The sequence below is a fragment of the Aegilops tauschii genome, chromosome 6 (genome assembly GCF_002575655.3).
Source record: "Aegilops tauschii subsp. strangulata cultivar AL8/78 chromosome 6, Aet v6.0, whole genome shotgun sequence".
Lineage (NCBI taxonomy): Eukaryota > Viridiplantae > Streptophyta > Magnoliopsida > Poales > Poaceae > Aegilops > Aegilops tauschii.
The window spans coordinates 128,874,412-129,000,138 of NC_053040.3; the positions used below are offsets into that span (position 1 = coordinate 128,874,412).

Below are 125,727 nucleotides of genomic sequence, written 5' to 3' on the forward strand. Positions count from 1 at the left end.
CCAAATTCAGCCCGTGGTTACAGTCGGCCTGTTTGTGGCCCGTTAATACGTTGGGCCGTTTTCATGTCGAAAAAAACCCGTTGGGCTGTTTTCATAGAGTTATCAAATACGGCCAATAAACGGCCCGTTATTGTCCACGAATAGTACGGCCCATGATTGGCGAAATGATGATACGCCTCGTAGAAGGCCCATGGATCCTACGGCCCGTAAACGGCCCATGGATCATACGACCCGTAGAAGGCCCATGGATCCTACGACCCGTATAGAAGGCCAATGGATCCTACGGCCTGTAGAAGGCCCATGGATCATACGGCCCGTAGGAGGCCCATGGTTACAACAGTCCGTGTGTTGCCATGGTTATTTTGGCCTAGTTTCCAAAAATAGGTTATTGTGGCCACTAGAAAAACATAGAAAAAGAACTGCAGTGACTACAAGCAAACAACTAAACAAGACAATAAGGAAATAAATAAGCAAGCAATTAACGCTAGCCTATTACCGCTATTACACATATTACATCCACTGGGCATCAAAGTTCGCCACCAGTGCAAATATAGGGAACAAAGCAGCATATTACATACACTGGCCGTCAAAATTGGCCACCAGTGCAAATAAACGCGGCAGCAAAACAAGAGCATAACTGAAACAACTTCATAAGAGCTCAAGAAATGTGGTATCCACCATGCTGGCAATAAGCTTAGCAAGCTTATTAGCTTTGTCCTGTTTGGCGCTAAAATCCTCCAACGCTTGCTGTTGCACCAGAAAGTATGCATATGAATGCTCCAGGGACTTCTGCAGTCCTTCCGCTTCTTGTCGCAGCACAGCTGATCGATGTCTTTCAGCTTGTAGTTGAGACTCAAGAAACCGAACTGATTCAGACAGTGAGTTTGAATAGCTTGTGCAAGCGGTAGTGGCCAGTAACTCCAACACTAAACCAAGACAGGACTTTGGGGTTGTCTCACTGTCTTCGAGATAGTCTTCCTTAGCTGTTTTATCAGCTTTGTTGGAGACCAACAAGGATGTGCCACTATCCTGAACCTTATCTGCATTACTTCCTTTACCATTGCTTAATAAGGCACTCGTCCCCAATATTCTGTCAGCATTCTAAAAGAAGAAACAAGCAGACACATAACAGTTTAGCATGTACTAGTATATGAAACTCATTTCGGTGAACCAGTTCATTAGTAAGGTGGACAGGATTAAACTACCAAGTCTTCTATTGCCAAGTACCAGTACATAATAAAAGCATCAAACAAACATATATCTATGTCCTATGGTCACTACATTGTCTTGCCAAATCAAAATAGAGACACGGTTCAAATCATATCAGTTCAAGACAAAGCAGCAGTGAAAGAATACAAAGCATGGGAAACTACACGTCACAACAAGATTTCAGATGGGTACCACGGGTCTACATGTACAACAACACTATTGGCCCTGTTGTGATGCTAGTAATGTGCATGATATGAGAAGTCAACTGTATACACAATTGAAATTGAAATCAACAGAGCTATTGATAAGAGCAAGCCTGTTAAAGAAACATGCGTGAACATACCTGCTGTGCCATTGAAGTTTCGATTGGATCCTTCAATTTAAAAATAAGTTTGTATGAGTAAATACAGTGATACAAGAGCAAAGCAGTATGCACGATAGCAATCATAGTTAAAAAAGGCGCGCCTAAGTGAGCGCTTAAGCGCGCCTAGGCTCTAGGCGTTGGTGAAACTCATTGCGCATAACTACGCTTAATCTATGCATAACTGCGCATAAGCATGCGCTTTGTTCAGTAAAGCGCAAGGCGGTGGCAAAACGCACAATTAACGCCTAGCGCTTTTTTGAACTATGATAGCAATGGAATCTTAAATTAGAACAATTGTTCTTCAAGTTTAGGCACTTGTTCTGCATGAACAGAGTACAGTAAGGCGCAAGAATATAGTACTTAAAATAGAAAATGAGCTCATAGACCTTACCACATTCTTGGTTCGGGACCAGTACAGAACAAGGCGTTCCCAGTCATCGTCCAGTAAATGTGTCTCAGGAGAACGTAAGGGAATTTGATGAGTTTCTTTGCCGGTGAAGTATGTTTTCTTCAGGTAATTCCGATACTGCCACCAAGCATTCTTGAAGATAGCAGAGGTATTAGCACAGGTTACCTCATCATGAGTTTCCAAATCGGTCCTTCTCTATAGAGAAAAATGGGAAAATTTGCTGTATTATAACCATCATGGAGGTAGGATGTATGGGACAAAGCACAGTAATTGCCATGAATAACATTACTTACACATAACTCCTGGACAAACACCTGCAACTGGCATTTTCCTTCATCTTCAGTATAATATTTCCAAGATGGGAAGATACGCACATACGATTTAACAACATCAAATGCGATAGATGCTACCACAGGAATAGGCATACTAACTGGTGGAGTTGGGGTTCGCCGTGGTAGTACTGGCCCTTTGGGCACTGGAGTGCCTTACTAACTGCTCTTGTTTGGGAGCTCTGTGGTGGAGACTGTGTTGTGTCAACAGGAACTGGGTTACTATCTGCTGGGGTTGGGTTAGATTGGGTGAAGCTGGTTCTCTGTCCATCGCAGTAGGGGTACAATCTGCGAGAGTTTTGGTTATGTGTGGTAGGGATGGTTCTCGTGCATGTACAACCGGGGTGCTATCTCCACCAAGAGGTAGCACTGTTTTATTTCAAGACCGTGTTTTTAGTCCGCTAGATGCTGGCATCACCCGCTCCAATTCAAATGGCCGATAAACAGGAAAGATAGTTGAATGTACAGACATTGTATGGGAGACAGATGCAATAGATAGTGTGGAAAAAAGAGGGCATGAAATAGTTGACATGTATATTGTTTAACTAAAACGGATAGCATGACATAATTTCACATATATGATGTCTATCTAAACTGGATAGCATAGCATAACATAATTCAAAGACATGATGAATAACTAAATAAGATCGCATGACATAATTCACCTACATGTTATCTAAGTAATCAGGATCGCATCATTTAATTCACAAATGTGATTTATATGTTAAACAGAGGGCATTAGATATGATGTCTGAACTAAGAACATGGTGTTGAATATTGTGTATATGATGTCTAATCTATGCAATGCAAGACACCATATGCATGATATGAGCAGTATAACCGTGCCAAGTTAGAGCATACACCGCGGTGGGGGAATAGAATTGGTCATCTGTCTCTGAATCCATCTCTGAGGAGCTATCGGGACCCAACAAGAGATCTGCTTCGACAGGTAGCGCTGTCTGCGCTGAAGGCCTTGTTTTGACTCCAGATTTTTCAATCTCCCACCCAAATGGCTGATTCACAGGAAGAGTAGTTTAATGTACAAACATTGTTGACAAATGGAAATGTAATGAAGAAAAGGATGGGCAAGATATCATTCAAATATATGATGCCTGGTTAAACAGGATGGCATTGCACATTTCACGTATATTATGGCTGGCTAAAAGACATGAGACTGCACAATTCCCATATATGATATAGAAACTAAACACGTGGCATTATAGAACATGTCTAAACTAAGCAGATGACATATATGATGTCAAAAGTAGGCACTGCAAGGCAACATATGCATGATATGACTAACATCATCATGCCAAGGTAGAGCAAACACCTTGGGGGTAAATAGGAGTGGTCAGCGGCGTCTGAATCCGCCTCAGAACAGATATCTTCCTCTGGATTACAATCTGGAGAGGGGTGGGGAGGGTTTGCCATTGAACCCACCATGGAGCGATGTCTGCATGACATTGTATTGCCGCGCAAAACTCTTCTCTTTTTCTCTACATGTTCAGCATGACTGTGTACAATATCTGACATGCATACGAAAAAAATATGGTGAGATTATGTAAGGAGAGCATGCATAAATTTAGAGTGATGGTAACAACCAGTGGATGGATCCAAAAATAATGATAGCAGGCTGATGATTGCTTTAATTTAATAAAAAGATAGATGATGATTGCTTTACTATTTGGTTTACAGGAATTGGAAGAGCAGAGGAATGCAAAGAAACATGGCCAAAATAAAGTGAAACCATATGAAAGCATGTACAGTTAGAATGTTATTCTGCCACTAATGCACTTGGTCTTGTTTTCATGCATAGGATTTTGAAAAGTAGGTCCAGGTGGATGTTTTGCTTCATTCCTTTCAACAAAATGCATGAATAATTGAATAGTAGAGTGCCATTGGAAAATTCCCTATTGCTATGTTTTTCCGTCGAACCAAAATAGCCCTAATGGATCGACATGAATGTATAGTAATAAGTGATGCAACAAGTGTACAACCTCTTTGCCGTAGCCGTGTCGACCTCAGCATCATTGGGTTGGTCGCTGAAGTAGTTGAGGCAGAGGTGGCTGTCGGAGGTGTGGAGGAAGATCTGAGGAATCTGTAGATGGCGTCCAGGGCACTGCTCTATTGTGATGGATCGTTCTGTCGTTGGAGCAGGCCCGGTGAGCCGTAAGACGTCAAGGCTGAAGCAGCACAAGACATACATCATCAATCTCAAGTGGGATTCTAATAGCATCTCCAATAGATGATGTAAAATAGATGTAAAATTTACATCACCAAAAACCACATGACTACAACAGATGAGGTAAATACTGTTGACTCTAAACTTAACTGTCAAAAGTGAAATTTACTGTGGAATCTGAATGTTACTGTCAAAACTGAACGCAATGGTAGCAGAGAGGCACTTGACATGTAGTTTAGGGAGGGCCTGCAGTTCATCTTCAACCTGCACCCCCCGAGCCGCCAACCACCACCGGCCGAACCGCCGGCCCCAGCGCCGCCCCAAAACAACTCCCCACCGCCGGTCCGTCGTCGCCCCGGCCAGCCCTATAGGCCCCCCGCCCCCACCCTGAACCCTAAGATAGATAGTGGGGTACCTCTCCGGCGAGCCCCCGTCTCCGCTGCGGGTGGTTCTTCCTTGACTCCGGCGAGCCCCCCCACCCCCTGAAAAATGACTGACCCAAAAGTCGATTTAGTCGACTGAAGTGTAGCTAAATCGGAGCAGAGCAGCAGCACGAGCGAGGGGGGAGCAGCAACAGCAGCAGCACGAGCGAGCGAGCGAGAGCCGGAGCAGCAGCAGCTGGGAAAGCGAGCGAGCGAGAGCCAGAGTAGCAGCAGCTGGGCGAGTGAGCGATCGAGCGAGAGCCGGAGCAGCAGCAGCAACGCGAGCGAGCGAGCGAGAGCCGGAGCAGCAGCAGCAGATCCGGCTGGTATGGACGCCGTCGCCGAAGGGGCCTCGCACTGGGGGAGAGCCGCCGTGGAGATGTCGCTCGCGGCGTCGGCTTCAAGGTAGCCGCTCCATGGGGGTGCGGGATGGAGCACCGTCGGCGCCGGGAGGTCGAGCTAAGGAGAAGGTGCGATGCGATGAGTGTACAACCTCTTTGGTGGCGCCGAGTAGGCCTCGGCTTTGTCCGAGGAGTCGGTGAGGATGCTGCGGTTCCGGTGGAGCAGGTTAAGGCGGCGCTGTGGGGATGGGGCAGCCGCGATAGACGAGGCGATCGTCGGAGCAGCTCCTTGGAGGTGGAGGACGGGGCGACTGAACCGGCGGGACGACGAGATGGACGACGGATCCTCATCCGGGGAGGTGGACGAGGGACGTCGAGCTGTTGTGGTAGACGAGGTCGTCGGGGAAGAGGCTCCGGCTGGGCAGCGGTGAGGTGGCGGACGGAGGAGGGTGGGGTTTCGCGGCTTGAGCGGAGAGGTTATGGTGGCATGGGATTTCGAATGGCAAAAAGGAGGCGATGGGAGGGGGTGAACCATGACTTAGGGACGCGCTTGTCCAAAATGTAGGGTGTGTTACAAAAGTACCCCGCACCGATTTGAACTAGCGGCCCTTTCGGCTCAGGGTTAGAAGGGGGATTTCGCGTGTTGGGATTTGGCAGCTGCAGGGAGTTTTCGCGCGCGTTGTAATTTTGTGATAGCAAGGCGCGGGTTGTGAAGGCGCCAGTTTTGAGAGCACGATATCTGAATTTTCGGGATATAACAAGGCGCGGGTTGAATTTTAGGGACAAGCCTAACGTGTAATATTGTACTTGTACGTACCAAATAATTCGCACTTCCCTCAACCAAAAAGAAAACAAAAAAAATAAAACTATTCACACCACACAAAGAGAGAGTCTTGCCCCGTTTTACTATAAAAATTCTATTTAAAGCTACTCATACCAACAATTTAGTGCAATTAAATGCTATTCGGTAGTATGAATCCATGTTATGTCCAATTAAATTTATCGCTTGCTGTATAATGCATGTAACCTACTCATACCAACATTTTAGTGCATTCCAAATGTCTATACTACCGCTGCAATTCAAACTGAATTTGAATTCGTTTGTATATTTCAATAACAAATCTACAATCATGATTGTTGCCAACTTCAACCATCATTCGTGTATTACCTTAATAACACACCACATGATTACTATAGAGATAGATATGAACTATGTGTACTACATGAACTCGAATTCTATTTTTTGAATACACTTGATGTTGATTCCAAATAATACTACATTTGATGTACTAACTATATATTCATAATCTAAACCATGTTCCATACGTGTACACTGTGTTTATCACACATAGTATAGTGCCCCGCCCCCTACATTATGACAAGTATTTAGACCTGAGCTGCAAAAGCCACACATTAGCCCAAATTATGATCAATGTTCTATATGTTATATGTAGTATTAGCAAGATGCCCATGCGTTCCACAGAACATCAACATGATCAAGGGGAGGCCTAATTTGCAAATATAGAGAGGGGTGTGGGTATCTTGTTTCAAAATTGCCATAGTTTCCTTCCTATCCGTCAGATATAAATCAGACGACCTATATTGCAGGATGGCACCATCATCAACAACTCCGTTTTTTTATAAGAGTAGAGATAAAATATATTATATATAGTATAACATGTTCATAACCACACCATGTGTATCACCGTTATATATATTCACACATGCGTCGGTTTAAAACACTATGATAAATTCTTCAAATATCCGAATTCGCTTTTTATAATGAAGTATGATCTCTATTCGTCTTTTACACCCACACAATCCTCTTATCTTTGCAGCTAGCTAGCGCTAACTTTCTCTCGTGCATGCAGACACCCGCATCCCTCTAACCCTCCCTCAGCATTCTCTAGCTCCATCGCGCAAATTCATCTTTTCACTTTAGGTCGTTCACCCATGGTGTGTGTAGGCCCCCCCAGCTCCTTCTTTACGGCACACATCGATCGATATGCCTCTCTAGCCAGGTGTGCCTGTTGGGGAACGTAGTAATTTCAAAAAAAAATCCTACGCGCATGCAAGATCATGGTGATGCATAGCAACGAGAAGGGAGAGTGTTGTCCATGTACCCTCGTAGACCGACAGCGGAAGCGTTACCACAACGCGGTTGATGTAGTCGTACGTCTTCACGATCCGATCGATCAAGTACCGAACGCACGGCACCTCCGAGTTCTACACACGTTCAGCTCGATGACGTCCCTTGAACTCCGATCCAGCCGAGTGTTGAGGGAGAGTTTCGTCAGCACGACGGCGTGGTGACGATGATGATGTTCCACCGACGCAGGGCTTCGCCTAAGCTCCGCAACGGTATTATCGAGGTGTAATATGGTGGAGGGGGGCACCGCACACGGCTAAGAGATCTCAAGGATCAATTGTTATGTCTCTGGGGTGCCCCCCTGCCCCCGTATATAAAGGAGCAAGGGGGAGGCAGCCGGCCAAGGGGAGAGGCGCGCCAAAAGGGGAAGTCCTACTCCCACCGGGAGTAGGACTCCTCCTTTCCTTGTGGGAGTAGGAGAAGGGAAGGGAGAAGGAGAAAGAAGGAAGGGGGCGCCCCCCTTCCCTAGTCCAATTCGGACCAGATCATGGGGAGGGGCGCGGCCACCTTTTGAGGCCTTTCTCTCCTTTCCCGTATGGCCCATTAAGGCCCAATACGAATTCCCGTAACTCTCCGGTACTCCGAAAAATATCCGAATCACTCGGAACCTTTCCGAAGTCCGAATATAGTCGTCCAATATATCGATCTTTACGTCTTGGCCATTTCGAGACTCCTTGTCATGTCCCCGATCTCATCCGGGACTCCGAACTCCTTCGGTACATAAATATTCAATAAAACTGTCATCGTAACGTTAAGCGTGCGGACCCTTCGGGTTCGAGAACTATGTAGACATGACCGAGACACTTCTCCGGTCAATAACCAATAGCGGGACCTGGATGCCCATATTGGCTCCCACATATTCTATGAAGATCTTTATCGGTCAGACCGCATAACAACATACGTTGTTCCCTTTGTCATCGGTATGTTACTTACCCGAGATTCGATCGTCGGTATCTTGATACCTAGTTCAATCTCGTTACCGGCAAGTCTCTTTACTCGTTCCATAATACATCATCCCGCAACTAACTCATTAGTCACAATGCTTGCAAGGCTTATAGTGATGTGCATTACCGAGTGGGCCCAGAGATACCTCTCCGACAATCGGAGTGACAAATCCTAATCTCGAAATACGCCAACCCAACAAGTACCTTTGGAGACACCTGTAGAGCACCTTTATAATCACCCAGTTACGTTGTGACGTTTGGTAGCACACAAAGTGTTCCTCCGGTAAACGGGAGTTGCATAATCTCATAGTCATAGGAACATGTATAAGTCATGAAGAAAGCAATAGCAACATACTAAACGATCGGGTGCTAAGCTAACGTAATGGGTCATGTCAATCACGTCATTCTCCTAATGAGGTGATCCCGTTAATCAAATGACAACTCATGTCTATGGCTAGGAAACATAACCATCTTTGATTAACGAGCTAGTCAAGTAGAGGCATACTAGTGACACTCTGTTTGTCTATGTATTCACACATGTATTATGTTTCCGGTTAATACAATTCTAGCATGAATAATAACCATTTATCATGATATAAGGAAATATATAATACTTTATTATTGCCTCTAGGGCATATTTCCTTCAGTCTCCCACTTGCACTAGAGTCAATAATCTAGTTCACATCGCCATGTGATTTAACATCAATAATTCACATCACCATGTGATTAACACCCATAGTTCACATCTCTATGTGACCAACACTCAAAAGGGTTTACTAGAGTCAATAATCTAGTTCACATCGCTATGTGATTAACACCCAAAGAGTACTAAGGTGTGATCATGTTTAGATTGTGAGATAATTTTAGTCAACGGGTCTGTCACATTCAGATCCGTAAGGATTTTGCAAATTTCTATGTCTACAATGCTCTGCACGGAGCTACTCTAGCTAATTGCTCCCACTTTCAATATGTATCTAGACCGAGACTTAGAGTCATCTAGATTTAGTGTCAAAACTTGCATCGACGTAACCTTTTACGACGAACCTTTTGTCACTTCCATAATCAAGAAACATATCCTTATTCCACTAAGGATAATTTTGACCGCTGTCCAGTGATCTACTCCTAGATCACTATTGTACTCCCTTGCCAAAATCAGTGTAGGGTATACAATAGATCTGGTACACAGCATGGCATACTTTATAGAACCTATGGCCGAGGCATAGGGAATGACTTTCATTCTCTTTCTATCTTCTGCCGTGGTCGGGCTTTGAGTCTTACTCAATTTCACACCTTGTAACACAGGCAAGAACTCTTTCTTTGACTGTTCCATTTTGAACTACTTCAAAATCTTGTTAAGGTATGTACTCATTGAAAAACTTATCAAGCGTCTTCATCTATCTCTATAGATCTTGATGCTCAATATGTAAGCAGCTTCACCGAGGTCTTTCTTTTGAAAAACTCCTTTCAAACACTCCTTTATGCTTTGCAGAATAATTCTACATTATTTCCGATCAACAATATGTCATTCACATATACTTATCAGAAATGTTGTAGTGCTCCCACTCACTTTCTTGTAAATACAGGCTTCATCGCAAGTCTGTATAAAACTATATCTTTTGATCAACTTATCAAAGCGTATATTCCAACTCCGAGATGCTTGCACCAGTCCATAGATGGATCGCTGGAGCTTGCATATTTTGTTAGCACCTTTAGGATTGACAAAACCTTCTGGTTGCATCATATACAACTCTTCTTTAATAAATCCATTAAGGAATGCAGTTTTGTTTATCCCTTTGCCAGATTTCATAAAATGCGGCAATTGCTAACATGATTCGGACAGACTTAAGCATAAATACGAGTGAGAAACTCTCATCGTAGTCAACATCTTGAACTTGTCGAAAACCTTTTTGCGACAATTCTAGCTTTGTAGATAGTGACACTACTATCAGCGTCCGTCTTCCTCTTGAAGATCCATTTAATCTCAATGGCTCGCCGATCATTGGGCAAGTCAATCAAAGTCCATACTTTGTTCTCATATATGGATCTTATCTCAGATTTCATGGCCTCAAGCCATTTTGCGGAATCTGGGCTCACCATCGCTTCTTCATAGTTCGTAGGTTCGTCATGGTCTAGTAACATAACCTCCAGAACAGGATTACCGTACCACTCTAGTGCGGATCTTACTCTGGTTTACCTACGAGGTTTGGTAGTAACTTGATCTGAAGTTACATGATCATCATCATTAACTTCCTCACTAATTGGTGTAGAAGTCACAGGAACAGATTTCTGTGATGAACTACTTTCCAATAAGGGAGCAGGTACAGTTACCTCATCAAGTTCTACTTTCCTCCCACTCACTTCTTTCGAGAGAAACTCCTTCTCTAGAAAGGATCCATACTAAGCAACGAATGTCTTGCCTTCGGATCTGTGATAGAAGGTGTACCCAACTGTCTCCTTTGGGTATCCTATGAAGACACATTTCTCCGATTTGGGTTTGAGCTTATCAGGATGAAACTTTTTCACATAAGCATCGCAACCCCAAATTTTAACAAACGACAACTTTGGTTTCTTGCCAAACCACAGTTCATAAGGCGTCGTCTCAACGGATTTTGATGGTGCCCTATTTAACGTGAATGTAGCTGTCTCTAATGCATAACCCAAAAAACGATAGTGGTAGATCGGTAAGAGACATCATATATCGCACCATATCTAATAAAGTACGGTTACGATGTTCGGACACACCATTACACTGTGGTGTTCCAGGTGGCGTGAGTAGTGAAACTATTTCACATTGTTTTAACTGAAGGCCAAACTCGTAACTAAAATACTCTTCTCCACGATCAAATCGTAGAAACTTTATTTTCTTGTTACGATGATTTTCGCTTCACTCTGAAATTATATGAACTTTTCAAATGTTTCAGACTTCTGTTTCATTAAGTAGATATACCCATATCTGCTCAAATCATCTGTGAAGATCAGAAAATAATGATACCTGCTACGAGCCTCAATATTCATCGGACCACATACATCTGTATGTATGATTTCCAACAAATATGTTGCTCTCTCCATAGTTCCGGAGAACGGCGTTTTAGTCATCTTGCCCATGAGGCACGATTCGCAAGCATCAAGTGATTCATAATCAAGTGATTCCAAAATCCCATCAGTATGGAGTTTCTTCATGCGCTTTACACCAATATGACCTAAACGGCAGTGCCACAAATAAGTTGCACTATCATTATTAACTTTGCATCTTTTGGCTTCAATATTATGAATATGTGTATCACTATGATCGAGATCCAACAAACCATTTTCGTTGGTGTGTATGACCATAGAAGGTTTTTATTCATGTAAACAGAACAACAATTGTTCTCTAACTTAAATGAATAACCATATTGCAATAAACATGATCAAATCATATTCATGCTCAACGCAAACACCAAATAACACTTATTTAGTTTCAACACTAATCCCGAAAGTATAGGGAGTGTGCGATGATGATCATATCAATCTTGGAACTACTTCCAACACACATCGTCACCTCGCCTTTTACTAGTCTCTGTTTATTCTGCAACTCCGTTTTTGAGTTACTACTCTTTAGACAATGAACCAGTATCAAATACTGAGGGGTTGCTATAAACACTAGTAAGTACACATCAATAACATGTATATCCAATATACCTTCGTTCACTTTGCCATCCTTCTTATCCACCAAATACTTGGGGCAGTTCCGCCTCCAGTGACCAGTTCCTTTGCAGTAGAAGCACTTAGTCTCAGGCTTAGGACCAGACTTAGGCTTCTTCACTTGAGCAGCAACTTGCTTGCCGTTCTTCTTGAAGTTCCCCTTCTATCCCTTTGCCCTTTTCTTGAAACTAGTGGTCTTGTTAACCATCAACACTTGATGTTTTTCTTGATTTCTACCTTCGTCGATTTCTGCATCACGAAGAGCTCGGGAATTACTTTCGTCATCCCTTGCATATTATAGTTCATCACGAAGTTCTACTAACTTGGTGATGGTGACTAGAGAATTCTGTCAATCACTATTTTATCTGGAAGATTAACTCCCACTTGATTCAAGCGATTGTAGTACCCAGACAATCTGAGCACATGCTCACTAGTTGAGCGATTCTCCTCCATCTTTTAGCTATAGAACTTGTTGGAGACTTCATATCTCTCAACTCAGGTATTTGCTTGAAATATTAACTTCAACTCCTGGAACATCTCATATGGTCCATGACGTTCAAAACGTCTTTGAAGTCCCGATTCTAAGCCATTAAGCATGGTGCACTAAACTATCAAGTAGTCATCATATTGAGCTAGCCAAACGTTCATAACGTCTGCATCTGCTCCTGCAATAGGTCTGTCACCTAGCGGTGCATCAAGGACATAATTTTTCTATGCAACAATGAGGATAATCCTCAGATCACGGATCCAATCCGCATCTTTGCTACTAACATCTTTCAACATAATTTTTCTCTAGGAACATATCAAAAATAAACACAGGGAAGCAACAACGCGAGCTATTGATCTACAACATAATTTGCAAAATACTATCAGGACTAAGTTCATGATAAATTTAAGTTCAATTAATCATATTACTTAAGAACTCCCACTTAGATAGACATCCCTCTAATCATCTAAGTGATTACGTGATCCAAAGCAACTAAACCATGTCCGATTAACACGTGAGACGGAGTAGTTTCAATGGTGAACATCACTATGTTGATCATATCTACTATATGATTCACGCTCGTCCTTTCGGTCTCTGTGTTCCGAGGCCATATCTGTATATATGCTAGGCTCGTCAAGTTTAACCTGAGTATTCCGCGTGTGCAACTGTTTTGCACCCGTTGTATTTGAACGTAGAGCCTATCACACCCGATTAACACGTGGTGTCTCAGCACGAAGAACTTTCGCAACGGTGCATACTCAGGGAGAACACTTTTATCTTGAAATTTTAGTGAGAGATCATCTTATAATGCTACCGTCAATCAAAGCAAGATAAGATGCATAAAGGATTAACATCACATGCAATCAATATAAGTGATATGATATGGCCATCATCATCTTGTGCTTGTGATCTCCATCTCCGAAGCACCGTGCTCGTGATCTCCATCTCCGAAGCACCGTCATGATCACCATCGTCACCGGCTCGACACCTTGATCTCCATTGTAGTATCGTTGTCGTCTCGCCACTTATTGCTTTTACGACTATCGCTACCGCTTAGTGATAAAGTAAAACTATTACATGGCGATTGCATCTCATACAATAAAGCGACAACCATATGGCTCCTGCCAGTTGCCGATAACTCGGTTACAAAACATGATCATCTCATACAACACATTATATCACATCATGTCTTGACCATATCACATCACAACATGCCCTGCAAAAACAAGTTAGACATCCTCTACTTTGTTGTTGCATGTTTTACGTGGCTGCTACGGGCTTAGCAAGAACCGTTCTTACCTACGCATCAAAACCACAACGATAGTTTGTCAAGTTGGTGCTGTTTTAACCTTCGCAAGGACCGGGCGTAGCCACACTCGGTTCAACTAAAGTGAGAGAGACAGACACCTGCCGGTCACCTTTAAGCAACGAGTGCTCGCAACGGTGAAACCAGTCTCGCGTAAGCGTACGCGTAATGTCGGTCCGGGCCGCTTCATCTCACAATACCGCTGAACCAAAGTATGACATGCTGGTAAGCAGAATGACTTATATCGCCCACAACTCACTTGTGTTCTACTCGTGCATAGCATCAACGCATAAAACCAGGCTCGGATGCCACTGTTGGGGAACGTAGTAATTTCAAAAAAAAATCCTACGCGCACGCAAGATCATGGTGATGCATAGCAACGAGAAGGGAGAGTGTTGTCCACGTACCCTCGTAGACCGACAGCGGAAGCGTTACCACAACGCGGTTGATGTAGTCGTACGTCTTCACGATCCGACCGATCAAGTACCGAACGCACGGCACCTCCGAGTTCTACACACGTTCAGCTCGATGACGTCCCTTGAACTCCGATCCAGCCGAGTGTTGAGGGAGAGTTTCGTCAGCACGACGGCGTGGTGACGATGATGATGTTCCACCGACGCAGGGCTTCGCCTAAGCTCCGCAACGGTATTATCGAGGTGTAATATGGTGGAGGGGGGCACCGCACACGGCTAAGAGATCTCAAGGATCAATTGTTATGTCTCTGGGGTGCCCCCCTGCCCCCTTATATAAAGGAGCAAGGGGGAGGCAGCCGACCAAGGGGAGAGGCGCGCCAAAGGGGGAAGTCCTACTCCCACCGGGAGTAGGACTCCTCCTTTCCTTGTGGGAGTAGGAGAAGGGAAGGGAGAAGGAGAAAGAAGGAAGGGGGCGCCCCCCTTCCCTAGTCCAATTCGGACCAGATCATGGGGAGGGGCGCGGCCACCTTTTGAGGCCTTTCTCTCCTTTCCCGTATGGCCCATTAAGGCCCAATACGAATTCCCGTAACTCTCCGGTACTCCGAAAAATATCCGAATCACTCGGAACCTTTCCGAAGTCCGAATATAGTCGTCCAATATATCGATCTTTACGTCTCGGCCATTTCGAGACTCCTCGTCATGTCCCCGATCTCATCCGGGACTCCGAACTCCTTCGGTACATAAATACTCAATAAAACTGTCATCGTAACGTTAAGCGTGCGGACCCTTCGGGTTCGAGAACTATGTAGACATGACCGAGACACTTCTCCGGTCAATAACCAATAGCGGGACCTGGATGCCCATATTGGCTCCCACATATTCTACGAAGATCTTTATCGGTCAGACCGCATAACAACATACGTTGTTCCCTTTGTCATCGGTATGTTACTTGCCCGAGATTCGATCGTCGGTATCTCGATACCTAGTTCAATCTCGTTACCGGCAAGTCTCTTTACTCGTTCCATAATACATCATCCCGCAACTAACTCATTAGTCACAATGCTTGCAAGGCTTATAGTGATGTGCATTACCGAGTGGGCCCAGAGATACCTCTCCGACAATCGGAGTGACAAATCCTAATCTCGAAATATGCCAACCCAACAAGTACCTTTGGAGACACCTGTAGAGCACCTTTATAATCACCCAGTTACGTTTTGACGTTTGGTAGCACACAAAGTGTTCCTCCGGTAAACGGGAGTTGCATAATCTCATAGTCATAGGAACATGTATAAGTCATGAAGAAAGCAATAGCAACATACTAAACGATCGGGTGCTAAGCTAACGTAATGGGTCATGTCAATCACGTCATTCTCCTAATGAGGTGATCCCGTTAATCAAATGACAACTCATGTCTATGGCTAGGAAACATAACCATCTTTGATTAACGAGCTAGTCAAGTAGAGGCATACTAGTGACACTCTGTTTGTCTATGTATTCACACATCTATTATGTTTCCGGTTAATACAATTCTAGCATGAATAATAAACATTTATCATGATATAAGGAAATATATAATACTTTATTATTGCCTCTAGGGCATATTTCCTTCAGTGCCTAGCACAAAACACAAGCTTCCCCTCTTCTCTTATCACCGTCCATGCCTCACTCCCACCACTCTTTTCATCGATCTCGTACTCACACACTTCTCCCCCCTCAATGTAGTATGACTCTCGCACCACCTCCTAGATGCATCCCTCTTTCTCTATCCTTCTCCCCGTGCCCCATTTGCTTCTAACACACACATGCATGTATACCGATCGATCTCCCAACATATACCTAGGTCGACTTTAACTATTCCCCCCCCCATCGATCGACATACCTCACAAGTTATGTCTCTCCTTTCTCTGAAAAAGGACGATTGATCTTCCTATGTACTTATGTCTGCTTACCACATCCATATCGCCCCCCATCATTTGTGCATGCCTCCTGACCCGTCTCTCACACGCACGTGCACAGACAGGCAGCCATCCCCTCTCTTATTGATATTGCAGGCGTGCCCACCGGTTGTCTAGCAAGCCTAGCCCACCATTTGTTAGAAGCAACTCCACTACCACCCCCTCCAACACTCTAGCTCTGTCTCTCTCCCAACCTTATTCCTCTCCTACACATATGCATGGATGACGATCGATCTCCCTTAATACATGAGGTAGATCGATCTCCCTTAATACATGAGGTAGGCCTCTCTCCTCCTCCACACATATACCAGCCATTGTACCTCTATAGTCAATTAGGCCTCCCTCCCCCCCCCCCCCCCCCCCGCCACACACCGATAGTCGAGCGCTGTAGGTAGGTATCCATGCCACAGAGACAAACTGCACCTGTCCCCTCTCACGTTCCAGTAGGCCAGCCACTCTACATCTTTGACGTGGGCACACACAAATTCGATGGCACTCTTTATCGATCGCGCGCGCGCGCACACACACATCATCCCTCTCTTCGATTCTATGGACACCTCAAGCCGATGATACCTCCACTCTCTTCTCGTGGATCGCCCCCTCTATATATATGATATATCCAGGACTCTATTTCACACACATTGCATATGTTACATTTTTTGATTGACCCCACCCTCCCCTCCCCCCCCCCAAAAAACTCTCACGAACCCACACACTATATCTCTCTACGTTTGTACTATCTCTCTCACACAACCCCACGTAGGTGGTGTACGTATACAAGAAGAGAATAGGTGCACCGTGCACGTACTCACGCTTCGTGCCCAGCCACACCCGCACGGGTACAGGGTGGAGCTCATTTCTGTACGAAATGGCAGCCCATGTGCTAATTTGAACGCGTGTAGCGGTTGTTTACCTACGGAGGTCGTGTACCACGCGTGCACGAAACAAAGTTCGACTTCATGCTTTGGCGCGTTATTTTTAAATAAAGTTATATCCCTCAATGGCATGTACACAGAATATAAAACGATTTTTATGGAGAAAAAGGTAGTCCGCTCCACTATATACAATGGAGCCTGCCTGCCTGGTTTGTCTCTCTTCAGAGTATCTCACACAAGGCTGCGGTGGCCTCTCTCTCTCTCTCTCACCATTGGTCACTGATCCGGCCGCATCCCGTCCGCCGGCGGAAAGGGAGGACGTGCATCGTTTCTCCGTTCGACGGCGCCGAGGCAGCACGTCCCGATCTGCGGCACACGCCGTTCTATCTGACCAAGCTCCGGTGCGGTAGGGCCTACGCCACCTGCTCGCTGCCGTAGTATGGGCAGATTCCGCCCGCCGCCGCTCACCTAGTTACATCCCGACGACCTCCAGGTATCCCCTCCGGCCTTGCTCCACTGCCCGTCTTCCCACATCGCTGCATGTGGATCTTCCATATTTCTTTGCCCAAAACATAGCTCGTCCGGCGTACTTTCCATATTGCAATCTCGTCCTCACACCGTTTTAGACAAACACAACCGTGTTGTTATCTTCCCTTAGGACAAGGAATATGCTTCTTTTTTGTTGTCGCATTTGTCATCAACTGTTATTGGCCAGTAATTGTTTCCTTTCTACCTCTTTTTTGCAAACAGGGCTATCCATTTCACCTCGTTGCTATTGTGACCTTTTGGTGAACTGCACAAATCACTTTTTTCTTAAGAGTGTTTTGTGCAGTTCTGCCAAAATGTCACACGGGCAACGTCTCTACATTTCATTGCGACTGCACAAAGGGAGATTGGTTTTGCTCTATCCTCCTCATCCAACTCCGAGCCTAATCTTCTCCAACTAGTTAGTCTTAAGAGAGACTGCAAAGGTGTCCGGCTTCTATTTGTGTGTTTATTGTTTCATCACCAGTCCTCTATTATCGTAATCACACTTAATATCTTTGGAACAGGGACGCTCAACTCTATTTTAGTGGAACTGCACAAAATGATCGGAATGTTGCATGCTCCAGACAGCTACTTTTTTCCCCAACATGCCTTGTTGATTTAGACAGAGCTGGGGGGACGTTGCCCCAATGAAAGCATGGATCAATTTTAATTTAACACCTTCTCACAACTTTGTCTTCAGTTGTGATGTAAATATTAGCTCTGATTAGCAAGGAAGTTAGTTTTTTATTGTTTCCGAAAGAGCATCAATGGCAAGACACACGAAACAAAAGCTGAAAGCTCACACCATTGTACAATTTCATGTCGCTGGAAAATTATTTGCATAGTACGTCAATTATGTAAACAAATGCTGGAAGCTTGATAGCATTGCCAGAAGCCTCATCGGCATCCGGGTCCATGTGCCATGCACAAAATTATACTCCTTCGTTCCTAAATATTTGTCTTTTTGCAAATTTCAAATGGGCATATTTTAGAGTGTAGATTCACTCATTTTGCTTCGTATGTGTACTCCCTCCGTTCCTAAATATTTGTCTTTTTAGAGATTTCAACAAATGACTACATACGGAGCAAAATGAGTGAATCTACACTCTAAAATATGTCTATATACATCTGTATGCGGTAGTCCATTTGAATCTCCAAAAAGACAAATATTTGAGTAGTCACTCGTTGAAATCTCTAAAAAGACAAATACTCCGGAGTATATTTAAGAACCGAGGGGGTAGTGCACAGCCGCATGGGAGACTCAGACCGGTCGTTGCGCCGCATTAATAGTGAGTAATGAGCAGTCAAATCATAAGCCCCACCTTTCCCACTGTAAGTTGCTCGAAAGAAGCAACCATCAATACGCTCTTCTTTGAATCCGCTCATACTACTCCATCTGTCACTATTTATAGAGCGCGCTTCAGAAAAAGAGAAAATCTCTGGGACCAAGGCGACTAGCGATCGTCCTGAAAAATAGCATTGGTAGTTATAGCACGGCGTCTATTACTAGAGGAAATAATGCGTACACACATGGATGCAGTGCTTCCACCCCGGGTAGACACATGCATGCACTTACTCCACTCTGTAGTACTACATTGAGAGAAAATTGCGGTTACCACGCCCTAATTAATTGAGCATAAAACCAAACGCGTCTAAAGTCTCTCTGGTGGTGGAAATGCATTGAGAGAAATGCATCATAATGAAGCGCGCCCTGTAAACTATGACGGAGGGAGGAGTAGTATGAAGGTGCAAAACCAAGTACGCGTATGGCCAGTCGGTCAACGCACCTCGTCTTGGCATATCACTGACATGTGGGACCGGAGTGTGAGCAAACCGATCTCAATTGACGGCAAAATGGCCAACCTGCCGTTCCTTGAGAGAGACGAGGAGCGAGAACACACAGACGGGCTCGCACGAAGGCCAAGATATATTCGAGCATGGTTGATCGATATCATCATTACATGTTGGGCTGCCGTTTTCCGCCCTTCTCCGGAATAAATGTGTACTTTATCAAAGATTAAGAAAAATAAGAGTACAGAGGCTCCACCATGCGGTTCTAGTAGTAGTACTACTCGTACTACTAAACCTTGCGCTTGGCTCTTCGCCTCTTCGTGAAGTCGAACAATGATGGTACTCCGCATGTTCGGTACTACAGTGTATGCCTCTGGCAATCTGACACCGAATGAACTGATCCATGTCCACCGCCTGGGCGAGGTACGTTGCATTAGTCAAAAGGCGTAAACGAGCTTCACCTTGTCCTGCAAGCTTCTCCTTGTTCTGCGAGTTGACGGGACACACCAACAAGTAGTGCTAGTCCATACTCCCTCCTTTCCGGTTAATATGGCTTAATCTTTTTTGCGGGTAAATGAGAGAGCTTTATTCATATATAAGCATTCTTAGGACGATCAGCCAAGACACTGGTCACTAGGAAGCGAGGTACCCCGCAAAAAAAGAAGTAGGATGCGAGGTGTTTCATCAAGACAGCTCTCGGCCACATTCAAAGTGCAGCAAGCACGGTTCGCACAAAGATGCGCCGCAAGGTTTGCTGGCCTGTTTACATGCTGAATAACAAAAAAGAGAGGAAATATTACCGAGCGCTCCTATTTGTAACAGGATATGAGCCAGAATTAAGCGAGAATTGTGGCGAGTGTTCCATGCAATCAACTTCCATTATCACATGCGAGAACCCTCGAAGAGAACCAAATGTGTTGAAGATTGCTTTATCACATTTTAAAAATATAATAAGAGTGCAGACGCTCCTCCATTCGGTTCCTAGTACTAGTATAGTACCTCTATAGACTATAGTAGTAGTACTAGTAAACTTTGCGCTTGGCTGTTCGCCTCTTCGGAAGTGCAACAATAATAGTACTAGTATAGTGTATGCTTCTGGCAATCTGACACCAAATTAACTGTTGCACGTCCACCGCCTGAGCGAAGGACAGCTTCCATTAGTCAAAAGTTTCTCCTTGTCCTGCGAGCCACCACGCGCAAGCTTCTCCCGTCCTGCAAGCTTCTCCTCGTTCGGCAAGTTGACGGGACACAACAAAGTAATGCTAGTCCATACTGCCTCCTCTCCGGTTAATATGGCTTAATTTCAAACGAGATAAATACACTGTCTGTCACTGTATATTTGTAAAAATACGGTCAGTGGACTTCATAATACGCTCATTGCGCTCAATATATACATTTTCCGGTGTTTATACGGTCACTAGCTCACCCTGGCTGAGTATGTGTGTGCATGCATGTGTAGGTTGAGCACTTGAGCGTGACCGTGTGTGTTCCATCGTGTGCTCGGACATGCATGCATTAGGGCGTCACGCGCGTTTTTGCGTCCATGTGTATGTGTGACTGTTGCATACACGTAGGGGGAGTACGTGTAGGGGCCACTAAAGGAGCAGTCAAATCACACAGTAAGTTAGTCAGAAGAAGCAACCATCATTTCACTCTTCAATGACACGTACGCAATATAAAATGGTTGATATGGAGAGAAAAAGAAAACCACTATATATACACTAGCAGGAGCCTAAGCTACAAGCCTGCTTGCTTGGGTTGCTCTCTTCACAAGCATCGAACGACGGTGGCCACACCGCTGGTCACATATCCGGCCTGATCCCGCAGCTGGGGGAAGGGAACAATGTTCTGCGTAGACGCGGTCGACATCGGCGAGGGAGAAAATCCACAGTCGGTGCGTCCCAATCGGGGGTCACTGCGGAATGGGCTGATGCCGCGTCCCAACCGCCCTTCTAGCTATAGCCCGACGTCCCAGGTAGTCCATCTTCCTTTTGGAGCCGGCTTGCTCCACTGCCGCAGCTCCCCACGTAGCTCCATCTCCATGTCGATCTTTCTCTACTTCAATCGGCTTCTACTTGTGATGAGTTTATGTCTCATGAACTAGTTCCAGTACTATTATTCTAATCACACTTGTTCAATATCTTTGCCATCAGGGATGCTCAGCTCGATTTTAGTGGAACTGCACAAAAGCATCGTATGATCCGAGGGTGCCAGCCGTCTTTCCTTCGACAGGTTCTACCTGGCCAGGAAATTAAATCCTGTTTAGTGTTTAGGGTTTGAGTCGTAGTGACCCCATCAGTAGTTTTTCTTTCGTACATGCTCTCACAACTTTTGTCTTTAGTTGTGAAGTAAATATTGGCTATGATCTGTGAATCATTGAGATGCATCAGCATGCGTGTTAGTTTTCCTTTGTATTTGATGGAATGTTGTAACGGGGCAACCTTGGAGTAGGAATGAAAATGGAGTGGAAAGTTTCCGTTTTTCCGGAGAAAAAATGGAAATGGAGAGAAACCAACGTTTCGTTTCGTTGGATTGCGCCATCGAGCAAAACCAACATTTAAATCACGTCTGTCGCATTCGTGTCTCACCCTCCTCCACGGCTCGACCCCACACGGTCGCTCGGCATGCCACTCACCGCAAACCGAGTATACGATAACTTCCCCGCCTGCTTGTCGATGGATCGCGCCATGGAGTACTAGTACTACTGGAAGAGATTGACGAGTTGGGGAGGACAGCTAGCTGTAGCACGAACTCCCAAGAACTTTTTACATGCATGTTGTGGCCGGCTATTGCAACCTTTGAACGCGGAGCAGTCGCGTGCACCAGGAAGCGGCGCGGGCGACGCTCTCTCGGCCGGCGCGCCGCTTCAATGCCGGCGCCAGTGAGAGGTCGCGTCCGCTCTGGCCGGGCATGAATGCGGCACTGACCGTTTCGGGCGGGAAGCACGAGCGGGTGATGAAGAGGGTTCGGGTTGGTCAGGAGCGGCCGTGGCAGCGGTCCGGACGCCCGCAAACAAGAGATGATGTACGTTAATATTGCCGCGTATATAATTAACAACGTAAATAATGTGCCAGTTGGACAAGTATGATTGGAGATGGAGATGGAAATGGAATTTTACGTAAACACGGATATGCATGTCTATGTCTATGTGTGTGTGCGCGACGACTCTCGCGACCTGGAAGCGGGGGCGTGTTTTTGATCGAGTTTTCTTTCTTGGTACGTTAAAAAATTGTCCGCCAGTTTCCGTTTCTTTTTTCCGGGAACGCGCGTATTCTATTTAAAGCCACTGCTATGGAGAGATTGTTTTACTCCATTATAGCCTCTTGTTTGATAGAGTTTCTCGTGTCTCGCTCTCTCACCCTCTCCATATCAAAACAAGATGACAGTGTCCACACTATCTCTCTCCTCATTGGTGGTCACAGATCCGGCCGAATCGCGTCCGCTGCGGGAGGTGAGGAGGTGCAGCGTTGACGTTGTCGCCGTCGGCGATGGAGGAAACCGATGCACACCGTCCTCTCGGAGCAGGCGCTGGCGCGGACGAAGGTCCTCCGCGCCCTTGTTCGCTGCCGTCGTGTGGGCAGATCCCGCCCGCCTGCCTAAGCGACATCTCGCCCACCTGAGGTATAACTTCTTGTACTGGTCCAGCTCCCCAGGTCGTTGCATGTGGGTTTTCTTCTATGCGACTACTCCCCAGCTCCCCATGTATAGTAGCTAGGGTTCGTCGGCTGGTCCAACATCACCTACTATTATAGAGGAAATGCCACTCGAAAAGTTGTCCTGATTTATGCCTCGGTGGAGGTATACATTTTGTTTCGACAAAAAGTACATGGTGGTTGTGCGGTCATTGTCCATATGCTCCTATTGCTGCTGCTAATCTAATACTATCACTGGTTAAATGAAGAAATGCTTTTTTCTCGGGTATCCTGGTTTAGTTCCCATTAAGATAATCATGATGCTTCTGTTTGTTGGTGTACTTTTCATAATTCTTATTGACAATTGAGATGTCGTTGTTAATATTGTAAAACAAAGTAACAACACTATATCCCTTTTTTATATTTTTGGAAACAGCGATGCGTATCTCCATACCTGGGCATGTCTTCCTCAATTTTAGTGGAACTGCACAAAATTGGACGGCCATTGTTGTTCCGCCTCACTGTCCTCTGCCACGTGGTTCTTCCTTCCTCGAGCTTGACTACTGAGAAGAAACAGACAACAGTGAGGATTTGTCGAACTTCATAGGTGCCTCACCCAAACTTGATGCCAAATGGATGATGCATCACCACGATGACCTATCGATGCTCATGGTTGCGCCTCATGGTTGCGTCGGCTGGTGAAGCTGATTGATTTTCAATGAAAAAAAAGCTGTCTTCCATCAGTGCTCTTTGCTTGTTACCCACAAAGATGATATCCTTCGTGAGTTCACCTTGGTTGTGTTGGAGACGCAGTCGTCTTTCACGTTGGTGCAATTTTATCACACAATTGGCTATGAACCAAATGTTTCCTCGAAGAAGGATTGACGTTGGTACTAAGAGCATAAGTTTTGTATTGATTTCTAAGCCTTCTCACAACTTTGTCTCCAGCTCCCCTGTAATTTTCTTTGTCCAGCTATTAACTTTGATTAAAAAAATGGTGTGGACTAAAAACCCGGATGGACGTAGTAGCCCTCCATTTTTATTTACTCCGCATATTAGATTTGACTGAAGTCAAACTTTGTAAAGTTTGACCAAGTTTAGGCCAAACACAACAAACCATAATTATTAGAGAGGGTAAACTGTACATACTCTCAAACCTTTCCGATAATTGAAATTAAAATTCTTTATTTGTACACACTCTCACACGTTTCCAATAATTTGGTGCATGTGTGGTTGTTCACTTAAGGGAGGGTAGTGTACCGCACGTGAAGGACAGGAAGTGCGACCAGGACGCGTGGATCGTTAGTTCATCGGAAGTAGTAGTAAGTTTCTTCACTGGTACATTTAATAAAGAGTTTCGTTTCGTACTTACACAATTTAAAACGATTGTTATGGAGAGAATAAGAAAACCACTCCACTATATATTAGTTGTATACACGAGTACTTATGGACGCAGCTTCATTGACTTTAGTGCACCTGCCTTTGGGTTTATGACAGGTGGGCCCAAAATGTGGCTGGCCCACCTGTCATACAGCCAAAAGCAGGTGCAGTTAAGGCACCGGAGCTCAGTCTGTACTACAGTATATATATAAGCTGGAGCCTTAGCGCTTGTTCGCTAGGGTTTGCACTCTCCACACTCTCGCTGCACTACATATATATATATATACACGCTGGAGGCTCAGCGTTCCTTTGCTAGGGTTTGCTATATTCACTGTCTCTCACCCTCTTCACCAGATCTAAACAAGACTGCGTTGTGGCCTCTGTCTCTTTCACCCCCCTCATAGACAGCTGGCGAAGGAGGCGTCCGGATCCCGTCGCACTGGGAAGGGGAGGAGGTGCAGCGTTCACTCTATCGCCTTCGGCGAGGGAGGCAATCCACTGCCGGCTGCGCTTTTCTCTTTCACCCAGCGCCTGTGCGGGAGGGCCACCGACCCCTTCTTCCTTGCTGCCGTACGTACTGTGAGCAGATCCGGCCTCCCGCCGCACGCCTTGCCACATCCTGACGACCCTAAGGTATACCCGTATAAGTTTCTTTGAAACCGTCATTGGTCTAGCTGCATGCTGATCTTTTTCGATTCTGTAGTCGAATCTAGGTCTTGGTTCAAAGAGGAAAGAAGGGTGCGGTGGGGTGGAGCATGAATCTAGGACGTGGTTCAATGAGGAAAGGAGGGAGGGAAAGTAGTATAGACTAGCTATCCAGCCGCTTTGTTGGTCGAAAAGGAAAAAGGGGGTAACCCAGTACACACATCTGTAAGGAACCCAATCTTTGTTGAAAAGGGAAAGAAACTGGGGGTCGGGTAGTTTGTGCAGGACTAGATTTGCTGCCCTCACACCGGAAAAAGTTTCAAAGAGAACAAATATGGCACCAACGCAGATATGCTGCTTGGCTACATACTCTGCATCACCCATTTATACGTGTGGACGCACATGGTGCTGGCATATCCCATGTCCCATCCACATGATCGTGCAGTGTGTTTTGAGATGTTGTGCTACTTGTATTGGTACTGTTTTAAATAAATGTTGAATTGAAGCTATTGTATTTTAAGCAATGTCACTCTCAGAATTAACTACTGAACTATTTTAAGAGAATTTCTCTGTTAATATGAATCAATGCAACCATTTTAGAAATGCTACTGTCCTATACTTTGTTTTCCATCAAGATAAGGTAGATGCTTCTTTTTGTGGCCGCATGTTTCATCCTCCTTTATTGGCAGTAATTGTTTCCTTTTTTGCCTCTGTTAAATCAGGGATATCTATTCAAATTGTTGCTATAGCAAACTTAAATGTCTCACCGGCGACTTTACTTGATTTCAGAGTAACTGCACAAAACGAGATTGGATTTCCTATTCGTGTTGGCAGATTCGTACGTGATCTTGTGTGCACCATGACAAGTTGGTACTTGCCTTCATCCACATGATCGTGCAGTGTGTTTTGAGATGTTGTGCTACTTGTATTGGTACTGTTTTAAATAAATGTTGAATTGAAGCTATTGTATTGCTGTCTTTTCCCATTAAGTAGTGAACAAAAATGGGACCAACCCAGACATTATGCTTGTTGCTTTGTTACAACAAACTCTGCATCACCCCCTTTATAAGTAGATGGAAGCCCATGTTGTTGTTGCGCCCACTCTCCCTGGAACTGTTTATGCTTTTTGTTAATCTAATGCCACTGGTAAAATTAAGCAATGCCACTCTCAGAATTAACTACTGAATCTTATTTCAAAACTGCAGCACTTGTTAGGGATTGGCGGGATTACCATTTTTGTGGCCGCATGTTTCATCCTCCTTTATTGGCCAGTAATTGATTCCTTTTTTGCCTCTGTTAAAATAGGGATATCTATTCAACTTGTTGCTATTGTGACATTTTGCTTCGCTTAATTTGGGTGGAACTGCACAAAAGGGGACCGGATTTCCATATATGTGTTGAGATCTCTTTCAGGTCTTCCTCACGAGTTGTTTCAAATCTTGGTCCTGAAAGGTCGGTACCGACTTTCAGTACCGACTTTCCTCAGAATTAACTACTGAATCTTAGTTCAAAACTGCAACACTTGTTAGGGATCGGCGGGGGTACCATTTCTGTTAGGGATTGGCCGGAGTACATGTTTAAGAAATGTATTGTTCAGATAATGTCTCTGTTATTATATATCAGTTACAGTGTTTTACAAATGGTACTATCCTGCTTTGTAGTTCTTTCTACATGTTTAACCAAGGTATTGTTAAGATAATGTCTCTGTTAAAATAAATCAGTCGCATTGTTTTAGGAATGATACTTTTCTGCTTTGTCGTTCTTTATACATGTTGAAACAAGGCATTGTTAAGATAATGTCTCAGTTACTATGAATGAATCACACTGATTGAAAATTGCTACTCTCCTGCTTTGTTTCCCATTAAGTAAGGTAGATCAGTAGATGTTTTTCTTCTGGGAGTACAAGTCATCAACCATTATTTCTCAGTAATTGTTTCCCTTATACCTTTTGTTGCTTACAGGGATATCAAAATTAAAGCTCGGTTTTATTCCGACTTTGATTTTAGTTGAACTTCACAAAAGGAGCCAATGTGTCTAAGGCAAACTGCTGCGTTAGTGGGTCCAGTTGGTCTTACCACTTTGCGGAAAGAAGCAGTCACTGTTTGCACTACATTACACAAGGAATGATCGAGAAGCTTTACAGAGTATTAGTAGACGCTGGTGACATGACTAGTCTGCACAGAGCATAGGAAACTCTACAACGCGTGGAGTGCACTAGGCAAAAAGTGCCCAAACAAGTACAGGAAGCCAAGACAGGACTCCAAATCTGTCAATGTCATTCTAAGCAACAATGATGGGGCATCTGGGTATGGTAATCTGTTTACCGTACTTTCAATTAGTCCACTGATTGGTGGGTTGACACTGGGGCCAATATTCATGTGTGTGCTGTTGTGTCTTTGTTTTCTTGCAGCATATAAATACGATATCCACAGGGATGCTCAGCTTGATTTTAGTGGAACTGCACAAAATGTCCAGATGGTTTGTGTCCTCCATAATACTTCATCATGCACAATACATCGAATGGTTCTCTAATCATTCGTCGTCACCTTGAACCACCGGACTATATGTTTGAATGGTGCTGCCAGCGTCGGCCATTAAGAAGGGTAAGAAGAAAGACAAAAAGAGAGATGGCTGCTTTACTTGTGGTTCGGAGGAACACTGGGCAAACAAGTGCCCAAACAAGTACTGAGAAGCCAGGACAGGACTCCAAGTCTGTCAATGTCACTCTAAGCAACAATGATGGGGCATCTGGGTATGGTAATCTGTTTACCGTACTTTCAGTTTGCTAGTCCACCGATTGGTGGGTTGACACTGGGGCCAATATTCATGTGTGTGCTGATGTGTCTTTGTTTTCTGGCAGCATATAAATACGAAATCCATAGGGATGCTCAGCTTGATTTTAGTGGAACTGCACAAAATGTTCAAATGGTTCATGTCCTCCATAATACTTCACATCATGCACAATGCATCGAATGGTTCTCTAATCATTCGTCGTCACCTTGAGCCACCGGACTATCAGATGACAAACTAATGACAAACCCTACCCGTTCCACAATCATAGGCATTACATATTTTGAATGGGAAAAGCATGTCAAAGTTGACATTAGTTTAATATATTGGAATTGGAAAACCTATTCAATTTTTGCTCATTGATGTTAGCCAGAAGACATGCATTTGATATTTTTGAGTGGGACGCCCTTTGCTGTGAGCAACGTCGATCATTTTCCTATTCCTGTCTTCAGTTCAGAAGTAAATATTTACTCTGCTGAGATGCATAGTCACATGAATGTTGACTTATGTCAGATATTTTAAGAGTTTGTTCTGAATATTGTCTATGTAATGCCAGGCCTTGTGTTTGATTGCAAAGTTGAGCTTGGAATGTTGTGGCATGCGGCATCACGAGCTGTTCACCGTGCCTCCTGAGAATAATGCTTCGTATTGTTTTGCATTTCGATATAATGCCAGTGATTTGCTTGTTAGGAAGATCATCCTCTTCTGTTGTTTCCGTGCTTAAGAAGTTCATCGTCTTATGTTTCATTCATAGCCTATACGACAAGTCGGGTAGGTTAGACGTGAAACCATATGATCTTCCGACCAACTCATCATCTTAGGCCGTGATTGGATCGTTGTTTCCCAACCAAAACCGCTTGTAAAACTGACGCTTGTAAATAAAAGCAGATGGTCTCGGGCGAAGCGCTTGGTTGGTCGATTTCGACTAGTAAAATATACACCGGTCTCTCAAATTACACGCGTAACCCGCCGGTTTTACTTACAGACCTCGGGCCCTCAGTTTCATTACGCCTGTATTTTACGCGTTGTTTCCGATGACGAGTAAATTACACTTGTATCTTAATACAGGTGTGAAATAAACCAAAGCTCCCAAGCGTGGCCTTACCGTTTCATGCCGTCTCAGTCTCTCGAAGGTGCTCATAGGTGTCCGATGATCCTGGCTTCCTGAATGAGCAGTGGGCGTTGTATCAGACCATCCGTAGGGCCCGCGAGGCCCTCTCCGTCGTCCTTCGAGTTGTTGCGCTTGCCGTGGCGCCGAGCATTGTTAACATGGTCAATGAACATGAGGATTCAGGAGATGACTTTATTTTTACTGGATGACAGTAGGGACCCACTAGGGCCATAGCAGTACGTACGCAAGTGCCTCCTTATTATGTACAACTATATTTTTTGCTTCCTCCTGGTTTCCTGACATCACGGTCCCACACCATTGTCAACCTATGTAGTCAATATAAACGAGAGAATTGCACAAGGTGCGGCCGACAGCTGGGACCAAGCAGCTCGAGCAGTATTTGTGTTTTTGAGGCGTGAGCACTGCAGAGTTTTTCTTGGCGATGTTTTCATTGTTGTTCAGAGGAGAGCAGGGTATTAACTGGGCGGGCTGTGGCCCGTCTAGCCCAGGACAGATATCCAGCCCAGATATTAATTTTTTTCAAGATGAAAATGGCTAGCCCAGCTATACGTTTTTTTGAGGAATACCCAGGCAAGGTCAACTTGTTATTCTCCGCCCCGCTGGGCTGCAAATCTTTCCTAGGAGGGATGCATTAGGCTTAACAGGAAAATGGGCTTAAAAAAATAATAAATGGGATGTAATTATAAAAACTGGGCAGTAACTATAAAAAATGCACCAAGCACAGAATTAGTTTATAAAATATTATTGATGGATTTTGAAAATCTTAATTTTTAATTGTTGTGCGTGCAATGTTTCTTTAGATTTTTACGTAATACAAACTTATATTTAATCCGACTAGAAATTTCGGGATAAAAATATTTCGGATCCCATCAAAATGTGGGAAATTTTTATTGAATTCTGTCTTGAACGGTTGGTTGAAATTATTAATCGTTGAAAATGGGCTGTACTTTTAACAAACTGTAAATGGGCTGTAGTAAATTCCATTGAATTCAAAAATGGGTTGTACATTCTTACAAATCGCAAATGGGCTATAAGTTCTCTCCCACACACTTGTGGGCCTACTAAGTTGACGCGTCCCCTAAAAAAAGAAGTTGACGTGTATGCAAGGCTTTGTCAACTTATTATAGTCAACAAACGGTTCTAGCAGCAGTGGCCGTTGGATGTCCATCCAACGGATGCCATGCTTCTTCTTCAATCTCAGATATTCTAACTTCACCCGCCCAAAAAATGATTCCTCCCCCTGACATCTGGGGCACACCGTTTCGGAAGCTGACCTATGGGCCTACTAAGTTGACGCATACCAAGGGCTTTGTCAACTTAGTCAATATGAACGATTCTAGTTGCAGTGACCGTACGATGTCCATCCAACGACCGTAGTGCTTCTTCAACCTCTGGTCTCCTTGCTCCAGCCGCCCAAAGGAGCGCCGGTCGTGCCGCGTGCTCCTGCCTCCCGTGGCCGGCTGTGATGCCGCGGAGGCCTCACCGCCCCCTACTACTCCCACCGCTGGCCAGGCCATCCCTCTACTCTCCCACACCCCCTGTTATTCCGCAGCGACGGCAGCTTCACACCGCAGCCGAACCAGTGAACCCTCGTACTCCTCTCCGCGCGGGCTTCCACTGCCGCGTCTTCCCCGGCTCCACGTCGTCCCCTTGCTAGGCCTCGCCGTCGTCCACCGCCCTGGTGCTCTCGGCGCGGCGTGGTCAACGTGGTCAAGGAACGGCTTCCATCGGACGTGGACTGTACGTGGAGAGGCTGACAGCTGGGTCCACGATGGCAGCAAGGAAGTGCCTCCTTATTACGCGGAAAATAATGATTCCTCCACCTGACAGCAGGGACCCATCGGACGGGCCACCGTATTTCACGAAAAAAAGTTTGCCCCCTGACTGCTGGGACCCACCAGATGGGCCACCGTATTGCGCGAAAAAAAGTTCCCCCCGCTGTCAGCTCGGACCCACCGGAAGTGCCACCTTATTACGCAAAAAAATGAATACTCCCCCTGCTGGTTGGGACCCACCTTGGTGGGAGGCTGACTTGTGGGCCTACTAAGTTGACGGGGGACAGAGTGCTTTGTCAACTTAGTCAATATGAACAATTCTAGCTCCAGTGACCGTACGATGTCCATCCAACGGCCGTAGTGCTTCTTCAACCTCTAGTCTTGTTGCTCCAACCGCCCAAAGCAGCGCCGGTCGTGCCGCATGCTCCTGCCTCCTGTGCTGCCGCGGGGGCCTCAACGCCCCCTACTATTCTCACCGCTGGCCAGGCCCTACGGCGACGGTAGCCTCACACAGCAGCCGAACCAGTGAACCCTCGTACTCCTCTCCGCGCAGGCTTCCACTGCCGCGTCTTCCCCGGCTCTGCGTCGTCCCCTTCCTAGGCCTCGCCGTCGTCCACCGCCCTGGTGCTCTCGGCGCGGCGTGGTCAACGTGGTCAAGGAACGACTTCCATCGGAAGAGTACTGTCGTGGAGAGGCTGACAGCTGGGTCCACGACCGCAGCAAGGAAGTGCCTCCTTATTACGCGCAAAATAATTATTCCTCCACCTGACAACGGGGACCCACCGGACGGGCCACCGTATTTCACGAAAAAATATTTTCCCTGACTGCTGGGACCCACCAGGTACATCTTCGCACGCAAGGAAGTGTGTCCGGGCAAAAAGAAAAGAAAAACAATTCGCCCCCCTGACTGCTGGGACCCACCAGCTACATCTTCGTAGGCAAGGAAGTGCCTGACAGTCGGGACCCACCTGGTCGAAGCGTACGTACTGTTGTCATTCTGGTCGCGAAGGTGTACGTACATACTGGTCGATGTAGAGGCACGCACGTGTCGTAGTAGAGGCGCGCACGTAGCATGTACACGTACGTACAGCGGCCAGGGTGCAAGAAAGTAAATACGGCTACGTACGTACATACGGGCGGGGTCTCGAATGCCTACTTGCGCGTACGTACGGCCAGGGCTCGTGTACATGGCTGGGTTGGAACAGAGAAACAGCGTCGTCGTCGTGTTCATGGGGAGCCAACCGGCTGGGTCGGAATGGAATGCGTCGTCGTGTTCATCGGGAGGGCTTGGACGGAATAGCCGATGGAAACAAGGCCTGGCGTACCGCAGAACGAAGGAAACGGCCTTGTGTTCGACCGGCCACGTTCGAAACGGGATCATGTTCATCAGGAGGGGTCTGGCGTACCGCAAAACGGAGGAAACGAACCTCCTACGGTCGAAACGGGGGTCCTGTTGATCGGGAGGGGTGTGGCGTACCGCAAAACGGAGGAAACGGACTTGTGTTGGAGCGCTACGGTCGAAATGGGGGTCCTGTTCATTGGGAGGGGTGTGGCGTACCGCAAAACGGGACTCCACGGGATACTGTTCATCTCCACCGTCGACCCCCTCCAGCCTCCACTGGCTACTGTTCATCCACCGTTGACCTCCTCCAGCCTCCACCTGCGTCTGTTCATCCACGGGCTCCTGTTCATCCAGCCTCCACTGCGCGCTACTCCACCGGCTACTGTTCAACCAGCCCTCTCCACGGGCTCCTATTCAACCACCCCTTCACGGGCTACTATTCATCCTGCCCTCCACCGTCTACTATTCATCCGGCCCTCCACGGGGTGGTCCTATTCATCCTGCCCTCCACGGGGTCCTGTTCATCCAGCCCCAACCGGCTCGAATGATCGGGGTCCTGTTCATCCACCCCCACCGGGAACTGTTCATCCAAACCCCCCAGTAACGCTCACTGTTCATCCAGAGGCAACGCCACGGGGTCATGTTCATCCACCCCCACCGGGAACTGTTCATCCAACCCCCCCTTCCGCAACGCTCACTGTTCATCCAGAGGCAGCATCGATCGGCTTCAGTTAGCAGCAGTAGCGAAGGAATCGCTCGATCGGGTTCAGTTAACAGCCATCGATCGATCACTCGGGTTCAGTAACGCGTATCCTGCAGTGCAATCGCTCGGGTTCAGTTAGAGCCCAACGCCTCGCTCGGGTTCAGTTAGAGCCCAACGCCTCGCACACACGCGCGTACGTACGAGAGAAACGCGCATCGCTCGGCCCCCGACCACCCACCGTAACCGGGGACTCCCCGATATTTTCCGCGCCCTCGCTTCTACCATGGTTTTTTCCGTCATGGACGGCCCAAAGAATGTCATGTAGCCGCGTCTCCGGCCTGCCCAGGACGAAAAGCCCATTTTCTGTCATGATTTTTTGTCATAGAAGTAGGACCCCACCACATCTATGATGATACCGGGTTTTGTCACAATTATCGTCATAGAAGTGTCATAAGTATGACAGAAAAGATTTTCGTTCGGCCCAAAATGTCACGGATGTGTCTTTTTTTGTAGTGATGTGCAATGTTTTTACATTCCGCTGCTATACTCTTAGACTTGCATGTGTAGGTTGATTACTTGACTTGTGCTAAGTTGCTAAAATCTGCCAAGACTTAAAATTGGGAAAAGGCTAGATTTTTATTTGGTCAAGTAGTCTAATCACCCCCCTCTAGACATACTTTTGATCCTACAAGTGGTATCAGAGCTTTGGTCTCCTTTTGCCGTGGTTTCCATAGCTTTTGGTGATCATAGCCTTGGTTTCACAACCTAGGAGAGTATGGCATCTAGCAAGGGAAATTACCACCATAGAGGTCCTTACTTTGATGGTACTAATTTTGCTAGTTGGAAGCATAAGATGAAAATGCATATTCTTGGACATAACCCCGCCGTTTGGGCTATTGTGTGTATTGGCTTGCAAGGTGAATTCTTTGATGGGAGAGAACCGAGCCGTGAAGCTAGCGCGGAAGAGTTGAAGATGCTGCAATACAATGCTCAAGTTTGCGATATCCTCTTCAACGGATTGTGCCCCGAAGAATCCAAGAATTTCAGCCGTCTTGAGAATGCAAAGGAAATTTGGGATACTTTGATTGATATGCACGAAGGTACCAACTCCGTCAAGGAATCCAAATTGGATGTGCTTCAAAGTCAACTTGACAAGTTCAAAATGAAGGATGGTGAAGGTGTCGCTGAAATGTACTCTAGGCTTGCTCTCATCACAAACGAGATTGTCGGCTTAGGAAGTGAAGAGATGACCGATAGATTTATCATCAAGAAGATCCTAAGTGCCTTGGATGGAAAATATGATACCATGTGCAAATTGATCCAAATGATGCCCAATTACAAAGATCTCAAGCCAACAGAAGTCATTGGAAGAATTGTTTCTCATGAGATGTCACTCAAGGATAAAGAAGACCTTCACAACAAGTCTAGTGGTGCTTACAAAGCCTCATGTGATGCTCCTACATCATCTAGTGAGAAACAACCCTTCAATGAGGAATTGAGCTTAATGGTGAAGAATTTCAACAAGTTCTACAAGAGTAGAAGCAAAGGAAGAAGTTCCAAGTCAAGGTCCTACAATGACAAAAGATCTTCGAGTCGTGAGCGTAATTGCTACAATTGTGGAAGACCCGGACACTACTCAAATGAGTGTACGGCCCCCTATAGAAGAAGAGAAGATTCACCAAAAAGGAGAAGTAGAAGAGAAGAATCACCTCCAAGAGAGAGAAGGAGTAGAGATGATCGTTATGAATGAAGAACATCACGGAGAAGCGAGGATTCAGAAAGGAAGGACAAGTCATCAAGGAGCTACACAAAACGAAGACATCAAGCTCATGTTGGTGAATGTGTATCCGGCTCCGACTCCGACAATCACTTCGAGAGAATTTATCACTCCGACTCTGAATATACTCAAGATGAAGGTGTTGCCGGTCTAGCACTTGTGTCAACCAACTCCTATGACATATTTGACTCACCAAATGAAGGAATTGGAAGATGCTTCATGGCTAAAGTCCCAAAGGTATCACACCCCGAGTATGTTGATTTCAATAGTGACGAAGATGATTTGCTAGGTGATGATGATTTACTTGTTGACAACTCTAGTGATGAAAACTACAATGAAATTGCTATTAATCATGCTAATCAAGATAAAACGAATGATGATGATAAGAAGGAGATTGAGCGTCTAACTAAAGAACTAAACACTCTTAAGTTAGCTCATGAAACTACCTTGGAAAATCATCGAGAGCTTTTAAAGACTCATGAGAAGCTACGCTTTGAAAAGCTCAACCTTGAGCAAGAGCATGGGTTCTTAAAAGCAATCAATGATGATCTTCGCAAGAAGAGTTCTTCTTACATTGCCAAGCATTTACTCTTGTCTACTTACATGCCACAAGTAAATTCTAGCAACAAGAGTAAGAAAGATTCTTCTTCTAGTAGTAACAATAATCATGTTAAATCCAATGTTGTTGCTTCTAGTAGTTCTCTTGATTCCACTAATGATTCCCTTAGCCAAGTTACACTTGAGCAAGAAAATAGCTTATTGAAGGGAATTGTAGAGAAAGGTGTTTACAAGAGCCTTGCCGGAAGTAAGCAATTTGAGGAAATTGTACGCAAGCAAGGAAGGCACCGGAAGAATCAAGGTGTTGGTTTTGAATGAAAGTTCAATGCCAATGGAGTTGAGTGGGAAGAAGATAAATACCCCAAGACGAAGTTTGTTCCTCAACAAGAGAAGTATGATCCTACTTCTTTCAAGGGGATGCAAGCTCAAGATGATGTTCCACCACAAGACCACAAGCAAAAAGGCAAGGACAAGCTTCAAGAGGAGATTGATGCATTTGAAGAAGCTCCCAAGGCCTTGGTCAAGTGGGTTCCCAAGACTACATCAAGTTCTACTTCATTAAGTACGACTACCACTCCAAGGATTCCCATCAAGATGATGTGGATCCCGAAGAAGAAGAACTAGAGAGTTCTTAAGGGTGACTCCGCCAACATACTTCACTTATATCATCTTGGCAAGGACAAGTGCAATCAACTTCCACATCTTGCACTAGTTCAAGGAGTCACAAACCCTCTTGTTGGTAAGACAAGGGACAAGGTAACCTAATGCTTTCATGGACATCATCTTGTGTGAACTTCACTCTATGTCTATGGATATCCTTTTGTTCCTTGTGGGACTAACCCGTGTAGGTATTGAAAGTGCAACACACTCCAATGGATTGCTCCAAATGATCTACATCAACTTTGAGCATCCACATCTTCAACATCTACATGAAGTCATCATCGACAAAACCCTAGGTTAGTTCATCCCTCTTGGGGGGAATTCACATCTAGGGGGAGCTTTACTCTAAAAATTGAGCTAAAGCAACTCTAATGGTGTGAACACAACAATGCTTTATGTAAAAGTGGTAACCCCACTTGTGCTTAAAAGATGAGTATGACGTACGATCAAATGTTCTCATTTGACTCCTCAGTCAATATACTCATATATAGATGACCTAGTCAGCGCCAATTGCTTGATAGATGCTAGAGTGTTTGTGCATGCTTTGCCACATATTTCATTTGCCATTTTATTGTGTGAGCATGTTGATTGCATATTTTACTCATCGAGGACATCCATTTGTTGCTTTGTCTGTTGGGCTCTTTCTCTTTTGCCAAATGGATGGACAAGAATGCCTAAGAACCTCCTCTAGCTATCTATGCTTTTCTCGTCTCAAACTCTATTCAGGCTACATCACAAAGTTTGATCAAGTAAGATTCGAACACTCTGTGTGAGGAGCACTCGGAGTCCCCGATTCGTCATAGACTTAAACTTCCAAAACCTCTCTGTGCATTTCGGTCAGACCGATTCATCCTTTTTGGTCTGACCGAGTTCACTGAGTTGATCTAGGTTTTCAATCTCGGTGCAACCGATTAGAACATTTCGGTCACACCGAGTTGCAGTAACCGCTTGCGATTCTGCATCTCGGTGCCACCGAGTTGTTCCACTCGGTCACACCGACAAGGTCGGGATATATATACCGACAGGTTGAATTTTGAAAATTTCTCCAAAACCCTTCATCCCGCGCGTGTCCTGCTATGCCGCCTCGGGTCTCCTGATCGTCCTCTCATCGCCAGCGACCTCCCACCACTGGTCTCCATCACCGTCAACGGAATTCAACCCCGCCGTTGCCGCCGTAGCGAACTCACCGCCGAACTAGGGTATGAGTTCGAAACTTTGTGTTGTCCCTTACTCCGATTCTTAGCACAAAGCAAATGCCATGTTCTTTACCACGTATGAGATCTTCATGTCCAGCAAAAACTTCCTTTAGTTTAGACTTGATTCGAAAATTTAGGGTTAGATTTCTGCTGAACTCATCTCGGACCGACCAAGTTGTCGAAATCGGTCTCACCGATTTGGCTTAGGCCATTGCACTTGCACTTTTCAGTCTGACCGAAAGTTGCAAATCGGTGTGACTGAGTTCAACTCTCTATGAAACCCTAGCAATCTCGGAGTCACCGAACTGTGACTCGGTCTGACCGATTTCACTAGTTTAGACTCCAAAAGTTGCTTCGGTGTCATCGAGTTTAACAAATCGGCAGCTCCGAAATGCTTTCTGTGGAAAACTAAAACTAAGTTTTTGACTCATTTGTTTGGCAAAAATTCTGTACTTTGTGATGCTCATCCACTCTATCTCATCTATGTCTATTCACAGGGTCTGCTGTCGGTTTGCTTTGCCAGTATGTCTGATCAGAGTGATAGCCAAAACAAGTCAGAAGAGCAGGTGAACATGAGTGAGGGCACTAGTCCCTCTAGCAGCTATGATGTGGGTAGCAGGAGCACTCCAAGAAATTTGCCCAAAGCAGCTACAAGGACAAGAAAGAAGAGAAATTCTGACTCAGAGGATGAGGATTATGTGGCTGCTGAGGAAGAACTCAGCTCCAAGAAAAGAGTTGTTAAAAAGGAGTTTGGCTCAGCTGCATCCACCAAGCCAGGACTGAACAAGAAGGCACCTGCTAAGAGGATTCCCATGTAAAAGGCCAGAGCAGCCACTCTTGAGACTTCCAAGTCAACTGAAGAGGTTGCTGGTGAAGGCAAGAAGAGGAAAGAGAGGGACAAGAAGACTATGGCCAAAGTCATTGGAAAAGCTTCTATGATGGAAGATCCAGAGGAAGAAGAGGAAGATGCTGCACCAGCATCAAAGTCTCAAAAGCTGATGGGGGATGCCATCAAGTCTGGGGCTGCCCCTTCTAAGCCCAAGCCTGCCCCCAAAGCTTCTGCTCCAGCTCCAAAGCCCAAGAGGAGTACAAGGAATATTTCTACTGCTGAGAAGAACAAGGCCCCAGTGCCTGAGATTGATGAAGAAGATGTTGAAGCCCAAGTGCTTAGGAAGCTCAAACCAAAGATTCTAGATCATGATGATAGCCATCCAGTGGCAGAAGACATGAACATCAGGAAGCATGCAGGCCTCAGACTTTGGAGACAATCTGACCCATATGCTTCAAGGAGAAGAACTGTTGTGGACTACAGGTTCCATACCAAAGAGCAGCAGGATTTCTATGAAACCATCTTGCTTGACAAGAAGCCCATCGTTGTGATATGAAGTGGGCAGATTGGGAGTACATCGATGAGAATGAAGATCATTTTCCAGGAGTGCATGAAAGTTTCAAATCTTGTGGAGTAGATGACTTTGTGGATCAGAAACTCACTAAGTGGAATGACGAGCTTATTATGCAATTCTACTCCATGATACGTCTCCAACGTATCTATAATTTTTTATTGCTCCATGCTATATTATCTACTGTTTTGGACATTATTGGGCTTTATTATTCACTTTTATATTATTTTTGGGACTAACCTATTAACCGGAGGCCCAGCCCAGAATTGCTGTTTTTTGCCTATTTCAGAGTTTCGCAGAAAAGGAATAGCAAACGGAGTCCAAACGGAATGAAACCTTCGGGAACGTGATTTTTAGGAAGATTATGATCCAGGAGACTTGGACCCTACGTCAAGAAACAAAAGAGGACGCAACGAGGTAGGGGGCGCGCCTACCCCCCAGGGCGCGCCCTCCACCCTCGTGGGCCCCCTGTTGCTCCACCGACGTACTCCTTCCTCCTATATATACCTACGTACCCCCAAACGATCAGATACGGAGCCAAAAAACTAATTCCACCGCCGCAACCTTCTGTACCCACGAGATCCCATCTTGGGGCCTGTTCTGGAGCTTCGCCGGAGAGGGCATCCATCACGGAGGGCTTCTACATCAACACCATAGCCTCTCCGATGAAGTGTGAGTAGTTTACTTCAGACCTTCGGGTCCATAGTTAGTAGCTAGATGGCTTCTTCTCTCTTTTTGGATCTCAATACAATGTTCTCCCCCTCTCTCGTGGAGATCTATTCGATGTAATCTTGTTTTTGCGGTGTGTTTGTTGAGACCGATGAATTGTGGGTTTATGATCAAGATTATCTATGAACAATATTTGGATCTTCTCTGAATTCTTTTATGTATGATTGGTTATCTTTGCGTGCCTCTTCGAATTATCAGTTTGGTTTGGCCTACTAGATTGATCTTTCTTGCAATGGGAGAAGTGCTTAGCTTTGGGTTCAATCTTGCGGTGTCCTTTCCCAGTGACAGTAGGGGCAGCAAGGCACGTATTGTATTGTTGCCATCGAGGATAACAAGATGGTTTTTTTATCATATTGCATGAATTTATCTCTCTACATCATGTCATCTTGCTTAAGGCGTTACTCTGTTTTTATGAACTTAATACTCTAGATGCATGCTGGATAGCGGTCGATGAATGGAGTAATAGTAGTAGATGCAGGCAGGAGTCGGTCTACTTGTTTCGGACGTGATGCCTATATACATGATCATACCTAGATATTCTCATAACTATGCTCAATTCTGTCAATTGCTCAACAGTAATTTGTTCACCACCGTAAAATATTTATGCTCTTGAGAGAAGCCACTAGTGAAACCTATGGCCCCCGGGTTTATCTTCATCATATTAATCTTCCAATACTTACTTATTTCCTTTGCTTTTTACTTTTCTTTTATTTTACTTTGCATCTTATCACAAAAATACCAAAAATATTATCCTATCATATCTATCAGATCTCACTCTCGTAAGTGACCGTGAAGGGATTGACAACCCCTTATCGCGTTGGTTGCGAGGATTTATTTGTTTTGCGTAGGTGCGAGGGACTCGCGCGTAGCCTCCTACTGGATTGATACCTTGGTTCTCAAAAACTGAGGGAAATACTTACGCTACTTTGCTGCATCACCCTTTCCTCTTGAAGGGAAAACCAACGCAGTGCTCAAGAGGTAGCAAGAAGGATTTCTGGCGCCGTTGCCAGGGAGGTCTACGCAAAAGTCAACATACCAAGTACCCATCACAAACCCTTATCTCCCGCATTACATTATTTGCCATTTGCCTCTCGTTTTCCTCTCCCCCACTTCACCCTTGCTGTTTTATTCGCCCCTTCTTTCCCGGTTGCCTCTTTTCGTTCACCTTTCCCTTTGCCATGTCGGAACCAAAAATAGTTGGGGTTCCTCTCCCGAGTTTTAGCACTTTAGAAAATCCTGCTATCTTATCTAAACTCATAAATAAAAATACTATGTAAAAACCTGGCGGAGTTATCAATGAAAACCTTAGCAATCTTGATGAAGAACATTTTGGAATATTTCATTAGTTACTCGATGAATCTTTGAAAGATGCTTGGGATAGGCTATTAAGGATCCGGGCTAGCTATGTACCTCAATACCAAATTGAGGTTTACTTAAAAAGCTTTTATGTTGGGTTGCCCGCTTCACTCAAACAAGTTTTAGATTCTATTTTTGAAGAGGGTTTTCTTGAAGGGGACCCCATAGATACCTATGAAAAGATGAAAACTATATTTGGGCAACCCATTAACGAGAAAGTTGAAATCACATCTCTTTTGCTTTCTTACCAAAATGAATCTATCAAAGAGATAAAAGCTAGCCTAGATGCCAATTTCCGCAACATACTTAATCTTTCTTCTACCATTAATGGCCATGTACTTTGTCAAAATAGAAAGATTAATTCCATAGATAACAAGTTTGCTCTCTTTTTCCCTAAAACCAAAGATGGCAATACCTAGATCTATCCTTGCTTTTATGCCTAGCTAGGGGCGTTAAACGATAGCGCTTGTTGGGAGGCAACCCAATTTTATTTTTAGTTTTTTGCTTTTTGCTTCTGTTTAGGAATAAATATTTGATCTAGCCTCTGGTTAGATGTGTTTTTATGTTTTAATTAGTGTTTGTGCCAAGTTAAACCTATAGGATCTTCTTGGATGATAGTTATTTGATCTTGCTGTAATTTCCAGAAACTTTCTGTTCACGAAAATAATTGTTAAAAATCACCAGGACGTGATAAAATAGTGATTCCAATTGCTGCTGATCAATAAACAAATTGTCTAGGTCGTCCTATTTTGGCTGATTTGTTGGAGTTCCAGAAGTTTGCGTTAGTTACAGCTTACTACAGACTGTTCTGTTTTTGACAGATTCTGTTTTTCGTGTGTTGTTTGCTTATTTTGATGAATCTATGGCTAGTGAAATAGTTTATAAACCATAGAGAAGTTGGAATACAGTAGGTTTAACACCAATATAAATAAAGAATGAGTTCATTACAGTACCTTGAAGTGGTCTTTTGTTTTCTTTCGCTAACGGAGCTCACGAGATTTTCTGCTGAGTTTTGTGTTGTGAAGTTTTCAAGTTTTGGGTGAAAGATTTTGATGGATTATGGAACGAGGAGTGGCAAGAGCCTAAGCTTGGGGATGCCCATGGCACCCCCAAGATAATCTAAGGACACCATAAAGCCAAAGCTTGGGGATGCCCCGGAAGGCATCCCCTCTTTCGTCTACTTCCATCGGTAACTTTACTTGGAGCTATATTTTTATTCACCACATGATATGTGTTTTGCTTGGAGCGTCTTGTATGATTTGAGTCTTTGCTTTTTAGTTTACCACAATCATACTTGCTGTACACACCTTTTGAGAGAGCCATACATGATTTGGAATTTGTTAGAATACTCTATGTGATTCGCTTATATCTTTTGAGCTATATAGTTTTGCTCTAGTGCTTCACTTATATCTTTTAGAGCACGGTGGTGGATTTGTTTTATAGAAACTATTGATCTCTCATGCTTCACTTAGATTATTTTGAGAGTCTTAAATAGCATGGTAATTTGCTTAAACAATCTTAATATGCTAAGCATACAAGATTTGTAAGAATTCTTATGAGTATGTTGATTACTAAGAAAAGTTTGATGCTTGATAATTGTTTTGAGATATAAAGATGGTGATATTAGAGTCATGCTAGTTGAGTAGTTGTGAATTTGAGAAATACTTGTGTTAAAGTTTGTGATTCCCATAGCATGCACGTATGGTGAACCGTTATGTGATGAAGTCGGAGCATAATTTATTTATTGATTGTCTTCCTTATGAGTGGCGGTCGGGGACTATCGATGGTCTTTTCCTACCAATCAATCCCCCTAGGAGCATGCGCGTAATACTTTACTTTGATAACTTGTAGATTTTTGCAATAAGTATATGAGTTCTTTATGACTAATGTTGAGTCCATGGATTATACGCACTTTCTACCTTCCACCATTGCTAGCCTCTCTAATACCGCGCACTTTTCGCCGGTATCTTACACCCACCATATACCTTCCTCAAAACAGCCACCATACCTACCTATTATGGCATATCCATAACCATTCCAAGATATATTGCCATGCAACTTTCCACAGTTCCGTTTATTATGACACGCTCCATCATTGTCATATTGCTTTGCATGATCATGTAGTTGACATCGTATTTGTGGCAAAGCCACCGTTCATAATTCTTCCATACATGTCACTCTTGATTCATTGCATATCCCGGTACACCGCCGGAGGCATTCATATAGAGTCATATTTTGTTCTAAGTATCGAGTTGTAATTGTTGAGTTGTAAGAAAATAAAAGTGTGATGATCTTCATTTTTAGAGCATTGTCCCAAGTGAGGAAAGGATGATGGAGACTATGATTCCCCCACAAGTCGGGATGAGACTCCAGACGAAAAAAAAGAGGCCATAAAAAAGGAAGAACAGGCCCAAATAAAAAAATGAGAGAAAAAGAGAGAAGGGACAATGTTACTATCCTTTTACCACACTTGTGCTTCAAAGTAGCACCATGATCTTCATGATAGAGAGTCTCTCATTTTGTCACTTTCATATACTAGTGGGAATTTTTCATTATAGAACTTGGCTTGTATATTCCAATGATGGGCTTCCTAAAAATGCCCTAGGTCTTCGTGAGCAAGCGAGTTGGATGCACACCCACTTAGTTTCTTTTGTTGAGCTTTCATATACTTATAGCTCTATGCATCCATTGCATGGCAATCCCTACTCACTCACATTGATATCTATTGATGGGCATCTCCATAGCCCGTTGATACGCCTAGTTGATGTGAGACTATCTTCTCCCTTTTTGTCTTCTCCACAACCACCATTCTATTCCACATATAGTGCTATGTCCATGGCTCACGCTCATGTATTGCGTGAAGATTGAAAAAGTTTGCGAATGTCAAAAGTATGAAACAATTGCTTGGCTTGTCATCGGGGTTGTGCATGATTTAAATACTTTGTGTGGTGAAGATAGAGCATAGCCAGACTATATGATTTTGTAGGGATAACTTTCTTTGGCCATGTTATTTTGAGAAGACATGATTGCTTTGTTAGTATGCTTGAAGTATTATTATTTTTATGTCAATATTAAACTTTTGTCTTGAATCTTTCGGATCTGAATATTCATACCACAATTAAGAAGGATTACATTGAAATTATGCCAAGTAGCACTCCGCATCAAAAATTCAGTTTTTATCATTTACCTACTCGACGACGAGCATGAATTAAGCTTGGGGATGCCTGATACGTCTCCAACGTATCTATAATTTTTGATTGCTCCATGCTATATTATCTACTCTTTTGGACATTATTGGGCTTTATTATTCACTTTTATATTATTTTTGGGACTAACCTATTAACCGGAGGCCCAGCCCAGAATTGCTGTCTTTTGCCTATTTCAGAGTTTCGCAGAAAAGGAATATCAAACGGAGTCCAAACGGAATGAAATCTTCGGGAACGTGATTTTTAGGAAGATTATGATCCAGGAGACTTGGACCCTACGTCAAGAAACAAAAGAGGAGGCCACGAGGTAGGGGGCGCGCCTACCCCCCAGGGCGCGCCCTCCACCCTCGTGGGCCCCCTGTTGCTCCACCGACGTACTCCTTCCTCTTATATATACCTACGTACCCCCAGACGATCAGATACGGAGCCAAAAACCTAATTCCACCGCCGCAACCTTCTGTACCCACGAGATCCCATCTTGGGGCCTGTTCCGGAGCTCCGCCGGAGAGGGCATCCATCACGGAGGGCTTCTACATCAACACCATAGCCTCTCCGATGAAGTGTGAGTAGTTTACTTCAGACCTTCGGGTCCATAGTTAGTAGCTAGATGGCTTCTTCTCTCTTTTTGGATCTCAATACGATGTTCTCCCCCTCTCTCGTGGAGATCTATTCGATGTAATCTTCTTTTTGCGGTGTGTTTGTTGAGACCGATGAATTGTGGGTTTATGATCGAGATTATCTATGAACAATATTTGAATCTTCTCTGAATTCTTTTATGTATGATTGGTTATCTTTGCAAGTCTCTTCGAATTATCAGTTTGGTTTGGCCTACTAGATTGATCTTTCTTGCAATGGGAGAAGTGCTTAGCTTTGGGTTCAATCTTGCGGTGTCCTTTCCCAGTGACAGTAGGAGCAGCAAGGCACGTATTGTATTGTTGCCATCAAGGATAACAAGATGGGGTTTTTATCATATTGCATGAATTTATCCCTCTACATCATGTCATCTTGCTTAAGGTGTTACTCTGTTTTTATGAACTTAATACTCTAGATGCATGCTGGATAGCGGTCGATGAGTGGAGTAATAGTAGCAGATACAGGCAGGAGTCGGTCTACTTGTCTCGGACGTGATGCCTATATACATGATCATACCTAGATATTCTCATAACTATGCTCAATTCTGTTAATTGCTCAATAGTAATTCGTTCACCCACCGTAAAATACTTATGCTCTTGAGAGAAGCCACTAGTGAAACCTATGGCCCTCGGGTCTATCTGTTGGAAATATGCCCTAGAGGCAATAATAAATAGGTTATTATTATATTTCCTTGTTCATGATAATCGTTTATTATCCATGCTAGAATTGTATTGATAGGAAACTCAGATACATGTGTGGATACATAGACAACACCATGTCCCTAGTAAGCCTCTAGTTGACTAGCTCGTTGATCAATAGATGGTTACGGTTTCCTGACCATGGACATTGGATGTCGTTGATAACGGGATCACATCATTAGGAGAATGATGTGATGGACAAGACCCAATCCTAAGCCTAGCACAAGATCGTGTAGTTTGTTTGCTCAGAGCTTTTCTAATGTCAAGTATCAGTTCCTTAGACCATGAGATTGTGCAACTCCCGGATACCGTAGGAATGCTTTGGGTGCACCAAATGTCACAACGTAACTGGGTGACTATAAAGGTGCACTACAGGTATCTCCGAAAGTGTCTGTTGGGTTGGCACGAATCGAGACTGGGATTTGTCACTCCGTGTAAATGGAGAGGTATCTCTGGGCCCACTCGATAGGACATCATCATAATGTGCACAATGTGACCAAGGAGTTGATCACGGGATGATGTGTTACGGAACGAGTAAAGAGACTTGCCGGTAACGAGATTGAACAAGGTATCGGGATACCGACGATCGAATCTCGGGCAAGTAACATACCGATAGACAAAGGGAATTGTATACGGGATTGATTGAATCCTCGACATCGTGGTTCATCCGATGAGAACATCGTGGAACATGTGGGAGCCAACATGGGTATCCAGATCCTGCTGTTGGTTATTGACCGGAGAGTCGTCTCGGTCATGTCTGCATGTCTCCCGAACCCGTAGGGTCTACACACTTAAGGTTCGGTGACGCTAGGGTTATAGAGATATTAGTATGCGGTAACCCGAAAGTTGTTCGGAGTCCCGGATGAGATCCCGGACGTCACGAGGAGTTCCGGAATGGTCCGGAGGTAAAGATTTATATATGGGAAGTCTTATTTTGGTCGCCGGAAAAGTTTCGCACTTTATTGGTATTGTACCGGGAGTGCCGAAAGGGGTCCGGGGGTCCACCAGCCCCGGGGGGGCATATGGGCTGTAGGGGGTGCGCCTTGGCCTATATGGGCCAAGGGCACCAGCCCCAAGAGGCCCATGCGCCAAGAGATAAGGAAAAAGGGAGAGTCCTAAAGGGGGAAGGCACCTCCGAGGTGCCTTGGGGAGGAAGGACTCCTCCCTGGCCGCACCCTTCCTTGGAGGAAGGGCCAAGGCTGCGCCCCCCCCCCTCTCCCTTGGCCCTATATATAGTGGGGGGAGGGAGGGCAGCAATACCTAAGCCCTGGCGCCTCCCTCTCCCTCCCGTGACACACCTCCCTCCTCCCGCAGCGCTTGGCGAAGCCCTGTTGGAATCCCGCTACTTCCACCACCACGCCGTCGTGCTGCTGGATCTCCATCAACCTCTCCTCCACCCTTGCTGGATCAAGAAGGAGGAGACGTCGCTGCTCCATACGTGTGTTGAACGCGGAGGTGCCGTCCGTTCGGCGCTAGGATCATCGGTGATTTGGATCACGACGAGTACGACTCCATCAACCCCGTTCTCTTGAACGCTTCCGCTCGCGATCTACAAGGGTATGTAGATGCACTCCCCTTCCCCTCGTTGCTAGATTACTCCATAGATTGATCTTGGTGATGCGTAGAAAATTTTGAATTTCTGCTACGTTCCCCAACAGTGGCATCATGAGCTAGGTCTATGCGTAGTTTCTATGCACGAGTAGAACACAAAGTAGTTGTGGGCGTCGATGTTGCCAATTCTTCTTGCCGCTACTAGTCTTATCTTGTTTCGGCGGCATTGTGGGATGAAGCGGCCCGGACCGACCTTACACGTACGCTTACGTGAGACAGGTTCCACCGACTGACATGCACTAGTTGCATAAGGTGGCTAGCGGGTGTCTGTCTCTCCCACTTTAGTCGGAACGGATTCGATGAAAAGGGTCCTTATGAAGGGTAAATAGAAATTGACATATCACGTTGTGGTTTTACGTAGGTAAGAAACGTTCTTGCTAGAAACCCATACAAGCCACGTAAATACTTGCAACAACAATTAGAGGACGTCTAACTTGTTTTTGCAGCATGTGCTATGTGATGTGATATGGCCAGAAGATGTGATGAATGATATATGTGATGTATGAGATTGATCATATTCTTGTAATAGGAATCACGACTTGCATGTCGATGAATATGACAACCGGCAGGAGCCATAGGAGTTGTCTTTATTTTTTGTATGACCTGCGTGTCATTGAATAACGCCATGTAAATTACTTTACTTTATTGCTAAGCGCGTTAGCCATAGAAGTAGAAGTAATCGTTGGCGTGACAACTTCATGAAGACACAATGATGGAGATCATGATGATGGAGATCATGGTGTCATGCCGGTGACAAAGATGATCATGGTGCCCCGAAGATGGAGATCAAAGGAGCAAAATGATATTGGCCATATCATGTCACTATTTGATTGCATGTGATGTTTATCATGTTATGCATCTTATTTGCTTAGAACGACGGTAGCATAAATAAGATGATCCCTCACTAAAATTTCAAGAGAAGTGTTCCCCCTAACTGTGCACCGTTGCGAAGGTTCATTGTTTCGAAGCACCACGTGATGATCGGGTGTGATAGATTCTAACGTTCGAATACAACGGGTGTTGACGAGCCTAGCATGTACAGACATGGCCTCGGAACACATGCAAAACACTTAGGTTGACTTGACGAGCCTAGCATGTACAGACATGGCCTCGGAACACAAGAGACCGAAAGGTCGAACATGAGTCGTATAGCAGATACGATCAACATGGAGATGTTCACCGATGATGACTAGTCCGTCTCACGTGATGATCGGACACGGCCTAGTTTGACTCGGATCATGTATCACTTAGATGACTAGAGGGATGTCTATCTGAGTGGGAGTTCATTCAATTATCAGATGAACTTCATTATCATGAACATAGTCAAAAGGTCTTTACAAATTATGTCATACGCTTTAGTTCTACTGTTTAAGATATGTTCCTAGAGAAAATTTAGTTGAAAGTTGGTAGTAGCAATTATGCGGACTGGGTCCGTAAACTGAGGATTGTCCTCATTACTGCACAGAAGGCTTATGTCCTTAATGCACCGCTCGGTGTGCTGAACCTCAGCGTCGTCTGTAGATGTTGCGAAACATCTGACATACACGTTTTGATGACTACGTGATAGTTCAGTGCGTAATGCTAACGGTTTAGAATTGTGGCACCAAAGACGTTTGTGAAACGTCGCAGAACATATGAGATGTTCCGAAGACTAAAATTGGGATTTCAGACTAGTGCCCACGTCAAGAGGTATGAGACCTTTGACAAGTTTCTTAAGCCTGCAAACTAAGGGAGAAAGGCTCAATCGTTGAGCATGTGCTCAGATTGTCTGAGTACTACAATCGCTTGAATCGAGTGGGAGTTAATCTCCCAGATGAGATAGTGATAGTTCTCCATAGTCACTACCACCAAGCTAGTAGAGCTTCGTGATGAACTATAACATATCAGGGATAGACATGATGATCCTTGAGCAACTCGCGATGTTTGACACCGCGAAAGTAGAAATCAAGAAGGAGCATCAATTGTTGAGGGTTAGTAAAACCACTAGTTTCTAGAAGGGCAAGGGCAAGAAGGGATACTTCATGAAACGGCAAATCAGTTGCTGCTCTAGTGAAGAATCCCAAGGTTGAACCCAAACCCGAGACTAAGTGCTTCTGTAATGAGGGGAACGGTCACTGAAGCAGAACTACCCTAGATACTTGGTAGATGAGAAGGCAGGCAAGGTCTACAGAAGTATATTGGATATACGTTATATGAATGTGTACTTTACTAGTACTCCTAGCAGCACCAGGGTATTAGATACCGGTTCGGTTGCTAAGTGTTAGTAACTCGAAATAAAAGCTGGGGAATAAACGGAGACTAGCTAAAGGTGAGATGACGATATGGAAGTGTTTCCAAGGTTGATGTGATCAAGCATCGCATGCTCCCTCTACCATCGAGATTTGGTGTTTGCGTTGAGCATGATTGGATTATGTTTATCGCAATACGGTTATTCATTTAAGGAGAATAATGGTTACTCTGTTTATTTGAATAATACCTTCAATGGTCTTGCACCTAAAATGAATCTCGATCGTAGTGATACACATGTTCATGCCAAAAGTAATGATAGTACCACATACTTGTGGCACTGCTATTTGAGTCATATTGGGATAAAACGCATGAAGAAGCTCCATGTAGATGGATCTTTGGACTCACTCGTTTTTGAAAAGATTGAGACGTGCGAACCATGTCTATTGGTATATATGCATGAAGAAACTCCATGCAGATGGATCGTTTGGACTCACTTGATTTCGAATCACTTGAGACATGCAAATCATACCACATGGGCAAGATGACTGAAAGTCCTCGTTTTCAGTAAGATGGAACAAGAGAGCAACTTATTGGAAGTAATACATTTTGATGTATGCAGTCCAATGAGTGCTGAGGCATGCAGTGGATATCGTTATGTTCTTACTTCACAGATGATTTGAGTAGATGCTGAGTGTATTTACTTGATGAAACACAAGTCTGAATTATTGAAAGGTTCAAGTAATTTCAGAGTGAAGTTGAAGATCGTCGTGACAAGAGGATAAAATGTCTATGATATGGTCATAGAGATATCTGAGTTACGAGTTTGGCACACAATTAAGACATTGTGGAAAGTGTTCCACAATTAATACCGCCTGGAACACCATAGTGTGATGGTGTGTCCGGACATCATAGCTGCACCCTATTGGATATGGTGCATACCATGATGTCTCTTATCGAATTACCACTATCGTTTATGGGTTAGGCATTAGAGACAACCGCATTCACTTTAAATAGGGCACCACGCAATTCCGTTGAGACGACACTGTTTAGAGAAACCTAAGTTGTCGTTTCTTAAAAGTTTGGGGCTGCTTATGTGAAAAAGTTTCAGGCTGATAAGCTCGAACCCAAAGCGGATAAATACATCTTCATAGAAAACCCAAAACAGATGGGTATACCTCCTATTTCAGATCTGGAAGCAAAAGTAATTGCTTCTAGAAAGAGGTCCTTTCTCGAGGAAAAGTTTCTCTCGAAAGAATTGAGTGGGAGGATGGTGGAGACTTGATAAGGTTATTGAACCGTCACTTCAACTAGTGTGTAGCAGGGCACAGGAAGTTGTTCCTGTGGCACCTACACCAATTGAAGTGGAAGCTTATAATAGTGATCATGAAACTTCGGATCAAGTCACCACCAAACCTCGTAGGATGACGAGGATGCGTAATACTTCAGAGTAGTACGTGATCCTGTCTTGGAAGTCATGTTGTTGGACAACGATGAACCTACGAGCTATGGAGAAGCGATGGTGGGCCCATATTCCGACAAATGGTTAGAAGCCATGAAATCCGAGATAGGATCCATCTATCAGAACAAAGCATGGACTTTGGTGAACTTGCCCGATGATCGGCAAGCCATTGAGATAAATGGATCTTTAAGAAGAAGGCGGACATGGACGGTAATGTTACCGTCTATGAAGCCCGACTTGTGGCAAAGAGTATTTTCACAAGTTCAAGGAGTTGACTACGATGAGATTTTCTCATCCGTAGCGATGCTTAAGTCCGTCGGAATCATGTTAGCATTAGCTGCATTTCTGAAATCTGGCAGATGGATGTCAAAACAAGTTTCCTTACCAGTTTTCGTAAGGAAAGGTTATATGTGATACAATCAGAAAGTTTTTGTCCATCCTAAGGATGCTAAAAGGTATGCTAGCTCCAGCGATCCTTCCATGGATTAGAGCAAGCATCTCGGAGTCAGAATATACGCTTTGATGGAGTGATCAAAGTTTTTGGGTTTATACAAAGTTTGTTAGAAACTTGTATTTACAATAAAGTGAGTGGGAGCGCTACAACATTTCTGATAAGTATATGCGAATGACATATTGTTGATCCGAAATGATGTAAAATTTCTGGAAAGCATAAAGGGTTGTTTGAAAGGAGTTTTTCAAAGGAAGACCTGGATAAAGCTGCTTACATATTGGGCATCAAGATCTATAGAGATATATCAAGACGCCTGATGATACTTTCAAAGAACGCACACCTTGACATGATTTTGAAAGAGTTCAAAATAGATCAGCAAAGAAGGAGTTCTTGGCTGTGTTACAAGGTGTGAGTATTGAGTAAGACTCAAGACCTGACCACAGCAGAAGAGAGAGAAAGGGCGAAGGTCGTCCCCTATGCTTTAGACGTAGGCTCTACAATATGCTATGCTGTGTACCGCACATGAAGTGTGCCTTGCCATGAGTTGGTCAAGGGGTACAATAGTGATCCGGGAATGGATCACATGACAGCGCTCGAACTTATCCTTAGTATCTAGTGGACTAAGGAACTTTCTCGATTATGGAGGTGAAAAGGAGTTCGTCGTAAAGGGTTACGTCGATGCAAACTTTGACACTAATCCGGATGACTCTGAGTAGTAAACCGGATTCGTATAGTAGAGCAGTTATTTGAAATGGCTCCAAGTAGCGCGTGGTAGCATCCACAAGATGACATAGATATTCGTAAAGCACACACGGATCTGAAAGGTTCAGACCCGTTGACTACAACCTCTCTCACAAGCATAACATGATCAAACCAGAACTCATTGAGTGTTAATCACATAGTGATGTGAACTAGATTGTTGACTCTAGTAAACTCTTTGGATGTTAGTCACATGGTGATGTGACCTGTCAGTGTTAATCACATGGTGATGTGAACTAGATTATTGACTCTAGTGCAAGTGGGAGACTGTTGGAAATATGCCCTAGAGGCAATAATAAATAGGTTATTATTATATTTCCTTGTTCATGATAATCGTTTATTATCCATGCTAGAATTGTATTGATAGGAAACTCAGATACATGTGTGGATACATAGACAACACCATGTCCCTAGTAAGCCTCTAGTTGACTAGCTCGTTGATCAATAGATGGTTACGGTTTCCTGACCATGGACATTGGATGTCGTTGATAACGGGATCACATCATTAGGAGAATGATGTGATGGACAAGACCCAATCCTAAGCCTAGCACAAGATCGTGTAGTTCGTTTGCTCAGAGCTTTTCTAATGTCAAGTATCAGTTCCTTAGACCATGAGATTGTGCAACTCCCGGATACCGTAGGAATGCTTTGGGTGCACCAAACGTCACAACGTAACTGGGTGACTATAAAGGTGCACTACAGGTATCTCCGAAAGTGTCTGTTGGGTTGGCACGAATCGAGACTGGGATTTGTCACTCCGTGTAAATGGAGAGGTATCTCTGGGCCCACTCGGTAGGACATCATCATAATGTGCACAATGTGACCAAGGAGTTGATCACGGGATGATGTGTTACGGAACGAGTAAAGAGACTTTCCGGTAACGAGATTGAATAAGGTATCGGGATACCGACGATCGAATCTCGGGCAAGTAACATACCGATAGACAAAGGGAATTGTATATGGGATTGATTGAATCCTCGACATCGTGGTTCATCCGATGAGAACATCGTGGAACATGTGGGAGCCAACATGGGTATCCAGATCCCGCTGTTGGTTATTGACCGGAGAGTCGTCTCGGTCATGTCTGCATGTCTCCCGAACCCGTAGGGTCTACACACTTAAGGTTCGGTGACGCTAGGGTTATAGAGATATTAGTATGCGGTAACCCGAAAGTTGTTCGGAGTCCCGGATGAGATCCCGGACGTCACGAGGAGTTCCGGATTGGTCCGGAGGTAAAGATTTATATATGGGAAGTCTTATTTTGGTCGCCGGAAAAGTTTCGCACTTTATCGGTATTGTACCGGGAGTGCCGAAAGGGGTCCGGGGGTCCACCAGCCCCGGGGGGCCACATGGGCTGTAGGGGGTGCGCCTTGGCCTATATGGGCCAAGGGCACCAGCCCCAAGAGGCCCATGCGCCAAGAGATAAGGAAAAAGGGAGAGTCCTAAAGGGGGAAGGCACCTCCGAGGCGCCTTGGGGAGGAAGGACTCCTCCCTGGCCGCACCCTTCCTTGGAGGAAGGGCCAAGGCTGCGCCCCCCCCCTCTCCCTTGGCCCTATATATAGTGGGGGGGAGGGAGGGCAGCAATACCTAAGCCCTGGCACCTCCCTCTCCCTCCCGTGACACACCTCCCTCCTCCCGCAGCGCTTGGCGAAGCCCTGTTGGAATCCCGCTACTTCCACCACCACGCCGTCGTGCTGCTGGATCTCCATCAACCTCTCCTCCCCCCTTGCTGGATCAAGAAGGAGGAGACGTCGCTGCTCCATACGTGTGTTGAACGCGGAGGTGCCGTCCGTTCGGCGCTAGGATCATCGGTGATTTGGATCACGACGAGTACGACTCCATCAACCCCGTTCTCTTGAACGCTTCCGCTCGCGATCTACAAGGGTATGTAGATGCACTCCCCTTCCCCTCGTTGCTAGATTACTCCATAGATTGATCTTGGTGATGCATAGAAAATTTTGAATTTCTGCTACGTTCCCCAACACTATCTTCATCATATTAATCTTCCAATACTTACTTATTTCCTTTGCTTTTTTACTTTGCTTTTATTTTACTTTGCATCTTATCACAAAAATACCGAAAATATTATCCTATCATATCTACCAGATCTCACTCTCGTAAGTGACCGTGAAGGGATTGACAACCTCTTATCGCGTTGGTTGCGAGGATTTATTTGTTTTGTGTAGGTGCGAGGGACTCGCGCGTAGCCTCCTACTGGATTGATACCTTGGTTCTCAAAAACTGAGGGAAATACTTACGCTACTTTGCTGCATCACCCTTTCCTCTTCAAGGGAAAACCAACGCAGTGCTCAAGAGGTAGCACTCCACAGCACACTTCTATCCTGATGGTAGAATTGTTTGGATGTCTTAGGGTACTAGGTACCTATCCACAGTTGATGAGTGGGCCAAATTGATCAATGCCCCTGAAGAGCATGAGGATGATTTGGATGTCTATGCTAAGAAGAAGAAAGACCACAACTCAATGCCCAACATGTACAAAGAAATTCCAGAAAAAACCTTGGAAACTCATAAGCTTGGGTCTGTTCATTATCTGTTGTCTGGCTTGGACACAATCAACACAATCCTGAGGCATACATTGTTGCCCAAATCTGGAGATCACAAGATGACCAGAGGCCATTCAATCAACTTGCTGCAACTGTTTGATGTGCCCCAAAAGTTTAAAGTCATGAGCCTGATTGTGGAAACAATCAAGAGGACAGCTGCAGATCACAAGAGATCATGTGGGTATGCTCCACATATTCAGGTGCTCATCAACTCAAAGATGGGAACAAGCACTTTCTTGTTAGATAAGGAGCATCTACCCTTGAGACCAGATTTTGAGGACAACACTGTTGTCATGAACGAAGAAGATCCCACATCTGTGCAGGCACAAGAAAAGAGAGAGAAAGCTAAGGCTGAGAAAGCTGCAAAGATGCTAAGTGCTGAGGAGGCATCTCAAGTGTTTCTCAAAACCAAACAAGATCAACTTGCATATCTGATTCAAGCAACCTTGAGGATAGAGAAGGGCCTGGCCACCCTGACTCAAAACCAAGAAAGCTTGGAAAGGATCATTGAAACCAAATTCTATGATCTTGACTTAAAAGTGACAGAGATGCAGACAGCAGTTGAGCAAATCCAGGAAGAAGCTGAGGAGAGGAAAGGGTAGGCTACCACAGATGCCTTTCAGAGAGTGCCACGAGGTCAGAGATCTGCTGCAGTGCCCATGGCTGACATAAGAGCTACAACATCAGCACCTGCCGCCACAGCATCAGTGCCACCTCCAGTGGCTACTCCACCAGCTCCAACAACTTCAACAAATGCATTCATCCTTGGAGTCCTCTCAACACCTCCTCCCAAAGATCAAGCCTAGAGAGACGCATAGCACTATGCATTTTCAAACTTTTTGGTAAAGTTGTTGCCAAAGGGGGGAAATGTATAGATCATAGGCTTCGAGAGAGAGAGAGCTTTGCTTCTTTTGCTTTCTTTTGCTTTTTGGTTGATACTTTTGTGTGCTTGCTTAATACTCTATGTCTATGTGTGTGAGATACTTGTATGATCATGTGTTTGATCATATCCTACATTAATACTTGCGCTTGAATGATGTTATCTTTTATATCTCTTGTATGATCATTCACTTTGCCTTGGAGATGAGTGCATGTTCTTACTTTCTATCATTTTGAGCGCTCCACCAAGATGTATGTGACATGGAAGAGTAACCCATGATCCTAATCGATTGTGCATTTGCATTCAAAAGAAAATTTTAAATAATGCACAAATTTAGGGGGATCTCTTGCTTATCACATACTTCTCAAAGCGACAATGTATTTAAATCTTATTATCATTTGTCAAAACTTTGATCTATATGTTGTCATCAATTACCAAAAAGGGGGAGATTGAAAGTGCAACTATCCCTGGGTGGTTTTGGTAATTCCTAACAACATATAGCTCATTGAACTAATGCTCTTTCAAGATGATCATTTTAGAAAGTTCAATGATTGGCATGGCATGGACTAGGAACGTGGACCCCTCAAAATGCTAAGGACACATATTGGCTCAAGCTCAAGACTCTACTTTTTCATTTTAGTGATCCAAGAACACATTTAGTCCATAGGAAAAGCCAATACTATTAAAAGGGGATGAGGTGTTGCTTAATGGCTTGCTTGCTCAAAATGCTTAGTGATATGCTCCAAAAGCCCTCAACCACTTCCTCATATACACATATGTCCCAAACCAAAAGTCAAACTCGGCCCCACCGATTTGATCTATCCGGCGCCACCGAGTTCATTTGACATAGCCACTGCCATAAACCCTAGTCAGTTTGGTGTCAGCGATAGGGATCTCGGTCTCACCAAGATGGGATTGCAAACTCTTTGTTTCCCTTCGTAACATTTCGGTCTAACCGAGATGAGTGATCGGTCCCACCGAGTTCGCAACGCAAACTCTCTGTTTCCCTTTCGTAACATTTTGGTCTCACCGAAATGAGCGATTCGGTCCCACCGAGTTTGCCTGACCAACTCTCTGTTTGCCTATTACAGAAATCGGTCCCACCGAGTTTATGTGATCGGTCTCACCGAGATTACGTTATGCCCTAACCCTAATGAATTGGTCCCACCTAGTTGACATGTCGGTCCCACCGAAAAGCCTAACGTTCACATTTTGAACCAAATTGGTCTGATCGAGTTTTGTGATTCGGTCCCACCGAGTTTGGTAAATTGTGTGCAGCGGTTAGATTTTGTGTGGAGGCTATATATACCCCTTCACCCACTCTTCATTCGTGGAGAGAGCCATCAGACCGTGCCTACACTTCCAGTATACATTTTCTGAGAAAGAACCACCTACTCATGTGTTGAGACCAAGATATTCCATTCCACCAAATCCAAATCAGTGAGAGAGAGTTGAGTGTTGGGGAGACTATCATTTGAAGCACAAGAGCAAGGAGTTCATCATCAACACGCCATTTATTACCTTTTGGAGAGTGGTGTCTCCTAGATTGGTTAGGTGTCACTTGGGAGCCTCCGACAAGATTGTGGAGTTGAACCAAGGAGTTTGTAAGGGCAAGGAGATCGCCTACTTCATGAAGATCTACCCAAGTGAGGCAAGTCCTTCGTGGGCAATGCAACCGTTACCCTTTGTGGGTTGAAGTCTCCATCAACGTGGATGTACGATAGCACCACCTATCGGAACCATGCCAAAAATCTCCGTGTCTACATTGCGTTTGCTCCCTCCAAACTCCTCCCTTTACCTTCATGTGCAATGTTTTTACATTCCGCTGCTATACTCTTAGACTTGCATGTGTAGGTTGATTACTTGACTTGTGCTAAGTTGCTAAAATTTGCCAAGACTTAAGGGAAAAGGCTAGATTTTTATTTGATCAAGTATTCTAATCACCCCCCCCCTCTAGACATACTTTGGATCCTACATGTTTTCTAGCCACAAAGTCATTTTTATCATACCTTTTATTCTTAGGTTGTGGGTTATCAAGATCAACAGGTGGTTCTAACTCAACATCATTGTCTGGTTCTTTACTATTTGGTTGACTATTTTCTTCAACATCAGCATTATCTTTTTCATTATCACTAGGTGAATGTTCATTACCAGACTGAGCTTCAGCATCAGAGATAGAAGTTTCATTATCATTATCAGGAGGTTTCTCTATTTTAGGTTCACTGGGAGCATGCATAGTCCTATCATTTTTCTTCTTCTTTTTCTTTCTAGAAGAACTAGGTGCAGTGGTGTTGTTCCTTTGTGAATCCTGTTCAATTCTTTTTGGGTGTCCCTCAGGATAAAGTGGTTCCTGAGTCATTTTGCCTCCTCTAGTTGCAACTCTAATAGCAAAGTCATGTATATTATTATTCATTTCATCTAGCAACTCTCTTTGAGATTTAGCAACTTGTTCTAACTGGGTTTGTACCATAGAAGCATGCTTTCCAACACCTCTAGCATCATTTGAGCTTCTAAATAACAAGTCACTCAAGCGAGCAATCATATCAGAATTGTATTGTAATTGTTTCATAACATTTGCATTGAAGTGATCTTGTTTTCTAATATTGCTTTCAAACTCATAAAGGCATTGGCTAGGATGCATATTGTGAGGATTGGCATTATCATTGAACTTCATAAGAGAATTTACCTCTACCACCTTAGGAGGTGGTGATGTATTGAGCCCATGTATTTCTTCAATAGGAGGTAAATTTTTAACATCCTCAGCTTTAATACATTTTTCCTTCATAGATTTCTTTGCCTCTTGCATATCTTCAGGACTGAGATATAATATACCCATCTTCTCTGGAGTGGGTTTAGCCGGTGGTTCAGGAAGAGTCCAATCATCACAATTTTTCAATATGTTATTCAATAATTCTTCAGCTTGACCAACAGTTCGTTGCCCGAAAGCACAACCAGCATAACTATCTAGGAAATCCCTAGAAGCATCGGTTAGTCCATTATAGAAGATACCAAGTATTTCATTTTTCTTAAGAGGATGATCATGCAAAGCATTAAGTAATTGGCAAAAAAGCCTTCCCCAAGCTTGTGGGAGACTCTCTTCTTTAATTTATACAAAGTTAAATATTTCCTGCAAGGCAGCTTGTTTCTTATGAGCAGGGAAATATTTTTCGGAGAAATAATAAATCATATCCTGGGGACTACGCACACAACCAGGAGCAAGAGTATTATACCAAGCTTTAGCATCACCCTTTAATGAGAAAGGAAATAATTTGAGAATAAAGTAATAGGGAGTTTTCTCATCATGAGTAAAAAGGGTGGCTATGTCATTCAACTTAGTAAGATGTGCCAAAATAGTTTCAGTTTCATAACCATGGAAAGGATCAGATTTAACCAAAGTAATTAACTTTGGGTCGACAGAGAATTCATAATCCTTATCATCAATAAAGATAGGTGAAGTAGCAAACTTAGGATCATATTTCATTCTAGCATTCAGAGATTTTTCTTTATACTTGCATAATAATTTCTCTAGATCATCTCTATCCCTACAAGCAAGAATATCTCTAGTTGTCTCCTCATTCATAACATAACCTTCCGGTACCTTAGGCAATTCATATCTAGGAAGGCTAGTTCTAGCAGGTGTTTCAGGAGTTTCAGTTTCAAGCTCATCATCAGATTCAACAACATCATGTTGTATTACTCTAGCAATTTGTTTATCAAGAAATTCACCTAGTGGCACATCATCATTATCAAGCAAGGTACTAGCATCATCATAAACATTATCCATAGCAGAAGTAGCATCATCAATAACTTGCGACATATCAGAATTAATAGCATGTGGTGGTGTTGCAAGTTTACTTATAACAGAAGGTGAATCTAAAGCAGAGCTGGATGGCAGTTCCTTACCTCCCCTCGTCTTTGAGGGAAAAATCTTAGTATTTGCATCCTTCAGATTCTTCATAGTGATAAATTGATAATAATCCCAAGTGACTCAACAAATATAGCTATGCTCCCCGGCAACGGCGCCAGAAAAAGGTCGATAACCCACAAGTATAGGGGATCGCAACAGTTTTCGAGGGTAGAGTATTCAACCCAAATTTATAGATTCGACACAAGGGGAGCCAAAGAATATTTGAAGGTATTAGCAGTTGAGTTGTCAATTCAACCACACCCGGAGATTAATTATCTGCAGTAGAGTGATCAGTAGCAAACTAGTATGATAGTTTTGATAATAGTAGCAGCAACAACGGTAACGGTAACAGTGATAGCAATAATTTTGTAGCAAGTGTAACAGTAACAATAGCAGTAGTAACTTAGCAAGAACAATATAGGATAAATTCGTAGGCATTGGATCAGTGACTTGTTGGATGATATTCATCATGAGACAGTTTATAACCTAGGGTGATACGGCACTAGCTCCAGCTCATCAATATAATGTAGGAATGTATTCCGTAAATAGTCATACGTGCTTATGGAAAGAACTTGCATGACATCTTTTGTCTTACCCTCCCGTGGCAGCGGGGTCCTATTGGAAACTAAGGGATATTAAGGCCTCCTTTTAATAGAGAACCGGAACAAAGCATTAACACACGGTGAATACATGAACTCCTCAAACTACGGTCATCACCAGGAGTGGTCCCGACTATTGTCACACCAGGGTTACCGGATCATAACACATGGTAGGTGACTATAACTTGCAAGATCGTATCTAGAACATGGATATAATAGTGATAGCATAAACGGTTCATATCTGAAATCATGGCACCCGGGCCCAAAGTGACAAGCATTAAGCATGGCAAAGTCATAGCAACATCAATCTTAGACCATAGTGGATACTAGGGATCAAGCCCTAACAAAACTAACTCGATTACATGATGAATATCATCCAACTTCTCACCGACCATGAGCCTACGAAGGAATTACTCACTCCCGGTGGGGAGCATCATGGAATTGGCGATGGAGAAGGGTTGGTGATGACGAAGAACGAAGATCCCCCTCTCCGGAGCCCCAAACGGACTCCAAATCTGGCCTTCCGATGAAGAACAGGATGTGATGGCGGCTCCGTCTCGTGGATCGTGATAATTCTTTCTACCTGGTTTTTTTGGAAAAATAGGATTTTATAGCGTCGGTTTCAGGGTATGTGGGTCCACTAGGTGGGGACAACCCACCTGGGTGCGCCAGGAGAGGAGGGCGCGCCCTGGTGGGTTGTGCCCACCAGGTGCCCCTCTCCGGTAGGTCTTGGCTCCAGAAATTCTTGTTTCTTGTATAAAAATTCCTCACAAAGTTTTGTTCCATTCCGAGAACTTTTATTTCTGCACAAAAACAACACCATGGTAGTTCTGCTAAAAACAACGTTAGTCCGGGGTTAGTTTCATTCAAATCATGCAAATTAGAGTCCAAAACAAGAGGAAAAGCGTTAGGAAAAGTAGATACATTGGAGACGTATCAGACTTGCAGAGCCGTTGGTGCATGCGCCATCCGGGGGCTAATTTCTTCTTGCGGTTCAGAAATAAGAACCTGATGAATCTGTTCAAACAACTCTGCAAGCAGAACCAGCTATGGAAGTACAATTTGATACGTGATAGACTTAATGTGTGCACGTAGAGACATGTTAGGGACAGGAAAGCTGCAAGAGATGCAGCGGTGAGGGCATGTTGAAGTAGTAGCTGCACAGTTAGCAACAGGAACAGCAGCCGTGGAGGAGGAACATGTTGGGCTCTGTGACTTCCTTGGATTTGACCCACCTGGTACTAGGAGAAGGCTCGGGAGGTCGATTAAAACCTTCCAGCAGTGGACAAAGCATGAGCCTCTGGAGAGGTGGTCTTTGCTGCATGACACACATGGAGCAAGGTACGGTGTCATGACTACCAACCTCGCACAAACATACAACTTTGTCCTTAGAGGAAACCGGGCATTGCCACTTACATCCATCGTTGAGGATATTTTCTATGGCACTGTGAAGTATTTCAGAGATAGACGTTAAAAAGCAGAGTAGCATATCTTGAACAACCCAAGCACATGTTACTGTGAAAGATTTATGAAGTACATGGATGAAAAGATGGAAAAAGCTAGGTCACACACTGTAGTCGCCATTGGTAATCAAGAAAGAAGGTTTGAGGTTCGCTTAGCTAACAACAAATTCGGATGTGCAAATCAGCTGTGGACGCATGAGGTGAAAATTGGAAATGAAGTCTGGCCAACATGTGAGTGCACATGCAACAAACTAAAGTTGCTTCACCTACCATGCTCCCATGTACTTGCTGCTTGCGGGCAGCTTGGAATGGACGCAATCTCGTTCGTGTCTCCATATTTTTTGAAAGAGTCCGTCCTCAATACCTAGACAGGTGAGTTGCTGGGATTTCGCTCAATGGGTAACTTCAACACCGTCAATCCTGTTGAAAGGCGGTATATTCTAGACCGAGGGAATATGTGTACAAGTACAGGTAGACGACAGTGTCGACGCATCCGGGATGATATGGATGAATATGAAGTGGGATGCCCCACTATGCAATGCATTCTATGCAATGAATTTTGCCATAGGGGCACTAATTGTCCCACTTTCTTCACTACTAGTGGTACTGGGCGTGGACGAGGCAACCGGGGACGAAGAGGAGGAAGAGGAGGAAGAGGAAGAGGAAGAAACTAGGTTGCGTTGAAATTTGTAAGTGTGGCATTATGTTTGCAATTTGTATTAAGTGTGACACTATGTTCTAAATTTGTATTAAGTGTGGCACTATGTTCTAAATTTGTATTAAGTGTGGCACTATGTTTGAAATTTGTATTAAGTGTGGCACTATGTTCTAAATTCGTATTAAGTGTGGCACTATGTTTGAAATTTGTATTGAGTGTGGCACTATGTTTGAAATTTGTATGCGTAGGAATGGCGGGAATGTGGTTGCTTAATCCGGACATTGATAGAAACCATCGTGCTACGATAGGTTATGAGCGCAAGCTTGAGCCCCATGTCACTCGCACTCAAAGGGAAGACTGGAGGATACACCAGGGATGGTTTGACTGGTACGTGCTTTATTTATTTCCTTCAAGCATAATGGGACACACATATTCTACCTATGTATGTGTGAGATTTATATCTACCTATGTATGTGATAGACATATTTCTACCTATGTATGCGAGAGACATATTTCTATTAATTTGCATTGTTATTCGAGTTACATTTCCAGAGAGACTGCTACGGATAATTAAGACATCTGAATTAAACAGTATGAATGAGCTTAAATAATACAACATACAAATTACATGAAGACATCATCGTCATCCTCCGTCGATGCAACACTCTTGCCCTTCAACGATGCGGCACTCTTGGCGTTGGACGATGTAGGTGTCCTGGCCTTGGTGCTCGGCATGAAGATATTGTCTTCATCTTTGCTGTCGACAGTCCATAAATAAGTATGTTCTGCTGCATTCTTTAGGAAAGTTTCACCCTTATTGTTGGGGAACGTAGCAATAATTCAAAAAAATTCCTACGTGTCACCAAGATCAATCTAGGAGATGCTAGCAATGAGAGAGAGGGAGTGCATCTTCATACCCTTGAACACCGCTAAGCGGAAGCGTTACAAGAGCGCGGTTGGTGGAGTCGTACTCGCGGCGATTCAAATCGCGGAAGATCCGATCTAGCGCCGAACGGACGGCGCCTCCGCGTTCAACACACGTACAGCTCGGGGACGTCTCCTCCTTCTTGATCCAGCAAGGGGAGAGGAGAAGTTGAGGGAGAACTCCAGCAGCACGACGGCATGGTGGCGATGGAGCTCGTGGTTCTTCGGCAGAGCTTCGCTAAGCACTACGAAGGAGGAGGAGCTGTTGGAGGAGGAGAGGGCTGCGCCAGGCAAGGGGTGCGGCTGCCCTCTCTCTCCCTCACTATATATAGGGGGAAGGGGGTGGAGGAGGCGCCCTAGGGTTCCCTAGGGGAGGGGCGGCGGCCACAGGGGAAACCCTAGATGGGTTTGGGCGCCCCCACCCCTAGGAAACTTGCCCCCCAAGCCGCGAGGGGTGGCTGCCCTAGGGGAGGCGCCCCCACCTCTCCACATTAAGTGAGATGGGGTGGGAGGGGCGCACAGCCCCTTAGTGGGCTGACGTGCCCCCTCCCCTTGGCCCATAAGGCCCCCCAACGCTTGCCGGGGCCTCCGAAACCCCTTTCGGACACGCTGGTCATCACCCGGTACCCCCGGAACAATTCCGGACTCCAATACCCTTCGTCCAATATATCGATCTTCACCTCCGGACCATTCCGGAGTTCCTCGTCACGTCTGGGATCTCATCCGGGACTCTTAACAACCTTCGGTAAACCACATACTATTTCCCATAACAACTCTAGCGTCACCGAACCTTAAGTGTGTAGACCCTACGGGTTCGGGAACCATGCAGACATGACCGAGACACCTCTCCGGCTAATAACCAATAGCGGGATCTGGATACCCATATTGGCTCCCACATGTTCCACGATGATCTCATTGGATGAACCACGATGTCGGGGATTCAATCAATCCCGTATACAATTCCCTTTGTCCATCGGTATGTTACTTGCCCGAGATTCGATCGTCGGTATCCCCATACCTCATTCAATCTTGTTACCGGCAAGTCTCTTTACTCGTTCCGTAACGCATGATCCCGTGACTAACTTCTTAGTCATATTGAGCTCATTATGATGATGCATTACCGAGTGGGCCCAGAGATACCTCTCCGTCATACAGAGTGACAAATCCCAGTCTTGATTCGTGCCAACCCAACAGACACTTTCGGAGATACCTGTAGTGCACCTTTATAGCCACCCAGTTATGTTGTGACGTTTGGTACACCCAAAGCATTCCTACGGTATCCGGGAGTTGCACAATCTCAGGGTCTAAGGAAACGATACTTGACATTAGAAAAGCTCTAGCAAAACGAACTACACGATCTTGTGCTATGCTTAGGATTGGGTCTTGTCCATCACATCATTCTCCTAATGATGTGATCCCGTTATCAATGACATCCAATGTCCATGGTCAGGAAACCATAACCATCTATTGATCAACGAGCTAGTCAACTAGAGGCTTACTAGGGACATATTACGATCTATGTATTCACACATGTATTACGGTTTCCGGTTAATACAATTATAGCATGAACAATAGACAATTATCATGAACAAGGAAATATAATAATAACCATTTTATTATTGCCTCTAGGGCATATTTCCAATAGTCTCCCACTTGCACTAGAGTCAATAATCTAGTTCACATCACTATGTGATTGTAACAAATCCAACACCCATGGGGTTTGTTCATATCTCGCTTGTGAGAGAGGTTATTAGTCAACGGGTCTGAACCTTTCAGATCCGTGTGTGCTTTACAAATATCTATGTCATCTTGTAGATGCAGCTACCACACGCTACTTGGAGATTTTCCAAATAACTGCTCTACTATACGAATCCAGTTTACTACTCAGAGCCATCCGGATTAGTGTCAAAGTTTGCATCGACGTAACCCTTTATGAAGAACTCTTTTACCACCTCCATAATCGAGAAAATTCCTTAGTCCACTAGTTACTAAGGATAAGTATGACCGCTGTCATGTGATCCATTCCTGGATCACTCTTGTACCCCTTGACTGACTCATGGCAAGGCACACTTCAGGTGCGGCACACAGCATAGCATACTGTAGAGCCTACGTCTAAAGCATAGGGGACGACCTTCGTCCTTTCTCTCTCTTCTGCCGTGGTCAGGTCTTGAGTCTTACTCAACACTCACACCTTGTAACACAGCCAAGAACTCCTTCTTTGCTGATCTATTTTGAACTCCTTCAAAATCTTGTCACGGTATGTATTCATTTGAAAGTACTATTAAGCGTTTTTGATCTATCCTTATAGATCTTGATGCTCAATGTTCAAGTAGCTTAATGCAGGTTTTCCATTGAAAAACACTTTTCAAATAACCCTATATGCTTTCTAGAAATTCTACATCATTTCTGATCAACAATATGTTAACAACATATACTCATCAAAAGTTCTATAGTGCTCCCACTCACTTCTTTGGAAATACAAGTTTCTCATAAACTTTGTATAAACCCAAAATCTTTGATCATCTCATCAAAGCGTACATTCCAACTCCGAGATGCTTATTCCAGTCCTTAGAAGGATTGCTGGAGCTTTGCATACTTGTTAGCATCTTTCAGGATTGACAAAACCTTCTGGTTGTATCACATACAACCTTTCCTCAAGAAAATCATCGAGGAAACAATGTTTTGACATCCTATCTGCAAGATTTCATAAATAATGCAGTAACTGCTAATATAATTCCAACAGACTTTTAGCATCGCTACGAGTGAGAAAGTCTCATCGTAGTCGACTCCTTGAACTTGTCGGAAAACATCTTAACGACAAGTCGAGCTTTCTTAATGGTGACACTTACCATCATTGTCCGTCTTCCTTTTAAAATCCATCTGCACCCAACAGCCTTACGACCATCAAGTAGTTCTTCCAAAGTCTATACTTTGTTTTTATACATGGATCCTCTCTCGGATTTTATGGCCTTGAGCCATTCATCGTAATTCGGGCCCACCATCGCTTCTCCATAGCTCGTAGGTTCATTGTTGTCTAGCAACATGACTTCCAAGACAAGATTACGTACCACTCTGAAGTAGTACGCATCCTTGTCGACCTACGAGGTTTGGTAGTGACTTGATCTGAAGTTTCATGATCACTATCATAAGCTTCCACTTCAATTGGTGTAGGTGCCACAGGAACAACTTCCTGTGCCCTGCTACACACTAGTTGAAGTGACGGTTCAATAACCTCATCAAGTCTCCACCATTCTCCCACTCAATTCTTTCGAGAGAAACTTTTCCTCGAGAAAGGACCCGTTTCTAAAAACAATCACTTTTGCTTCCGGATCTGAAATAGGAGGTATACCCAACTGTTTTGGGTATTTTATGAAGATGCATTTATCCGCTTTGGGTTCGAGCTTATCAGCCTGAAACTTTTTCACATAAGCGTCGAAGCCCCAAACTTTTAAGAAACGACAGCTTAGGTTTCTCTAAACCATAGTTCATACGGTGTCGTCTCAACGGAATTGCGTGGTGCCCTATTAAAGTGAATGCGGTTGTCTCTAATGCCTAGCCCATAAACGATAGTGGTAATTCGATAAGAGACATCATGGTATGCACCATATCCAATAGGGTGCAGTTATGATGTTCGGACACACCATCACACTATGGTGTTCCAGGCGGTATTAGTCTTGAAACAATTTGCACAATGTCTTAATTGTGTGCCAAACTCGTAACTCAGATATTCATCTCTATGATCATATCAAAGACATTTTATCCTCTTGTCATGACGATCTTCAACTTCACTCCGAAATTACTTGAACCTTTCAATAATTTAGACTTGTGTTTCATCAAGTAAATATATTCAGCATCTACTCAAATCATCTGTGAAGTAAGAACATAACGATATCCACTGCGTGCCTCAGCACTCATTGGACTGCACACATCAAAATGTATTACTTCCAACAAGTTGCTTTCTTGTTCCATCTTACTGAAAACGAGGCCTTTCAGTCATCTTGCCCATGTGGTATGATTTGCATGTCTCAAGTGATTCAAAATCAAGTGAGTCCAAACGATCCATCTGTATGGAGTTTCTTCATGCATATATAGCAATAGACATGGTTCGCATGTCTCAACCTTTTCAAAAACGAGTGAGTCCAAAGATCCATCAACATGGAGCTTCTTCATGCGTTTTATACCAATATGACTCAAATGGCAGTGCCACAAGTATGTGGTACTATCATTACTATCTTATATCTTTTGGCATGAACATGTGTATCACTACGATCGAGATTCAATAAACCATTCATTTTAGGTGCAAGACCATTGAAGGTATTATTCAAATAAACAGAGTAACCATTATTCTCCTTAAATGAATAACTGTATTGCGATAAACATAATCCAATCATGTCTATGCTCAACGCAAACACCAAATAACAATTATTTAGGTTTAACACCAATCCCGATGGTAGAGGGAGCGTGAGACATTTGATCACATCAACTTTGGAAACACTTCCAACACATATCGTCATCTCACCTTTAGCTAGTTTCCGTAGCCTCTTATTTCGAGTTACTAACACTTAGCAACCGAACCCGTATTTATTACCCTGGTGCTACTAGGAGTACTAGTAAAGTACACATTAATATAACATATATCCAAAATACTTCTGTCGACCTTGCCAGCCTTCTTATCTACCAAGTATCTAGGGTAGTTCTGCTTCAGTGACCGTTCCCCTCATTACAGAAGCACTTAGTCTCGGGTTTGGGTTCAACCTTGGGTTTCTTCTAGAGCAGCAACTGATTTGCCATTTCATGAAGTATCCCTTCTTTCCCTTGCCCTTCTTGAAACTAGTGGTTTTACTAACCATCAACAATTGATGCTCCTACTTGATTTCTACTTTCGCGGCGTCGAACATCGCGAATTGCTCAAGGATCATCATGTCTATCCCTGATATGTTATAGTTCATCACGAAGCTCTAATAGCTTGGTGGCAGTGACTATGGAGAACCATCACTATATCATCTGGAAGATTAACTCCCACTCGATTCAAGCGATTGTAGTACTCAGACAATCTGAGCACATGCTCAACGATTGAGCTTTTCTCCCTTAGTTTGCAGGCTTAAGAAACTTTGTCAGAGGTCTCATACCTGTTGACGTGGGCACTAGTCTGGAATCCCAATTTCAGTCTTTGGAACATCTCATATGTTCTGCGACGTTTCAAAAACGTCTTTGGCGCCTCAATTCTAAACCGTTAGCATTACGCACTGAACTATCACGTAGTCATCAAAATGTGTATGTCAGATGTTCGCAACATCCACACACGACGCTCGAGGTTCAACACACCGAGCGGTGCATTAAGGACATAAGCCTTCTGCGCAGCAATGAGGATAATCCTCATTTACGGACCCAGTCCGCATAATTTCTACTATCAACTTTCAACTAAATTTTCTCTAGGAACATATCTTAAACAGTAGAACCAAAGCGTAAGCTACGACATAATTTGCAAAGTCCTTTTGACTAAGTTCATGATAATTAAGTTCATCTGATTATTTAATGAACTCCCACTTAGATAGACATCCCTCTAGTCATCTAAGTGATACATGATCCGAATCGACTAGACTGTGTCCGATCATCACGTGTGATGGACTAGTCATCATCGGTGAACATCTTCATGTTGATCGTATCTACTATACGACTCATGTTCGACCTTTCGGTCTCTTGTGTTCCGAGGCCATGTCTGTACATGCTAGGCTCGTCAAGTCGACCTAAGTGTTTTGCATGTGTAAATCTGGCTTACACCCGTTGTATGCGAATGTTAGAACTATCACACCCGATCATCACGTGGTGCTTCGAAACAACGAACCTTCGCAACGGTGCACAGTTAGGGGGAACACATCTCTTGAAATTTTAGTGAGGGATCATCTTATTTATGCTACCATCGTTCTAAGCAAATAAGATGTAAACATGAAAAACATCACATGCAAATCATAAAGTGACATGATATGGCCAATATCATCTTGCGCCTTTGATCTCCATCTTCGAGGCGCGACATGATACCTTCATCACCGGCATGACACCATGATCTCCATCATCATGATCTCCATCATCGTGTCTTCATGAAGTTGTCTCGCCAACTATTACTTCTACTACTATGGCTAACGGTTAGCAATAAAGTAAAGTAATTACATGGCGTATTTCATTGACACGCAGGTCATACAATAAATTAAGACAACTCCTATGGCTCCTGCCGGTTGTCATACTCATCGACATGCAAGTCGTGATTCCTATTACAAGAACATGATCAATCTCATACATCACATATATATATATATAATTCATCACATCCTTTTGGCCATATCACATCACATAGCATACCCTGCAAAAACAAGTTAGACGTCCTCTAATTGTTGTTGCATGTTTTACGTGGCTGCTATGGGTTTCTAGCAAGAACGTTTCTTACCTACGCAAAAGCCACAACGGGGATATGCCAATTGCTATTTACCCTTCATAAGGACCCTCTTCATCGAATCCGATCCGACTAAAGTGGGAGAGACAGACACCCGCTAGCCACCTTATGCATCAAGTGCATGTCAGTCGGTGGAACCTGTCTCACGTAAGAGTACGTGTAAGGTCGGTCCGGGCCACTTCATCCCACAATGCCACCGAATCAAGATAAGACTAGTAACGGTAAGAAAATTGAACAAATCATCGCCCAAAACTACTTTGTGTTCTACTCGTGCATAGAATCTACGCATAGACCTAGCTCATGATGCCATTGTTGGGGAACGTAGCAATAATTCAAAAAATTTCCTACGTGTCACCAAGATCAATCTAGGAGATGCTAGCAATGAGAGAGAGGGAGTGCATCTTCATACCCTTGAAGATTGCTAAGCGGAAGCGTTACAAGAACGCGGTTGATGGAGTCGTACTCGCGGCGATTCAAATCGCGGAAGATCCGATCTAGCGCCGAACGGACGGCGCCTCCGTGTTCAACACACGTACAGCCCGGGGACATCTCCTCCTTCTTGATCCAGCAAGGGGAGAGGAGAAGTTGAGGGAGAACTCCAGCAGCACAACGGCATGGTGGCGATGGAGCTCGTGGTTCTCCGGCAGAGCTTCGCTAAGCACTACAGAGGAGGAGGAGCAGTTGGAGGAGGAGAGGGCTGCGCCAGGCAAGGGGTGCGGCTGCCCTCTCTCTCCCTCACTATATATAGGGGGAAGGGGGTGGAGGAGGCGCCCTAGGGTTCCCTAGGGGAGGGGCGGCGGCCACAGGGGAAACCCTAGATGGGTTTGGGCGCCCCCACCCCTAGGAAACTTGCCCCCCAAGCCGCGAGGGGTGGCTGCCCTAGGGGAGGCGCCCCCACCTCTCCACATTACGTGAGATGGGGTGGGAGGGGCGCACAGCCCCTTAGTGGGCTGACGTGCCCCCTCCCCTTGGCCCATAAGTCCCCCCAACGCTTGCCGGGGCCTCCGAAACCCCTTTCGGACACGCTGGTCGTCACCCGGTACCCCCGGAACAATTCCGGACTCCAATACCCTTCGTCCAATATATCGATCTTCACCTCCGGACCATTCCGGAGTTCCTCGTCACGTCAGGGGAGGTTGTTCCGGTAAACCACATACTATTTCCCATAACAACTCTAGCGTCACCGAACCTTAAGTGTGTAGACCCTACGGGTTCGGGAACCATGCAGACATGACCGAGACACCTCTCCGGCTAATAACCAATAGTGGGATCTGGATACCCATATTGGCTCCCACATGTTCCACGATGATCTCATTGGATGAACCATGATGTCGGGGATTCAATCAATCCCGTATACAATTCCCTTTGTCCATCAGTATGTTACTTGCCCGAGATTCGATCGTCGGTATCCCCATACCTCATTCAATCTTGTTACCGGCAAGTCTCTTTACTCGTTCCGTAACGCATGATCCCGTGACTAACTTCTTAGTCATATTGAGCTCATTATGATGATGCATTACCGAGTGGCCCCAGAGATACCTCTCCGTCATACAGAGTGACAAATCCCAGTCTTGATTCGTGCCAACCCAACAGACACTTTCGGAGATACCTGTAGTGCACCTTTATAGCCACCCAGTTATGTTGTGACGTTTGGTACACCCAAAGCATTCCTACGGTATCCGGGAGTTGCACAATCTCAGGGTCTAAGGAAACGATACTTGACATTAGAAAAGCTCTAGCAAAACGAACTACACGATCTTGTGCTATGCTTAGGATTGGGTCTTGTCCATCACATCATTCTCCTAATGATGTGATCCCATTATCAATGACATCCAATGTCCATGGTCAGGAAACCATAACCATCTATTGATCAACGAGCTAGTCAACTAGAGGCTTACTAGGGACATATTACGATCTATGTATTCACACATGTATTACGGTTTCTGGTTAATACAATTATAGCATGAACAAGGAAATATAATAATAACCATTTTATTATTGCCTCTAGGGCATATTTCCAATACTTATGTTGTTGCTTTTTCTACCTTGGATGCAACTTGAGATGTTCTTTCCGTATCTCCTCAAAAGTCCTTGCAGGCCACCCGCACCTACTTAATGCATGACCTAACTCATTCAGTACGGTGTCAGTACTTATGAGTTCATCCCATGGAACTATCCAATTGTCTATCTTGGAATAGTTGGCTATCCTCAAAAGACATTTGGACATACTCGGGGTGGAAACTACGATCAAATGAATAATCGGACATCTTGATGAGACTATACTGCACTTCTTACCAACCTTTGTGTGGAGGGGTTTTATAGGTTGAGAAGAGAAAGATGACGTGAAAGAAGATGGCTGGAAAGGGTTGGCGAGAAAGAAGATGGCGGAAAAGGAAGGGTTGGCGGGAAATAATGTTGGGAAAGGGTTGGCGAGAAACAAGATGGCGGGAAAGGGTTGGCGGGAAAGAGGATGGCGGGAAAGAGTTGGCGGGAAGGATAATGCTGGGAACATATTGTGGAAAAGTGTTGCGGGAAATTGTGGCTAACTCGAGCGAGGGTGGTGGGATAAAATTATGGTCCAAATTGGTTCCATGCAACCATTGGGTCCCAAAATTTGGTCCCATGTAGCTGTCATCTTAGCCTAAACTGATTGGAACTAATTGGCTACGGCTAAGATGATTAGTTTCAATCCGCTTAGGCTAGGACAACTAGAGCTAATGCCTTCAGCCATCTGGTCAATCGGCCTAGGTTAAGCCGACTGGATCCAGTCGGCTTAACCTAAGCCGACACTGTATTATTTTCGTAATATCTCAAAACCGTGTATTATTTATCAAATTTATTAAAAATGCATTATTTGAAAATTCTAGCTTGTAAGTGTACATTGGTGAAAGTTCGTGAAGATTTGGTTTAATTGTCGTAATCAACCCTTAAAATGTGAAGGAAACATAAAAAAAGAAAATAGTACATGTTCTATGAAGAATTAGCCGAAGAACTATATCGTGAATACTTAGTTTTCTATGCGCACTCTCCTGCATGTTTAGGCCCAATAGATTTACTGTATGGCTCTCACCACGTCCCGACAATTAATGGTTCATAACTTAGTTCTCCCGGTGAGGGAGTCCTGGATTAAGGGGTCCTCGAGCGTCCGGACTATGTAACATGGGCCAGACCAATGGGCTATGAAGATACAAGACAGAAGACTTCCTCCCGTGTCCAGACGGGACTCTCCTTTGCATGGATCGCAAGCTTGGCATTTCGATATGTAGATTCCTTCCTTTTTAAACCGACTCCATACAACCCTAGGCCCCTCCGGTGCCTATATAAACCGGAGGGTTTAGTCCGTAGAGGCAATCACAATCAGACAGGCTAGACATCTAGGGTTTAGCCATTACGATCTCCTGGTAGATCAACTCTTGTAATCCTCATATTCATCAAGATCAATCAAGCAGGACATAGGGTATTACCTTCATCAAGAGGGCCTGAACTTGGGTAAAACATCGTGTCCCCTGCCTCCTATTACCATCGACCATAGACGCACAGTTCAGGACCCCCTACCCGAGATCCGCCGGTTTTGACACCGACATTGGTGCTTTCATTGAGAGTTCTGCTGCGTCGTCACCATAAGGTTCGATGGCTCTGTCAATCATCTACAACAATGCTGCCCTGGGGGAGGTTTTCCTCCCCGGTCAGATCTTTGTGTTCGGCAGCTTCGCACTGCGGGCCAACTCGCTTGGCCATCTAGAGCAGATCGACAACTATGCCCCAGGTCACCAGATTAGTTTTGGAAACTTGGATTATGTCGCTGACATCCGAGGAGACTTGATCTTCCAAGGATTCACGACCCCAACCTCCGCTCTGTCCTTAGAGCCGGAGCGCATCGCCAGGTCCAAAGACGGGATTTCTAAACCCGCCGGACTATCTGCGGCCACTAAGCCCAGTATGGGAGAGCCGGAGGAAGCAGTGTCGCTGGAAACCATCACAAAGCCGGACTCTTCCCTGGACACTGGCTCCGAACTCTTGGAGTCAGCATCGTGTGAGCTCGGCCAAGGAATCCCCTTCCTGTCGTACTCCACGAATTCTCTTCTCCCTGGCCAAACCTCGCCTTTAAGCGAGGCTCTGGACTTGATGCGATCCCTCATCATTACGAAGGAGCAACGTCTGAACTACGTCTAGCCCGGACTAGGGGCTGTGAACGGGGAATTTTACGTCCCACCCACCACCCACTTCATCGCCACTGTCGAGGACTTAACTGACATGCTCGATTACGGCTCCGAAGACATCGACAGTATGGATGACGATGCCGGAGAAGAGCAGGCACAAAACCCGCCGTTTACCGGACGCTGGATGGCCACCTCTTCGTATGATGTGTACATGGTGGATACACCCAAGGAGGGTGACGGCGATAATGAGAAAAATCCAGTACAGGATAAACCTCCCGAGATACAACCAAAACGCCGACGGCGCCGCTCTAAATCACGCCGCAGCGAAGACAGCAATACCGCCACAAGAGACAACAATACTCCGGACGATGCCGGAGACCAAGAAAACCCCGTCGAGCAAAACTATGAATAAGACGATCGGGAGGATGGGCAAGTTAGCCCTGATGAATAGGCCGCAAACAAAGACTCAGATGATAGTAATTACCTTCCACTCTCCGAGGATGAGGTGAGCCTCGGCGACGAAGACTTTATCGTGCCTGAGGAACCTCTCGAGCAGGAGTGCTTTAAGCAACGGCTAATAGCCACTGCAAGGAGTCTGGAAAAGAAATAGCAACAACTTCAAGATCAAGATCTACCCAACGACAGATGGACTAACGTCCTGGCAGCCGAGGAATACGGCCTCGTGCGCCCAACCAAAAGTTACCCGAAGCGTAAACTGCTGCCTCAATTCGATGACGAGGCACTTGAGCCCGTACCAGCAACACGTAATGCAGTTGGCCGACCGCCATGTGGCCGGGACAAAATGGCAACATAAGCCGATCACCGGCCCATACTATCTCGCCATAAAGGTAGAGACACAACGGCTCGAGGATACACATATGACCTGCGGCTGCACCTGAAGAATAGAGCAGGTCCGGCCAGGTCGATCTACGGATCGCGGGGGCGTGCCCCGACGCGTGACAATGGCTATCAAGCCAAACATGACGAGCATAATCACGCCCGGGCCGAAAGCTGCAAACGGACTCCATCCGAACTACGTCACGACCTGGCCCGATATAGAGGCACCGCACACCCCCTCTGCTTCACTGATGAAGTAATGGTGCATGAATTCCGAGAAGGGTTTAAACACGTAAATATCGAATCATATGATGGAACAACAGATCCCGTAGTATGGATTGAGGACTTTCTTCTCCATATTCATATGGCCCGCGGTGATGATCTTCATGCCATCAAATACCTCCCGCTAAAACTCAAGGGACCAGCTCGGCACTGGTTGAACAGCCTGCCCGAAAACTCCATTGGCAGCTGGGAGGACTTGGAAGACGCCTTCCGCGACAACTTCCAAGGCACATACGTCCGACCCCCAGATGCCGACGACTTAAGTCACATAGTTCAACAACCCGGAGAGTCAGCCAGGAAATTCTGGACAAGGTTCTTAACTAAAATGAATCAGATCGTCGAATGCCAGGATGCCGAAGCCCTAGCCGCCTTTAAGCACAGAATCCGCGACGAATGGCTCGCCCGACACCTCGGCCAAGAAAAGCCGAAGTCCATGACGGCCCTCACGGCACTTATGACCCGCTTTTGTGCGGGCGAAGATAGTTGGCTAGCCCGTAGCAATCATAATGCAAGCAAACCTGGCACCTCCAAAGCCAAGAATAGCAACGGCAAGCCCCGACGCAACAGGCATAAGCGTCGAAACAATGGTGAAAATACTGATGACATGGCGGTCAACGCCGGATTCAGTGGCTCCAAGTCTGGTCAGCGGAAGAAGCCATATAAAAGGAACAATCCGGGCTCTTCCAGCTTGGACCGCATACTCGGTCGTCCATGTCAGATCCACGGCACCCCTGATAAACCAGCCAATCATACCCACCGGAGTTGTTGGGTCTTTAAACAGGCCGGCAAGTTAAATGCCGAAGACAAGGAGAAGGGGTCGCAAAGCGAGAATGACGACGAGGAGCCCCGTCCGCCGAACACAGGGGGACAGAAGAAGTTTCCCCCCAGGTTAAAACGGTGAACATGATATATGTTACCCATATCCCCAAGAGGGAGCGCAAACGTGTGCTCAGGGACGTCTATGCGATAGAGCCAGTCGCCCCAAAATTCAACCCATGGTCGTCCTGCCCGATCACCTTCGATCGCAGGGACCATCGGACCAGTATCCGTCACGGTGATTCAGCCGCACTGGTCCTTGACCCAATTATTGATGGATTCCACCTCATGCGAGTCCTCATGGACAATGGCAGCAGCCTCAACCTGCTCTATCAGGATACAGTCCGCAAAATGGGCATCAATCCATCAAGGATCAAGCCCACAAAAACTACATTTAAAGGAGTAATACCAGGTGTAGAGGCCCACTGCACGGGTTCAATCACATTGGAAGTTGTCTTCGGATCCCCGGACAACTTACGAAGCGAAGAATTGATCTTCGACACCGTCCCCTTCCGCAGTGGCTATCATGCACTGCTTGGACAAACTGCATTTGCCCGATTCAATGCGGTGCCACATTATGCTTATCTCAAACTTAAGATGCCCGGACCACGCGGTGTCATAACAGTCAATGGAAACACGGAGCGCTCCCTCCGTACTGAGGAGCACACCGTGGCCCTGGCAGCAGAAGTACAGAGCGGCCTTACCAAGCAGAACCTTAATTCGGCGGCCAAGCTCCCGGACACTGTCAAATGAGTCCGGACTACTCTGCAGCAGGACAGTCCAGCTCGTCAGGAGCTCGACTAGCAATTCGGCCTCCGTCTTAGTCCCGACCAAATGGCGGCGTACGTACCGCGCGTACATAACTACGCACTCAAAATACCATGGGCATAGACAGAGGCGTAACTTGATTGTGGTCCATCATACGGCTCCCACACATACTTTTCCTTTTCCTTTTTACCATTTTTTGGTCTCTTCTCTACAGGCCCCTCTTGACGGCCTGATCATCGGTCCTTTCGAAGGACGGATATACCAAGGCGGTAAGCAGCACAGACGTGTGGGGGAATCTCTAGATGTTCCTCTTCACGATCATTCTACTTGTTTTCAGGACCCGCACGCAGCTCCCCCTTGGTCTTGGCATGTTAAATAGCCCTGTTGCTTATCGCACTATTTGTACAAATACGCTTTGACGTATTAATCAAATTATAATGGAAACAGTTTGCAACCCAACCTACGTGGCACTAGCTTACTACTTCATTTTATTTCGCTATTCTTATCGATTGCACCCGTACACTTTGGTACGCTTTAATCCGCCAAGGGCTTCATTATGCTCCATACTACGGCAACAAAGTCCGAACACTTTTTACAGTACAGTTCAGCACCCCAAATTTTAGCATCCTATGCATCGGCTCCGAATCATGTCTATGGTCAATAGTTGGGTTGCCCGGCTCCTGTGCTTGCTACCTTATGTTCCGTCCTATCGGCTAGGGTAGTAAAGGGAGAACTACTGCGATTGTGTTTCTGGTTTATCCGAGCAAACACCTCAGTAGAGAAAGCCAAAAACTGACTGTCATGATACGGCGAGAGCTGGTCAGCTATTCGGAGGTTAAAAATCTTTTGCGATTTTTTCCGCATTATGCGACGAATCAGCCTCTACCCGATCAGGTGTCTACAGCACCCTAGTCCAGATTATATACTCACTAGGGGCTGCGCCTACTTTTCTATTGTCAAACTCCTATGGCTAAGTGAGGGTGATAAAGCCACATAGTCCGATTGCCTGGTTCGTTGCGCTAAACACCTCCTTCAAGGACCAAACTCTTGGATCAAGAGTGTTTAGATTCCATCCCGAACACCCCCGTACTACCTACGTGGGGGCTGAAGCCGACGACTGGCCAACTCTCAGATTTAACAAAATGGCCGCACAGGAGGTAAAATTTTCAAACAGCAAACATTATACTCCCTCCGTTCCTAAATATAAGTCTTTTTAGACATTTCAAATGGACTACAACATACAGATGTATGTAGACATATTTTAGAGTGTAGATTCACTCATTTCGCTCCGTATGTAGTCACTTGTTGAAATCTCTAGAAAGACTTATATTTGGGAACGGAGGGAGTATTACATAACGGCTCTGTTTCATAATATAAGAAGGGATAACATGAATGACTTCACTCAAAGATAATGTCTTTTGAACACTGGCCCTCTACAATGCGGGATCCCTTCAGGACATCATCAAAATACCGCTCGGGCGTGCGGTGCTCCTTGCCCGCGGGCGGTCCCTCGGTCGCGAGCTTGACGGCGTCCATCTTCGCCCACTGCACCTTGACACGGGCGAAGGCCATCTGCGCACATTCAATGCAGACCGACCGCTTGATGGCATCAAGCGAGGGCAGGCATTGACCAGCCGCTTCACGAGCCCGAAGTAGCTGCTGGGTATGGATTCAGCAGGCCATAGACGGATTATCAAATCCTTCATGGCCAGTTCGACCACCCTATGCAGTTTGGTCAGCTGTTTCAGCTGATCGCTAAAGGGCACCGGATGCTCTGGCGCAAGGTATTGCGACCAGAATAGCTTCTCTGTTGAGCTCCCCTCTTCGGCTCGGAAGAATTCTGCAGCGTCGGCAACACTGCGCGGTGATACGTCTCCAACATATCTATAATTTTTTATTGTTCCATGCTATATTATATTCTGTTTTGGATGATAAACGGGCTTTATTATACACTTTTATATTATTTTTGGGACTAACCTATTAACCGGAGGCCCAGCCCGAATTGCTGTTTTCCCCCTATTTCAGTGTTTCGCAGAAAAAGAATATCAAACGGAGTCCAAACGGAATGAAACCTTCGGGAACGTGATTTTCGGAACGAACGTGATCCAGAGGACTTGGAGTCTACGTCAAGAAATCAACCAGGAGAGCACGGGGCAGGGGGCGCGCCTACCCCCTGGGCGCGCCCTCCACCCTCGTGTGGCCCACGTTGCTCCACCGACGTACTTCTTCCTCCTATATATACCTATGTACCCCCAAACTATCAGAGACGGAGCAAGAAACCTAATTCCACTGCCGCAACCTTCTGTACCCGTGAGATCCCATCTTGGGGCCTTTTCCGGCGCTCCGCCGGAGGGGGCAATGATCATAGAGGCCTTCTACATCAACACCATAGCCTCTCCGATGATGTGTGAGTAGTTTACCTCAGACCTTCGGGTCCATAGTTATTAGCTAGATGGCTTCTTCTTTCTCTTTGCATCTCAATACAAAGTTCTCCACGATTCTTGTGGAGATCTATTCGATGTAATCTTCTTTTGCGGTGTGTTTGTTGAGACCGATGAATTGTGGGTTTATGATCAAGTTTATCTATGAACAATATTTGAATCTCCTTTGAATTCTTTTATGTATGATTGGTTATCTTTGCAAGTCTCTTCGAATTATCAGTTTGGTTTGGCCTACTAGATTGATCTTTCTTGCAATGGGAGAAGTGCTTAGCTTTGGGTTCAATCTTGCGGTGTCCTTTCCCAGTGACAGCAGGGGCAGCAAGGCACGTATTGTATTGTTGTCATCGAGGATAAAAAGATGGGGTTTATATCATATTGCATGAGTTTATCCCTCTACATCATGTCATCTTACTTAAAGCATTACTCTGTTCTTATGAACTTAATACTCTAGATGCATGCTGGATAGCGGTCGATGTGTGGAGTAATAGTAGTAGATGCAGGCAGGAGTCGGTCTACTTTTCGCGGACGTGATGCCTATATACATGATCATACCTAGATATTCTCATAAATATGCTCAATTCTATCAATTGCTCAACAGTAATTTGTTCACCCACCGTAATACTTATGCTCTTGAGAGAAGCCACTAGTGAAACCTATGGCCCCCGGGTCTATTTTCCATCATATTAATCTTCCAACACTTAGTTATTTTTATTGCCTTTTATTTTACTTTGCATCTTTATCATAAAAATACCAAAAATATTATCTTATCATATCTATCAGATCTCACTCTCGTAAGTGACCGTTGAGGGATTGACAACCCCTTTACCGCGTTGGTTGCGAGGTTCTTATTTGTTTGTGTAGGTGTGAGAGACTCGTGCGTGATCTCCTACTGGATTGATACCTTGGTTCTCAAAAACTGAGGGAAATACTTACGCTACTTTACTGCATCACCCTTTCCTCTTCAAGGGAAAACCAACGCAGTGCTCAAGAGGTAGCATGCGGCAGATCCGCAAACGCCCCTGGAGAACTCCAAATCCGGGTCAGTAAGAGGTACCTTTTCTTCACAGACTTGCTCTGCATAATAAAGGCCTTACCCGCCACGATGGCCTCCTGGATTTCCTGGAGGGCGCCCTGGGCTTCAACCCGGGCATCGTGTGCGCTTTGGCGGGCCTTGGCAAGTTCGGACTCTTGATCCGCAATATTGCGCTCCAAGGACTCGCAGTTCCTCACGACGTCCTGGAGCTCCTGTTGGACCTCACCAACCCTGGCCTCGTGTTTTTCCGAGCGGCTTGTTCCTTTGCCGCTCTCTCCTGGGCTTTGGCCAGCGCCTTCTTGAGGGTCTCCACCTCGGTCGCCGCTCCTACAAAATATGATGGCACTATGGTCAGCACAAATCATTCATCCTTTCTGAATCTACACAAGGTCATTGCATACCTTGATGGTCCTCCAGCTGTTTTTTCACGCGGCCGAGCTCTTCCTCGGTCCGTTCCAAACTCTGCTTCAGTCTGGAGACCTCAGCAGCATGAGAGGTCGCAGCCAGCAAAGACGCCTGCTTATTCACATAGACACGTATGGTTAGTCTCCTGTGAAAATTAGTTGATCCTCTGTCCGGCTTTTCTTTTCGAACACCGGACAGTGTCTCAGGGGATACTGTCTATACTATGACATTCCTTTTGCATAAGTTGCGTTTTCATACCTCAAAGCCTGTTAGAAGGCTTGTGCAGGCTTCGGTCAGTCCGCTCTTTGCGGACTGAATCCTCTCAACCACCGTACCCATGAGGGTACGGTGTTCCTCAACAATGGAAGCGCTTCGCAGCGCTTCCGGTAGAGTATCCGGTGCCTCTGGATGGACAGAGGTCATCGGTGGAATCGGCGCACCTGCTTCTTTCGAAGGAGGCTGCTTGCCGGATTCCGGAGCCGTATAGGTCTCCGGAATTGTATTCGGCTGGGGGCCAGATTGGATATGGCCCCCATCGCCAGTCTCCATGGGGATTTGCTCCCCCATGTGTCCGGCGGCCGAGGGTTCACCCTCTGGCGCCACCCTGACGGCCTCCTGCGTCTCTCCCTGGCCTGGGGAGGTCCTTCGGGATAGCACCTTGGTGTCATCCATGGCCTTGGGAGAAGAGGCCACCGGAAGGGACCCGCTGTGCATCACCTTCGGATCCAGCGAATTCCCCGAAGATGAGGACCGCTGGAGGTCGGAACGAGCCAGACTGCAGTGCATAATTCAACATGTTAAAACCATGAAGTAAAGGAGCTGGATATATGTGTGCGTCTTTGAGTACTTACGATTCGGCCAGGGGCTTATCCCTGGGGCGCCACTCGGAGCTGCTATCAATGTCCCACGCGGAGTTGTCCGCGGGGGAGACCTTCCCCTTCTTGGACGCCTCTGCCTCCATATGCATGGAGGCCGCCCTTTTCTTCCTCCCCCCTCTGGGGGAGAGTTGCTTTCCTCCTCCTCCTCCTCGTCCTCGGTGTGGGAGGAGTGGGTCTCGGCGTCTTCGGACGTGACACCGAAGTGTCCTTACGGCAGAGACCACTCCTGGTCTCCTTGGCCTTCTTCTTGGCCTTCTTCTTCGGCGCTTGGTAGGGCACCGGAACCAGCATCTTCGTCAGAAGAGGGATTGCTGGGTTTTCGGGAAGCGGAGCCGGACACTAGATCCGCTCCGCCTTCCTTGTCCAGCCCTAAAAAATAAATGGGGAAGCTTAGGCGTCTTCCATGAGTATGCAAGTAAATGATACACCTTGAAATACGAAAAACTTACCGGACTGGCGGGATGGGCCAGGTCGTGCCCGCGGTCCTCGGTCGTCGTCGGCCATGTCTCGTTGGCCTTAAAGAGCACCTTCCAGATGTCTTCGTGCGTAGTGCTGAAGAACTGTTGCAAGGTCTGGTGCTCGGCCAGATCGAACTCCCACAAATGGCAAGCTCGGCTTTGGCACGGAAGGATCCGGCGAACAAGCATCACCTGGATCACATTGACAAGCTTGATGTTCTTCTCTACCATGCTCCTGATGTGCGTCTGAAGCGCTGTCAGCTCGTCCGACGAAGACCAGTCCAGGCCCTTCTCTAGCCAGGTGGTGAGCCGCATCGGGGCTCTGGACTGGAATTCGGGAGTCGCGGCCCAGGTGGCGTCGCGAGGCTCTGTGACGTAGAACCACTGCTGTTGCCACCCTTTAACGATCTCCACGAAGGTACCTTTGGTCCATGAGACGTTGGGCATCTTGCTCACCATGGCGCCTCCGCACTCTACGTGTTGGTCGCCCACCACCTTCGGCTTCACATTGAAGATCTTTAACCACAATCCGAAGTGGGGTGGGATGCGGAGGAAGGCCTCGCACACGACAATAAATGCCGAGATGTTGAGGAAGGAGTTGGGGGCCAAATCATGGAAATCCAGCCCGTAGTAGAACATGAGTCCGCAGACGAATGGGTGGAGAGGAATTCCAATCCACGAACGAAGTGGGGGATGAATACCACCCTCTCATGGGGCTCCGGGGTGGGGACGATCTACCCCGTTGCTGGAAGCCGGTGAGCGATTTCCTTGGCTAAGTACCCGGCCTCCCGGAGCTTGGTGATGTCCTTCTCCTTGATGGAGGAAAGCATCCACTTGCCCTGCGTTCCAGATCCGGACATGGCTGGAGTGCTTTTTTGAGGTGGAAGCTTGGGCACTGGAGCTTGAGAATGGATGGGCAGAGAGGAAGAGGGCGTGGGTGAAAAGGTGAAATCCTTATCCCTTTATAAAGGCTGCGAATATCAAGCGCCTCCCCACTCGCCTTAAAACTCGCCTATTCCCCAAGGGCCGTGCAGACGATGCGGTTGGATTACCCACGCCCGTATTGATGAGAATCCCGCAATAAGGGGACACGATCTCTGCTTCGACAAGACGTGCCAGTAAAACCGCATCTTGAAACATGAAGCGGGAGGCTAAAAAACGGTTCGAAATAATGGCCGGACAGTGACGTGGTGTCACGCTACAAAAGTTGTCAGTGGATTGGACTCATAAAATATTATACTCTCCGTGTGTGTGTGTGTGTACTCATTTTGCAAAGCCGGACACGTTTTCTGTGTCCGAACACTGTTTTGGAGTATTCGGAGGAGGAACTCGCCTTGCAATGCCGAAGACAATCTGCGCGCCGGACACATCGTCATTGAAGCCTGGTTCAGGGGCTACTGAGGGAGTCCTGGATTAAGGGGTCCTCGTGAAGGAACTATGCCCTAGAGGCAATAATAAAGTTATTATTTATTTCCTTATTTCATGATAAATGTTTATTATTCATGCTAGAATTGTATTAACCGGACACATAATACTTGTGTGAATACATAGACAAACAGAGTGTCACTAGTATGCCTCTACTTGACTAGCTCATTGATCAAAGATGGTTATGTTTCCTAGCCATAGACATGAGTTGTCATTTTATTAACGGGATCACATCATTAGGAGAATGATGTGATTGACTTGACCCATTCCGTTAGCTTAGCACACGATCGTTTAGTATTCTGCTATTGCTTTCTTCATGACTTATACATGTTCCTATGACTATGAGATTATGCAACTCCCGTTTACCGGAGGAACACTTTGTGTGCTACCAAACGTCACAACGTAACTGGATGATTATAAAGGTGCTCTACAGGTGTCTCCGAAGGTACTTGTTGGGTTGGCGTATTTCGAGATTAGGATTTGTCACTCCGATTGTCGGAGAGGTATCTCTGGGCCCACCCAGTAATGCACATCACTATAAGCCTTGCAAGCATTGTAACTAATGAGTTAGTTGCAGGATGATGTATTACGGAATGAGTAAAGAGACTTGCCAGTGACGAGATTGAACTAGGTATTGAGATACCGACGATCGAATCTCGGGCAAGTAACATACCGATGACAAAGGGAACAACGTATGTTGTTATGCGGTTTGACCGATAAAGATCTTCATAGAATATGTGGGAGCCAATATGAGCATCCAGGTTCCGCTATTGGTTATTGACCGGAGACGTGTCTCGGTCATGTCTACATTGTTCTCGAACCCGTAGGGTCCGCACGCTTAAAGTTTCGATGACGGTTATATTATGAGTTTATGAGTTTTGATGTACCGAAGGTTGTTCGGAGTCCCGGATGTGATCACGGACATAACGAGGAGTCTCGAAATGGTCGAGACATGAAGATTGATATATTGGATGACTATATTCGGACACCGGAATGGTTCCGGGGGTTATCGGATATATACCGAAGTACCGGGGGGTTACCGGAACCCCCCCGGAGGCTATTGGGCCTCATGGGCCCAATTGGTGGAAGAGGAGAGGCGGCCAAGGGGCAGCCGCGCGCCCCTCCCCCCAAGTCCGAATTGGACAAGGATGGGGGGGCGCCCCCTTTCCTTTCCCCCTCTCTCCTTCCCTCTCCTCTCCTAATCCAACAAGGAAAAGGGAGGGAGTCCTACTCCCGGTGGGAGTAGGACTCCTCCTGGCGCGCCTCCTCCTGGCCGGCCGCACCTCCCCCTTGCTCCTTTATATACGGGGGTAGGGGGCACCCCAAAGACATAACAACTGATTTGATCTTTTAGCCGTGTGCGGTGCCCCCCTCCACCATAGTCCACCTCGATAATACTGTAGTGGTGCTTAGGCGAAGCCCTGCGTCGGTAGAACATCATCATCATCACCACGCCGTCGTGCTGACGAAACTCTCCCTCAACACTCGGCTGGATCAGAGTTCGAGGGACGTCATCGGGCTGAACGTGTGCTGAACTCGGAGGTGCCGTGCGTTCGGTACTTGATCGGTCGGATCGTGAAGACGTACGACTACATCAACCGCATTGTGCTAACGCTTCCGCTTTCGGTCTACGAGGGTACGTGGACAACACTCTCCCCTCTCGTTGCTATGCATCACCATGATCTTGCGTGTGCGTAGGAATTTTTTTGAAATTACTACGTTCCCCAACAGTGGCATCCGAGCCTGGTTTTATGCGTAGATGTCATATGCACGAGTAGAACACAAGTGAGTTGTGGGCGATATAAGTCATACTGCTTACCAGCATGTCATACTTTGGTTCGGCGGTATTGTTGGATGAAGCGGCCCGGACCGACATTACGCGTACGCTTACGCGAGACTGGTTCTACCGACGTGCTTTGCACACAGGTGGCTGGCGGGTGTCGGTTTCTCCAACTTTAGTTGAACCGAGTGTGGCTACGCCTGGTCCTTGCGAAGGTTAAAACAGCACCAACTTGACAAACTATCGTTGTGGTTTTGATGCGTAGGTAAGAACGGTTCTTGCTCAGCCCGTAGCAGCCACGTAAAACTTGCAATAACAAAGTAGAGGACGTCTAACTTGTTTTTGCAGGGCATGTTGTGATGTGATATGGTCAAAGCATGATGCTAAATTTTATTGTATGAGATGATCATGTTTTGTAACCGAGTTATCGGCAACTAGCAGGAGCCATATGGTTGTCGCTTTATTGTATGCAATGCAATCGCCCTGTAATGCTTTACTTTATCACTAAGCGGTAGCGATAGTCGTAGAAGCATAAGATTGGCGAGACGACAACGATGCTACGATGGGGATCAAGGTGTCGCGCCGGTGACGATGGTGATCATGACGGTGCTTCGGAGATGGAGATCACAAGCACAAGATGATGATGGCCATATCATATCACTTATATTGATTGCATGTGATGTTTATCTTTTATGCATCTTATCTTGCTTTGATTGACGGTAGCATTATAAGATGATCTCTCACTAAATTTCAAGATAAAAGTGTTCTCCCTGAGTATGCACCGTTGCCAAAGTTCGTCGTGCCCAGACACCACGTGATGATCGGGTGTGATAAGCTCTACGTCCATATACAATGGGTGCAAGCCAGTTTTGCGCACGCAGAATACTCAGGTTAAACTTGATGAGCCTAGCATATGCAGACATGGCCTCGGAACACTGAGACCGAAAGGTCGAGCGTGAATCATATAGTAGATATGATCAACATAATGATGTTCACCATTGAAAGCTACTCCATTTCACGTGATGATCGGTTATGGTTTAGTTGATATGGATCACGTGATCACTCGGAGGATTAGAGGGATGTCTATCTAAGTGGGAGTTCTTAATTAATATGATTAATTGAACTTTAATTTATCATGAACTTAGTCTTGGTAGTATTAGCATATCTATGTTGTAGATCAATAGCTCGCGTTGTTGCTTCCCTATGTTTTATATATGTTCCTAGAGAAAACTAAGTTGAAAGATGTTAGTAGCAATGATGCGGATTGGATCCGTGATCTGAGGTTTATCCTCATTGCTGCACAGAAGAATTATGTCCTTGATGCACTGCTAGGTGACAGACCTATTGCAGGAGCGGATGCAGACGTTATGAACGTTTGGCTAGCTCAATATGATGACTACTTGATAGTTTAGTGCACCATGCTTAACGGCTTAGAATCGGGACTTCAAAGACGTTTTGAACGTCATGGACCATATGAGATGTTCCAGGAGTTGAAGTTAATATTTCAAGCAAATACCCGAGTTGAGAGATATGAAGTCTCCAACAAGTTCTATAGCTAAAAGATGGAGGAGAGTAGCTCAAGCAGTGAGCATGTGCTCAGATTGTCAGGGTACTACAATCGCTTGAATCAAGTGGGAGTTAATCTTCCAGATAAAATAGTGATTGACAGAATTCTCTAGTCACCAAGTTAGTAGAACTTCGTGATGAACTATAATATGCAAGGGATGACGAAAGTAATTCCCAAGCTCTTCGTGATGCTGAAATCGGCGAAGGTAGAAATCAAGAAAAACATCAAGTGTTGATGGTTAACAAGACCACTAGTTTCAAGAAAATGGCAAAGGGAAGAAGGGGAACTTCAAGAAGAACGGCAAGCAAGTTGTTGCTCAAGTGAAGAAGCCCAAGTCTGGACCTAAGCCTGAGACTGAGTGCTTCTACTGCAAAGGGACTGGTCACTGAAAGCGGAACTGCCCCAAGTATTTGGTGGATAAGAAGGATGGCAAAGTGAACAAAGCTATATTTGATATACATGTTATTGATGTGTACTTTACTAGTGTTTATAGCAACCCCTCGGTATTTGATACTGGTTCAGTTGCTAAGAGTAGTAACTCGAAACGGGAGTTGCAGAATGAACATAAACTAGTTAAGGGCGAGGTGACGATGTGTGTTGGAAGTAGTTCCAAGATTGATATGATCATCATCGCACACTCCCTATACTTTCGGGATTAGTGTTGAACCTAAATAAGTGTTATTTGGTGTTTGCGAATATGATTTGATCATCTTTATTGCAATACGGTTATTCATTTAAGTTAGAGAATAATTGTTGTTCTGTTTACATGAATAAAACCTTCTATGGTCATACACCCAACGAAAATGGTTTGTTGGATCTCGATCGTAGTGATACACATATTCATAATATTGAAGCCAAAAGATGCAAAGTTAATAATGATAGTGCAACTTATTTGTTGCACTGCCGTTTAGGTCATATTGGTGTAAAGCGCATGAAGAAACTCCATGCCGATGGAATTTTGGAATCACTTGATTATGAATCACTTGATGCTTGCGAACCATGCCTTATGGGCAAGATGACTAAAACTCCGTTCTCCGGAACAATGGAGCAAGCAACTGACTTATTGGAAATAATACATACTGATGTATGCAATCCGATGAGTGTTGAGGCTCGCGGCGGGTATCATTATTTTCTGGCCTTCACAGATGATTTGAGCAGATATGGGTATATCTACTTGATGAAACACAAGTATGAAACATTTGAAAAGTTCAAAGAATTTCAGAGTGAAGTGGAGAATCATTGTAACAAAAATAAAAGTTTCTATGATATGATCGCAGAGGTAAAATATTTGAGTTACGAGTTTGGCCTTCAATTAAAACAATGTGGAATAGTTTCACAAACTCATGCCACCTAGAACACCACAGCATAATGGGGTTTCCGAACGTCATAACCGTACTTTATTGGATATAGTGCAATCTATGATGTCTCTTACCGATTTACCACTATCGTTCTAGGGTTATGCATTAGAGACAGCTGCATTCACATTAAATAGGGCACCGTCTAATCCGTTGAGACGACACCGTATGAACTATGGTTTGGGAAGAAACCTAAGCTGTCGTTTCTTAAAGTTTGGGGTTGCGATGCTTATGTGAAAAAGTTTCATCCTGATAAGCTCAAACCCAAATCGGAAAAGTGCGTCTTCGTAGGATACCCAAAACTTACTGTTGGGTACACCTTCTATCACAGATCCGAAGGCAAGATATTCGTTGCTAAGAATGGATACTTTCTAGAGAAGGAGTTTCTCTCGAAAGAAGTGAGTGGGAGGAAAGTAGAAATTGATGAGGTAACTGTACCTGCTCCCTTATTGGAAAGTAGTTCATCACAGAAATCTGTTCCCGTGACTCCTACACCAATTAGTGAGGAAGCTAATGATGATGATCATGTAACTTCAGATCAAGTTACTACCAAACCTCGTAGTTCAACCAGAGTGAGATCCACACCAGAGTGGTACGGTAATCCTATTTTGGAGGTCATGTTACTTGACCATGACAAACCTACGAACTATGAGGAAGCGATGATGAGCCCAGATTCCGCGAAATGGCTTGAGGCCATGAAATCTGAGATGGGATCCATGTATGAGAACAAAGTGTGGACTTTGGTTGACTTGCCCGATGATCAACAAGCCATAGAAAATAAATGGATCTTCAAGAGGAAGACGGACGCTGATAGTAGTGTTACTATCTACAAAGCTAGAATTGTCGCAAAAAGGTTTTCGACAAGTTCAAGGTGTTGACTACGATGAGATTTTCTCACTCGTAGAGATGCTTAAGTCTGTCCGAATCATGTTAGCAATTGCTGCATTTTATGAAATCTGGCTAATGGATAAACAAAACCGCATTCCTTAATGGATTTATTAAAGAAGAGTTGTGTATGATGCAACCAGAAGGTTTTGTCAATCCTAAAGGTGCTAACAAAATATGCAAGCTCCAGCGATCCATCTATGGACTGGTGCAAGCACCTCAGAGTTGGAATATACGCTTTGATGAGTTGATCAAAGCATATAGTTTTATACAGACTTGCGGTGAAGCCTGTATTTACAAGAAAGTGAGTGGGAGCACTACAACATTTCTGATAAGTATATGTGAATGACATATTGTTGATCGGAAATAATGTAGAATTATTCTGCAAAGCATAAAGGAGTGTTTGAAAGGAGTTTTTCAAAGAAAGACCTCGGTGAAGCTGCTTACATATTGAGCATCAAGATCTATAGAGATAGATCAAAACGCTTGATAAGTTTTTTCAATAAGTACATACCTTGACAAGATTTTGAAGTAGTTCAAAATGGAACAGTCAAAAAAAGAGTTCTTACCTGTATTACAAGGTGTGAACTTGAGTAAGACTCAAAGCCCGACCACGGCAGAAGATAGAAAGAGAATGAAAGTCATTCCCTATGCCTCAGCCATAGGTTCTATAAAGTATGACATGCTGTGTACTAGATCTATTGTATACCCTACACTGATTTTGGCAAGGGAGTACAATAGTGATCTAGGAGTAGATCACTGGACAGCGGTCAAAATTATCCTTAGTGGAATAAGGATATGTTTCTCAATCATGGAGGTGACAAAAATGTTCGTCGTAAAGGGTTACGTCGATGCAAGTTTTGACACTGATCCAGATGACTCTAAGTCTTCATCTGGATACATATTGAAAGTGGGAGCAATTAGCTAAAGTAGCTCCGTGCAGAGCATTGTAGACATAGAAATTTGCAAAATACATACGGATCTGAATATGGCAGACCCATTGACTAAACTTCTCTCACAAGCAAAACATGATCACGCCTTAGTACTCTTTGGGTGTTAATCACATAGCGATGTGAACTGGATTATTGACTCTAGTAAACCCTTTGGGTGTTGGTCACATGACGATGTGAACTATGGGTGTTAATCACATGGTGATGTGAACTATTGATGTTAAATCACATGGCGATGTGATCTAGATTATTGACTCTAGTGCAAGTGGGAGACTGAAGGAAATATGCCCTAGAGGCAATAATAAAGTTATTATTTATTTCCTTATTTCATGATAAATGTTTATTATTCATGCTAGAATTGTATTAACCGGAAACATAATACTTGTGTGAATACATAGACAAACAGAGTGTCACTAGTATGCCTCTACTTGACTAGCTCGTTGATCAAAGATGGTTATGTTTCCTAGCCATAGACATGAGTTGTCATTTGATTAACGGGATCACATCATTAGGAGAATGATGTGATTGACTTGATCCATTCCGTTAGCTTAGCACACGATCGTTTAGTATTCTGCTATTACTTTCTTCATGACTTATACATGTTCCTATGACTATGAGATTACGCAACTCCCGTTTACCGGAGGAACACTTTGTGTGCTACCAAACGTCACAACGTAACCGGGTGATTATAAATGTGCTCTACAGGTGTCTCCGAAGGTACTTGTTGGGTTGGCGTATTTCAAGATTAGGATTTGTCACTCCGATTGTCGGAGAGGTATCTCTAGGCCCACTCAGTAATGCACATCACTATAAGCCTTGCAAGCATTGTAACTAATGAGTTAGTTGCGGGATGATGTATTACGGAACGAGTAAAGAGACTTGCCGGTGACGAGATTGAACTAGGTATTGAGATACCAACGATCGAATCTCGGGCAAGTAACATACCGATGACAAAGGGAACAATGTATGTTGTTATGCGGTTTGACCGATAAAGATCTTCGTAGAATACGTGGGAGCCAATATGAGCATCCAGGTTCCGCTATTGGTTATTGACCGGAGACGTGTCTCGGTCATGTCTACATTGTTCTCGAACCCGTAGGGTCCGCACGCTTAAAGTTTCGATGACGGTTATATTATGAGTTTTCATCTACCGAAGGTTGTTCGGAGTCCCGGATGTGATCACGGACATAACAAGGAGTCTCGAAATGGTCGAGACATGAAGATTGATATATTGGATGACTATATCCGGACACCGGAATGGTTCCGGGGGTTATCAGATATATACCGGAGTACCGGGGGGTTACCGGAACGCCCCCGGAGGCTATTGGGCCTCATGGGCCCAATTGGTGGAAGAGGAGAGGCGGCCAAGGGGCAGCCGCGCGCCCCTCCCCCCCAAGTCCGAATTGGACAAGGAGGGGGGCGCCCCCCTTTCCTTCCCCCCTCTCTCCTTCCCTCTCCTCTCCTAATCCAACAAGGAAAAGGGAGGGAGTCCTACTCCCGGTGGGAGTAGGACTCCTCCTGGCGCGCCTCCTCCTGGCCGGCCGCACCTCCCCCCCTTGCTCCTTTATATACGGGGGCAGGGGCACCCCAAAGACACAACAATTGATTTGATCTTTTAGCCGTGTGCGGTGCCCCCTCCACCATAGTCCACCTCGATAATACTGTAGCGGTGCTTAGGCAAAGCCCTGTGTTGGTAGAACATCATCATCGTCACCACGCCGTCGTGCTGACGAAACTCTCCCTCAACACTCGGCTGGATCGGAGGTCGAGGGACATCATCGGGCTGAACGTGTGCTGAACTCGGAGGTGCCGTGCGTTCGGTACTTGATCGGTCGGATTGTGAAGACGTACGACTACATCAACCGCGTTGTGCTAACGCTTCCGCTTTCGGTCTACGAGGGTACGTGGACACACTCTCCCCTCTTGTTGCTATGCATCACCATGATCTTGCGTGTGCGTGGGAATTTTTTTGAAATTACTACGTTCCCCAACACCTCGGGCGTCCGGACTATGTAACATGGGCCGGACCAATGGGCTATGAAGATACAAGACAGAAGACTTCCTCCCGTGTCGGGATGGGACTCTCCTTTGCGTGGATCGCAAGCTTAGAATTTGGATATGTAGATTCCTTCCTTTGTAAACCGACTCTATACAACCCTAGGCCCCTCCGGTGTCTATATAAACCGGAGGGTTTAGTCCGTAGAGGCAATCACAATCAGACAGGCTAGACATCTAGGGTTTAGCCATTACGATCTCATGGTAGATCAACTCTTGTAATCTTCATATTCATCAAGATCAATCAAGTAGGACATAGGGTATTACCTCCATCAAGAGGGCCCGAACCTGGGTAAAACATCGTGTTCCCTGCCTCCTGTTACCATCGACCTTAGACGCATAGTTCGGGACCCCCTACCCGAGATCCGCCGGTTTTGACACCGACACCCGGTAGTTCGTATGCTCCAGTAGCTTAACTTCTCCTGCCAGTTTCTCTGCCCATACTTTCTTGTGCCAGTAGAAATGTAATCCCAGATAAACTATTTGTTCTCGGTAAGGCATTTCTCTCAATAGTTAACTGCTCCTAATCAAGTAGTGTAGTGAAGATTCGTCGAAGATAGTCACCTGCCGCTGGGCAGGAAGGGTGGGGAAAAGAGTGAAGCCTCCACCACTTCGTTGGTTGGAGGAAAGCCCAGCCTACAACGTCTTCTTGCCATCCTTCACCGTGACGGCGAGTATGGAGCCGCGCGGTCATGGAAGCGCAAAAGAGAAGGGGACGACGGGGGAGTGTGGACCTTACACGCGTGCAACACCGATCGCTTGCGACTACGAGGGTAAGAGATGGAGCGACCGCAACGACAGGGGAGCCACACAGGCACAGACGAGTGGGGCAGAAGGGGAGGGCGAGCGAAGAGCGGGGATGAGCATGAAGCTTCTTGAATGGGCAACAACTCATCTCTCCCGTCCTGGCCTAGTCAAAGAGAAACAAATGTTTGCTATATAAATGTTTCACTATTCATGCGAGTCATCCAACGGCTGCCATTCTGTTGGCGCATCGGAGGTAACGAGAGAGCGTTCTCTTGTTGCGGTTTTCGCTTCTATTTTTCTTGATGCACTTCCAAATTATTGTATGGAAAACAAAAAAAAATACGCACACGCAAGATCTATCCATGGAGATGCATAGCAACGAGAGGGGAGAGTGTGTCTACGTACCCTCGTAGACCATAAGTGGAAGCGTTTAGTAACGCGGTTGATGTAGTCAAACTTCTTCACTATCCAACCGATCAAGTACCGAACGTACGACACCTCCGCGTTCAGCACACGTTCAGCTCGGTGACGTCCTCGCCTTCTTGATCCAACAAGATGGGCGAAGTAGTAGATGAGTTCCGGCAGCACGACGACGTGGTGACAGTGGTGGTGATGCTATCTCCATAGGGCTTCGCCTAAGCACTCTGAAAAATATGACCGAGGGACGAAACTGTGGAGAGGGGCGCCGCACACGGCTAAGAGATTGTTGTGGGCTATGTGTGGCGCCCCTCCCACATATATATAGGTGGGGAGAGGGGAGGCAGCCAGTAGGCGCCCCAAGTGGGGCCGAATCCCACTTGGGCTCCTGCCCCAAGCCGCGCCCCCTTCCTTGTTTGTGTGCGGGAGGAAGGCGGGGGAGGTGGCGCCCCCCCTTTCCTTTCTCTCATGAGGGAAAGGCAGGAGGGTCCAACCCTCCCCCTTTCCTTCCTCTAGGGCCGGCGGCTAGGGAGAGGGGTGCGCCAGCCCCCTTGTGGGCTGGTGTGTCCCTCCCCTTGGCCCATTAGGCCCATAGACCTTATGTGGGTGTCCGGAACTCCTTCCGGCGATCCGATGACTACCCGGTGCACTCCGAAACTCTTCCAATGTCCAAATAGCATCGTCCTATATATCAATCTTTAAATCCAGACCATTCCGGAGTTCCTCGTCATGTCCGAGATCTCATATGGAACCCCGAACAACATACGGTCACCAAATCATATAACTCATATAACACTATATCGTCAATGAACGTTAAGCATGCGGACCCTACGGGTTCGAGAACTATGTAGACATGACCGAGACACCTCTCCGGTCAATAACCAATAGCGGAACCTGGATGCCCATATTGGTCCTACATATTCTACGAAGATCTTTATCGGTCGAACCTTATGACAACATACGTAATTCCCTTTGTCTGTCGGTATGTTACTTACCCGAGTTTCGATTGTCGGTATCTTCATACCTAGTTGAATCTCGTTACCGGCAAGTCTCTTTAATCGTTCCGTAATACATCATCTCGTAACTAAGTCCTTAGTCACTTTGCTTGCAAGCTTCTTGTGATGTGTATTACCGAGAGGGCCCAGAGATACCTCTCCGATACTTGGAGTGACAAATCCTAATCTCGATCCATGCCAACTCAACAGACACCTTCGGAGATACCTATAGAGCACCTTTATGATCATCCAGTTACATTGTGACGTTTGATAGCACACAAGGTATTCCTCCGGTATCCGGGAGTTGCATGATCTCATAGTCTAAGGAATATGTATTTGACATTAAGAAAGCAATAGCAATAAACTGAATGATCATATGCTAAGCTAATGAATGGGTCTTGTCCATCACATTATTCTCCTAACGATGTGATCCTGTTATCAAGTGACAACACATGTCTATGGTTAGGAAACCTTAATCATCTTTGATCAACGAGCTAGTCTAGTAGAGGCTCACTAGGGACATGGTATTTTGTTTATGTATCCACACATGTATTTAAGTTTCCAATCAATACAATTCTAGCATTAATAATAAACCTTTATCATGAATAAGGAAATATAAAATAATAACTTTATTATTGCCTTTAGGGCATATTTCCTTCAGTCTCCCACTTGCACTAGAGTCAATAATCTAGATTACATTGTAATGAATCTAACACCCATGGAGTCTTGGTGCTGATCATGTTTTGCTTGCGGAAGAGGATTAGTCAACGGGTCTGCTACATTCAGATCCGTATGTATTTTGCAAACTTCTAAGTCTCCATCCTTGACCTTTTCACGAATGGAGTTGAAGCGTCTCTTGATGTGTTTGGTTCTTTTGTGAAACCTGAATTCCTTTACTAAGGCAATTGCTCCAGTGTTGTCACAAAAGATTTTCATTGGACCCGATGCACTAGGTATTACACCCAGATCGGATATGAACTCCTTCACCAATTCAAAAAATGTTCATGAATGGAAAAATATCTTAAAAATGTTCATGACTTACAAAATAGTTTATTCATTCATAAAATATTTGCTGGTTCAAAAAATGATCATGCATTTCAAAAAACGACCGCTACATTAAAAAATGCTCATGAATTTTAAAATTGTTCCACCAATTTCCAAAATAATATTCGCCCATTCTAGAATTGTTCGCCGATTCAAGAAAATTGTTAAAAATGTTCACAATTTGAAAGAAATGTTTGCAAATAGTATAAAATGTTCATGAATTCAAAAAAAAATCTTTTCTTGATTTGACTTTTTTTTTTGAAATTTGTAAAAGTGTTCATGAATTTGAGAAACGTTCAGGATTTCAAATAGTTTCACGAGCTTCAAAAAATATTCATTTTTCATGAAATTGAGAGTGATTGTGTATCTCGTTGATGCAACAAAATATGATCAAGGCCATAGGAGATTATGATTTGTTTGTAAAATAAAAAAATGTTCTTGAATTTCAAAAAATTGGTGGATTTTAGAAATGTTCGCCGATTCCAAAAAATGTTCGTCGATTCTAGAAATGTTCACCAATTCAAGAAAATTGTTTCAAAAAATGTTGGCAATTTTTTTTGCAAATAGTATAAAGTGTTAATGAATTCAAAAAATGTCCTTGATTTTATAAAATATTCGAAAATTTGTAAAAGTGTTCACGAATTTGAAAAATATTCACAATTTCAAATGTATGCACGAGTTTAAAAAATTGTTCGTGATTTCAAAAGTTGTTCATGACTTCACAAAATTGAGAGTGATAGTGTATATAGGTGATGCGGTAAAGTGGGTCATTGTCATTGTAGATTATGATTTGTTTTTCTCCCGTTGTAATGCACGGGTCTTTTTGCTAAACTAATACTCCCTTTATCCGAAAATACTTGTGAGAGAAATGAATAAATTTTTTTCCACATGTATTTCCGGATGGAAGGAGTATAAGGCGTTTTAGATCAGAAGAATACTACGAGCTTTGGAAACCGAATTCTGCAGTCCAGTGATTCCATTTTCCTGAAGTAAAACATAGGCCGTCGATGCTAGAAGTGACGGCCCAGATTAGACGGCAGGCGCACAGGCCTGAGGAGGAACCCCGTAGCTCGGAGAAGCTTCTCCAGTCTTCCAACATCTTCCTCCATCCGCCGCCGCTTCTCTCTTTTCTCCTTCTTTCCCCTTCTCCAAGCATCGCCGATCGTCTCCGTCCCACCACAAACAGCATTGCGCACGCACGCACCCGAATCCTCATTGGCACAGCTAAACCCTAAACCCTCCCGTGATGGCACTCTCCGCCGCGTCCAGGCTGTCGCGCGCGGCGCGGGCCGCCGCCGTGGCCCGCCGCCTGGCAGCCGGCAGCCGCGAGCCCCTCCCGCGCGCACTTGCGTCGCTAGCCGGGGGAACCCCCTTCCCCACCGCCGCCAAGGTCAGCAGGCCCTCGTGGCTCGCTCCTCCCATGGCCAGGCTCCCCACGGGGGGCGGGGGTGGCCTCCTGGTGCCGCCTCGCCGGCTTTTCCACTCCACGCCGCCGGCTCGGTACAGCGCCTCATCCTCGTCTCAGGTTGGAATAGCTGAACCCGTGCCGTTCGATTTTGCCTGTTTTTTTTCCTTGGCCACTGAGAGTGGCAATTTCAGTCGGCTATGCAGATGTGTTGCCCGCAGCACACTGATATTGCCGAATTCTACTTTGTTTTCTCCATTGTGCACTATTCTCCAGTTACAGATTGATAGTTTTCCTGTGATGTTCTAATCTCGAGTGCAAGTATTGATCAGATGAATCATTTTCCAAATTGGTGATCATAAACTGATGAAGGAAACCTGGCATTCCCTCTCTAGTTCATGAACTCTCACCTTTACCCTTAAAATTAGAACTAATGACTTCGTTAGACTCACTCACGTCGGTAATTTGGTGTTGTGTGTGTGTGTGTGTGTGATGTGGAGATAATTTGAAGCATAACAGTCGTGTCATGAAAATTAATTGACCATTCATTGGACAGACATGGTGAATAGCATTATCAGTTTACTACGAGTTGGCATATGTTTATATAGTATATTTATGCATGGTAATCGCGTAGATCACATGTTTTGCTTCGGTATATGGACCGTGCACTCTCGTGCGGCTGAGTTTGCTTATGTGTTCGAACAATGCTTGCATAATGTTCATAGACAGTATTTGTGCTTATGGATAATAGCTAATCTCTTCATTTTTCTTAATTTTCTGTGATCAAACAGATAAGTCCAGATCAATTCACTGAGATGGCTTGGGAGGGGGTTGCCGGTGCAGTTGAGGCAGCGAGATTGTCTAAACAACAGATTGTGGAATCTGAGCACCTGATGAAAGCTCTTTTGGAGCAGAAGGATGGGTTAGCACGCAGAATATTTTCAAAAGCTGGGATAGACAACACATCGGTCCTGCGAGCTACTGATGACTTTATTGCTAAACAACCCAAGGTTCTAGCACTATTTATGGTAGTTAAGTTTGATAAGTTGGTATATGCTCAAAACCTTAACATCATTATGGGCTCTTGCTTTGGCAGGTTAGTGGTGATACAAGTGGGCCAGTTGTAGGGCAAAGTTTCACATTAATTTTGGATAAGGCAATGAAGTACAAAAAAGAGTATGGCGATGAGTTTGTATCAGTTGAGCACATGCTGAGAGCATTCACGGCGGATAAGAGGTTTGGGCAACAGTTGTTCGAAGATCTCCAGATTGGTGAGAATGAGCTGAAGGAAGCTATCTCTGCTGTACGTGGTAGCCAGCGAGTTACAGATCAGAGTATGTATAATGGATATCATTCAATTTTCTTGTTATCGTTTGCTCAGTTCTTTTTCCAGCATGATTGTTTTAGTTTACCTTTTAATTCAGAAGTTGATTCATTTGATTCTAAATCATCTCTATTGATATTTGCTAAATTCAGCGGCAGTGCAGTGGTTTCAGTCAATTGGGGCATGGGAATAAACTTATTCCTATAATAATTATTTTTCAATATAGAGTATATTGTTATCTTTGAAATATTACGGGAATGTACCACCAGAAATGCTGTTGTCTTGCATGATATTCTTATTTGAGGATTCCTAGCAAGTAACGTTTTGATGTTTGTATTGGTGATTTTATGATCCAGGCAAGAGCCAACTAGCAAATGCACCATATGCCATATCTTAACTGTCAGAAATGCCCTTGTCTCTTATATTATAATTATATTCTGATCCCTGGATTGTTTGCAAGTGATTATTCTTACTTTTATGTATATATATGGGTGAACTTATGACATATGCAAGAGCCAACTAACAAATGTGCCATCTTGCCATATCTTTATATCCAATTGTGAGTTCTGTCTCAAATTTCATAGCCGAGGAAAGAAAATAGGCATACATTTCACAGTAATACTGATGTTCATGTTCTTTTCAGATGTTCAAGTAGACTAGTCATGATACCTTCTCTATAAAAAAGAATCGATGTTTTGATAGCACGACTGCTCGTCATGCTTACACATGATAATGAAGGATTCTTTTCTGTTGTAATTTGGCGTGATGACAATGCAGTTGGTTATTTCTGTTGCCAGATCCAGAAGGGAAGTTCCAAGCTCTAGAGAAGTATGGTATCGACATGACAGAACTAGCTCGGCGTGGAAAACTTGATCCTGTTATAGGACGTGATGATGAAGTGCGCCGATGCATTCAAATCCTTTGTAGAAGAACTAAAAATAATCCTGTAATTATTGGCGAGCCAGGAGTTGGCAAAACTGCGATTGCTGAAGGGTGATTACTTGTTCTTCTCATATTTTTCTTTATTTTGTAGAGAGTTCAGAATGTGTAGTTTGCAACGTGTTATTCGCTTACTTCTGGATCTTCTGTAGCGTACCTACAACTTATAACATATTCTGGAGACGCATTGAAAAATTGCTTTGCGTTTGTTGCATGCAGATTGGCTCAGCGCATTGTGCGGGGAGATGTTCCTGAGCCTTTACAAAATAGAAAGGTATTTTTTTTTAGTTTTACCTTAAAATGCATATTTGATTTCACCTCTTGAGGATGGAAACCTTGTCCTTTTATGATTGTATGTGTTTCTCCAAATCATGTCATTGTCTAGGATGGCAGTGTTGCATTTGTTTCTTATTTCTAGCAAACAACCAATCAGTTCCAAGGTGGTGTTCCTGCAAGTTGTAACCAGCAATGAGGTTGCATTTATGGCCTGAGCTACACAAATAGGTTTATCTTTTTTTTTTCTTTAGTGGGTATAGGAGGATGTGCAGGGCTAGCAAGGAAAGCAAGTTGGAAAAAAGCAATAATCAAATAAGAGTTTTGCTTCGGTACACCACCCCCCTAGAGTTTTGCAAGGAAAGTTGGAAAGTAATCATATCAAGAGACTAAATTGGCTGTTCATCTAATTCCATACATATGCAATATTTCAGCTTATTTCGCTGGACATGGGAGCATTACTTGCTGGTTCCAAATATCGTGGTGAATTTGAAGAGAGACTTAAGGCTGTTCTGAAGGAGGTCACTGCTTCTAATGGACAAATCATCTTGTTCATTGATGAGATTCACACTGTTGTTGGTGCAGGTATGTATGTCTAAGTATGCCATCAGCCATTTGCATGTTGAGCTTTATTGAAGTCGAGCTCTAAAATGGTAGACTAGATTGGTAATTCTCTATACAGTTGTGATAGTAAGCAGACAGCCAAAGTAGTAATCTTAGCTCCTGGGCCGCCTGAAACACTGATACTTGCACAGCTGGGTATATGCGGTATGGTATCAATACTGTATCTGAACAAGTATCGGATATATCGATATTATGAATAAAGGAAAAGAAATCCAGATACATGTTGGATACTTGGTGGACATGCCCCAGCTCAATTCTTTGTACTGATTCTTTTGCTCCCCTGGCACTCCTCTTATTCCCATCTCAGCATGTCAATTCATCAGCTTATTGCCATTTTTTGGAATAATTTATCTATGTGCCATAAACATATCTGTATTGATGCTGCATAAGTTCCAACCAGCGCAACCTTCCTATATTATGTTGTTTGACTTGTGAGTATTATTGTCCTTGGACCTTAATTCTCTTTTCTGTTACAGGAGCCACTGGTGGGTCAATGGATGCTGGTAACCTGTTGAAACCAATGTTAGGCCGTGGGGAACTCCGTTGCATTGGGGCAACAACATTAGATGAGTACAGGAAGTACATTGAGAAAGATGCTGCTCTTGAACGTAGGTTCCAGCAGGTTTACTGTGGTGAACCAGCAGTTGAGGATACAGTTTCTATACTACGTGGCCTGCGAGAGCGGTATGAGATGCATCATGGTGTTAAGATATCAGATGGTGCTCTTGTTGCTGCAGCTGCTTTATCAGATCGCTACATCACTGGACGTTTTTTGCCTGACAAAGGTACTGCATATACTATATTATGGAACAACTATTGGGAGCTAGGGGCTAATTCGTTCTTTGTCTTATATGTATTTATCTTTCCATGTGCAGCTATTGATCTAGTTGATGAAGCGGCAGCTAAATTGAAAATGGAGATTACATCAAAACCTATCGAGTTGGATGAGGTCGACAGGGAAATCATAAGGTTTGAAATGGAGAAGCTTTCATTGAAGAATGATACTGACAAAGCCTCCAAAGAACGACTAAGCAAGCTTGAAGCTGAACTAGAATCCCTCAAGCAGAAGCAGAAAAACCTTTCAGAACACTGGGAGTATGAGAAATCGTTGATGACTCGTATAAAATCAATTAAGGAAGAGGTAGGTGCATGCATGTTCTGCTCTTGTTTTTTTTTTTTTGCCACATTTGTGTCTTTAATTCTCGATCTTTTATGTGTGGTAGATTGACAGAGTTAACCTGGAGATTGAAGCCGCTGAGAGAGAATATAATTTGAACCGTGCTGCTGAACTCAAATATTCAACGCTTTTGACACTACAAAAACAGCTGGATGAGGCTGAGGAAAACCTTACTGAATTCCAGCAGTCAGGAAAGTCGATGCTTCGAGAAGAGGTGACTGATGTTGATATTGCTGAGATAGTTAGCAAGTGGACTGGTATTCCAGTGTCAAATCTTCAACAATCGGATAGGGAAAAGCTACTGCTACTGGAGGATGTACTCCACAAGAGGGTTATTGGCCAAGATATTGCAGTCAAGTCAGTAGCCAATGCAATCCGTCGTTCTAGGGCAGGCCTATCGGACCCTAACCGTCCAATAGCGAGCTTCATGTTTATGGGCCCTACAGGTGTAGGCAAGACTGAGCTGGGAAAGACGCTAGCTGAATTCCTTTTCAACACTGAAAATGCCTTGATACGGATTGACATGAGTGAGTACATGGAGAAGCATGCTGTTTCTCGCTTGGTTGGAGCACCACCGGGGTACGTCGGTTATGAGGAAGGGGGCCAACTTTCAGAAGCTGTTCGCCGCAGGCCTTACTCTGTCGTTCTGTTTGATGAGATTGAGAAGGCACACCAAGATGTCTTCAACATCTTGTTGCAACTGTTGGACGATGGAAGAATAACTGATTCCCAGGGCAGAACAGTGAGCTTCACTAACTGTGTGATCATCATGACCTCGAACATTGGTTCACCATTGATTCTAGACACCCTCAGAAACACAACAGACAGCAAGGATGCGGTGTATGAGGTAATGAAAAAACAGGTGACTGAGATTGCTCGGCAGACATTCCGACCAGAGTTCCTGAACAGGATAGATGAATACATTGTGTTCCAACCACTGGACTCAACAGAGATAAATCGCATTGTGGAGATACAGGTAAATGCCTTACAATTACTTGCATGCAAATTTGCTTGAGTCATGGAACTAGGTTCTAGTTGTATTTCATTGTTTGGCTTTCGTCGACCTGATCGCAATTGTAAATGTGTCGGACTTGCAGCTGAACCGGGTCAAAAACAGGCTGCTGCAACAGAAGATTCACCTTCAGTACACACCGGAAGCTGTGGAGCATCTCGGCGCTCTTGGCTTTGACCCTAACTACGGTGCCAGGCCTGTCAAGAGGGTGATCCAGCAGATGGTGGAGAACGAGATAGCGCTCGGTGTCCTCAAGGGTGACTTCAAGGAAGACGATACCGTTGTCGTGGATGTAAGCTCCGTGTCGATAGCCAAAGGCTTTGCTCCAAAGAAGCAGCTGGTCCTTCAGAGGTTAGAAAACGGAAGCACAGAGTTGGTTGCCAAGGACGGAAGCACAGAGTTGGTTGCCAATGACTGAGGCGTGAGAACTTTAATAGCGTATCTTTCGTTAGGTTCAATGTTTATGTAGTGAGAACCTTTCACCACGAAATGCATGAATCAGAAGACGGCACATCAGCTTGTTCCCTTATTCTGGTTTCGTGGAATCCACAGAATTGTGTCTTGCATGGCTCTGTTTTGGGTTCGCATGGACAAAATACGCGCCCAACGCGACTATACAACTGGACACGGTTTTTTTTTTAAACCTATTTTTGGTCCAAATTTGAGCCTCCTTTGTCCTCCTTTGGCCCGCCCGTGGAGGGGACGCCCACCACATTTCCCATCTCTCCCCAAAACCCTCACATCCTCGTGCCATGGCCGACGCGCCCAACCTTGCCACTGCCTCCATCTAGGTGCAATAAATAACTGAGGGTAGCAAGGGGCACCTTCTGGTTGCCTACGATGGCGCTTCAGATATCCATCTGCACTGGAGCTTGCTGCTACTCGATACCGCGGACGTGATACAACTATCAAATCCGCCGCGGATGGATTGATCTACGTTAATCAGCATACCATTACTCAATCCCACCCATGGGGCATGGCTCCTAGCTAACGTAACCAAATCAAATCAGCATACCTTAACCACTATCAAATCCAACTATACGAATATGACTGGAATCTCTACTCCTAATGTCTCAGTTGGTATTTTCGTTCCACCACTTTCGTCCGTTTTTTTCCATCGGTTTTTTGTCCTCTTCTCACACCCCGAATTGCCCGACCCGCTAAAAAAAATCCCCTCGTCCGATCCCCAACCTCCCCCCGATCCCGTCGCCGCTGCCTCCTACCGGTGCGCCACCACTCCCGCCTCCTTCCGGCGCGCCGTCATCCCCGCCTCCTTTCGGCGCGCCGTCATCCCCGCCTCCTACCGGCGCGCCGCCGGACCCTCCTTCTTCCCTGGAGCGCCACCACCCCGCTGCCGCCGCCATCTTCCCGAGCGCGCCGCTGCCGCCGTCTTCCCCAGAGCGCCACCGCCCCGCCACCCCCGCCCACGGGACCAGTGGTCCCATCGCCGGTCTCCCCCCACCCAGATCTGCCGGAGGCGCACCGGATCCTGCCTCACTGCCGGTTCCCGCGACTCAGCCGCCGCCCCAACCGCAGCAGCAGCCGAGCACCTCCACTAGGTGCCCCGGCGGTTCGGACCCCCACCTGGCCCCTCCCTCGAACCCAGCGAGCCTCCGCCCCGGCCTACTTCCCGCGCGAGGTCGCCTCCGCCTCCGCCTGGATGGATGGATTCAGGAAGGTATCCTTCCTCCCTGGGTGTAGTGAGCTGCAGATCCCGTCCGGCCCTCGGGAACCGGCCATCTCCGCCTCCTCCTCGCTGCCGCCGCTGGGGATCACGTCTTCACCAAACGCGAGCTCCGCCCCATCCGACCGACCGCAAAGGGGTGAGTTTTCTTCATCCCGAACCCTCCTGATTTGCTTACTGCACTGTGAGAACTCAAGCTTTTCTTCTTCAGAGATAGGACATGGCGGAAACAAAACTGCACGGCGATGTGCATTTCTGCAACACATCAGGTCTACATTTTCCATTGCCCTGGACTTATGAGTAAGTAGCATACAGAGTTCAGTCTGATTCTAAAGAACAAGAGTAGAAAATATATTCTGCCGAGTAGAAAATATCTTCAGGTCTACATTTTCCATTGCCCTGGACTTATGGCTATCTAATTGTAAAGAACAAGAGTAGAAAATATAGACATGCGTCTTCACGTGTGTGCATTAAATTTGTTTTGATTCTGTTAATATATTTTTGTTGCAGACGGAAGAAAAAGCAACATGAAGTTCCTATCTGCATCAAACTGCTTTCACTTATATTCTGCCGAATTTGTTCCTTCTATGGGACTGTACATGGGATTATCTACAAGGGTTATGTCCTCTGCAGGTAGATTATCTTATAGGACAGGTGAAATGCAACAGAAGAAGCTCCTCCGCTGCTACTCGCCAAACTCCAAGCAAAAAGGACCTTCCACTTTCCTTGCTAATGGTGAGCAACTCAAAGATGTCTAAAAGGTTACGCTTAATATTTACCCTCCGTATCTTATTTACTTGACCATTACATGTATAGATGCTTTTAGAGAACATGTATATATAGCTGCAGATCTGTTATATCTGAACAATGGCAGATTTGACCATTACATGTATATACCTGCCAGGAGAGAACATGTATATATAGCTGCAGATCTGTTATATCTGAACAATGGCAGATTTGACCATTACATGTATATACCTGCCAGGAGAGAACATGTATATCTATCAGTTGTTTTTCGATCATTAAGATATTACTTTCTCATCTTATTTCTAGGTATAAACACTGGTGCTGTTTTGTTTAATTTCGAAACATGCAGATTATCGTGTCTTCATCCCTGCGAAGTGACATTCTTTCCCAGTAATCTGTGCATGTGAAAATTATTTTCAAATGCGATTCTACTTGGTAGTTTTCATATTTCCAATGGCCCGTCAAGTGTGCATTTTCACGAGCTTCAGCAAACCCTTTTTCAGTCATCTGGTCCATGTACATACCAAGTGCTTGTTGAAATAAAAATGCAATTGGCTGCCAATTTTATCTTGCGTGTATCACTGGTTAATTTTGTATAGTTAGTTTTATGTCTATATATTGTCAATATATCGAAAGTTTGGTCCTCTGAGTAAGCACTTGGTTCCTTGTTAGGTCTGGCTAGATCGATATTTAAGGGATCATTTTAGTCCCAGTTTTCCACCTTGCATTAAAAGAATGCCTTTGTATCATAGGCAGCTGGTCCAATTACATGATCTTTGTCTAGACTAACACTCAGATGGCTGAAACTCAAAGTTTCAGTATCAATACAGTAAAATTCTCCCAAATAGATAAGTATCAGTTCACTTCTGGGCATTCATCAATTTTAGTGCTACATATTCCTATTTGGATTATACTTGGTGCATCAAATTAATGAATCAGGAAACTCCTTTTTTGTTGTTTGGGCAGGGGCCTCAGTTTGTTCGGAATCAGATACAACCATTTGATCCATTATTGTTCGTGGGCATCATATTAAAAAAAATATTTTTTGGATTTTGTAAAGTTTGCGGTTAATAAGCCGGTGAGAGCTGATCCTGCATTTTCTTGACCTCTTTCTCTGTCAGGTAAATTACCATGGTACTTTTCTAATGTGATTTGTAAAGTTTTACCAATCTGGTGAGCATATGAGACTGCAATATTGTGTTCACTCTCAGGATTAAACTGCTTGCTGAGTAATTCGCCTCTTATTATTTGCATGAAATAGCAGGCGTTTTCTTGTCTAACTTCATTTGATTTTGTATGCAGGAGGATATTCAATACCAAGATTTATGATTTGGCATAAGTGAGATGACATACAAGTGAGTTTAATTCGTGAGAGTGAAATAGCAACAGTTTTCTTATCATACTGCCGGCAGCTGCACCTCAACTGCGGAAAAAGAAATCTTGAAGAACCAAGACCACCACCAGCTGGAAGAAGGTAAAAATCCTTTTTTTTCTTCTCCCTCCTCATTTGATTTCCATTTCCTCGCAGCTCTAGGTAATTTCGTGACCTACCTCTTGGTAAGTCACCTATCTGCAGAATGCATGTAGTGTGTGTGTGTCAGATATACAGTGAAAAAACACCACAATGCAAGTGTCAGATCCTGTTCTTGGTGCAATTTTGCCACTATGTTCTGGACTGTAAGCAACTGCTTCATGTTAAACTAAAGCTCCAATCAGGCTTGTGGCTCTTCTGTACCTGTATGCCTAGATTATTTACTAATGGGATATGCACTAGATCTTCCTGTATAGAATCATCAATTGCTAGGAATAGTCATGGTTTTTATTAATTTTTCATGTTTTTTTATTTAGTTTGACTTCCACTTATCTGGTACACTAAATGATCTCTAGCTAATTTTTAACTATTGATTAGTACACTGAGATGAATTCTATTGGTCTCAGAGTGCAAGAGATTTCCTGGATGCCTCAACTATATGCATACTTGTATTATATTTGACACCCTCATGAAATGTACTAGATGGCGTATTCTTCCGTGTAGCTTAAAATTCTTAAAACAAATGTCCCTAAAATAGCAAGGTGAAATCTTGATTTTTCTTGCTGTGAACAAATGCATCATAATTAATTTCCCTTATTGTATCAATATCATCACGGGCATCACTAGCCATCAGACTACTGATAGTTCGCAACTATCAGACCAGTCCAAGGCCGTTGGGTCAGATGCCGGACGTACGCTCGATCTGGTAGTCCGCTTGTTTGATTAGATGCTTCCAATCCCTAATTTGTTGCTGCTTCCTAATCGCTCCCGCAATGCACGCCCTGCATCCCTGCGTCTCTCTCCATCCCGAATATTACTTCCTTGCATGGTTCCCTCGAAATCATGGAAACATGGCGCCTGATTCTTTCCAAGTTTGTTTCCTAACGAGTGCTTCCATAAACCAGGGCGAAAACTACTTCCAGAAATCACGTGAGTACATGTTCTTGATTTTCGCATGAGGCTATTTGCTTCCTCATGAAGCACATCTTGATTCCATTTTTATTTAAATTTACTTCCATTCGTGTGGATGTTCTTTGACATCATAAAAAATGTTTTTCCAGTGTAATGCAAAATTAAACTTGCTTCCGTTTATCAATGAGTTTGCGCCCATAGTGAACTAAACTTGCTACGGTTAATACATATTTGTTTTCTACCTAGAGGATTGCACCACCAAAATAAGACATTCTTCCTATAAAAATAACCATTATCAAGCATATTAGGGATGTGATTCCAAGAAATACAAATATGCTTTGCTTTCATCATCTGAAAATCATTCTTCCAACACTACAAACTATGCTTCATAATCCAGTCATTTTTTTCTCTCAAAGCAGTTTCATGTGTATTGTTTTATTTTTTTAGGTATGACTCCATGTGTTATGACCGCCGTTTTTTGGCTTACTAGAGGTTTAGTTGCTTTGTACATAGCTTGTAGGATTCCTGCCTACTATGTCGCTCCGCAGCTACGGTCCTGTCGAAGCCCCTCCCTGCTCTGCTCCATCCATCGTGTCCGGCCTAGCCTCGATGACTTCTTTTGTCCCACAAATCTGTGGGTTTTGACATCGCGAGCCACAAGAGTTGGTGAGGACCAGAGAGGCCAGCACCATCGAGGGTACGATGCCCTTGCCCTTGACCTTTGACAGCCGAGTGTGCATCTTGCTTGTTTGCTTGCAGCACGATGACAAAACAATGAGCAATGAAATGCTTGATCTCACGTCGCACGCCATGCCCCCATCGACGACCGTGGCATGCTCACAATCAGTAAAGCAAGATCTTTCGCTCAAGTTAGTTCTGCAGGAATTTAGGAAGCATGTGTAGTATGATTTGGGTACAAACATGGCGCCTACAAAATAATATGAAACATGGAAATGAAGCAAACTAAACAAGGTGTAGAAGCACAGTTGTTAAGTACATGAATCAAACCATACACTATTAAGAAGCATAACCATGGTCCATATATGAAGCAAACTATGCACCATGAAGAAGCACAACTATGATACAATTGAATCATGAAAACTGGATACATCGTATTCATGTAATCTCAACATAATTTCTACATAGTGGAAGCACATATAAGAAAAATGGGGTGCAAAATATCTATGCACAGTCATTCAAATTAAGACAAGCGGTGACATGCATCTTGTCCATAATATGTGTGAAATTTAGGAAGCATGATTTAGTTGTTCATTAAATAAAAACATGATGCCTACAAGAACGTGCAAAGGATTGGCAGAAAGCAGAACTGAACACGACGTAGAAGCACAAGTTTGATATGTACGAAGCAAAGTGGACTCAATGTAGAAGCATTGGCATGATAAATGAAACAGAGTTTAACCAGCAATGGTGTAGTAGTACTATATGTATGTATGAAACATGAAAAGCTGGAAGCATTGTACGGATGCAATCTCGACATACTTTCTATATAACGAGGATAGTCATGAAAAGGTTGGATGAGGATGGTATGGCGGATTCGCGCGACCAGCAGCGTGTGCTCCCTTCACCAACTTTGAACATAGACAACAAAGAGGGGAAAAAGAGCGACAAAAATCTTCTCGCTTCTCACTTATATTGCAGCCAAAATTGAGAAGCACATGTACATATGTACATACCAAATTCAGAAATATTACTCTGATTCAGTCATATAATACACAATGGTGTGGCCAAAATAATAAATGAGTTATACAAATACACAATGGAGGTGTACAAAATTCATCAAACAACACTGGTGACATACAAACATGTTAGAAATCAGAGAGGGCTATATCAAGATTTCCCAGAATTACCTAGGTCAGATGAGGATGCTACCTGCAGAGGAGATGGGGGGCGACTCCAGCAAGGTTCCTCGCATGATGGATTCGTTCGAAAACCGAGACGAAGCTCCGCCACGGTGGCCTTGGACGCCGGGGGATCCGAAGCAAGTGTAGATAACCGGGACGACCATGGACTGCGAGCTCGCTTGTCATGCTCGACGTGGCTAATGCTGGCCACCACAATCGTGTGGGACGACGCACCTGTGAGTTGTGTCTCATGGGAATTGGGGAGGCTGGTTCATGGCGGCGAGAACAAGGGCAGGGCGGCTGGGGACGAGATTGGCGAGCTCCGGAGCAGGCGACGGGGATGGGAACGGGTGGGCTTTGGCAGGTGAGATTAATGCGGGAGTAGTTATGGGTGGAAAATCAGGCTGTTTTGGAAACTAATCAAAGGATTTTGGACGCAATCTCGGCCGTGAGATGAAAGAAGCACCGACGGTGTGCGATTCGTCTGACAAACGTCTGCTATCATGGTAGGAAGCGTTTCCAGTCATGGTTTCTGATTTTCTGTTGTTTGAGTATGTGAATAAATTCACTTTTGGTCCATTTGCTAACTTGATGATTGCCTTCTTATAGCTCACGATGGATCTGTGCATCAAAGTGTGATCAGGCATAAACATGAAAGAACTAGGAAGCAAACCATACTTCATGTGTGCATTGAGATGAACTGATTTTTAGACGCAACAGTAAGTTGTAAAACTGAGATTAACCTTTTAAAGTTATATCTGATACATCAGTAGTAGGTTACTTGAAGTAGTCAGCAGCAGTATTTTTCTTTACAAAAGTTTAGCTAAGCCTGTCATTGACGTGAGATTATGTGGGATCTTCACTTGTTCTGTAATTTTTTTTGTACACACATGTGGGCCTCCTACTTATATTATGCGATGGATGTGATTTGGGGTTGGGGTTTGTTCTGTTCAATTATCGTTCTATGAGCGGAATAATTTCCCTACATTAGAAAATCTGGCAAATTGCATTTCATTAGAGCTGACTTTGCAGCAAATTGCTTGAGCGAGCGGTTCATTTTTTTACATCAAAGTCATACAATGTTTTAGTTAGTATAGAATGGTACATGCATTTGTTGGTTGCTTCAAGAATTAATAATGGATACAGTGACAAGATGTCCAGTGGCTAAGGAAACATTGGATCTGCCTTCTTGGCTTAGGAGGCGTTGTGGGCGGCCAATGCCTCCTTCCCCTTCCATGGAGGCGGCGGATCAACACGAACACAGAGGAAGGGATGTGGGTGGAGAGTTGGGCGGTTTGCAGGGTCTCCTGGATGGTCCATGGAGAAGTTCGGTATGAAGGAGAGAGGGTGCTAGCGAAGGCGAGGTGGGCGTCATCCAGTTTTAAATGAGAGGGCTCCATCGAGAAATGTCACGCTACGATAAAATCGACCAGGAAGGGAATGGTCTGACAGGAAAAGGAAAGGGTGTGTCGTGAGTTGGATTTTTTTTGTGTTGGGCCCTCTTTTTGTTGGAGATAACATGATGAATAGTCCGGACAACCATATTTCTCCTTCGTATATGGTATGTATTTGGGGAAGGCTGAATTGTCTAGCTGGTTTAATTTTGGGGTGCCGGCTGGGCACCCGTTTGATGTCAAACACCTTCGGACATGGGAAGGATATATGAGCTTTAACGTTGGAGACAATCTTAATTATTTGTTTGATTACTTGTAGCCCGTAGCAACGCACGGGCATTTTACTAGTCAAATTAGCTGGTGGGTTAAGCAAAAATGGAAAGTCTGAAGGTAGGAGGATGAGTAGCAGAGGCGTGACCATCATTGGTTGAAATACCCAACCAACATTGGAGTTGCTTCGCCGGAAAAGAGAGAGGAGGACGAAAGCCGCCATCTAATGATGCTACAGGGTGCCACACTGATTCCCGCTGAACAGAACAGAGAGAGGGAAAACAGCACCGCCGCTGCCATGTCGACGACGCTAAAGGGCACCAGAGTGGTCTACACCGGGAACAGAATCACAACCGGCAAATGCGGCCAAAGGGCACCAGAGTGGTCTACACCGGGAACGGAATTACAACCAGCAGATGCGCTTAAGACCGGCGGTCGTGCCAGAGGACCAAGACCATACGGCGAGATCGCTTCTTTTCTACATAGCCATCCCACTTTATCGTTGCCCAGGGATAGATTGGTCCTTTATTTATTTAGAGAGAGAGAGTCGGTTGGGCCTTTTAATGATACGATCGGGATTGTTATGTTTGTGAATCACAAGACCATTGGCTTCGGTGCGTCTAGTCGCTGAAAGAAGGGACACCTACACCAGGAAGATGGTGGGATACTGGGATCGGTTTACCTGGCAAGCGCTTGTAATAGTCGCTGGTGAAGTAGTCAGATGAGCGAAGAGGGGGGCCGTCGTTGCGGGGCTTCGTGTGAGTTGGGCGGGGAGCCATGACACCTGAAGCGGCGGCTTCGGCTGCGGCGGCGGCGGCACGCGCTGAGCGGAAGGCCATCGCAGTGGCGCGGGATGCGGCTGCCGCGGCGGCGCGAGATGCGAGGGGGGCGTTACGGGCTGCCCGCGCTGAGCGGGAGGCCATCGCAGCGGCGCGAGAAGCGGCTGCCGCAGCGGTGCGAGTTGCGATGGCGGCCCGCAGGAGCCTCGATTCCATGGCGAGAGACGAGGCGTGGCGTATCAGTTTTTGTTTTTTGTTTTTTTACGTCAAACAGATTTTATTCCTCAAATAATGGAACATGTCATTTACAAGCAAATATCTACTCTTATCTTCTACGTAGTACTCTTAAAAAGGGAGTCCGTAAGTCATTTCGTTCATTCGCAGCCCCTCCCATCAATCGAAGGAATGATGATGTGTCAGCCGTCAGGGTGCCGCCAGGGCTGTGGTGTGGCCGTATGGTCATCACAACTCATAAAAAGGGAGTCCTTAGGTCGTTTTGTTCGTTCCCAGCCCCTCCCATCGATCGAAGGAATGATGCCGTGTCAGGGTGCCGTCAGGGCTGTGGTGTGGTCATCACACTAGAACCCACTGGCCGGATTTGTCTAGATAATAGGAACCCGCTGTTGAGCTGAAGCCATGTGGGTGGAGGAGCAGGGTTGCCAGCGTCGTCGTGCTGCGGGCAGTGAGGATGGGAGCGGGGCGGCCGCGTCGCTGAGTGAGGTGGAGTGGCTGGCGCGTCGGCGCATGGGTGTAGAATCAGGGGCAGCGGTGGTGCCGTGCTGGGGCGGAGAAGGCCGGTGCTGTGATGGTCTGAGACTCGATGGGTGGGATGAGGAAGGAAGAGCACGAGGTGAAGAAGAAGAAATGTCGCTGTGGAGAAGATGAGACAAAGCAACATCCATTTTTTTGTTGCCAGGTATGAATCTGAATTGAGTATCAAGTTAAGATATTATTACAGGCACGTTTTGCATGTTGGTGTATTCTTTAATTTGACTAGTGGTTGGGGCGTGCCATTGGCACGCCTCCTGAGCGTTTATGTGCGCACTTATCTAGCTTACGCACGTCCGCGGGTCTAGATTGATCATTTATGGCAAAGAGAGTTCCAAAGCAGCGACAGGTTGAAGTGCAATAGATAGATAAATGAATTAGATTATGGAATCAATTTTGAATATTGTAACTTTGTAACCATGTTTGCAATTAAATTTTCAGACAAATGTGATGATGACCATATAATCAGACACCATACTTGTTTCTCCGCGTCACACTCAGAAATCTCACTATGCAGTACTCTATCTGTCAATCCTAAATAGGTTTAGGGGTCATCAGGTTTATATTCAGAGAAGAACACCCAATAAGAGATGTTATTTGCAAAATAAAGATTATTTACCACTAGATGCATGATGGGTTTTGCACCATTCATTCATATTATGTAAGCAAGCCTTGATTTAATTTATAATCAAACTAGGACCCTAAATGACAGCACCTAAAATCGGCCTAGTGATCTGTTGAGACAGTTATTTTGGGACGGAGGCTACAACTCATGGGCTAGTGATCTGTTGTAGTCACTATAAATACAAGTCATCCTAGTTTGTAAGCTTCATAGAAAGTCCAACAAAATGCAGGTGATCCTATGAGATCCAGCACAACATCGTTTAGTGAGACTGATGCATCAATTGCACAGTAGTGTATCCACCACAGATAAATGGGTGTGTAACAACATGATATTTTCTTTTTTATCAGCAGTTTGCAGTCTTGTTCACCAAGACCTGCCATAGCGTGAGTAATTTCAGTTGATTCAGCTTGTTGTTCCAAGCAATGAATATAAAAGTATGTTGACTGATGGTTGATTTACCTACAGGAGCTTGTGGGCGTGAAAGAGGGGCTCGCTTCTAAAATACAACACCTATAATCGGTGTGTACTCTTTCTGTCAAACCCCATATTTACATTCTGGCTCTGTGTGTCCTAAAAATTTTCAAGCTGACCTTGTGGTATTTGCTTCAAGGACATAAAGGAAATCAGGTCTGCTCTTTAGGAAGAGAAGGCAAGTTCAGTAACAGAGCAAGCTGGGCAGGCACAAGAGCATGTACTCAAGACTGACGATGCACAGATGGAGAAATACACTATAGTGCAAGCATGAAATATGTGATCCCTGATTAGAACCAAATTTGTGCTCATGGATGTTCGACTTAGTACAATGGAATACAAAGAAAAGTTTGTGAATACATACTATATATGACTTGCAAATCACACTTGCTGGACACATAGCGGTATATCAGTGTCAGCAAACTGAAGTGAATTCACCAAGTTTATACATTGCCTTCACATCATTACTCAAATAACTCCTACAGTACATAGTCTCACAATATACATCATTCTATTTTGCCGAATATTTCATTTCAATTGGAAGGAAAAATTGATTGAGAATTTGATCTGAAATAAATAGCAATCAACTATGGTGCTCAAGGAGTAGTCATCTTAAAATCCCTAAAGTAAAAGAACTCATTAAGCAATCTGACCACGCCCTCAATGAGCGGGGGACTTGCACCTGCAGTCTGCAGAGGAGAAGAGATCAAACAATCCATATGGGCATACAATCGAGTAGATGGTGCGCGGAAAAATGTTGTTGGATTCGAGGTTCTTTTAAGCTTAGAATTATTTGAATCACAGTTGACTGTAGTATTTGGACTCTATCAGTATCAATTGCTTGCGATAGGTGTCTGATATACATGACCAATTGCTAGCGGCCCTTTCAACTCTCAGTTTCAACACACAATAATTCTTCCTATGTCCCTTGCAGTTTGGTGTCCCATGTTCTAGACCGTGCTACCTCTGTTTCGGTAAGAACTTGTGCATCCGCCTATTGTTCCATTGCAATCAGTCGCACATCTTAGGAACAACATGTCATGGATCTTATTTCCATTATCATCTCAATTCTTCATCACTCCAAAATGAGCGTGAGTAGATTCGGTGAGTATGTTGCTTATAAGTGGTAAAGAAGACTCCATCTGTAAAATAATATAAGACTTTCTAGATCACTAGTTTAATGATCTAAAAGATCTTATATTACTTCACAAAGGGAGTATGAGTTTGCCAAGCACCTAGAAGAGATCATGGATAACCATAGGAAACTATTATGGGTTTCCAGTTTCTTCGAAAGTGGGAAACTTCAGGACACAATTCCTGAGGAATTCCATAATTACTTAACTATACTTTATCTACAGGCGGAACAGGAATCTATGTGTTTTCTAAATCCATCAGTCAATGACAAGCTGCTTAGGGCACCTAGATGCCTAACATTGAAGACTATGACAACTCAGAATAGCTATGACCAGAATGAAGATGATTTGGAAGTATTATGTAATCCAATAAGAAACTTCCTTCAAGTGGAAAGTATTGTTATTGGAAATAAGGAATGTTCACCCATCATCTCTGACCGTAAGTACAGGCCTGCAGTTTGTATTTGAATTGTCAGGATATTTGAAGCAGCAGAGCACTTTTCAATCCATTACGAGAGGCATTCGCTTCTATGATCTTCATCCCACCAATGCATTGCACGACTCTCCACCCCCTTTTCCTCCCTCATGAAATCCTAATTTCCTGCAATGAAATTCGATTTTGCGTTCTATTCGATACTGGTAGGAGAAGAACCCGACTCGGCATTCTTAAAAAAAGAGGGGAAGTTTCAGCTCCACTGTCAATTATGTAGTTAAGGAGGCTGATGGATGCACCCCAAGTGAAACTACTTTACATGACTACCCAGTTCCACTAAGATTGATTAAAGTGGGGAAATGCTATGGGTATCTTTAGTTCCTTCTTGACACCTGCCCTCATGATGAGTAGGAATGTACTTCTGCACACATGTTATTGCTACCTTTTTGTTATCTATCTAATGCTTGACTGCTGAGTTGGTGAATCCTTGACTGTTTGTAAGATATTGTATACCCTGAATGAAAACGGTGATGTTGTTTTACTAAAAGTTATTATCGCTATGCGAAGGGCACATGCTCTATTGGCTAAATCTAAAGTAAGGCTTTTCTGTACATTCTCTTGCCTGTTTTTAGCTCATGTCATCAATCTTTTTTGCACCACTCACCCTCTGCTGTTACCTCATTATTTTGATGATTCCTTATTCTGTGATACTGTTCTTCAAATTGAACTTATAGAAGCTCAAACCAGTTCCGAAAGAGAACCTTGAAATTTCTTCACTGAATGAGTTGGGTCCATTCCGACGAAGAACTTGAATCACACGCCTGCACAACTCTTCTATTTCATGGGTAAAGTATTGCATGAACGCGCAACCTGCATGAACACGCAATTGACAATCAGTGTCATACTTCTGATTGTATTGAAAATGAACATTGTAATAGTAAAGTATTGCTCGCCTCCTGCCATGAGGAAACATGGTTCTACAAATGACTTTTAATTCTTGCTCTTGTGGCATCATCAAACTCTTTCTTAACAATGCAGCACAATGTAGAAAACTCATTGAATAAATCCACAAAGAAAGATACCCCAGATATTCCCTTTCTGAAAAAGACAACAAAGATTCATCTATGGAACTAAGGTTAGAACATCAGTTTCCACAGCTGAAATGCCAAGTTAGTTTCAGAGAAACAACACAAACAACACAGTTTAATATTAATAATATATCATGTAATTACTCATCCGTGTTTTCCGTAACAAATACAATATCCTGCTAGAACAACTACCCTGGAAATTGCGGTTGAATCGGAGCCTTGTACGTGCTCAATATCACCATGCATTCAGAACATGACACCAACCAAATTGTATGACCATGGAGAGTTCAAGCAGTAATGAATTATCATTGGGTGAAAAAAGTTCTAAAAAATGTGCGTAAACTGAAGAAACATATATCATCTTGGGGAGCCTCTTCCTGTGCTTGGCATTCTATTAATGCAGTAGATGTTCCCACCAGGCGCAAAGGCGCATGACCTTCATACACACACACACACAGAGAGAGAAGGAATCAATAAATACCCAAGGCAACAAATGGATATCAAAGAGAAAAACCAGAAGAAGGCGAGAAGAAACCTTGTGCGTCGCTTCATCTTGTAGCCGTTCCTGGGGGCGGTGACCATGGAAATGTAGCAGGGGAGCAGGGCTTCCAAGGAGAGTGGGATGGCTACATTTAAAAATAGAGAAGATGTACCAGTACTTTGTTCTAAGTAAAAGGTATTCAGGCTTGAAAATTAGCCCTGATTTGAAGTGCCTTTTCATGCAAATGTTACTATGATTAAATAATCACCATGCATAGTAAGCATTTCGCAATTTCTTCGCTAATGGGTGCAATATAAGAATCAATATACTCCAAGGCACATACAGTTTGATGCAAGATGCGTGGCTGAGACAGATGGATTAGAAAAAGATTGGAATTAATGGATGCAGGTACTACACAGTTTTATATGCTGACAAGTATGCATAATGTAATGAATTGTCAACAAACATCGAGAGGTCTTCTGGTGTTACTAATTTTAAATGAGGTCATCCACGTTTTCAGCAGCATAAACATTCATTGGGATCTACTAAAGAAATCCATGACACATACTGAACCCCAATATTCACCCCAAAAGCATGACTTGGACAATTGGACATGGATGGTAACAACATGACCCAGATTCATACATGCCCACACTCAACTCTGACATTCCAAATAACCACATGGAAAAGGAAACGACCCCCCAAATTAAGAGACAGCTTCACTGAAGCAACGCTAGCTGTGACGTAATTTGTAAGGTGTCGAGGGGGCTAGTGATTGATGCACACCTATTTAACTCACCTAGCATTTTGATAAGTTCACCGAAGAGATCATTGAGCAGGTCGCGCTTATGCTTCTGCCTCTTGGCTTTGTGGATTTTCCTCGGTGCTTTCTTCTTGCACTTGCAAATGGTGACATGCCTGCGAATTGAAAGCTACTACATCAGCAACAATGGAACACAGGCACAGCTCTCTTGCACTTGTCAGTAGGTACGGTACACATTACGTTCATGCTAACAACATCTGCTATTGAGATGCTTAAATCACACTTCATGTTTCTATTTTCTAAATTAAAATAGACATCGGTACAGCAGAAAAGAAACACACAAATAGGTAGCCAAATTACCTCACAAAGCTATTAGCAAGGTAGTAGCAAAATCCTGAGCTCCATCCAATTCTTGCTTCATTTCCACTACGGCAAGCACTCCCTGCCGCTGAAATTGCTGATGAATATGACAGTGAAAAAACAGGAGAATTGACCCAAGGAAGTATCCAAACTGTGTGCTATTCATTGGGAGGCGGCTGACTGACTAACTGTTGATGGAGTGGAAGAGGACCGACGGCTTTCGAGCGGTGGTGCGGCCTGCTATTGAGAAAGCCTGTTGATGGAGTGGAAGAGGACGGCGGTCCGGCCCTGCTACACCCCCCCTCTTCTCTCTCTCCCTCTCATCTTCTCACCCCTCGCTCCCCCTAGACGCCCCCACACTCTCCTCCTCCTCCTCCCCCGTCTCATCCACCCCTCCTCGTCCCGGATCCGAGGCTTGTTGGCGCGGAGGCGAGCTTCTCCGGTGGCGGCGGCAGGAGAGGAGGCGGGGGTCGCGGGGGAGACGCTAGGTCACGGGCATCGGCAGCGGCGGCAAGAGAGGAGGCGGGGGTCGCGGGGAAGACGCGCGGTAGCCAACGCGTTTTTTTTACGGTACCTGTGATGACGTGGATAGCAGGAGGAGGCGCCCATGCCGCTACTGTTAATGGAGGTTTAATGTGTTGATGCTAAGTGTACATCCATGAGCTCCATGAGATGAGAATACAAGAACTACATGGCAACTGAATTGATTGGGCTGATGCGTTCCTGATGTTCTTTTTCATCAAAATGTGACGAAGTTTGTGCATGCCTTTTTCAGTTATAGTCCAATATACTTCTTGTGACGCTGAAAGTGTCATATCAGACTTGGCTGCTTAGGGACAAATTCTAGACCCGCCGGCCTCTTTGTACTAAGTCAACTGCATATACAAAATACAGTATCTCTCGAGAATGCATTCATGTCGACTTATGCAGACTTCCTTCATTTGTTCGAGAAACTTAGAAGAAGAAAGTACGGTGTTGAGGATAAAATATAAGACTAGGATCAGTGTCAGACATGTGCATATTGTTGGGAAACGTAGCATGCAATTTAAAAAAAAATCTACGCTCACGCAAGATCTATCTAGGAGATGCATAGCAACGAGGGGAAGAGTGTGTCCACGTACTCTCGTAGATCAAAAGCGGAAGCGTTTGACAATGCGGTTGATGTAGTCGAACTTTTTCTAGCTCCTACCGATCAAGTACCGAACGTACGGCACCTCTGAGTTCTGCACACGTTCAGCGTGATGACGTCCCTCGTTCTTGATCCAGCAAGGTGTCGAGGAAGTAGATGAGTTCCGTCAGCACGACGGCGTGGTGACGGTGATGGTGAAGTGATCCGCGCAGGGCTTCGCCTAAGCACTACGAAGATATGACTGGAGGCGTAAACTGTGGAGGGGGCGCCACACAGGGCTAACGATTGTTGTTCTATGTGCTAGGGGCGCCCCCACACATATATATAGGTGGTGGGGAGAGAGGAGGCAGCCAAGGAGGCGGCCAAGTAGGCTGAATCCTACTTGGGGCCTTCCTATGGCCGGCGCCCCCCCCTTTCCTTATCCGCCGGAGGGGGAAGGAAAGAGAGGGGGAGATGGAAGGAAGGGGGAATCCTATTCCGTCTTTTTTCCTTTCCCTCCCCTTCTTTCCTTCTCCTTCTTGGCCGGCCCATATGGGGGGCACACCAGCCCCTTGTGGCTGGTGCTTTTCCCCTCTTGGCCCATAAGGCCCATATCTTTTGCCAGGGGTGTCCGGAACCCCTTCCGGTGACCCGATATGTAGCCAGTACCCTCCAGAACACTTTCGGTGTCCGAATACCATCGTCCTATATATCAATCTTTGTCTCTCGACCATTTCGAGACTCCTCTTCATGGCCGTGATCTCATCCGGGACTCCGAACAACATTCGGTCACCAAATCACATAACTCATATAATACAATATCGTCATCGAACATTAAGCGTGCGGACCCTACGGGGTCGAGAACTATGTAGACATGACCGAGACACCTCTCCGGTCAATAACCAATAGAGGAACCTGGATGCTCATATTGGCTCCTACATATTCTACGAAGATCTTTATTGGTCGAACCGTTATGACAACATACGTTATTCCCTTTGTCATCGGTATGTTACTTGCCCCAGATTCGATCGTCGGTATCCACATACCTAGTTCAATCTCGTTACTGACAAGTCTCTTTACTTGTTTCGTAATACATCATCCTGCAACTAATTCATTAGTTACTTTGCTTGCAAGGCTTCTTATGATGTGCATTACCGAGAGGGCCCAGAGACACCTCTCCGATACTCGGAGTGACAAATCCTAATCTCGTTCTATGCCAACCCAACAAACACTTTCGGAGATACATGTAGAACATCTTTATGATCACCCAGTTACGTTGTGACGTTTGATAGCACACAAGGTATTCCTCCGGTATCCGGGAGTTGCATAATCTCATAGTCGAAGGAATATGTATTTGACATGAAGAAAATAATAGCAATAAAACTTGAACGATCATTATGCTAAGCTAATGGATGGGTCTTGTCCATGACATCATTCTCCTAATGATGTGATCCCGCTATCAAATGACAATACATGTCTATGGTTAGGAAACCTTAACCATCTTTGATCAACGAGCTAGTCTAGTAGAGGCTTACTAGGGACACGGTATTTGTTTATGTATTCACACATGTATTTAGGTTTCCGATCAATAAAATTCTAGCATGAATAATAAACCTTTATCATGAATAAGGAAATATAAAATAAAAACTTTATTATTGCCTCTAGGGCATATTTCCTTCAGTCTCCCACTTGCACTAGAGTCAATAATCTAGCTCACATCGCCATGTGATTTAACACCATTAGTTCACATCTTTATGTGATTAACACCCATGCATAGTTCACATCGCCATGTGACCAACACCCAAAGGGTTTCTAGAGTCAATAATCTAGTTCACATCACTATGTGATTAACACCCAAAGAGTACTAAGGTGTGATCATGTTTTGCTTGTGAGAGAAGTTTAGTCAACAGGTCTGCCACATTCAGATCCGTATGTATTTTGCAAATTTCTATCTCTACAATGCTCTGCATGGAGCTACTCTAGCTAATTGCTCCCATGTTCAATACGTATCTATATTGAGAATTAGAGTCATCTAGATCAGTGTCAAAGCTTTCATCGACGTAACTCTTTACGACAAACTCTTTATCACCTCCATAACCGAGAAACATTTCCTTAGTCCTCTTTAAGGTAACTAAGGATAATTTTGACCGCAGTGATCTAGTCCTGGATCACTATTGTACCCCTTTCCAAACTCATGGTAAGGTACACAACAGATTTGGTACACAACATGGCATACTTTATAGAACCTATGGCTGAGGCATAGGGAATGACTTTCATTCTCTCTTTATCTTCTGTCGTGGTCGGGTTTTGAGTATTTACTCAATTTTATTTTAGTTTCTTGCTTTTTGGTTCTGTTTAGGAATAAATAATCTATATAGCTTCTGTTTAGATGTTGTTTTGTGTTTTAATTAGTGTTTGTGCCAAGTAGAACCTTTGGGAAGACTTGGGTGAAGTCTTTATGATCTTGCTGTAAAAAACAGAAACTTTAGCGCTCACGAGATTAGCTAATGTTTTTTACTGGAGAGTGATATTTAGTTGATTCTTTTTGCAGATGATTACTAGACAAATTCCTCAGGTCCACCAATTTATTTCAGAATTTTTGGAGTTCCATAAGTATACGTTTGATACAGATTACTACAGACTGTTCTGTTTTTGACAGATTCTGTTTTCTATGTGTTGTTTGCTTATTTTGATGAATCTATGAGTAGTATCGGAGGGTATGAACCATAGAGAAGTTGGAATACAGAAGATATTACACCAATATAAATAAAGAATGAGTTTATTACAGTACCTTGAAGTGGTGTTTTGTTTTGTTTTGCTAACGGAGCTTACGAGTTTTCTGTTAAGTTTTGTGTTGTGAAGTTTTCAAGTTTTGGGTAAAGATTCGCTGGACTATGGAATAAGGAGTGGCAAGAGCCTAAGCTTGGGGATGCCCAAGGCACCCCAAGGTAATATTCAAGGACAACCAAGATCCTAAGCTTGGGGATGCCCTGGAAGGCATCCCCTCTTTCGTCTTCGTTCATCGGTAACTTTACTTGGAGCTATATTTTCATTCACCACATGATATGTGTTTTGCTTGGAGCATCATTTTATTTTCTTTAGCTTTGCTTGCTGTTTGAATAAAATACCAGGATCTGAAATTCTTAAATGAGAGAGAGTCTTCACAAGGCTACCTAATTATTTAACTACTCATTGATCTTCACTTATATCTTTTTGGAGTAGTTTGTCGTTTGCTCTAGTGCTTCACTTATATATTTTAGAGCACGGCGGTGGTTTTATTTTGAAGAAATTAATGAACTCTCATGCTTCACTTATATTATTTTGAGAGTCCTAAAAAGCATGGTAATTTGCTTTGGTTATGAAATTAGTCCTAATATGATGGGCATCCAAGATGGGTATAATAAAAACTTTCATATAAAGTGCATTGAATACTATGAGAAGTTTGATACTTGATGATTGTTTTGAGATATGAAGATGGTGATATTAGAGTCATGCTAGTGGAGTTGTTGTGAATTTGATAAATACTTGTGTTAAAGTTTGTGATTCCCGTAGCATGCACGTATGGTGAACCGTTATGTGATGAAGTCGGAGCATGATTTATTTATCGATTGTCTTCCTTATGAGTGGCGGTCGGGGACGAGCGATGGTCTTTTCCTACCAATCTATCCCCCTAGGAGCATGCGCGTAGTACTTCATTTCGATAACTAATAGATTTTTGCAATAAGTATATGAGTTCTTTATGACTAATGTTGAGTCCATGGATTATACACACTCTCTTCCTTCCACCATTGCTAGCCTCTCTAATACCGCGCACTTTTCGCTGGTATCATACAACCACCATATACCTTCCTCAAAATAGAAACCATACCTACCTATCATGGCATTTCCATAGCCATTCCGAGATATATTGCCATGCAACTTACCACCGTTCCGTTTACTATGACACGCTCTATCATTGTCATATTGCTTTGCATGATCATGTAGTTGACATCGTATTTGTGGCAAAGCCACCGTTCATAATTCTTTCATACATGTCACTCTTGATTCATTGCATATCCCGGTACACCGCCGGAGGCATTCACATAGAGTCATATTTTGTTCTAAGTATTGAGTTGTAATTGTTGAGTTGTAAGTAAATAAAAGTGTGATGATCATCATTTTTAGAGCATTGTCCCAAGTGAGGAAAGGATGATGGAGACTATGATTCCCCCATAAGTCGGGATGAGACTCCGGACTAAATAAAAAAAGGAGAAAAAAGAGGCCAAAAAAAAGAGAGAAGGCCCAAAAAAAGAGGAAAGATAGAAGGGGCAATGCTACTATCCTTTTACCACACTTGTGCTTCAAAGTAGCACCATCATCTTCATGATAGAGAGTCTCCTATGTTGTCACTTTCATATACTAGTGTGAATCTTTCATTATAGAACTTGGCTTGTATATTCCAATGATGGGCTTCCTCAAAATGCCCTAGGTCTTCGTGAGCAAGCAAGTTGGATGCACACCCACTTAGTTTCTTTTGTTGAGCTTTCATATACTTATAGATCTAGTGCATCCGTTGCATGGCAATCCCTACTCACTCACATTGATATATATTGATGGTCATCTCCATAGCCCGTTGATACGCCTAGTTGATGTGAGACTATCTTCTCCTTTTTGTCTTCTCCACAACCACCATTCTATTCCACCTATAGTGCTATGTCCATGGCTCACGCTCATGTATTGCGTGAAGATTGAAAAAGTTTGAGAACATCAAAAGTATGAAACAATTGCTTGGCTTGTCATCGGGGTTGTGCATGATTTAAATATTTTGTGTGATGAAGATAGAGCATAGCCAGACTATATGATTTTGTAGGGATAACTTTCTTTGGCCATGTTATTTTGAGAAGACATGATTGCTTTGTTAGTATGCTTGAAGTATTATTATTTTCATGTCAATATTAAACTTTTGTTTTGAATCTTATGGATCTGAATATTCTTGCCACAGTAAAGAAGATTACATGGATAAATATGTTAGGTAGCATTCCACATCAAAAATTCTGTTTTTATCATTTACCTACTCGAGGACGAGCAGGAATTAAGCTTGGGGATGCTGATACGTCTCCAACGTATCTATAATTTTTGATTGTTCCATGCTATTATATTATCTGTTTTGGATGTTTATGGGATTTATTTTACACTTTTATATTATTTTTGGGACTAACCTATTAACCCAGAGCCCAGTGCCAGTTTCTGTTTTTTCCCTTGTTTCAGTGTTTCGCAGAAAAGGAATATCAAACGGAGTCCAAATGGAATGAAACCTTTAGGATGGTTATTTTTGGAACGGAAGCAATCCAGAAGACTTGGAGTGTACGTAAGGGAAGCAACGAGGAAGGCACGAGGCAGGGGGCGCGCCCACCCCCCCTGGGCGCGCCCTCCACCCTCGTGGGCCCCTCGTGGCTCCCCTGATGTATTTCTTTCGCCTATATATATCCATATATCCTAAAACCATCGAGGAACAGAATAGATCAGGAGTTTCACCGCCGCAAGCCTCTGTAGCCACCAAAAACCAATCGGGACCCTGTTCCGGCACCCTGCCGGAGGGGGATCCCTCACCGATGGCCATCTCCATCATCCCGGCACTCTCCATGACGAGGAGGGAGTAGTTCACCCTCGGGGCTGAGGGTATGTACCAGTAGCTATGTGTTTGATCTCTCTCTCGTGTTCTTGAGGTGATACGATCTTGATGTATCGCGAGCTTTGCTATTATAGTTGGATCTTATGATGTTTCTCCCCCTCTACTCTCTTGTAATAGATTGAGTTTTCCCTTTGAAGTTATCTTATCGGATTGAGTCTTTAAGGATTTGAGAACACTTGATGTATGTCTTACCGTGCTTATCTGTGGTGACAATGGGATATCACGTGATCCACTTGATGTATGTTTTGGTGATCAACTTGCGGGTTCCGCCCATGAACCTATGCATAGGGGTTGGCACACGTTTTCGTCTTGACTCTCCGATAGAAACTTTGGGGCTCTCTTTGAAGTACTTTGTGTTGGTTGAATAGATGAATCTGAGATTGTGTGATGCATATCGTATAATCATACCCACGGATACTTGAGGTGACATTGGAGTATCTAGGTGACATTAGGGTTTTAGTTGATTTGTGTCTTAAGGTGTTATTCTAGTACGAACTCTATGATAGATCGAACGGAAAGAATAGCTTCGCGTTATTTTACTACGGACTCTTGAATAGATCGATCAGAAAGGATAACTTTGAGGTGGTTTCGTACCCTACCATAATCTATTCGTTTGTTCTCCGCTATTAGTGGCTTTGGAGTGACTCTTTGTTGCATGTTAGGGGTAGTTATATGATCCAATTATGTTATTATTGTTGAGAGAACTTGCACTAGTGAAAGTATGAACCCTAGGCCTTATTTCCTAGCATTGCAATATCGTTTACGCTCACTTTTATCGCTTGCTACCTTGCTGTTTTTATATTTTCAGATTACAAAAACCTATATCTACCATCCATATTGCACTTGTATCACCATCTCTTCGCCGAACTAGTGCACCTATACAATTTACCATTGTATTGGGTGTGTTGGGGACACAAGAGACTCTTTGTTATTTGGTTGCAGGGTTGCTTGAGAGAGACCATCCTCATCCTACGCCTCCCACGGATTGATAAACCTTAGGTCATCCACTTGAGGGAAATTTGCTACTGTCCTACAAACCTCTGCACTTGGAGGCCCAACAACGTCTACAAGAAGAAGGTTGTGTAGTAGACATCACTCAGTAAGACCCTAGTTACAACTTTGGATATCCGCTGGGCCAGTAGTGGCCATAGACCAACTTAGGCCAAAAGCCTAAGCTTGGGGGAGTACGTATTTCTCACCGACGTTACATTCATGTTCACACACTCATGCCAGTTGTCGGTGCTCATACTTTTTCATTGTACTATCCATGCTAGTTTATTTTATTTTCTAAGTTGTTTTCTTGTGTGTTTGAAAAACCTTAAGAAAAACAAAAAAATAGTTGTAGCTTTCAGATAGTTTACTTTCCATGCCTGTAGTAGTAGTAATTAAAAGAAAACCCAAAAAGATTTCTCGTTCTTCTCTTGCTTGTTGGGAGTTTTCCCGTGTAAATAGTTTTATTTTATTTCTTTTCTTTGGGGGTCGAGAGGAGAAGACCTTGATGAAAATGTTGAGTGGCTCTCATATGCATTATTGTTGATTTAACCAAGAGCCCATATTACCTTGTATTAAATGCTTGCAGATTCCAGCTTAGTCCAATGCACGTGCACTATTATTATTATCCACACCGTTCGGTCGTGCAAGTGAAAGGCAATAATGACGATATATGATGGACTGACTGAGATGAGGGAAGCTGGTATGAACTCGACCTATCCTGTTTTTGTAAATATATTTAGTTCATCATTCCTGATTTAGCCTATTATGAATGAAACGTGTTTGCAATGACAATTAGAGATTATAGTTGCTCATGCCATGCTTAATTTGCTAGGAGTTTATAATGGTTTACCTTGCGTGCCAACATGCTATTAAAATGGTTGTGATCTGGTATGGTAGGGTGGTATCCTCCTCTGAACGATTCGAGTGGCTTGACTTGGCACATGTTCACGCATGTAGTTGAAACAAAATCAACATAGCCTCCACGATATTTATGTTCATGGTGAATTATATCCTACTCATGCTTGCACTCAGTGTTGATTAATTTTAATGCATGTTCATGACTGTTGTCGCTCTCTAGTTGGTCGCTTCCCAGTCTCTTTCTAGCCTTCACTTGTACTAAGCGGGAATACTGCTTGTGCATCCACTTCCATAAACCCCAAAGTTATCCGATATGAGTCCACCATACCTTCCTATATGCGGTATCTACCTGCCGTTCCAAGTAAATTTGTATGTGCCAAACTCTAAACCTTCAAATGAAATTCTGTTTTGTATGCTCGAATAGTGAAGGAAATATGCCCTAGAGGCAATAATAAAGTTATTATTTATTTCCTTATATCATGATAAATGTTTATTATTCATGCTATAATAGTATTAACCGGAAACATAATACTTGTGTGAATACATAGACAAACAGAATGTCACTAGTATGCCTCTACTTGACTAGCTCGTTGATCAAAGATGGTTATGTTTCCTAGCCATAGACATGAGTTGCCATTTGATTAACGGGATCACATCATTAGGAGAATGATGTGATTGACTTGACCCATTCCGTTAGCTTAGCACTCGATCGTTTAGTATGTTGCTATTGCTTTCTTCATGACTTATACATGTTCCTATGACTATGAGATTATGCAACTCCTGTTTACCAGAGGA

General features: G+C 44.5%; 1 protein-coding gene, 1 long non-coding RNA gene and 1 pseudogene across 2 annotated transcripts; 2 read left to right on the plus strand and 1 right to left on the minus strand.

The window, feature by feature from the left end:
* Positions 1 to 79,479: 79,479 nt before the first annotated feature.
* Positions 79,480 to 81,887, minus strand: LOC141025889 (uncharacterized; annotated as a pseudogene).
* Positions 81,888 to 95,322: 13,435 nt separating this feature from the next.
* On the plus strand, positions 95,323 to 101,530 carry LOC109742219 (chaperone protein ClpB3, mitochondrial). Its single transcript, XM_020301308.4, has 10 exons — positions 95,323 to 95,772; positions 96,444 to 96,662; positions 96,749 to 96,986; positions 97,774 to 97,969; positions 98,135 to 98,189; positions 98,623 to 98,773; positions 99,289 to 99,597; positions 99,688 to 99,953; positions 100,036 to 100,965; positions 101,087 to 101,530. Exons 1-10 carry the CDS (start codon positions 95,494 to 95,496, stop codon positions 101,417 to 101,419), a joined length of 2,976 nt encoding a protein of 991 aa, XP_020156897.1. The 5' UTR covers positions 95,323 to 95,493; the 3' UTR covers positions 101,420 to 101,530.
* A 311-nt stretch (positions 101,531 to 101,841) lies between these two features.
* On the plus strand, positions 101,842 to 108,673 carry LOC109742227 (uncharacterized). Its single transcript, XR_012187932.1, has 7 exons — positions 101,842 to 101,897; positions 102,079 to 102,824; positions 102,897 to 102,954; positions 103,196 to 103,420; positions 104,399 to 104,553; positions 104,735 to 104,906; positions 108,347 to 108,673. It is a non-coding gene; the product is annotated as an uncharacterized lncRNA (long non-coding RNA).
* The last annotated feature ends 17,054 nt before the right edge of the window (positions 108,674 to 125,727 follow it).

Excerpts from the sequence above, each read along its gene's own strand:
- LOC109742219 (XM_020301308.4), top strand. The coding sequence starts at position 95,494 with ATGGCACTCTCCGCCGCGTCCAGGCTGTCGCGCGCGGCGCGGGCCGCC. Across the intron at positions 96,663-96,748 it reads TTATTGCTAAACAACCCAAG|GTTAGTGGTGATACAAGTGG; the intron begins GTTCTAGCACTA and ends TTGCTTTGGCAG. Across the intron at positions 97,970-98,134 it reads AAAACTGCGATTGCTGAAGG|ATTGGCTCAGCGCATTGTGC; the intron begins GTGATTACTTGT and ends TGTTGCATGCAG.